We start from the raw sequence: 141006 nt of genomic DNA, 5'->3' as shown, positions 1-141006 counted from the left end.
CTTGCTGCAACCCAACCAAGAGGTAGGTCAATCAACATGCATTTAAATAACTATTAACCAGCCCACATAGGGTAACAAAAAAAAAAAAATAGTATGTGCTTACCTTTGGTTGCCTCTTGTATACGGAAGACATTCTCCTTTCTCTCGATCTTCGACGTATGCTTGCTCCTTGAGGTATTCTTCGTCTTCGAGGTGTCCTTGCCGGTTGACTTGATGGACATGCAGGGGCAGATGGGCCTGCACTTAATGGAGCTACAGGGGTAGATGGGCATGCGCCCGCATCTGGTGTGTCTACACCTGATGGCCCTACCCTTGATGGGCCTGCATCGGATGTGCTTCCCTGCCCATATTTGACAAACACATTAGTTACAGAAATATAGTCATTCAACCAGAATATAGAAATATAGTTATTCGACCAGAAATATCTACCTTCGGTTTCTTAGGCTGTTTGGGATACTTCTTCCTATTCGGGTTGTCGGGTTCGCGGCAACTCCTAGCATTGTGCCCCTTTTCACCACAATTTCCACACCGCACATCGTATCCCTTGCAACTCACTTTAATGCTCTCGTCTGGCTGCTCATCAACTCCTCTTTTCCTCTGTTTTTTGGGCCTCCCGCGCTGTTTCCTTGGCTACGGTGGTTCTATAGGTTCCACACCCTCATCAACAGGCCACTCATCCGGGCAAGGCATAGGACTAATCCCGGAGGCATAAGACTTTCTGTATGTATCCATCATGTACCAATGGCTGACATAAGTCTCGGGTTTTTCTTTATTGAGGTATATTGCACAAACTGCATGTGGATAAGGAATACCATTAAGTTGCCACCTCCCACAGCCTCATGTTCTTCCTTGAAGATCCACAACCCGCCGAGCCTCATGGGCACTATCAACCTCAAACTGCATCTGATTGCTCCACTGGCAAATATAGTTATTCGCCTCTAACTTGTTTCTCTTCAACTTCTTCACAATCTTCAGACAAATTACGTTCGGTGTCGTTGCTGGCCCATCATTTTTCTGACTGAACCGGTTCATAATTTGCCACCGTATAGTCTCGAAACAAGTTAGTATCGGCTGTCCTCTTGCTTCCAACACCCAAGCATTGAAGCTCTCGGCGATGTTATTTAGCAAGATGTCACTGCAGCTGGTGGTTCGGAAGGCGTGCCTTGACCACATTTTTGGGTCAACCCCCTCAATGTACTCGAGAGCTTTTTTGTCCATACCTCCAATGACAGAGAGGTAATACTTAAATTGGACTTCATTAGGTGCCCTAGCTGCACCCCATAACGCGTCCTTGAACTCCTTCCCATTCCATCCCTTCTCCTTCATGTTTGCATGCAGGTGCCTAACACAATAACGATTCTCAAGGCCGGGCATTAGATCCTCCAGAGCATCGATTAGCCCCTGTGTAAACAAAAAATAAATGTCAAACAAATGTTATTAAAATAAAAATGATCATATGATAATTGTATTAGATATTACCTTCTGTCGGTCTGACATGAATGACCACATATGCTCCCGCAGATAACCAATATCCTCCAACAGTTGGACCAAGAACCATGTCCATGTATCCTTGTTCTCGGTCTCGCATACCGCATATACAATAGGATATATGTCATCAATACCGTCACGGCCAATTGCGGCATGCAACTGCCCAACCCATTTAGTCTTAATGAAACAGGAATCAACACATATCATCGGCCTACATCCTGCCAAGAATCCTTCTTTACATGCTGCCAAAGAAACATACATCCTCTGGAAGAACACTCTGTCCCTTTGCATGTAAGCCGAGCTACCGGGATTCCACTTCCGCAATGCATTGCAATACTCCCAGGTGTGACAATATTGTGAACCATCTCTTCCATCGATGATATCGATTGCCATCTTCTTTGCACGATGGCAACTCAATATTGTCATCTGGACGTTGTAATCTCGGCGTATTATTTCCCTCAATGCCCTAGCTGTAAAGCTTTTTTGGTCTCGGAAAATCTCTACATATCGATTTGCAACCCACCTTATAGTTGCCTTCTTGTTGTAGTAATCACTGCCACAGTTATGCTTATCATGGAGAGTCTTGATCTGAAATTACTTTCTGCATGAAGTCCAGGAGGCATGTATTTTCCAGTGACATAACGATTTGCAGTGGACGGTTACCCGTTTTTTGTCGTTATGCACATACTTGTAGTCGAAGTTATTTTGCACTGCGAATAATTGCAATGCTTCTTTAAATTCTTTCGGGTTCGTAAACCTCAACCCTACACTCAACTCTACTGTCTGACTCCAGTCTCGCTTTTTTTTTTTCCACTCGGGATACATTTTCTTACACTTTACAATTGACCCTTCACTGTCTTCTTCACCACTGTCTAGACTGTCGAAGTACTCACTGTCATATGAATCCGCGTCCAGGTCATTTGTTGAATCGACTCCAATGCCCGCTTTGGAATCTCTATCCCAAGTCTGAAACCAGGTATTTATATCGTCATTGGGTTCGCGTAGGACATCATTTCCCTTCACTACAAACATGTCCTCCTCCTCGCCATCAGTCAACTCAAAATCACTCAACTCAATGTCCTCCTCCTCCTCTTCCTCCTCATCCCTCTGTTTCCTTGGCCGCCCGGCTGGCCGTTTCTTTGGTTGCTGTGGTGGACGTTGCACTGCTGGCTCTTGGGGTGTCTGTTGCACTGCTGGCACTTCTGCAGGAGAGTGGGTCAAAAGCAAAACATGATTTACTACTTCAATTGGAAGAGGTTCTTCATGATCCACAAAAACATGTAGCTTTTTCCTGCCACTATTCAACAGCCCTTCTTTTAGAGTAACGAAATCACCATCTTTGGTAAGACCGTGTATTTGCTCGTTGGTCTCACCATCAAACTTGTAGTACATTTTGGGCATGTTGTTGTATTCATATCCCAAGTAGCACTCCAAAATGTATGTCAAATCTCCAAACTTGAATTGGGATGTATCTATACCGGCGATTGTCAGAATGTCTCCGCCAATATAGGTCATCCTGTGTCCAGATAGTGACCCATTATGGTAAACAAGTAGGTCAAATGTTGGATCTGACATCTTCTGCACCTTGTGATCTAAACAAAAAAGAATTGTCACACTCTAGCAATAAAAACTGTAAAATTAACTACCAAAGAGATGGGCAAAGAAAGTATGTAAAATGTAAAAAACAAGTAAGACCCTCTAACTCAATTACACATGCACATTCAAATACTTCTGCCCTGACACGTTCTGAGAAGCAACATGATAACATCAACAATTGATTGAAGTAATTAGCACAAAGATTTGATAGCATCAGCAAGTATGACAATATGAAACAGAGAACATAAAATTAGATATGATTTTGAAGATGAATATAAGTAGTGCACCAAGTTCAACCAAACAAGTAGATCGATTAAGGCAACAAAGTACCTCTCTCTATTTTTTTTTTTTTTTTCATTCTAAATTTGAGATGCAAAATTAGTAATCAAATTTTTGCATTTAAGATTTGATTATCGATGATGAAAAAAAAGAAGTGAAAAAAGAAAGGGCTACATCCCTTGTCAGCTTTTGTTTTGTTTTTAGGTCCTCATAGCATGTTACATAGCCTCCCCTCTCTCTCTCTCTCTTTTTGGTAGAGGCATTTTTTAAGGGGCCTTTACAAGCCTAAGCTGCTTATACTATTGAGCCGGCCCTGGCTCTGCTTGCTTGTGTTCTGATCTGATAAAGTTCTCAATGTCGAAATGTTAATTTGAGGCTGAATTAACACAGTGTATAAAGAGTGTAATGTAGCTTAGAACTGTTATTCCAATGGTTCCCCCAAAAAACTTGAGAAAAAAAATGTAATCACCTGTTCAAACAACTTCCAAGATGACTTGACATGCATATCTCTAGTTTTAACCAAAAAATAAAAAGTTTTGATGTGCACAGTTGGTGAACAAATTATGGATTAGATCCTTTATCATGTCTTGACACTTAGTTGCAGGGTGAAACTAATCCAATAATAGTGATTTTTGTACATTATTATTCCCTTTTTGCCCAATTGGGACCCTCTCAGCCAACATGTGCAACCACAACCAAACTGGACAACAACCCAACCAAACTGCAATAAAGTGTACAACAACCGACAATCATTTGTTCCAAAAACCAACAAAAGACAAAAACACGTGATGATGGTCAGGCCCTACCCAGCTTTTTTCCACCCACAACAACCGACAAGCATTTTTTCCAAAAACCAAAACAAGGATTAAACCGACAATCGCAATGCACAATCCATATATATAGCACAAAACAAACTTCTAAAAACACAAAAATGGGCAAAATACCTCGGAATGTGCCGACTTGATGAGCGAGCGAAATCCCCCTTTCTTCTACGTCCGGCCGATGTTAGGTGATACCTGAGCGAAAAGACCGCAAGTCACGGAGCATCGGCCGGTTTTGTGGAGTCGACGGGAGAGAAATCGAGAGAGAGTCCAAGAGGGAGTCGGCCGGTTCTGTGGAGTCGATAGGAGAAATCGAGCGAGAGTCCGGGAGGGAGTCAGCCGGTTCTGTGGGGTCGACGGGAAAGAAATCAAGCGAGAGTCCGGGAGGGAGTCGGCTGGTTCTGTGGAGTCGATGGGAGAGAAATCGAGCGAGAGTCCGAGAGGGAGTCGGCCGGTCGAGAGGGATTTTAGGGATTAGGGTTCTTCACTTCACAAGTTCATTTTTCACGATTTCATGATGAAACTGACAAATCCTTTTTGATTTCTTTTTGAGATGAACGACGAAATGATTTAAATTTTTTGTTTGAAATATTTGAGTTTCAGTTAAGTTTCTTAAATTGCAAAACATTTTCCCCCCAAAATAAACAAATGACGTGGATGTGTGATGTGGAGGTGTTTGAGTGATTTGGAAATTAAGTAGATGCTGACGTGTCTCAGTGAACAGGTGTCGACATTCTAGTGGTGCTAAGTGTAAGTGACGTGGCGAGCCGTTAGTTTTTGAACGGAAAAGTTAACCGAAGTACTAATTAGGTCATTTCCCAAAACTTAGGTATCATCTGTGATGCAAATTGAAACTCAGGGACTAAAAAATAAAGTTTTTAAAACTCAGGGACTATAGAGGTACTTAACCCTTCTTTTTATTCACAAAGATAGAATTTTAAAGTAATAATATTTAGTAGACTATTATACGAACTGCCATACAACTAAGATGACGTGACGGTAAAAATCAACCCTTGATTTTTTTTTTGGATTTTTTTTTTTTACAAATATTGATCCAATGAATAATTTTTACTGTCATATTATCCAGTTGAATACCAGTTATATAACATTCTACTAAATACTACCCAATGAAGTTTTCCTCCCATAATCTTTGATATTCTTGCAAACTTGTTGCTCCACAGGAAGAGTTGATTCAGCCTGTTCCTGTCAAAGGGATATATATATATATATATATATATATCTTATGGGGTCATTCAGATTGCTCAATTGTTTAGCTGAATGATATGCACATTCCCACAGATATAATATGTTTTCTCGATAAAAATAAAAAAAATAAAATAAAAATAAAAATAAAAAATAATAATAATAATAATAATAAATAAATAATAAATAATAAAAAATAAAGAAAGAAAGAAAAAGAAAAAGATAAGAGCTAGTTTGAAGATTCAAATTTCTTTTAGTGATTTATGAGAGGATATTCTAGGATTTAAACCAAGTACATCCAAAAATGCAAAGACAGAAGGGGATGGCTGGAGGAAGAGACGAGGCCTATAAGGTTAAACTGGTAACCTTCACATGATCAGAAGCCCGTTCAACTTGCATAAACAGCGAGTCCGGAATCCTTTCACCGCCGTATTTGACAACAGTCATTGCCTCGAGCGCCGGAGAATGAGCAAGAATAAACTTGATAAACTCCCACTCGGTTCTTGTGCCCCATATACCTCTTATCTTCACTACTTTAAGTTTGATGAAGTAAGTCTCTAATAGGCAGTGTGCCCTTAGAAAATCCAGGACGGTGTTTGAAACCTCACTTGAATTGCTAACCTAAACAGTTCAACAGGATATCAAACTCAAATTCATCAAATCAAACAAGATAGAAACAGATAATCTTGGCCAACAAACCAGAAAGCAGAAAGAAAATATAAGAAAACTCACCGAAATTATGAGTTCCTCCAGATTTGGGGCGCTATTAAGCATCGAAAACGAGACCCTCACATCCTTTAAATTGTCAAATCTTACTTCCCTAAGGTCAAGCGCTAAGAGATGGTCTAGCATGGCAGGAAGTCTCTCTGGTATATCATTAGAAGCAAGAAACTAGCAACAAATGCACCAAGTACATACAAGCAAGACAATTACAAGTCAAGTAAAAACAAAACAAAACAAAACAAAAATCAGAAAAACAAAATAGAAAAATTATTACCTCAAGAAAATGAGTGGACAAAGTAAGCTTTTTAATACCATACAGACAACCAATAACCCTGACCAAATTGCAAGCTCTTCCTTGATCAGGGTGCCGGGGTATCATCTTTAAGCGAATATCGACACTTGAAAGGAGCGGAGCATTTTGCAGGCAAATATCTTCAAACTTGGAATCTATTTTCAGATACTTCAGGTTAAGATTGTTGATTTTAAGAACAGCCGAACGCTCATTGTTCAACAATGTCAATCTCTCAAGAACAGGGCAGTTAGCAATTAAGAATTCCAGTGTGTCACTCCTGATGGAACTGTTAGCGAGATGGAGGCTTGAAAGAGAGTTGAATCCTCTAAATGAAGGAGATAGGTTGATTACACACCCATAAAGTTCCAAGCAACTCAACTGTGGACAAGAGAATAGACAAGCTGGCAACTTAAAACGCATCACACTGTCAAACTCCTGAAGAACCAACTCCTTAAGACCTCTCTCTGTTAAAAACTGAATCCACTGATCCAAATCAGAATGGATTGGGTGACAATAAGCAGCAAGCTTAAACTTCTCTATTGAGCCACTGTGATTTGATTGGACCTGATGCATGATTTTCATGATTTCTTTCCATCTCAACACTTTGTCTGATAAACAACTGGGGAGGCATTTATCATCAATAATGAACCGTGAAAGGCTAGTCCATTTATATCTCCACTTACTTGATAAGATACTGGTCCTTGCAGCTTCTTTTAATGGCATGTGCACAAGAATGGTATCTAATACATCCCATGGTAGATTGCTAATCCTATCAATGTTTGTGTGCTTTTCCATCTCAGTCATACCAGGCTGGTCAGTTTTCCTCATGTTCTTTTCAGATGAACAAATTTTAATGGATGTCAATTCTTCAATAAAGCAGATACTTCAGAGGCAAAGTACATTAACCTATGAAAAGAATGAGGTTAAATTATAAACACAAGGTAAAACAAGAAATTGTTCAAACTTACCAAACTATTAATTCAAATAAGATAGGTCATTGGGGATAATTAAGAATATCAATCAGGTAATATTCCTCCGATAGGCCATAGGGGATAATTAACCACCCTCACCAACAAAATATAATTCAACCAAAAACAGTGCCAAACAACTGCCTTTCTTATGGTAGTATACCAATAATCAAAATTAATTTCTTCTTTTGTAAACCAATAAGCAAAGTGATTCATAAAAGAAGTAACAATTTCTGATGATGCAGAGACCCAGTAGAACAACCTTCCTTGCCCCTCACTAACTTCCCCAACCGTTTCTCTTCTCATTCCTACATATTGCATACCTAGTCTTTCCAACCCATAACCTAGTTTATCAGCTAGGCCAGTTATCCTTATGAAGCATAGATAAAAATGTTAATACTGATTTACTTATCAAAGAAAAAAAAAATTGTTAAGGTAAGCAGCCACATAGAGGGGTGCAGTCCGTCTCTAATTTGAGATTTAGGGGACATCTGAGAAATAGGAGAATTGTGGGGGTGGGGTGGGGGGTTTCAGTTAATTTTAGCCCTGTGTATTCCATTTTACAGCGAATATTATCATGTGAATGCATCTCTAACTTGGTCTATGTCTGATTCCACCTGCTGTAACCCACTTTACTAACTGAATATTATCCATTACAACAGTCCTTTTAGCCCTGTGTATTCCATACAACAGGCAAATATTATCATGCAAATGCATCTCTAACTTGGCCTATGTTTATATCCACCCGCTTTAGTATATGTACATTTGTCCATTAGAGCACTAGCAGCAACTTCCCTTAAACTTTTCTCAATTTAGGGAATTAAACCACTTTTTGCTCCCCTATTCAAATGCGCTCCACAATAACTTCCCTTATTCTTTCCCTATATCGTTTAAATATTATTCAAATTAAATGTTAAGAGAAAAATAGATGAAAGAGAAATCATTTAAATATTATTTCAAATAAATGTTAGAGGAATGAGAGAGGAAAGAGTAAGTTTTTTATATTCAAATAATGCTAAGGGGACTACTTTTGCTTCTCTAGATGTAGGGTACAACTTTTGGTTCCCTTGGTGTTTCATTAATTTAGGGAACAACAAGGGAATCTTATTCAAGTGGTTTTTTAAGAGTTTTCCCTACATGTAGAGTGAATGAGATTTAAGGCAGCTGCTGCTAGTGCTCTTACAACACAGTCCCTATTGATCCAAATTTACATACCACACATATCTTTTCAAAGAACCACACAGGCCTTTCCACCCTTGTGTTGGGGCATCCATCTGACCTATGGGTTCAATGCCGAGCCCAGAAGGCCTAAAGTATCACATCTACTAATATATCTTTAAGTCATTATGAGTGTAGTTACACAGGTATTTTTATATCTGACTATATGTTTTTCTTATATAAAATTTCAGTTTTTCTTTTTTTTCATATTACCCAAATAATACAACCCCATACAACTACAACGTAGCTAACCCACCAATGCAACTCCATGTACAAATTTAGATCCTCCTTCTCTCACAATGACTAAGGCCCATCCTTGCTTCTTGCTCTCTTCCACCATGCCAAAAAGCCTTCCTGACTGAAAAAATTCATAACACAATAATCATTGCTTGTTTTAGTTTTTTCTTTTTTGGTTTTGTCTGAAAGGGGGGTGGTTTCTTGGGAAAGCATTAGTAGTCACATGTCTATCTTGCAGACTATGAGGAAACATGAGCCCTTCAAGGAATTATGGTTCCAGAACTAGATTTTAAGGCAGCATACAAAACAATTGAATGATCACAAATATTCGAATGATCATTCAAATATTTCAGAGGGTATGTATACTGTGAATTACAATGTCAAGACTATACAGTACAGTCATTTTTAGTAAGCCCTTCAATTAGGTGGCATCCTTTTTCCAGCTCTACTCTGTCCACGTTAACAACTAATAAGATGTACTTAACAAAAAAAAAAAATTGAGAATATATTGTTGCACTAAGAATTGCTATGTCAAACTTGAGGACCTTCCATCCAACTCCGTCTCCATTTACTATTTTGTACGGTTTGATACATTGTGTAGGACTACTACATCGGTTTTGTAGCAACCACAAAAGTTTCTTGCTTGAAAATTTTAATTCTTCTATCACTAAGCACAAAGACCCTCTTTCCCTTTACTCTCATTTACCATTGCAACCTTAAACATCCAAAATATCAATTACTATATACCATGACAATCAATAATGTTTATTTATTTTTAGACGAGGAACTCCTCCAAGGTAAGACCACTTCGTGTACAGTGTACCCATTCCTGTCAGGTAAACTTCAGACCCGTGCAAAGCGCCCCCTCCACATGGATCGGGTAATACTCCGGCTTCGCCGGCCCCAAAGAATTGTTTGCAGCTAAAGGGATTAGAACTTTAGACCTGATGGGAATGCCACCAAGACTAAGACCCTTACCACTTAAGCCAACCCCAAGGACAATCATTAGTGACTCCAACTAACCATAAGATACATCATTCTCACTACATTTCAATCTTTATTTAATCAAGATCTTATATTTGGTCCACCAACTTATGCCTTGTTAGCTAGTAAACTGCTTTTTTCACAGCTCACACATAATTGTAAATTAACCTAGGAGTAGATGCCTTTAGGCCTCAAATGCAGGTCACAATGGGGCCCTTAAAGTGCATAGCACTTTATGTCCTAACATAAATCTTTTAGAGGACTAAAGGCTATACTTCCCTTTTCCTATATTACTAAAGTGGAGGTAGCTTCATGGTTTCCAATTCAATCTCCAAACTATCTTTCTGGCCAGAACAGCACTTGAATCAAGTGACATATTTTTACATGAAGCACCGCATTTCTCTTGGAGTCTAAAGGTTTAGGGAACAGCCAAATGTTTCTCATATCATCTTTAGAAGTGCATGCTTCAGTCAGCGTTAACAATCCCAGAAACCTTCAAAATATTATAGCATCATTTTTGTTTTTGTTTGTTTTCTTTAATAATTTTGAGCACCCAAAGCAAGCTACAGTGAAGTAAACCATCACTGACCATCTTCAGATTTCACATATGATGGGCATATAGAAAGTATTGTCATCCATCATTTTCTAGCTTCAAAAAGGCTCAGTTATTTTTCCTCAACTTGTGACAGGCATACTTGTGTAATTCACAGGCAGTAACAGGCAACACTTTTGACTCCAAACTGAAAGCTCACTAGGAAGTTGCCATGTCGCAACCAACATTTATCTCTTCATGTGGCATTTAAGATGGTATAGGATTATAATGTGAGTGGATTTTGCTCATCCAACATTGGAAATTCCAGTACATGCCTTCTTACCATAAACAATAATGAATTTACAAACCATATTTGTTGTATACCAATGCACTTTAGACAAACCACCCTCAAACCATCAACAAAGATAGAACTAGATAAAGGTTAGCGTGAGGGAACCCTGTGAGGACTTAACTGGATAAATTTATCATCAGTTTTTAGCACAAACAAACCAAAATAAACTATACGAGAATAAAGGAGCTTCATTTTTTCCTGCACTAATTATGTACAGATGTAAATTCTGCTATAATCCCTGGCTAAAGAACATTCCCAAGGGAAATAGCATGTATGCAAATATCTCTTTTCCTGTTTTAGTAAAAGAAAACGATCAGTGAATGATAGCCTCAACTATCAGAAAAAATCTCATGATCCACTTAAATGTATCCAATTACATAGGAAGGTCTACGCACTCTCATTTCTGCCATTAGTAAAATCAACATAAGTATTCTAATATAAATCTAAACTGCTGTGAAATTCCATACACATATGCCATTAAGAACAAAACCCATATTATTCCTTTTCCTCCATAGTGCTTCTGGAAAACTGTAAGAACTCAATAAAAGCCTCAAATTCAACTGCCACTCCAACCCTCAACCAGCTATATGACATTCCAAATCCTCACTTATTTTCCAATGTTTCACCAACCAAATGGAACATTTCTGAACAAAATCAAACAAAACCAATCCAAACAACCACCGGGCACATGACCTCTTCACAAATTCCAAACAATCTACAAACTTTAGCACCCATTTGGCCATTTATCAACAAAAACACTGACCCAAAAACACATACATATAAATACACGTAAACACACAAATAATACATACAAATATATAAATATACTCGGAGAGAACGCGAAAAAGAAGAATATTACCGTGCCACCGGCGGTGATCGGCGGTGGTCACAACCGGGGGTGAAGTTGTCGCCTGCCCTCGTGCGCCAACAAAAGGGTAGACCGAAGACGAAAGAAACTCTCTGCTCCGAAACCTTTTCTTCTTTGTTTATTGAATTTCCATCTTCTTTATTGTTAATAATATTTGTAATTCCTTCAGGCTTCAGCAGCTTTTGTCGATTTCCCTTCAAAAAAAAAAAAAAAAAAAACCTTTTGTCGATTTCAGTTTCTAGACCGTATCAATTCTTAGGTATAGTATCAAAGTAATATTTTAGTTTTATTTATTATATTCTTTAAATTAGATGATTGAGATTCTCTCATATTTTATATTTAATTTTTAAAATATTAAGATACTAAATCCTGAATTGTTAATAGTGACAAATATTAGAGAAATGATACATACACTCATTTCTCACAACAGTTTCACAACAAGCTGACATAGCGGGTAATATTTTATTATTTTTTTTGTTCTCTTTTCTTTTCTTTTTGTAAAAAAATAATAAAATATTACCCGCCACGTCAGCTTATTGTGGGACTGTTGTGAGAAATGAGTGTAGGAATCATTTCTCCAAATATTAATATTAAAAAATCTCAGTTATTTAATTTAAAAATATTCCAATGATTCTACGTAATCTTGATTCCAAAGATTATTGAAACCACTTGGTCTTATAAAAGTGCACAATTATGTATTTTATTCGTTATTTATTGTTATTATTATTATTATTATATATTCCTTTTAGCTTGGAAATTCCGCAGCCAAAATACCTTTAGAGAGAACATAGACGTCCAAGTTTGTAAAAATCATCAAAGGCTGTTAAAAGCTAGGGTACAACTTTTTCTTTTTCTTTTTCTTTTTCTTTTTTTTTTCTTTTTTTTTGTCTTGATTTACATAACAACATAATACTTATTTTATTGACCATGATCATCCTTGCTTAGCTTACTGCATGTTAGAAATTGTTCTTCTGATTTTGTTATAAAAATAAATAAATAAAAATAGTTCTTCTGATCATTGAATCTGTACATGTTTTCGTTCTAAGCCCAGCCTAGGCTCACTCAAGGTCCAATGATCAGGGGAACAACTTGTAGCTGTAGAGGCATGCAGCCCATTGGGCTGCAAAAACCATCCATGGAATTCTTTACTTTCAAAAGGTATGTCTTGAATATCGGATACTTGCTCCCTTTCAAAAGGTATATGTCTCTTCTTCGTTTCAATATCAATGTTGTTCTTCTGATAAATTTTACGTTTTATTTATTATTATTATTATTATTATGTCTTTCTTCTCACTCCACATATATGTGGCTTGAAGATGAAGGACGTGATTGTTTCGTGGTGTAGTACTAGTGCTTACAGGTATGATTTTGATTTTTTATGTTGGTTCAATCTGTGCACTAGGCTGCCATTAAAAAAAAATTGCCCACTCGTGAGCAGTTACAGGCGGGGAGGCAGAATCTGCTCGTCCTAGGCGGCAAATGTTTATTCAAAACCCGCCACCATCCGTTGAGGGCGATTCCAAAGGCAGAAATCTCATGTTCTCCACCCATAGGGGGGGAGGCATACAATCCTACATATGCATATTTATAATTAATGCATTTTCAGCTATAGTTGGTATCCAAGGAGAGAACCAAATATCCAGAGACTAAAAACATGAGGGGAGTAGCAAAAACCCAATTTAAGCAAAGGAACCACAGATTTGATACCATTCCAGATAAAAGACCCCGAGCATAAAGGGCAAGAGAGAAGTGTTCCATACTTGATATATTTTTCCTTGAAGAGTGATATCCAAAGTGCATCATGATTGGAAAGAATTTTCCAGCCAATGCGAGACATTTATATCTTTCATTAATCAGAAACCAATACCACCTTAATCTTTAGACAAACATATCAAACTCCAAAATTTAAGAGTAAGATTATGAGATTTACCTTTAGGGAAACCCCACCTAAAATTCCTGAATGCATTGTCAAGGTGATGACAGAGAATATCTAAGAACATAAAAGAACTCATAGCATAGGAAGGGATAGAAAAAGCTACCATGCACTTTAAGTAAAACCGATTTCCTTGTTTGGGAGAAGGTTTTAGATCTCCATCCTTCCATTTTCCCTTACACTTTTTTGTAGAATACCTAAAAATGAAAACTGTTTTGACCTACCAAAGAACATGGGGAGGCCCAGATGCTTCACAGAAATAGGAGTCTCTGCATATATATGGTAAAATATCCAGAATATTAGCCTTGGTAGATGCAGTGGTGTTAGAGCTAAATAAAATATTTGATTTATCTTCACTCACCGACTGACCAGACCAAAGACTGTATTTAAATAAACAATCCTTTATAATACCTGCTTCCAGAGAGGTGGCATGAGTGGAAATGACCAGATCATCCACAAAGAGAAGATGATTTAATGAAAGATAACCCCGAGAAATCTTACAACCTTGTAAACTCTGGTGCAGGAGACTCGATATAACTTCAGTACCCAAAGTAAAAAAGAAATGGCGAAATAGGGTCACCTTGGCGTAAACCCCGAGAAGGCCAGAAGAGACCAAAGGGAGAATTCAACAGGACAGAGAAGGAAGATGTGGATAAGCAAATCTGAATCCAGTTAATCCATTTTGGATGAAAACCCAATTTCTCCATAATAATCAGAAGGAAGTTCCACTCCATTTTATTGAAAGCTTTCTCCATATCAATATTAACAGCCATAAAACCACCCATTCCCCGTTTATTCTTTAGAGAGTGAAGCATTTTATGTAAGATAATAAAGTTATCTTAAATATGACGACCTGGCACAAAAGCAGTTTGAAAAGGAGAAATAATTTTGGATAAAAGAAGCTTTAGTTTATTAGCCAACAGCTTAGAGATAATCTTGTAAATAATGTTATAGAGACTAATAGGTCGAAAGTGTTGAACCGCAAAAGCCTCCAAGCGCATAGGAATCAAAGCAATAAAATAATGGTTCTGTTCTCTAAGCAGTTGATTAGAATCGAAAAATTTACCAATAGCCAACAAAACCGCGCTTTTGATACAGTCCCAATATTTGACATAGAATAATGTTGTGAAGCCATCAGGACTCGAAGCTTTTTCCTTACCCAAACTGATAAGCGAATCATAAATCTCAACTTTAGTAGGAATAGCACAACAAAGATTATTGTCAAGCTTCGAAATGACTGGATTAAAAAGGTCCAGTAGCTCTTGAGAGAAAACCGGATTAGTAGAAATAAACAGAGTCTTAAAATTTGTGACAAAAGAATTACCAATATCAGCACGATCAGTGATCCACCCCTCATTCGTAGTCTGAATAAGAGAAATAGAATTTCGTCGACGACGAATAAGAGTACTAGTGTAAGAAGTTTCATAATACATTAAAGCGTAATTCATACGCCACATGTGATTTATTGTGGTTTAATTAAACACAAATTAAGGGTGTTTGATAAATTATTCCAAAGTAAGGAAATTATTTGTAGATCCTAATTAGAGTTGAATTCTAATACCTCGATGGAGGAACACTTAATGTAATATTATAATTGAGGGTTCTTAATTAGTCTGTCCTATCAATAAAGAGCTCGTTTATTCCATCAATATGGACATAAAATATATTATTAGGCATAAGTTAGAAGAAGTCTCTCTCTCTAAAAATTTTCTTCTTCTATTTTTTGCTGGGGTTTTCTACTTCAAAATCAAGAACAGGCTTGAACAAACATAGCTAGAAGAATGTCTAAATTATTTTCTGTTTTGCTATTTTGTTGATGGGATTTTTCCTTCAAATCAAGAGCGCGCAGCTTGAACAAATATGATCAAAGGTGTGTCTAGGTTATTTTTCGCTGCATATATTATGACGAAATTATGTTTTAACACAAAAGTTCCTCTGTTTTCATATGATTAATGATATTTGAAGTGCCTTTGGCTGCATGTGCTTCCCAGCATTCTAGATTGGATTTGTTTGAGCAAACGTCTTCCATTTTTCTTCTTCCTCTGATCGATCCTATCAATGCCGAAGGAATATCAATATCTGCTGGTGAATATATATGCAGTATTTGCATTGCCTGCTGTAGTCCTAACAGTCTCTCAATGCTTATTGTCACCATCTACAAACTGACAACTACATGTTGGAAAAGTCTAAACACTTCCGATCCTCCTCGCTATTTGCAGTAGATAAAGCATGGATTTAATGGCTAGCCCAATATAAATGTCCTAAATATAACCTTAATGGTAGGGGATAGAGCCGTGGAAAGAAGGGCTAATGGAGGCCGGCTGCACATGCAAAACAAAAGTTTGTCGAATTGGGATCCTAGGTGGTTATTGGATGGGGTAGAAAGAAAGACCATGGCACATCAGCTGGCATGCAGCAGTTTCGGGATAAACAAACCTTTTCAATGGACCCCAGATCGAAGCCAACATGAGGGCCGGGGAATAGATGTTCAGAAAGCAGCTCGATCCTGCATGAGCTCCCTATGGTTGTCAATTTTTGTGGTGGAGGTGCATCCTAATCTAACCGCGTCTTGCGTGGCGGTCCCCTGTTGGCTGGAAGAATTTCCAATTATTTAGGGCTGTCATTCTGCCTTGGTGGAGATCTAATCGGTTCCACGTGAGCAATGACTCTGACAAGGAAACGCAAACGAAGTGAGACAAGTCAGCATCGGTCGGATGCTGACCTGTTGTCCGCTGGCTGGGGCTAGTGGGGCTACCCAGCCTACCCACGCCTAGCTTGTGGTTCAACGAGTCCGACACACCGTAATCACCTCAATTAACCACGTCCGTACGTGAAAGCAATATATGTGGAGTATTTTCATGCAAATCGCGTCTTTATCCAATCACCTATAACATACATACATACATATATACATGAAATTGATACATACACTATAAGTATACATCACCGAGGTATATTAGAGTGGAGTACATATATGTGCATGGGTTTCTCTCTATGTACCTTAATATTATATAATATTCTTGTTGTAATTCCAGCATACAAAGAAAGTTTTGAAAATCAGGTGCAAACAATCTAATCTAGTCGATCCCCAACATCTAATGAAATTGGTGTACTTTCCGAGACACCAAGTTGACCAGATTGAATTTGATGGAAACAAAAATAAAATTAAAAGGGTTCAATCTATCATGAAAGGATAAGGAGTTTTTTTTTAAAAAATAAATAAATAAAATTGTCAATCTAGTCAACTAAACTGGCATATATTTTTAGAACATTTACGTGATACATAATTTTCAAGTGCATTTTTAATTAAATTAATAGAACATGTGAGTCTTACATGCATTTTCAAAAATACATGTAAATATTATATGCTTTAAGGACGTTAAATTACTACTTGTTCCAAAAGCTTAAGCCGATAGGAATAGTTAAATTTAATTACTTAATCAATACTTTAATAATCTCCCTCACGTGTGAGCTCAACCTACATTTTAATAGGTGAGACCCAACACGTGAAATATTTAATTGAAATTAGGATAAATGACGGAGTTTAGGTTCAAACTCGATCAAGACATTTGGCTCTGATACCATGTTAAATTACTATTTATCCCAAAAGATTAAGTTGATAGAAATATGTTAATTTAATTACTTAATCAATACTTTAAGAGAGACATATATCAACTTAATAGGCTGAATTAAATGAATTTCTTCCTATATAATTTGAAGGAAACTTTATCCAATTTTTTTGAAGAGTAATGCTAGAAACCACAATCTAATCTCACAATGATCCCACAATGTTAACGTGATAATTCTAACCAACTCTTGGATAAGAAGTTGTTGACAAAAAATATAAATAAAAATTCAATAATTGGTTGAGACTGCTATGTCATCATTGTGAAATATTTATGAAATAAAACTATAGTTTTTAGCATGAATATAAATTTCATACAAATTGGGTTAGTTGTAGAAATTCTTTCAACCCAATTTTTAAAAGTGTTATCTGTCCTTTAAATATGTGAGAAATATATGTTTTTATTATTATTATTATTATTATTATTAATGTTAGTAAAAAAAAAAGTATGTGAAAAGCACATGCTATTAAAAAAGTATACTATTTTCACATGTTAAGAAATATATTAAACTTTTAAAAATTAGATTAAATGAATATTTCTATAACCCAATTTATATATATATATATATATATATATATATATATATATATATATATATATATATATATATATATATATATAACATTGGTCCTCTCTTTAAAAACGTGTTAGAGAAACATTAGTAAATATGAAAACTGTTTGTCATAGTGAGAAACAAATCCCACTTACTGATTATGAACATCAACTGTCAACTCATCGCTTGGAAGTTGGAACACCACTAAAACAAAAATCCCAACCACTTGCACTGCCATGCCGACAACAAATACAACGTAATTAATTACCAATATATATATATATACAGTACAAATTAAGCATACATATATAGTACTACATACCTTAATCTTTCTTTCTTCTTAGGTATCTTTATGAGCAGTTCATGCAGAGTATGTGATTGCTGATCGCCGATATGGTGGTTATACGATAGCTACAGTTATCTGTGGTCATGAAAGAACATTGGGATTACAGGTACATGTCAATGTCGTTCCTAGGATAATAATATTTAGCAAGCATGATTAAATAAATTGTCTCAACTATATATAAACTTCTAAGTACCCACGTAAAGAATTATAGTATTTAGTAAATTATTAAAAAAAATAAAAAAAGCACAACTGTTTTATCTATTAGTGTCGAACCGCTAGAGCTAGTAGACGAAACGGATACACCACCACGTGGTATTCACGTGTCCGAGTTCTTTTTTTTGTTTTTTTTCTTAAAGAGTAATGATTGAATACCACCTAAAGATCCAATTTTTTATTATCTTGCCTATGTGGCAAGGTGGTCCTCTACCTTAATTTATTTTTTTAAAAAAAAAAATTCAAAAAGTAGTGGGAGACCACCTTGCTACATAAGTAAGGTGGTAAATAATTATATATTTGTGTGGTATTCAATCATTACTTTTTCTTAAATGTCATCAAATCAAAACCTATTCTCCGTATTTGACACGTGTATATGCCCACTCTTTAGAACCTCAAAAAGTGGACCCCAAATTCACAAGTTGGCTCACAAGGAAAACTAGCAAGTGAACTACAATTATTGATCAAAATCTCTTTGAGCTATTGTTTTTTTTTTTTTTTTTTGAAGGGCTCTTGAGCTATTGTTAGATAAAGTGATTCTAATTTTATTGTTTTAGCATTTATTTTACATGTGTAAATTTAACTTTAGAATATTTTTTTTTTAGTTCTTATTAGTATCACAATTGTATAGTAATATACTAATTAGTATTACTCAATAAAATATAATTTATTTAATTAAAAAAATAATAATGATTGACGAAGAGATTACAAATTAATCTACTTGCTAAAAAAGAAAAAAAAAGAAAAAGAAAAGAAAAGAAGGTGTGTTATCCAAAGCCAATGGGTGAGGGGTGAGCGTTTAAGCCACGGAGCTAGCAGTAGCAAAGGTGGTGGGTCCCACAAAGAACCTCTGACTCAACCATCGGGGGAGGGGCCCACACTAAAGCACAGCCATGAGCCAAGCCAACCACAACGATAATGTAACAACCATTCTCGTCCATTAAATTTGTGCCACGTGTCGACCACAGGATTCTCTCCCCTCCCAGGAAGCCCACTTGGCCTTCTCGGCTGCCTACAGTAGTTAGTAGTAACACCACCCTTCTCCATTCGCAATTTCGCATTCACAAAAGGGCTGAGAGCCACTGTGAGAGATAAGCAGAGAGAAAGAGATAGGATGTTGAAGGAGGAGACTACCGGCGGTGGTAAAGGTAGCGGTGGCAACAACTGGGCACGTGTATGCGACACGTGCAGGGCCGCGGCTTGCACGGTGTACTGCCGGGCCGACTCGGCCTACCTGTGCACCGGCTGCGACGCTCGGGTCCACGCCGCGAACCGCGTGGCGTCGCGCCACGAGCGCGTCCGGGTATGCGAGTCGTGCGAGCGCGCCCCGGCGGCTTTCCTCTGCAAGGCCGACGCGGCCTCGCTCTGCACCGCCTGCGACGCCGACATCCACTCCGCCAACCCGCTCGCGCGCCGCCACCACCGCGTGCCGATCCTCCCCATCTCCGGGAGCTCGCTAGTCGCGCCGGCTGCTGACCCTGTGGACGGGTTCTTGGCCCAGGATGACGTGGATGAGACCTTTGATGAGGAAGATGAAGACGAGGCCGCATCGTGGCTGTTGATCAACCCTGTGAAGAATAGTAACAATCAGACCAATGGGTTCTTGTTTGGTGGGGAAGTTGATGAGTATTTGGACCTTGTGGAGTACAATTCATGTCCTGATCAGAATCAGTTCAATGATCAGTACAGCCACCACCACCACCACCAGCCGCAGCAACTTTATAGTGTTCCCCAGAAGAGCTATGGGGGTGACAGTGTTGTGCCAGTTCAGTGTGGAGAAGCAAAGCCTCAGCTGCATCACCACCAACAACAGGATTTTCAGTTGGGTTTGGAGTTCGAGTCCTCAAAAGCTGCTTACAGTTACCATGGTTCTATTAGTCACAGTGTAAGCTACTCTTTGCTACATCTATATATGTTGAATCTGTAGTTTGAATTCTAACAAATCTCTGTATCACCACATGTTTCTTAGTCATATATTCATTAAATTTTAAAATTCAGTACATGCATGAATATTATCTCAAATTACTTCAATTTCTAGCTATTGAATATGCAAAAGTTATGAGTTGGGAATGATCAGTTTTCTTGCGAGGTTGCCTTTGTACCTGGTCATGGACTAGTTTTCTTTCATATCATTTGCTGAATTGCTGAGGCAGAGGATAAATACGCTAAGGTGTATGTGCAGTGCTTCTACAGGTTGAAATCTGAGGGGAATCTTTTGATATTTTTCCTGTACTTTATTAGCTCTTTTCCTCTTTTCTTAAGCATTTCTTCTTTAAAAGATGGAATCCGGTAGCATAAACGTTTCAGTACTTTTTTGCTTTCTTTCCCTTTTGTTCCGTGTCATAAAGTTGGATGGGGGTTTTACATCATAATATCATATTTTACAGTATATTTTCTGTTTCAAATAACCTTCACTTATAGATAAACATTGCTGGTTAGAATTACTAGTTTATGCTTCTAATTGGGAAGCATAAGCTAGTTTTTCCCTTTAGAAAAGTAAACCTGTAATTGGGAAATATTCCTGACAGAAAGATTGTTGTGATGCTTCATCTTTGATTTTAATATGACTTCTGATAATGACTTGAGCTCTAACAGAGGATTCGTACTTATTACCCAGGTCAAAGTTATTGTTTCACATAATTAGTCTATAAGATATAATTAAAAAATTATTATCAATAAAACCCAGCAATATTTATGAAACTGTTCGGCTTGTGAAAAGTCCATGCCAAATCTCCTTCCTATGCAGATTAGTAACCTTGAGTGTTTTCTGTGATTATGTAATTAGGTCTCTGTTTCATCGATGGATGTTGGCGTCGTACCCGAGTCATCGATGAGTGATATCTCCATCTCTCATTCAAGACCTCCCAAAGGAACAATTGACCTTTTCTCTGGACCGCCATTGCAGATTCCCCCCCAACTAACTCCACTGGACAGGGAGGCGAGGGTCCTAAGATACAGAGAGAAAAAGAAGACAAGGAAGTTTGAGAAAACAATCAGGTATGCTTCAAGGAAGGCATATGCAGAGACCAGACCGCGGATCAAAGGCCGGTTCGCGAAGAGGACGGATGTAGAAGTTGAAGTGGATCAGATGTTCTCCACAACACTAATGGCAGAAACTGGATATGGAGTTGTTCCATCGTTCTGACTTCAGTGACAGAAGAAGCAGAAGAAGAAGAGGAGAAAGAAAATCTCTCAGATTAGAGTTTTACAATTTATTGCTAAAGCTCTAGTACTGATGATATGTATTTTCCCAATCTAATTGGTCTAAATTAATGACATACATGCTTGGTAATTTTGTACTTTCTCTTCCTGATCATGCGACTCTATCTTGTAAATGCATGTAAATTTTTCATTTTTAAAATCAAGTACAATTCCCCTTTTTGAGTTCTTCTTTATCTTTTCATTGGACTTCAAATGAGCACATTTATGAAACAAAAATAATAATAAAAAAAGTGGGGGGGGGGAAGCTAGCTAGCTTTCTCCCCCTCCTCCCAGATAGCATATTCCATTTAGATGACACTTTTTGCAATCAAAAGAGCAAACCTGTGACTGTGAGGAAAGGAAACAAATAAAAGCTTAATGCCCATAAAGGATAAAAGAGAAGGGTTTTTTTTTTCTGATCCTAACTTTGAAGACGAGGAATATCCATTTATTATTTTGCAGTGTCATTTATCAGGGATCAGTTCTTTTTCTTTAGTCAAGAAGAAATGAGACAAAGATTCTTGAATGTGAAATTATGCCACCAGTTTTACATGTACATGCACACAGCAGAGGGCAGAGAGTGGTCGAGATATTCTTCATCTGAATGCCTATATTCGAGGTGAAATCATTTTGGTTTTTCAAAAGAACCAAAAGCTCAAACAAAAGAAAAGTTGGGTGTCATTGTCACCTCTGAGCAGTGAAGGTACTTAAGGAAAAGGATGTTTTCAACATGGTTATGTACATGTTTCCAGTTAGTGTTGGTTAAATATTCATTAAATAATTAAATTTCTAATTTCTAGTCAACTTAACTGGTGATTTGTCGTAATATCAGTCTTTTTTGGAACAGCCTCATCCATGTAAGACTCTTGGCCTCTTGGGTCTTGGAATTGAGTTGAAAAAGAAACAAACTAGGATCATGGAGGTACTCAAATGTGGAAGTGGAAGGCAGGTTTTCAAAGGAGAACGGACTTTTTTCATTTTGCGCTTTTAAAAGTGGACAGCACTTTGCACTTTTATGGAGGTAAGGATAGGGGAGAACAAAGTTCAACCACAGAAAGTGGAAATATTCTTGGAGGTTATTATTGGATAGATCTAAAGCTTGATATGATCTAAAATATCATTCAATCTAGCACGTCAAGCCTAGCTACCTTCATGACTGAAGAAAACGATATGCTAAGAGAATTGAGTGAAAAGAGGCTAGAATAGAAATACAAATCCACTGTTTTAAGTGCAGTTGGGGACTTCTTCAGCCATAACCAGTTGCTTCGAGAGCAGAACCATACTTTCATTGCACTTATTCCAAAGAAACTTGGAGCTTCATCGGTTCAACAATTTAGACCTATTAGTCTCTGTAATATTATTTATAAGATCATCTCCAAGCTTCTGGCAAATAGGTTGAAGCCACTTCTTCATAAATTTATATCTCCGTTCCAAACATCTTTTGTCCCAGGTCGTCTTATACAGGATAATTCAATTTTGGCTCATGAGATGCTCCATACCCTTAAACATAAGCGTGGAAGAGGAGGTCTTATGGCTATAAATATTGACATGGAGAAGGCCTTTGATAAAATGGAGTGGCCCTTTCTCCTTGCTATCCTTAAACAGCTGGGATTCCATGACATATGGATCAATTGGATTAGAATCTGTATATCCACAACTTCATTCTCAGTGTTGTTAAATGGTAGTTCTTTTGGCCATTTTCGGCCATCTCGGGGATTAAGACAAGGTGATCCTCTCTCACCCTTCTTATTTATTATTGGAACTGAGGCTCTTTCTCGTTTGCTTCATAACAGTTTACGTGGTTTCAAGATTTCTCGCTCCAATGCTTCTTTAAACCATTTACTGTTTGCGGATGATCTGGTTATTTTTACTTTTGCTACTTCTTCTGAAGCCTCTCTTATAAAGACTTGTTTGGATAAATACAGCTCCTGGTCTGGTCAGTCTGTCAATTTTTCAAAGTCAAGTATTATTTTCAGTAAGAATACAGATGCAGCTACTCGGATTAGCATTGGATCCTTTCTTCCCTTTGCTTTGACACCTGCTTCTGCAAAACATTTGGGTCTCCCTATTTTGTTTGGCAGGTCGAAACATGATTCCTTTGTTGATATTCTCGATAAGGTCAATGGGAAAATAGAAGGATGGAAATCTAAAACTCTTTCACAGGCAGGCAAGTCAGTTCTGATCAAGGTGGTAGCTTCTACTATTCCGTCTTATGCTATGAGCTCTTTCTTACTTTCGGATAAATTCTGTGATAAGTTGGATATTGCTTTTAAGAATTTCTGGTGGGGTTTTCCTAAGGATAAAGCTCGGAATTTAACTCTTAAGTCTTGGGTTTCTCTCTGTCAGCCGAAGGATAATGGTGGATTGGGGTTTCGTTTAATGAAAGATATCAACTTGTCTCTTATAGCTAAATTGGGTTGGAAGCTCCTAGTTGATCATGATAGCTTGTGGGTTTCTATTTTCAAAGCAAAATATATAAAGTATGGGAACCTTTTGACTTGCCCACTCAGTAGCGGCTCCTTTATTTGGAATAGCATTAAAGCCATTGTTCCATTACTAGCTTCTGGTGCTTGCTATCTACCATCTATGTTCAGTCAGTTATCGGTTTGGACTTCTCCATGGATTCCTACAGTTTTAGGCTTTAAACCGGAGGCCCGTATTCCTTCTCTCAATTCATTATATCCGCTTTCCATTGCTGAGTTGTTTAATCCATCTACCAGTTCTTGGAATTTGGATATTTTAACATTTTTGTTCCAGCCGCACTCGGTGTCAGAAATTCAGAAGATTAGGTTGAGATCCATAAATGATTCTATTCTATGGACTCCTTCATCTTCAGGCAACTTCTCCACAAAATCTATGCATCACCATATTACAACATCTCGAGGGGTTTCTTTTTCTCCATTGAGTGCTTCTAAGTGGAAAAGCCTTTGGAGGCTGAAGATGCATCATCGATTACGTTTATTCCTTTGGAAAATGATTTGGGACATTATACCAACGAAGATTCGCATTTCTTCTTCTATTCCTAATTCTACTATAGATACATCTTGTTCACTTTGCTCATTTCGTACTGACTCCATTCTTCATTTATTTTTCTCATGCCCTATAGCTCGAGTGGTTTGGAGGAACTCTTTTTGGGCTTTGGATATTCTTGCTATTAGAATTTTTTCTATGGAGTCTTGGTTGGACTTAATTCTGCACCCGGGGAAGATAGGTATTCCTTCATTTGACCACCACCTATTTCAAATTTTTGCAACGGTGGCTTGTGATCAAATTTGGCTGGCAAGGAATAAAGCGCTTCATGATGATATAGTGCCAAATGCTCTTGTTATATCATCCACTATTAACTGTATTGTGAAGCATCATCATTCTGCATGGACCAATAAGCTTGTGCCAAAGATTGCGGTTTGGGAAAGGCCATTTCCCCACTTCTACAAAATTAATTATGATACAGCGATTTGTCTGGAATTTTCTGCTCAAGCAGCTGTTTGTAGGAATTCTCAAGGAACCATTATTGGCTGTTCTACTATTATTAGCCCTCCTTGTTCTCCAGTTTTTGGCGAAGCCACATCAGCTTTTCTTGCTTGGCAGTTGGCTTTATCTTTAAAGCTTCAGCATTTCATCTTGGAAGGTGACTCTCTGGTTGTTACGCTGTCTCTTCAGAATCCAAATCTCACACAAGATTGGAGAATTTCCTCTATTATTTCCCATATTTTCTCTGATACTCCCACAACAACTAGCTGGTCAGCTAGTCACGTTAACCGAAGTGCAAACTTCTGTGTCCATCATGTAGCAAACTGGGCCGCAACTAGATTCTCATCTAGCTGCATTCCCAATTCGACCTATCACTTTCGATCCTTTCCTATCTGTTTTGGAAAGGAATCGCTTTCATCTTTTTTAGTGCCTTAGCTTGTGTTTGATTTCCGTTTGTATTTAATAAAAAAAAAAAAAAAAAAAAAAAAAAAAAAAAAGAAGAAAAAGAAATACAATAAGCACAGATCAATCAATCATGCTAATTTATTTACAATAATTTGGAGTAGCTAAGTACGGTAGTGAATAAGGAATATTACCATGATATGTGGATAATATTATAAAAATACTCTATCATAGTTATGATAATATCCTAACATCTCCTCTCAAACTTTAGGTGTCGAACCCAACTTGAGTTTGGAAACGAGATCATGAAGCCGACCAGTTGGATGTGAATTCATGAATACGTAAGCAAGCTGATCTTCGAAGGAGACTGATCCTAAGCATAAGGTGCATTGCTAAAGATGAAACCTGGTAAAGTAAAAATCAATCTCGATATGTTTGGTATACTTATAAAAAACAACATTATGGGCAATATGTATAGCACTCTGATTGTCACAATGAATGGGAGAACTAATAGTCTATCTGTCAAAAGCCAACATAATCACAAAAGTTTAGAATTAGTGTTAGCAAGCGCACAGTACTCAGCCTGAATGTTGGATTGTGTGACAACAAACTATTTTTGACTGTGCCAAGAAATTAGAGAAGTCCCTAGCAAGAAATAGCAACTAGTGGCGGAGCAGCGATATGTGTAATCACTAGCACAATCTACATCGAAATAGGTGCGTAGCTCAAGGGATGAATGCGAAGAGAAGTTAAATCCATGAAACGAAGTTCCTTTGACATAGCGCAAGATACGACGAATAACAACATAATGAGTAGATTGAGGTGTGCTCATAAACTAAGCAAGTGAATAACATAGAAAATATCTAGCTGTGATACTATGAGATAGATAAGACTATCAACCAATTGCCCGTAGAGAGTGGCAAGAAGCTTGACATTCGTCTCAAGAGGATTGTTGGTTGTATTACTATCTGTTAAACATAGCTTTATACCTTAGCATTACCTCATGAATAGAGTGAGGTTCATGAAGAATAGCAAGAGCAAAAAGTCTCCTACCCTACTAGGTTGTGTGATGCAACATGATGACCATTAGACGCATCGGGTATAGTGGAAGTAGCCATGGAAGGATCGATGGAGGAGCTTGAATTCTCTGCAACAGTATCAAAAGATTCAAGAAACAAAGCAATTGAGAGATCAATGAAGATAGGCAAATAATTGGAGTAGGTATGCGGAAAATGCGAAAGACTAGTAAATGACTTATGTTTCAAGAATTCCACATGATGAGAGATTCAAAGATGTTTGGTTATGGGGTTATAGCATCGATAGTCCTTTTGCTCAATGCCATAACCAAGAAAACAACATATATAGCTGTCAACACAACTCCAAGTTGGTGCGTTCATGTGGAGGAAGTAAGGACGTAGCACGCACAACCAAAAAAACTCGAAGAGATGCCTAATTAGGTACTTTTCCATATATAAACTCATAATTAAGGAGTTTTCTTGTGAATGGTGGGTGAAGAAACCCGATTAATTGTGTAGACTATAAACAGTAAAAGCAGCTTTCCCTCTAAAATATTTCAAGAAAAAATTTAGAGTTGAGAAGAGATCTCACAGTGTCTGGAATGTGATGGTGTGTTCGTTTCACACGACCATTCTATTGAAAAGTAGAAGGACAAAAGCAACGAGGAATTAATGGTGCCATTTTGGTGTAAAAGTTCAAGAAAAGATATCCCATATATATTCCCGCCCATTATACTTAACATTATCTAAATGGAAAATTTTAATGGTACGAGAAATTTGGTTTTGGATCATTTTTGAGCTTGTTTTCCTAATTGATAAGAAATAGAATCAAAACTTTTGAAGTCAACTGAACCTAGTTGACCACTAGATGCTAACAACTGAATTTGAGGTAAGGAGGAGGTGTGACCAAGACAAGAATGCCACAAGCTGGAAGACGCAGCGAGGGTGACAATTGGGGCAGAAAATGTGGGGGGAACCTGCAAAGAAGAAATCCCAAACATGTAAATCAACTCGGACTACAATTTAGTGCTTAAGGTTAGGGGAAGTGCATGTACGGGAGTCCTTAGGTCTTAGTGTTTTGGTTTTAATTTTCAATTTTCAATTCATGACATAAATTTCTTAGGAGCCATATCTAAAATTGATATGTGTTTTTTGACATACGAGTAATATATGTTGTTTTAATAGCATGTGTTTTTCACATTTTTTTTTATTAATATTTTTAATTGCATTAATAAAAAAATATGTACTTCTCACATACTTAACGGCCACATACCACTTTTATATATAGGTTGTAAAAAATTTCTTACAAACTAATTTATAAAAAATTTATGTCCTTTAATACATAACCTTGACAATTGATCACACGCCACGCAAGCATCGTACACATTTTATGTATCATGATGGCACTTCATGCGAAAATTGCATCCATAGTTTTTGGACCTCCTCGTGCATGTTACACTTATGTTACATTCTAAGTGTTGATTAATCCATCTGAGTGTCAAAAGTTGGTAATTTTGCATTCAACAGATTTTCTTTTCTAAGAGTTTCGATTGGAATTTCTTTTTTTATTGGAATAACTTGACAAAAGAGTATCGAATTATACGCCGTTTTGAGATAAGAATACTAAACTAATAAATATCTCGAACTAAAATATCAACGTTTCTAAACGTCTCATTTAAAGGTACTCTGTTAAGATTTAGGTGAGACGTTTGCTAGTTCAATATCTTTAAGTGAGATGTTTAAAAACGTGAATATCTCAATTTCAGACGTTTGTTAATTTAGTATCCTTATCTTAAAATAAGGTATAATTCAATACTTTTTTGTGAAATTATTTTTTATTTTTATTTTACGACTTAACACATAGTGGCATAGGGCCCTAGTCAAATATTTTATTTATTTATCTTTTTAAAATAAAAGAAAAATAAAAGAACAGAAAAGAAAGAACGGAGGGGAAGGGTTTCAACTGAGCAGGGTCTAGAGAAGCTTCGGAATTCATCGAGGAGGCGAAGAAGAAAAGAGAAGGCAAAAATGTCGAAACGCAAACAACGAGATGACGACAACGACGTCGTATCTCGTCCTCCTCCGGGTTCCTCCAACGGCGTCCGCGGCAACGTGGACCTCTCTCTTCTGGAGGCCCTGGAGAAATCCCAGACCGCAGTGGAGGTGCTCGACCAAAGGACCCTGAAGAAACTCGTGCTCTCCTTCGAGCGCCGCCTCAAGGACAACATCGAGGCCCGCCTCAAGTACCCCAACCAGCCCGACCGCTTTGCCGACTCCGAGCTCGAACTCCACGACGACCTCCAGCGCCTCAAGATCCTCGCCGGCGGCCCCGAGCTCTACCCGGACCTCGTGAACCTCAACGCCATCCCCTCCATTCTCAACCTCCTCGCCCACGAGAACACCGACATCGCCATCGACGTCGTGCAGCTCCTCCAGGACCTGACCGACCCGGACAACGACGACGACGACGAGGACAGCCACGAGCACGCGCGGGTCCTCGTCGACGCGCTGGTCGAGAACAACGTGCTCGAGCTCCTCGTCCAGAATCTCCACCGGCTGTCCGACACGGACGCCGCGGCCGACGCCGACGAGGCAGCCGCCGTGTACAGCACGCTCTCCACCGTAGAGAACCTGATCGAGGTGAAGCCGGCGGTGGCGGAGCTGGTGTGCGAGAGGACGAAGCTGCTCAAGTGGCTGCTGGGGAGGATCAAGCTGAGGGAGTTCGATTCCAACAAGCAGTACGCGTCGGAGATACTGGCGATCCTGATGCAGAGCAGCACGGCCAACCAGAGGCGAGTGGGGCAGATGAATGGGGTGGACGTGGTGCTCCAGGCGGTGGCAATGTACAAGTCCAAGGACCCCAAGAGCTCGGACGAGGAGGAGATGCTGGAGAATTTGTTCGATTGCTTGTGTTGTCTGCTGATGCCGCTGGAGAACAAGGAGAGGTTTTTGAAGGCCGAGGGTGTGGAGTTGATGATTATTATTATGAAGCAAAAGAAGTCGGCTTATGGGTCGGCCATAAGGGCGCTTGATTTCGCGATGACCAAGTATCCGCCTGCCTGCGAGCGTTTTGTGGATGTTCTGGGCTTGAAGACTGCGTTTGCTGCTTTCATGGGTAAGGTAAACAAAATGCCTTCTTACTAGTACTAATCCTATATTAAGTATGTGTGCTGTATTTGGTTTCTTTGCAATATAGTATGTTTGGTGTTATCATTTGGTTGTGCACGTTGTGTTTTTAATAAGTAAAAGAAATTTGATTAAGAAATAAAAGAGAAACAAATCAGGTGCTTTTTCAGGGTTGTACAAGAAAAAAATGTCTCCTAAAGTTACAATGTTAAGTTTAATAGAGTAGAAAATGCACGAATGAATAAACGTTCATTGAGACTGCCAAAAACAGTCGTCCAGTCATGCAATTATCTTACATAGCTAGACTTGAGAGTAGGGTATTCCAATTGAGCTGAACATAATTCAAGGTTCTATACTTTCTTGTCGAAAAATCAGGATAAGGCTTTATTTTGCACGTGCGCTGCAAATCTCATCCACTACTGTACTCTCTGTGTGTGTGCTTGGAGCGAGACATGCAGAAATGTTGGAATTTGTCAGGGAACTTTTTTTTTTTTTTTTTTCCATAATTTTGTGGATCTGCAATCTGGAAAATAGAAAATTGGAGATAATAGAATAAGATAGTGAATTAAGTATTGATATCATATAGAACTAGGGTTCAACACCTAGTTCTTGGTGCTCATTGTATAGCAGCTAGTTCTTTGGTGCTCTTGTTTTCTTGTATACTCTTCATATACGAGGATTTTCCTCTTTTTTCAATAAAACTTATTATTATTCATAAAAAAAAATCATATAGAACTAGGGCTGTTCTGACAAAATGTGATAGCAAGTGGACTTAAGGAATTCCAGGAGAAGAAAATGGTGGATTTTGGGTCTGAAAATGACTCGCGCCAAGTGTAGCTAGATTGAACACTACGTGCATGTGGAAGAGAGGTTTCCGGATTTGGGTCATATGCACAATTCTGATACTCGTAGCAAAAGTTATGTCCGATTTAGTGCCACATGCACAAAACCATGCCACATGTCTGTACCTTGTCACGTGTAAGCGCCTATGCCATGCCACGTGTAAAGCACCTTGTCACGTGTCAGCTCCTATGCTATGCCATGTGTCAACTGCTTGCAACCTCGTGCTTCTACATGTCAGACCCTTGTCAACCCATATGCCACGTGTTAGCTGCTTGCCACCTCATGCTGCCACGAGGTATTCCCTTGTTAGCCCTAATGCCATGTGTCAGTTGCTTGCCATTTTGTGCTGCCATGTATCAGCCTCTTGTCAGCCCTATGCCTTGTCTCAAACGTTTTTCAACTGCTATGCCACCTCATTCAGTCACATGTCAAAGTTTCTTAATGGCTAAGTAATAATTCACGAGCTTGTAGGATTTCTATAAATACAGACCGTCAGAATGTAAAATTTCAAACTTCTCATTCCCTTTGTCTTCTAGTACCTAGAGAGAGGTTTTTGGAAGTATTGGTAGTGAGAGAAAGAGTGAGAAGCTTAAAGAAATTCTTAGGAAGAGGAAAGTTTGTAGAAAGCCTAGAGAGTCGAATACGTAATACGGAGTTAAGCGAAACATGTAAGTAAGCTTATTCATGAACAATTAAAAGTTCTATTGCATGATTTGTGTAAGTGAATATTCTTATCATATTAAATGTATTTTTATATGTTATTGCATGTAAGCACATGTCCTTATCATATTAGATTTGTTTTCAGAAGTAACTAAACATTCCTTCTAAATTTATTTTTTTATAAGTACAACGGTTTTAAGCTATATTATGATTTAAGTAAATAGTATTCAAGAAAGAAAGATACTAGACAGAAAACGATTCCATTCCTTGGGTGCGCCACCATGGCAATGACATAGTTGTGGTTGGTATCCCCACTAACGTCAACATAGTCAGGCTCGTGCGCCCTCCACGACATCAACAAAGTTGTGGTTGTGCCACGTGTGATGTCAGCATAGTCACGAGACCCGTGATGTCAGCATAATCACAGGATTAGGCAAGGATGTGTTTCCATTTCCTTGGCATCAGCGTAGTCGTGGTCATATGCTACCCTAGACATCAACATAGTCAGGGCAAGTAAGGATGTCTCTTCAGTAAAGAACTTAGAATGATACTTTATGCTAAGTATTATGATTATAATGCTTCTTGTTATAATTTAGGATATAATATGTTAAGGGTAATGCTTACTTGTTACTTATCAAAAAAAAGGGTAATGCTTACTTGTTGAGCCGTTGACTCATATTTTCACCTGTAAAATTTATAGTGTTTGAGCACATTGAGGTAGAGGACAAGCAACCGGAGTGATAGATAAACGAAAGCTTCGAGGGTATTAGGATTTTGATATTTTGGCTTTGTTATATAAAAATTAGATTATGACATTTAATTAAGGTTGTAAGTTAAACAATTCATGTAAATATGTGACTTTATGTGAATAAATGAAATTATGTTTCAGTTAGTGCTCCGGTTAGTATCTTTACAGTTTATAGTTTAGTTATTTTATTAAAGAAGAATTATATTTAGAACATTTTCTGCTGCAAATTCAATATTAAGGCATAGTAGTAGCACCTCATGGTATTTTCAAGGAGGTGAAAATGCTGGGGTGTTGCAATTTGTAATCACGTTTTCAGTAAAAGTTCACAGCACTAACATTTTGTGTCTTCTATTTTCTAGATTCCTATGAGTAAGAAGAACAAGAAAGAGCGCTACCAAGAGGAGTTAGAAGAGCGTGTTATATCACTCATTGCATCATTATTTGGTAAGCAGGAAGTTAAATACCCAATGGTCTTTGGATCAAATGGCCGTCTTCTCCCCCAAAAGAAGCGGTGGAGGGCAAGTCACGGGTTTGATCCTGTCTGGCTGTGTGAATTGTATAGCGCTGCAAAGAAAAGGAAATCTTATTCACTTATCACACACTTGGCTGTTATATGAGTCACACAGCTTATATATCTCATTGATCTTTATTTTAAATGACCTTACATTACTTTGCTGGGTCCATTATTGAGGAAAAATGTAGGATTTTAATAATCTCAAATATTATCTTGTGTCCTTGCATTTGACTTCTTGTGGACCTTTCTTAGTGGTTAAGTTAGTTTGAAGACAAAATCAGTTGCTAACACTCTAACATTCATGTCCTTGATGACTTCGACATTTAAATGTAAATATACCAGATGACTACGTCCCACCCACCTTAGTCTGGAGATAAACTAATTTCCACCACGCCGACAATCTCTCTGTCCCATGACTAAAATTGTTTTATTTTTTTATTTTTTATTTTAGAATTAATATGCTCTGATTACCTTTAATATGATATGGGGCCATTCAACTTGTTAAAGAGTCTAGTTCTCTCCTTTTTTATATCTATCTTGTGTTCAATTAGAGAGTTAGAAAAACTCTTACCTTTGTGATCTGAGTATCAGGTTGGTACCAAGGAGTTTCTTGTTAAGCTTTCTGAAGCATACCTCTGTGATTCTGCCTAATTTGTTTGGGCGAATTTTATTAATTGATGACAATGGAAAATATATTTCATTGCTTATATGTTACTACTTTTGGAAGTTAAGGAATAGTAGGACGGTTGAGGTTGTTGAACTTTCTCTACATAAAATCAAGTTGGTGTTTTAAGGATTGTTGGTTTTTTGGCTTTCAATATATCGTAATTTTGATTCTATTTGTTCTCCTATGGGTTTTCTGGATGACCTTAATTTGTAGTGTTGAGATCTTAATTAATCAGAGTTTCTCTTGTATATATTTGTTTGCATAGCTTACACCCCCTTTTTCAATACATGCTTCTTGGATCTGCATAAGCCTTTTCTCTTCTAGGTAGATTGGATCTGCATAAGCTCACAGTACTGAAATATATGCGCATGTAGGATCCTACCATTCATGTGCATCTCTCATCAAGCCAATAATCTATTTTTTTATGAAGATAAGATGTTATCTGACCTTGCTCAATATTTTCATTCCAGGTGGAATTTTGAGGGGTTCTAGAAGGGAAAGATTGTTAAGTAAGTTTGTGGAAAATGAGTGTGAAAAAATAGACCGGCTTATGGAACTCTATATGAGGTGGGCTTCCATTTGTTTGTTTATTTCTTCAAGTATTGAATGATCAGGAATAGACTCTTGAGAGTCCTCCATTATCTTAAAAGTCAAGATTCAAGAAAAGAAGGCCAAATAAGTTTTATTACCTTGTAGATTAGGGTAAGTTTCAATTAAGTGTTTACACTTCTAATTTAAGCAATCAAGTACTTAAAATTTTCCAATTGTTGCAATCAAGCCCAATCAAAGAAATCAGATAGTGAAATTTGATGGAATTTGATGATTAAGCTCTCAATAAGGGCCATTAAAATGATTGGTGACAGCATCAGCATCCGCACCAGCCTTCATGGCCACCGCCAGCAAACACCCTTTAGTTCCGACTGTTGGTGGTTTCCACTGTTGGTGACCCATTTTATCTTCGGAATGGCATAACTCTATGGTCACATAACCTGTTATAAGTTAGAAGGGCCTCTTTAATAGCCATGTCTTCAAATTCCATCAATCTTATTATGGGTAATCTTTGATTGGACCTAAATCCTTTTGCTATTATGAGAAAGTTTAAAGGATTAAATTACTTAAAATTAGAAGTTCGTTGAGCTAATTGAAACTTACCACTGAGTATAGGATTGTAAAATTGTATTTACCCTTAAAGGAAAAAAAGAAAAAATGAAAAAGAATGAAGAGTTATAATATGGGAATGAACCTCAATTAATGGCTTATATTCTAAATTCAAAAATGTTGGAATTTTTTCAGATATTCTGATAGAGTCAAAACAGAGACTGAACGGCTGAACCATCTTGAACTTGATGATTTGGAGGTTATTTACTCTGTTTTTTGTTTCTCATTTCTGTGTACCATATTCACTTTCAACTTCGACTAAGATTCAATTTTCTTACCTTGTTTAGATGGATGAAGAGGAGAAGTACAACCGGAGGCTAGAATCTGGACTTTACACCCTTCAGGTTAGATTTTTGTTGTGATGACTTGTCCATTTTTAACCATCAAAATTAACTTCGTGGACAGATTCCGGTAAAATCAAGGCACACATAGTGATCAAAATTACCGTTTATACCTTATTCAATTGCTAATATAACTCAATTTTTCTGGTTTGTTCTGTGACTACTTTTGTTTTGGTTTGGTACACATCAAGCACTACCTTTAAATTTCTGAGATGAAAACAAAGAATACACATGTTTCGAATAATAATATTGCTACTAATTAAGTCAAATATCTGAGAAAAGTTCATTTTATTGAAATGAAAATATTGAGAATTTGTTTGGTGACAATAATTGCATTTATGTTGGCGAATAATATGGGATAGTAAGACTAGTAAAAGGTTAAGAAATTCGACTTGGAGAGGAATTATTCATGCTTTTGTTAGAGAAATGTCATCTCTAGGTTTTTTTATTATTATTAATTTTCTTTTTCTTTTTTTTTTTTTTAAAAAATCTTCTTTATATCCATTTTTAATGTTAAAGAATGATAAATCAGTCTCTTAATGAAAATATAATTTCATTTCAAAGCAATATTTATGACTCCAAAGAGACTGTATACCTCATGAAATGCTATTAAGTAGATTTTGTTTTCTTTGATCTAGGAGAGTTGATTTCTTACGGCTTATTGCTTTCAAGTTCTCCCTTTGTCTTTCTGTGTTTAACCTTTGTACGTATGATCATGCAGTTGATTTCCGTAATTCTGGGTCATCTTTGGTGCACTGAGTAAGCTTTTGCATTTGAGTTTTAGATATATTTACGAAGAGATTTGTTGTAGCCTCTCTAGTTCGGGTCTTGATTCCATAACTTGAGTTATTTTCTGTGCAGGCACCCTCAAATGAGAGCGAGAATTGAACTACTGCTCAAGCAGCAAAAGCTTACTAAGAAGGACGTCAGGGATATACTGCAGGTATATGCTTTCAGGCTCCTTTCACTCCTCAACTTTGTTGGTGAAGTTTCTCTTCTTGATTAAGTAATATTTTTCATATATTTAATCTGTTGTGTTTGGCATGCTTGGATATGTTTTAATAAAAGTCATGTTTGTAAAATTTGCGATAACGTTTCACACAATTTGTTCTGATTTTTTCTACATCGTCTGTTTGAAATTTTGTAAGATTTGTGATAACTTCTTTGTAGTGTCATTCATATCCCCCATCCTTGCATATTCTTCGTTCGTCCTTTTTAGGGGTTCTCTTGTGTACTTTCCGTGTATAATGGTTGCGTCCATTTGCGCTTATTTTTATAAATTGCAATTACTTATCAAAAAAAAAATCCCCCATCCTTGCCATGGTACTGGCAATTTGGTATATAGAAGTGTTTCCTAGAATTCTTCCTTTTGGGTAGTGGTTGAAACCTTGGAAGATGACAAGATGTAAAGCTCTTGAAATTATATACAAGGATTGTTGCCAGATAATGGCCCTTGGGTGCTCTGTGTCTTAACAGTCACCTGATCATGAGTAGTACTCTAATTTCACAACTTTTGCATGCTTTCGTGGATCACAGGAATATCATGACAATATTGGTGATTTGGATGGACCAGAAGAGAAGGAGCGAGCACAGGCAAAGATTCAAAGGTTCATTTCAGCCTTTTGATTTCTTTGGTCACATAGTAAACTTGTGCAGACCTGAAGTACGATTCTTGAAAGGTCAAGGATGGTGAAAATGGTGGACCTTATATCATTCTTCAAAGGTCAAGGATGGTAAACAGGCATTGCAAATTCCAGGGAAAGAAAATTATGCTCGAATTTTACGGTCCAGGCAATGAAAGGAATAGGTTCTCTCCTTGGGTTTCTTAATCAAGGTTGTTAGGTGTTACTTAACAGTTAGGATCCTAGGAACTCTTTCTCCAAGAAAGCATGAAGGGTTTTTTTTTTATTATTATTTTAAAAAAAAAAATTATTAAACGTCGATTCATTTTAATGAGTTTTAAAACAGTTGCTCAAAATTCATATTTACCTTGATATGTTTATGAGGTTTTGCTGATAAAGTAAAATAGAATTTTGTTAAATTGCATGTTAGTTTCACCATTCTACTAAACCAATCTATTAAAATACATCCTCATTTTTATTATTTTCAATACCGTTTTAGGAAATGAAAGGTCATCAACGGTTTATCACTCCAGTGAACTTGGAATTCCAACGTAACTTGAACAGATTAGACATTTTTTATTCTTCTTTTCTGGCAGTTAAGACCAACTCATTTTAGGAAAAAAAAAGAAAAAGAAAAAGAAAATGCAAAATCACGCCTCGTAGTTATATCGATTTGCAAAAAGATTCATTAGTTTTAAAAATATTCCGGTACAGCTCATTAATGTGTATGCAAAAATAATAAATAGGTTTGTGTACTCGTGTTAGATGCCACGTCAGTATCAATTAGATTATGATGTGTTACCCATAATAAAAATTTATAAATATATAAAATCAAAATTTCAAGAAAAAAGCGGTCTAAGTTGCCCCATTTGGCCAAATGGCGGGTGGTCGAACTATTTTTAAATGCCCCCTTCCCCATCCCAAAAAAAATATTGAGGGACCACCCCGAAATGGCCACGGGGTTGTTAGGTTTTTGATTGCCTATTCGATGCTCCAAAACTAGTCATTTTGTACCTGTGGTTGGGTAGCTTTGTGCATGGCATTTTGAGTTGAAAATGGTTTAAAAAAAATCAAGTACATGAAACTTTGTTTGCATGCTCGTCCGTTGATGTTCGGGCGAATGGCTTGATAGAAAGCCTCGCCTGCTAGTTCGCCTGTTGATATCTCGACGACACTCAATCAGAAGGTTTCATTTGCTAGCCTGCTTTCACTTGTCACAACAAAAAAACAAAAGATTTCGTCTAATGAGACATTCGCGCTTGTCCGAAGGGATTTGAGAAACAAAAGCTCTCATTTGCTAAGGCGTTTCGCTGGTGACTAAATAGCTCGAAGTAGTATGGCTTGTAACCCTAAGGATGTTTGGACGCCTCATTAACCTGTTCTTAGAGCTATGTAAAGTTGAGCTAGGTTGTTATTGAGTAATTTCATACGCTGAAAGTTTGGCATATTCATTGTGTGCCAAGAGATACCTTTGGCATAAGCTGATTATTTTCAACCTTTTAGAATGATCAAACCACAAGTTGTTCTATATTAATTAAAAACAACATGAAGTGTAAGTAAGGAGATCAAGAATGAAGATTGTCTAGTGAGGAGCTGGAGCTTGGAGCTACCGTGGTATGGGGCAAGTGGCGGTGTTTGTTTGTGTACAAATGTCTAAGTTTATACAAGGCAACAAAAAAAAAAAAAAAAAAAACACAACCTGAGATCGACCTTTGCTTGCGATCTTTTAATAAAGTATATTTTCATAATTTTTTTTCCAGGGCGGTGTCACTAAATTCTATTTAAGCACCATAAGGCCAACTTGGCCAACCATTTGTCTCTTATTATTAACTTTATCAATAAATAATACTTTAGGGAGAACTTTTCTTTAGTTTTCCTATAATTTTTAGGCTTTTTTAGGATTTTTAGAAGGGTTGTGAGTTGTATATTTGCAAATTTTGCTTCCCACTACATCATGATGCATTATAGCCCCTCCAATAATAAGAAAAGTATACCCTAAAGTAAACTTTTTTTTGTCTACACATTCAACATCTGAATAACCCATTACCTCAAAATAGCCGGTGTGTATGTAGGTTAAATTGTGATCCTACAATTAGTCTAATGTTAGGTTTAGTGCATACTTGTACATACATTAGATTGCTTACCGCATATGGATATGGCATACTTTTTATTTGCTTTTGTTTGAATGCATTTTAGGGACATTGATTTTTACTGAATTTAGCCCCTTTAACAATAGGTGCTAGGCACACAATCCTCCATTCTCAATCTCTCAAAAACTTTTCCAATGTAGGTATTTTGAAACAATCTCTCAAAAATCCAAATGGTGTCTTGGAGACAACCTTAGAGGAACCCTATTTAATATAAAAAGCGGTCTTCAATCTACTAAAGGTAATCCTAATCATATCAATAAGTGTGCAATTCTTTCTTTCTGCTACACTATTTTGTTGTGGTGTGCCATTCATTGTATGTATATTGAGCAACAATGCCTTCCTCTTCAAGGGATTTCGCAATTGGACCTATCATTTGCTCATTTTAGTGCACTTATCATAATACTTAGTCTCTCTATCATATCTTTTCATCTTGATTCTCTATCTCTCTCTATTTTTGCAATATAAGTTTTGAAAGCATATTTAATGTTTAAAAGATAATATAATGCAGAATATAAAGCGGACTATAAAAAGAGACACAAAGAATTACGTGGTTTAGTCTTATGACCTACGTCCAAAGGATAACAATCAAATGACTACATTTTGCTCTTATTTCTTTGAGTGATGTTTACAATATAACAGGCTCTTATTAACAGGAGAATAAGACAATAAAAATAGACTTTAACTACAAATAGGTAATAGTCTTCAACTGTGACTAAGCGATAGACCTTAACTGTAGCTAGGTCACAGTTTTCAACTGTGACCAGGTGATAATCTTTAACTATAGTTAATTCGCAGTCTTCAACTGTGATAGCCTTCAACTATAGCTTGGATTCTTGAACTACTTGTATACCCTAACAATGTCTCAACCTTATCATTCAGAGTTATTCTTACAGATCTTACAGACGTATTAGGGAATGAATTTCATTCCAATGTAAAACCCAAGTAAAGGAAACTATATATATATAATCAAAATCAGATATATATGTTTAACGTTAGCGAGCCGAGACCAGAGAGGTAGAGACAGTGGCATTAGATGTGGATGATGCAGTTGAAGTGGAAGTGTCTCCCCGGACCCTTTTCTCAGAATCAACGTAGGCTGGCTTGCTTGGCGGCTGACGTTCCACCGAACCTTTGCTTTTGAGCAAAACGGCAACTTCAGACATTGACGGCCTCAGACCAGCCGGTGACTGCATGCACGACAGAGCAATCTCTATAATTCTTTTCACTTCTTCTACCGTATACTCCTTTGGGTCCAACGTTTCGTCTACCAACTCCTGATGCATGTCATTCTCGTACAGTTTCCATGCCTATTATTTCGATCACCATAAAAGACAATTAATTTATGATCATCATGCACTAGATATATATTTCCATTTCTAATTAGAATTAAGGGAAAATCGATGTGTTTTACCTGATTTTCAATTAGTTTCATGTGGTATTAAAATAAACTCCAAGGTCATAATAATTTATTTCTTATAGTCAAATTTCGTCCAATACTGATTAACAGATTCCGATAGTGCGACACGTCGCACTATCGGAATCTGTTAATTCAGTAGACAAAATTTGACTTTAGGGAATAAATTATTCTTTTGGCATACTTCATGGACCTTCAAATGCATTTTGATAACATATGGAGCTGATTTCAAGTAAACCACTTTGACTAATTTTTCATTTTTTCCTATAATTTATTAGATATGGGAAATTACCCACCCGTTCAAGGAGGTAATCGCTGTTAGGATCGGCTTTCACCTCGCTGCTTTTTCGGCCACATATTATCTCAAGAACAACAACACCAAAACTGTAGATATCTACCTTCTCTGATAGCTGACCATGGATCGCATATTCAGGTGCCGTATACCCTCTAATGGATTAATTAGATAAAATTAGCTATCATTTAATGATGGTAAGAAACAAAAAAAAAAAAAAAAAAAAAAAAAAAAAAAAAAAAAAAAAACAGAAAAAAAAAAAAAGAAAAAAGAAATAGAAAGTGGGGTAGGTGGTTCTTATTGAAAGAAAAGATAAACAAATAGAAAAATGAAGACAATAGAGGAAATAAAACAAAATCAAAACAAGAGATTTTACGTAGTTCGGTGTATAACCTACGTCCACAGGATAAAACTCTAAAGGGTTAGAGTGATCTAATATCGATAAACCAAACTATGGAAATATATATTCTCTAACAATATCATTTTAAGGTTTTGGGACAAGTGGTGATCTAACATGGTATCAGAACCAAAGGTTTTGAGTTTGAACCATAACTTCATCATTTACCTTTCATTTCAACTAAATATTTCACGTGTTGGACCTCACCTATTAAAAAGAAATTTGAGCTCATACGTGAGGGAGAGTGTTAAAGTATTGATTAAATTATTAAATTTACCTCTTCCTATCAGTTTAAACTTTTATGGGAATTACATGGTGATTTAAGACCGATAACAATTCTAACTAGCTTGGCTTACAATGTTCCTGCGAATCTGGTGCTGAGATGGCTTTGATCTTCGGGTAGAAGCCTTGCTAACCCAAAATCTGCAATCTTGGGTTGGAAATCATCATCCAGAAGAATGTTGGCGGTTTTTATATCTCTATGTATGATACATACATGGAATTCCTCGTGTAGATAAGCAAGGCCCTTAGCTGTGCCCAAGATTATATCATATCTTTGTTTCCAGTTCAGAGACCCTCGTCTTTCACCTGTAATTAATATGATCAATCCCATTAGAATGTCACACAAATTAGCAATCTAGCTAGAAAATCAAAGCCTTTTGGTCGCCCCCAAAGGATTGAATATTGAAGAACAAATTAAGAAAGAGATCAATCAAATATTGCATTTATATATGTCAAAACATGGAGGAGTTGAGCTTTATATATAATAAGTTACCAAACAAGAATTTGTCGAGGCTGCTGTTTGCCATGTATTCGTAGACAAGAAGTAGTTCTGGCCCTTTGGTGCAACACCCAAGAAGACGGATCATGTTCCGATGATGAACATTACTTATAAGCTTCACTTCACTCTCGAAATCTGCCTTTGCCCTTGACGATTGGCCTATAGCCAGCTTCTTGACAGCAACTATCTTCCCATTTTTCAGAGTACCCTAGTGATCAATAATATTGGCAGGACAATTAAAGAGAGATGGAAAATTAGTCAACCATAAAACCAGAGGATTGTAAATGCATTAATATTGGTAAATATAGATGAAGATCAATCTGATAACAACTAGAGAAATGTTTGCCTTTTACTCTGGTTTCTTCGATCAGTTTTACCTTGTATACATCACCAAAACCTCCTTCTCCGAGTTTGTTTTCTTCGCTGAAGTTTTTGGTTGCAGATTTCAAATCTTTATACTTGTAATTCACTGGGCCTCGCAGCTCAGTTGCCCCTAATATGTCACCTGCTATGGAGTAAAAACAAGTTATGGTCATCTAATGTATGCAGAAAACTTAAAAGAACAAAGCAATTGTTGAAGGTATTTTGTCAGAAACATTTGGCGTTCACATAATTACCTCTAATAACTGGGTTGCGCCTTCTTAGCATTGTAAACCAGACAAACAAAGCTATTATAATGAGAATAGCACCTACGCCACCCCCAACTACTCCTCCAATAATGGCTTTCTTCTTGCTTGAACCTCCTGTAATTATATGGTCGAACAGTATGAAAAGATAATTTGATGCTAACTATACAAAGCATGCATGAAGGAAAACTGTTAAACTCACCATTCCCTAAGAAGGGAGTGATATTAGTAGTTTGGTTATCAGCAAAGAAGGGCGTGTCTGAGTACCTCAGGAAACACCCGGCATCTACTGCCCGAGCAACCCCACCAGGAAGACATAAATCTGCATTTCCAACTGCTACTGTCAAGCAATCCTGACAACCTTTTTCAGTAACTGTTTCGACACACTGTGCCACAGCGTACACTGTCGCATTACCAACACCACCAACCACTTGCTTCTTGCTCGCAGCAAAGAAACCTTTAATCCTAGGCGTTGCAACTTGGAGATCTGCTAACACTTCTTTCACGGCAGCACTAAAAGCAGGAGACTGCGATGTAGTCGTATTTCCACAAATCCCTGCATTACCAGGCAAAGTGGTCTGCTCATAGAAGCCGCTGCTCTCGTACCTGAACAAATTTTATGTATCCAACAAGAAACTTCCGTTAAAGCAACTAGTGGTTTTTAGTAACTACTATATTGCATGAGATAATCAAACATAAGATTTAAGGACTAGCTATTTTAGAGTTATTTTTCTCTTTATTTATTTGGGGCAATTAAAATCTTTCTTTTTCAGATTTTTTATTTTCTCTCTTCCTAAATTTTCTTTTTAATCTTCGATCAATTATCATTTTTTACTGTTATCATATGCTAGATGTCAAAACGATCTTAGTTCTGCCTGACGTCACCCACCAACACAAAATCTTAAAATTAAATGATTTAACTACCGTGCAAGAGGCCTAAGTTATATTTATCACTTATTATGTATAAAATAGAACAAAATATTTAACATCTAATAGTATGGTTGAACTGAAAGTACATTAATATATATCAACTATGACGGTTGTGTGTTTGCTTTAGCTATATATATATATGGACGTGCATGAACATAAATTTTTTACAAATTAATTAAATTGTATTTGGTCTTTAAAAGTAATATGTATTTTTTAAGCATGTGAAAAATATATATTTTTTTTTATTAATACTATTAAAACAATATGTAAGAAGCGTATACTAATAACAAGTTTCACCGTTTTAAAGACGAATTCTATGACTTCTACTAATCGAGTTTATAAAAGAGTTGTGTCCATCATAAGTTGTAGGGATCCTCTGGTCTACAAGGTTGCTTTCTTTTGAGTCAACGCCGACAACAGCGGTGGAATTCTCTGTATGGACCTTGCCACCTTGAACCCCACCTTAACAAATAATTCCAGTACCTAATCCCAAGCTTAACAACGAAAGAAACCAAGACCTTCCCACTGGTCGTATATATATATATATATATATATATTAAGTACATAACACTAAAAAAAAATTACAATTAAAAATAATAAATTAGGACCGGACAATCAGAAGTACTAGAAAAAATAAAAATTAAAAGGAAATGATTAAATGAATGCTATGGCCCTATTGAATTTTGAGACGAACGCCAAGAAACGTATGTGGCCACCAATTAAGGCAGTTAATTAAGTAGGATGTGGATAGGGGCATGACCCTCGCAAGACCCTTTAATCCCATTCAAACTCCCCAAGAAAAGAATTCAGAGAGGGGCATAACCCTCGTAATACCCTTCAACCCTATGCAAACGGCTGAAAGGGAGCAGAGACAACAAACACATACAATAAAAGGGCAAGATAGAAATTTAAGAACAACAATACTACAACAAACCAACCCCCCCCCCCCCAAAAAAAAAAAAAAAAAAGAAGCGACATAGCAAAACCAGCACCGAGAACAAGCAAGAGGCCGCTGTCTTTGATCCCACACTCCGGCGCATGGTGGTCATGCTCCGGTTCAAAATGAACGGAATAGAGAAGATCACCTTAGGAGATTCGGGGCAGAAGATAGCAAAGGAGGCGACAGGAGGTAGCATTCGCGGTAGAGGGTTGTCCATGCGTTGGAGCGTGGCCCACACGTGCTCGCGAGTAAATCTCACTCGCCGGCGCGTGGCACGTGATGGTCAGATGGAGACGGGCTGATGGCGGATGGAAGCGGTGAGGCAGAGAAGCAAGGTGGAGTGACATGTGTGAGAGTAGAGCTTCCTGAAATTGACAAATTTGAGTTTGAAAGACCCAAATCTAAAAACTTCAAAGAAGTAGTGGATTCGCGAACGGAAGCGGCTGTAGAAGGCGGAATCCAAATGGTTGGCAATGGAAGAGGGGCCGGCAAAGCTGGTGTATAGAGATAAATCTCCAAAAGTGAAGGATAAGACATTAAAAAGGCAGAAATAGAACCTCTAGAGAGGCAGTTTGAGCATAAGAAGAGGATAACCTGCATGATGGTCGGGTTAAAATATATAAAAAAGATAACATGCATGATGGTCGGGTTAAAATATAAATTTGGATTTGAGCTAGTTATAGTATATGAATAAGAAAGAAAGCGTAGAGGACAGTTGTATATACCTGAGGAAGCAGCCATCGTAGATGATGCGGGCACCGTTGGCAGCAGAGCAGTTGCGGATTATTTGAGACGTAGCGGCAGTGAAACAAGCAAGGCAGTCAGCGATAGAGAGGTAGTTCCTACACTGCACCATCGCATAGGCCGAACCCCTCACTTGCTTGCGAATTTGCTGTCGCTGTTGCTGTTGTTGTTCAGCTGTGCTATGAGGTTCGTGAACGTCGCGTTTAGATTAGTAAAGAAGGCCGACTCGTCGGACACGTTGTATGTGCTGCAACCGGCCTGTAGCAGATTGATCTGTGGGTCTGCAACAACCACCGTCAACCACCACCATATTAAGCTCATTGAGAACACCACATGCGTCTTTCTATGTGGGTTCATCTTCAGCTGAGCTAGCACAATAATTCAGGAATGCTCACAAGTACGTTGCAGGCTTGCAAGTGGTATATATATATATATATATGGAACTTTAGCAAGTTTGCCTTATATATATATATATATACACAGAATAAGCGTCTGTGGTTAAACTGACCAAACGTTAATGTGTCAGGGTTTCCAAACTTTCCAGGGTATATACGTTGTCCAACTGACGGCTTGAGGGTTTTTTTTTTTTAATTAAGTAGGGAAAGTGTTACAGTACTACAGGATCATTTCGGTGTGATCCTTAAAAACAAAAATGGAAAATTCTATCTTTATTTGTAATAAATTAGAGGGGCCCGGTGAGATTGGACAGAGCAAAATACCGATGAAAAGTCCATGTTCTGATGTTCTCATGAGATCAAATGTAAATTGTAATTCTCAACCTGCATTCTCATCATGGGGGACGGCTCGCTCCTACATTATTATACATATATATATTGAGGCCACGAATACAAATTGTTTTTTTAAAAAAAAAATTTGTGTTTAGGAAAAAACAAATGGTATTTGGGGGTATTTATTTGTATAAATAAGGGCATTTTAAGAAATTTGGTAGAAATCTCATTCCATTCTGATTAGAAAATTTGATTTTTATTATTATTATTTTCTTTTCTTTTCTTTTCTTTTTTTAAAAAAAAAAAGCCAAAAAATATCACTTCGATGATCATTGAAAATAAGTTAATTGGTTTCAAGAACAAAAATAGTTCTGGAGAAATCATTTGGTAAAGGGTTTCTAGGCTTCTGCTTTGATTTGTTTTTATGAGATCGACTAAATTTATATATCAATCTCTGAAGTTTGAAAAGAAAGCCACAAAAAACAGAAAAAGAAGGAATATTATCGCTCTTTATTTGTGTATTGGAAAATATATAGGAAACTCCATGGCGCTTTCGTAGCCTCGATCACCTCCGCCATCTTTGTTGGGTCCATATATCACCCGCCAGCTTAATTGACTTCAACCAAGGTTTCTAACGAACGGATTCAATAGCCACGCGCGTCACGTCTTCTCTCTCTGATCCGACAATTCAAACATGCAATCTATTTCAAATTCCAGCTGTCTCCATTCAACGTTATGCTATCTACCAGGGCACTACAGACATGTAAAAGACTAAGTCCAAGACAGGAAAGCCTGCGGGAATGCAAAATTAATAGTGTCATTATATATGTTTACTCTCTTTTTTTTTTTTTTTTTTTTTTTTTTTTTTTTTTTTTTTTTATTAAGGGTAGCCGAACTACTCCGAAATGGCCACAGGGTTAAGTGTTTGATTGGCTATTTGGTGCTCCAAAACAAGTAATTTTGTACTTGTGGTTGAGTAGCTTTGATACTTTGAGTGCGTTTGGGATTGCGATTTTGTAGACAATAAGTGCGATTTTAAATCAAATCGCAGAACATAAATCGTTTGAGAACTGCATTTTTAAAAATTGCGATTTAAAAACGCAGAAAATCTACTTTTTCAAATCGTAGGTAAGATTGTGTTTTTTTTAAAACGCAGAATTTTAAAGACTAATTTGCGATTTTAAATGATAAACTGCGATTTTGCCAAACGCTTAACTGCGTTTTTAAAAATCACTTTTTTCAAATCGCACATTTTAAAATCGTGATTTTAAATCGTACTTTTTGAAATCGCAAACCCAAACGGACCCTTTGTACTTGAGATTTGAGTTGAAAAAGGTTCCAAAAAATCAAGTACATGAAACTCTGTTCACAAGCTTGTCCGTTGATGTTCGGATGAAATAGCTTGACAGAAAGCCTCGTCTGATCGATGATTTCTGGACAGTGCTCACTCAAAAGATTTCATTTGCTAACATGTTTGCAAATATCCGAACAACTTGAAGAAATAGAAGGTTTCACCTGATGAGATGTTCGCACCTATACGAAGGGCCTGGATTTGAGAAATAAAAGCTCTCTCATTCGATGAGGCGTTTGCTAATGACAGGATAGCTCGCAGTCTTAAGGATTGTCACCCTAAGGATGTTTGGACGTCTCATTAAATTGTTCGGATGCCGCCACAAAAAACCTAAACCAACTTTAGGTTTTAAGGCTGATTTTTCTAAGCCTAAAAAAGCACTTTGAAAGCACGATATTCTTAGAGCTAAGTAAAGCTTAGTAAGGTTGTTGAGAGATTTCATACACTGAATGTTTAGCATATTCATTGTGTGCCAAGAGCCCAAGGGATACCTTTGGTATAAGTTGACTAGTTTCAATCTCTTAGAATGATCAAACCACAAGTTGTTCTACATTAACAACATGAAGTCTACCAGTAGGTCAGTAAGGATATCAAGAAGAAAAATTGTTCAGTGAGAAGTTGGAGCTGCTATGGTAGGAGGCAAGTGGCGGTGGTTGTTTGTGTACAAATGTTTAAGTTGTTACAAGGCTTGAATGAAGAAAAAAAACTCAGAGTTCACTCGATGTTTTGTTCGACCTTCACTTGAACGAGATTTCCAATAATATGTTCGCTTGACCTTCGCTAGAGGGAATTTGCAATCTTTAATGAAGCCTATTTTTGTAATTTTTTCAAGGTTGTGTCCCTAACTTCTATTTAAGCACCATAAGGTCGACTTGGCGAACCCATTGTCTCTTATTATTAGCTTCATCAATAAAGAACACCCTAGGGAAAACTTTTCTTCAATTTTTCTATAAATTTTAGGCTTTTCTAGGATTTATAAAAGGGTTGTAAGTTGTGTGTTTGCAAATTTTGCTTCCCACTATGCCATGATGCATCATAGCCCATCCAACAATAAGAAAAGTATACCTTAAAGTAGACTTTCTTTTGTCTACACATTCAGCAAAATCTGAATTTGAATAACCAACCACCTAAAAATAGCCAATGTGTCTGTAGGTTAAGTTGTAGTCCTACTGTCAGTGTAATATCAAGTTTAGTGCAAACTTGTGCATACATTCGGCTGCCTACTGCAGATGGATATAAAAAAAAATTTATTTGCTCTTTTTCCAATGCATTTTGAAGACGTTGAACTTTACTGAATTTATTCATTTTAACAATATGTGCTACTAAAGACGCACAATCTTTCATTCTAAATTTCTCAAAAAAAACTTCTCCATGTAGGTATTTTGAAACAATCTTAATATTTCTTTTTTCTTTTTATTTTCTTTTCTTTTTTTTCTTTTTATTATCTCTATGAATTTCTATATATGCTAATGACATAAGAGGTTTCACTAAAATCTTTTATTTCAAAGTATTGAGAGAAATTGTTTAATTTTATGTAGCAAACCTAAATAATTGTTTGCAAGAAAAACATCATATTATATATAGGACTAGAAAAATAACTTTGCTCTCATTGACTTTATGGTATATATAATGATCATAAAGGTCAAAGGTTCTCATAAAACTATATGAGGTTAACGTTGTGCAATTTTATGTACCACTGGTCGGATGCCTATTTTAGCCCATAGATAGAATGATTGGTTTTAAAAAATAAATAATAAATAATTTTCAAGCCTTCTAAACTTTATCACCAAAACATAAGGTTGTGTCATCAGGATAAGAACAAATTCAGAAGCCTTGCCATGTCATCACGCGGGACCCATATGAATTAATGAATCACCATGCCTCATCTCTCAATCATGGATATTAATTAATATGGCCATCCATCGCTCATGGGTGCCAGGATGTATCATGTATGTATTCCGGAACCACCATACCATGCATGGGAAAACATTGGTGGTCTCCACGGGTATGATAATCTAGACCATTCTTATATTATATGTAACAAATTTATTAAAAAATAAATAAATAAACTTCTTTTTTTAAACAAAAAAACAAAAAAAAAGGGGTAGCCCAGCCACCCCCAAAAAATGGGGGTGGCCGCGCTGGCTGGGGTGGCCACCCCTTCTCTTTTTTGTTTTCTTTTTTCTTTTTTCTTTTTTAAAAAAAAAATAAGTGTTTTTTTTTAATAAATTTATATTTTTTTATTCAGATGGACACGTGTCACTATCTTATTGGTTTTATGTGGCGTTGGCGTGGCGTTTAACAGAATCTGTCAAAAATTTTAACGGAATTTGACTTCAATGATCGATTGGTAATTATAGTTTACTACAAGGACCCCCCATAAACTTTTTAAACCACATGCAATGATTTGTACTTATGGCATACCCCAGGGACCAGTAGTGTAATTATTCCCAAAAGATTTAATGACTATTTTTTGAATAAGATCAATATAAGAATGGAAAAAATTAGACAAAATATTTGAAGATTATTTTTAGAATAATATATTTTCCTTTGTCTACAAGTATTTTGCTTTATCTCCAAGATTGGCGTCATTTTTATATTTTTATTTATTTCTTTCTCTCCAAGTATTCTGCTTAGAAAGTACTCACAATCGCGATACCCTTCAACCCTATCCGAACTCTCCAAGAAAGGAATTCAAAAAGGAGCCGGCATGACCCTCGTGATACCAAGGGCGGAGCCACCTTGGGGCTTGAGGGGGCCTTCCCCCTCCCCTCCCCAAGCCCCAAGGTTTTTTGAAAAAAATAATAAATTAATTAAATTAAAAATTAAAATTTTACCTCTAAATTTTTTTTTTTTTTAGTTTTGCCCCCAATTATTATTATTATTATTATTATTATTATTATTATTTCAATTTGACCCCCCCCAAATCCTTAAAGTTGGCTCCGCCCCTGTGTGATACCCTTCAACCCTACCCAAAGGCTTGAAAGGGAACAGAGACAACAAACACATACAATGACAATGAAAGACTGAAATTTAAGAACAATACTTCAACAACAAAAATATCCATAAAAAAACAGAAGCAACATAGCAAAACTAGCACGGGGAACAAGCAAGAACCCACACTCCGGTGCATGGTGGTCATGCTCCGGCTCAAAATGGACGAAATAGAAAAGAACACCTCAGGAGACTCGTAGTAGTGGCGAATGACATCAAAGGAGACGACAGGAGGCAGCATGCGCGGTGGAGGGTTGTCCACGCGTTAAAGCATGGCCCACACGGTGCCTGTGAGTAGATCTCACTCGTGGGCCCATGTGGGCCACGCACCGGCACGTGATGGCCAAATGGAGACATATATGATTGGTGGCAGATGGAAGTGGTGAGGTAGAGAAGCAAGATGGTGTGACGTGCATGTGTGAGTTGAGCTTCTTGAAACTGACAGATCTAAGTTTGAAAACCCAAATCTAAAAACTTAAAAGAAGTGGCGGATCTATGGATGGAAGCGGCTGTAGAAGGAGGAATCCGAACGGTTGGTGATGGATCAAAGAGGGGCCAACAAAGCTAGTGTATAAAGATAAATCGTTAAAGGCGATGAATAAAACCTCGAAAAACGGTTGTGTGTATACTACTATGACGCTTGTATAACATAGAACAAAATATATATCAACTATGACGGTTGTGTGTGTTTGCTACTTTGCTTTAGCTATATGGGTATGAAAACAAATGTTTTACAAATTAATTAAATTGTATTTGGTCTTTAAAAAGTAATATGTATATTTTAAGCATATTTTTTTAATATGTATTTGGAATTATCTGTATGGACCTTGCCACCTTGGACCCCACCTTAACAAATAATTCCAGTACCTAATCCCAAGCTTGACAACGAAAGAAACCAAGACCTTCCCACTGGTCGAATATATATATATATATATATTAAGTACATAACACTAAAAAAAAATAAAAATAATACAATTAAGAATAACAAATTAGGACTAGAGAACCAGAAGTACTAGAAAAAATAAAAATTAAAAGGAAATTATTAAATGAATGATGCGGCCATATTGAATATTGAGACGAACATCGAGAAACGTATGTGGCCACCAATTAAAAACAATGTCATCGACCGTTTGTTGACTTAGGGCTGTAAACGAGCCGAGCTTGAGTGAGTAGTGCATATACAAACTCAACTCATTTAAATTTATCACGAGCCCGAGCCAAATTCGAGCTCATGACGAGTTTTATAAATTAAGCTCAAATTGGCTAAATGAACTCAAGTCGAGGTCGAGCTCATGACAAGTTTTAAAAATTAAGCTCGGCTCAACCAATTTGTTGTAAGTTATATATATAGTTTATTTAACATACAAAAAAGAGAGGTGAACTCATTTAAAAATTAATATTACATTATATAACATATAAAAAATATATATTTATATTGTATGTTAAATAAACTATATAACTTACAAAAAAATAAAAATAAATAATGTAATGATTATTAAATATCTAATGATAATACTTATAACATATAATAAAGTGATTACATGTCATATGACACAATATTATATTATTATATGATCACGTAGTCCAATAATCCTATTGTATTACATAAATAATATGATTAAGTATATGGATTGTCATTATATTATATGAATAATAATTAAGTATTGATATTATTCCCTTTTACTATTTTATTTGTTTCTCAATTTATGCTTACATATAGTATATTGTTTGTTAATATACTATATTATAAAAATAAGTTATATATTAACAAATTAATATATAAATATATACACAAGTCAAGCCTTAATAAACGAGTTGATCCTTATACAAGTGGGTTCACGAGCTTTAATCGAGTTGAGCCAAATTTATATGAGTTTACATCGTTTAATAATCGAGTCTAATTTCGTGTTCACGAGTAACTTATTTAATAATCTATTCGAGTACGAGTTGAATTTATTCGAACCGATCTCGAGTAAGCTCACAAGTAGCTCAGCTCGTTCACACCCCTATATGTGGTTAAACTGACCAAACATTAACGTGTCAAGGCCGTTTCCAAACTTTCCAAGGTTGTCCAACTAACGACTTGAGGTTTTATTTATTTATTTTTTAATTAAGTAAGGAAAAGGTTACAGTAGTGGATCACTTTCAATGTTTTCACTATTGATCCGAAAGAAAGAAAAAGTAGGTGATCCTAAAAACAAAAATGGAAAATTATGTCTATCTTTATTTGTCTGTAAGTAAAGGAAAATAATTTAATAAATATTCATCGACAAATTGACAGAAATTTCTTCCGAACTAGGTTGGAATTTCCTTCAATTCAGTTTAATGAGTTAGCATATGTCGCTCTAACATGTGAAATGCACATATTTTTAAAGACATTGTAGGAGATCTTAATCCCTCAATCAGGATCTCTTGCAATTTCTTTAAAATTGCAAATTCTCAAATTATGTGAATTTAGGTCGTTTCGTACATCGAACAACATGAAAACTACTACATATTAAAATATGGCATTTTACAAATGAGAATTAAATATATTTTCATCAGGTTCTTGCACTATATATTGTAGAAAAGCTTTAAGCCAAAAACTATCTTTTAGTTAATAAAAACTAAGTGTATCTTCAATAAAATTAAGAGGTTTTAAGGCTTTACTTTTGAGGTGTTTAAATTTTTTTTTTATTTTTTTTTTAACGATTTGATAAAAATAAATAAATAAATAAAAATAAGAATAAAAATCTCCAAATGCAGAGAGATTTCCCATCAGAGTTTCGTGCTACTGAGATTTTTCTCAAGAAATTGTCAGTTTCACATGTGATGTGTCCATGCATGTTATTCGATCTTTAATTGATTTTCTAAGATGGTTGGCCAAGGTCTGGCAAGGATTAAGGGCAAGAAAATGGGGTAGAGAGAGAAATGAAGAAGAAGAAACTGCAGAAGAGTGGGGGAGAAAGGTAATAAGAAGAAGGAAAGTGGTTAAATTTTGGTTTAAAAATTGAAATTTGATGAGGGTTGACATGTACGTTCTTAGCCGGCCTTATGTGTCAAAATTGCTGTCCGCCGTGAATCTTGATATCCTTGTTTGTATCCGTTGGGCATCTTGCTCTTTCCTCTTGTATCACATATATTTAATTTATGCATAATACATAACATTCAACTATGTCAAAAAGAACAAGAATGATCTATAAAAAAAAAAAGAAAAAGAAAGAAGAACAAGAATGACGATATCTTTGACTGTATTCTTGTACCCATTGGAATGGATAGTGGCAATGACGACTCACAAATTTACTGAAAAATAATAGCAGTAGTCCTAATTAATCATATTCCATTTGACAGATCGATCAAATAATTGACTTCAAGGCCGCCTCTAAGTCAATTTCTGTACATAATGTTGTGGATTTTATGCATAATAAATTACGAAACATTTTTTTTATTTGGACGTACGCACCACGTACTTCAATTCATAATGGAATTAATTTCTTACAGACGTATTAGGGAATGAATCTCATTCCAATATATGTAAAACCCAAGTAAAGGAAACTATAATATATACAATCAAAAAAAAAAAAAAAAATCAGATATATATGTTTAACGTTAGCGAGCCGAGACCTGAGAGGTAGAGACAGTGGCATTAGATGTGGATGATGCGGTTGAAGTGGAGGTGTCTCCCGGCCGAACCTTCTTCTCAGAATCAACGTAGGCTGGCTTGCTTGGCGGCTGACGTTCCACCGAACCTTTGCTTTTGAGCAAAACGGCAACTTCAGACATTGACGGCCTCAGACCAGCCGGTGACTGCATGCACGACAGAGCAATCTCTATAATTCTTTTCACTTCTTCTGCCGTATACTCCTTTGGGTCCAACGTTTCGTCCACCAACTCCTGATGCATGTCATTCTCGTACAGTTTCCATGCCTATTATTTAATTTCAATCACCATAAAACACAATTAATTTATGATCATCATGCAGTAGACATATATTTCCATTTCTAATTAGAATTCAGGGAAAATCGATGTGTTTTACCAGATTTTCAATTAGTTTCATGTGGTATCAAAATAAACTCAAAGGTCATGAGAATTTATTCTCTACAGTCAAATTTTGTCCAATACTGATTAATAGATTCCAATAGTGCGACATGTCTGTTGATTCAATGGACGAAATTTGACTGTAAGGAGTAAATTATTCTTTTGGCATACTTCATGGACCTTCGAATGCATTTTGATACCGCATGGAGCTGATTTCAAGTAAACCACTTTGACTAATTCTGAATTTTTTCCTATAATTTATTGGATATGGGAAATTACCCACCCGTTCAAGGAGGTAATCGCCATTAGGATCAGCCTTCACCTCGCTGCTTTTTCGACCACATATAATCTCAAGAACAACAACACCAAAACTGTAGATATCTACCTTCTCTGATAGCTGACCATGGATTGCATATTCAGGTGCTGTATACCCTCTAATGGATTAATTAGATAAAATTAGCTTTCATTTAATGATGGTAAAAAAAAAAAATCTAACTAGTTTGGCTTACAATGTTCCTGCGAATCTGGTGCTGAGATGGCTTTGATCCTCGGGTAGAAGCCTTGCTAACCCAAAATCTGCAATCTTGGGTTGGAAATCATCATCCAGAAGAATGTTGGCGGTTTTTATATCTCTATGTATGATACATACATGGAATTCCTCGTGTAGATAAGCAAGGCCCCTAGCTGTGCCCAAGATTATATCATATCTTTGTTTCCAGTTCAGAGACCCTCGTCTTTCACCTGTAATTAATATGATCAATCCCATTAGACTGTCAGACAAATTAGCAATCTAGCTAGAAAATCAAAGCCTTTTGGTCGCCCCCAAAGGATTGAATATTGAAGAACAAATTAAGAAAGAGATCGATCAAATATTGCATTTATATATGTGAAAACATTGAGGAGTTGAGCTTTATATATAATAAGTTACCAAACAAGAATTTGTCGAGGCTGCTGTTTGCCATGTATTCGTAGACAAGAAGTAGTTCTGGCCCTTTGGTGCAACACCCAAGAAGACGGATCATGTTCCGATGATGAACATTACTTATAAGCTTCACTTCACTCTCGAAATCTGCCTTTGCCCTTGAGGATTGGCCTATAGCCAGCTTCTTGACAGCAACTATCTTCCCATTTTTCAGAGTACCCTAGTGATCAATAATATTGGCAGGACAATTAAAGAGAGATGGAAAATTAGTCAACCATAAAACCAGAGGATTGTAAATGCATTAATATTGGTAAATATAGATGAAGATCGATCTGATAACAACTAGAGAAATGTTTGCCTTTTACTCTGGTTTCTTCGATCAGTTTTACCTTGTATACATCACCAAAACCTCCTTCTCCGAGTTTGTTTTCTTCACTGAAGTTTTTGGTTGCAGATTTCAAATCTTTGTACTTGTAATTCACTGGGCCTCGCAGCTCAGTTGCCCCTAATATGTCACCTGCTATGGAGTAAAAACAAGTTATGGTCATCTAATGTATGCAGAAAAAGCATAAAACATCATAACATTAACTAAAATATTATCAGAAAACCTTTGGCGCGCGTTCATGCACATTACCTCTAGTGACTGGCTTGGGCCTTCTTAGTATTGTAAACCAGACAAACAAAGCTATAATGAGAATAGCACCTGCGACACCCCCTACTACTCCTCCAATAATGGCTTTCTTCTTGCTTGAACTTCCTGTAATTAAAAATAGTACCGATTGAAAAATGTCCAGATACCAATATATATAGTCTTAAAGTATTGATTAAATTATTAAATATACATCTACCTATTAGCTTAAACTTTTGAGATAAGTGATGATTTAAACATGGTATCAGAGCCAAAGATTCTGAATTCGAACATTATCTCAGTCATTCACCCTTATTTCATTTAAATATTTCACATGTTGGGTCTCGCCTATTAAGAGGAAGTTTGAGCCTACACGTGAGGAGGAATGTTAAAGTATTAATTAAATGATTCTTAGAAAGCTTTTGGGATAAGTGGGATATCAAACAACATTACAAATGAAAAGATAATTTGATGCTAATTAATTACAAAGCAGGAAAATTGGGAAACTCACCATTTCCTAAGAAGGGAGTGATATTAGTAGTTTGGTTATCAGCAAAGAAGGGCGTGTCTGAGTACCTCAGGAAACAGCCAGCATCAATTGCCCGACCATCCGTATTAGGAAGACATACTTCTGCATTTCCGACTGCTACTGTCAAGCAATCCTGACAACCAGTTTCACTAACTGTTTCGGCACACTGTGCCACAGCATACACTGTCGCATTACCAACACCACCAACCACTTGCTTCTTGCTCGCAGCAAAGAAACCATTAATCCTAGGCGTTGCAACTTGGAGATCTGCTAACAATTCTTTCGCGGCAGTACTAAAAGCAGCAGGCTGCGATGCTGTCTGGTTTCCACAAATCCCTTCATTACCAATCTGAGTGCCCTGGTCATAGAAGGTGCTACTCTCGTACCTGAACAAATTTGAAGAATCTGTTAGAATATTAATTCAACCATTAAATTTATTATTTCCTATAAATTTAAGTTTTTAAGATAAGTGGTAATTTAACATAGTACCAAAGTAAACGTCATGAGTTCGAACCTTCTCCCAGTAAGTGCTTTAACTGCTAAAAGATGATTGCCGAGCATTTGATCCAGAGTTTGTTCCCTTACTTCATTACTCATTTTCTTTTTCATTTTGTACCTTACAGCTAGCTCGTTTAAGCCTCAGAAGAACAAACCCCGCATGCAAGCTCCTTTTTTGTTTTGTTTGACTGATATTATGATAATTATTGCATACAGAGTCCAATTAAGATGCAACAAAGGTAGATGCATAGTTTTTATGAATTCTTTATTTTATTTAAGAGAAAAATAAAAATCTTTATAAAAAGGGGAAGGGTGGCTCCTTAGAACCCCCTTTGGAGGATGCAGGGGTGGCTCCCTTTTTATTTTAAGATTTTAAATTTCTTTTTTTTTTTTTTGCTTTTTTCAGAATTTATTTTTTAATTAAAAAAATATATTTTTTTTAATATGATGCAAAAAAAATGCCAACGTAACATTGACGAACGTTACTAATTTGGATAAAAAACACATGGAGGATCCAATTGAAAAATTCAAAAAAAAACTTAAGGAGTCAATTATAGGGTTTAAAAATTGAGTGAGTAATATAACAAGTTTACTTATAGATTTATTTTATACTTAACCATATATATAAAGAAGATATTGAAGGGGGTGGCACCCCCAAACCACCCCCATAGCCATTCAACGTCCAAATGGCCGTGGGGTGGTTTGGCCGGCCACCACCTTAAGTCAAATTTGGGAGTGGTTAAATAACTTCCATAGCTTCGACCAACTCCAAATGACCTCATAGTCATTGCGGGTGATTTGGCCACCTCTAAATAGTCAAATATGGAGTAATCCCTCAATTTCCTTTTTGTTTAATTTTTTTATGTTTTTATAAATTTTTTATTAAAGGGTAGTGTTACAATATGATTGATGCACTCTAACGGTTTCGTTAAGATTTTGGACAAAAGTTGGGTACATAGACTTACTTGTTAAATTTGCTTAGCACACGAAGCTTTCAACCACTTTTTATATCCCATGGAGCTATTTGTAATCTAATGAAACTTTAGAAACTAATTTTATATTTGTTTCCTTTATTTAATTTCAATTTCATGGCAGTAGGTCCTTAACAGAGAATCACAATATAGTTTTCATCGTCTCTTACACTAAGCTCTAATTCTTTTATTACTTACTTTTTCTATTTTTGGTTCAAACTACAAGCCAACAATAAGTTCTCTTCCCTATAATTTTACCTATTTACAATTAGCTTTGTGATATAAAAATTGGTTGCAAACTTCACGTGGTGAGAAAAACACACAAATAGGTCTCTACATGCACCTAACTTTCACATAAAGTTTTGACTGAAACCATTAGAGTGCAACATCAGTACCAATCATTTTAGAACGAGTGTCATTTACAGCAATAAAAATAAATAAATAAAAAGATAAAAGGAATTTTGAAGGATGGTCGATTGTAACGAATCTAACGACCCACCCCTCAATAACATAATATTGTTCACTTTGACTCTCTCAAACTAAACTTTTCAAGAGATCATCCATCCTGGTATCACTCATGCAGAAGCACGTTTAACTACAAAGTTCTAATAGGTTCATGGTCATTACGGTTTTAAAACGCGTTATGTCAAAAATGATGCATTTATATATATAAGCGCATCTCCATTCTCAGGCGATGTGGGATGTCACATCAAGCTACCCCTTTGACAAAATAGGAGCGGCCGAACCACCTTCAATGACCATGGTGTGGTTCAGTAGGGGCAACTCAAGAAACACCCCAAAACAATCGGTACCGTACAACCTAAGGCTATTGGGAATAGGCCAAAAGATTGGCCTGACCCATTTGAAACTTGGGTTCTCGACCAAGAACCAGGCCGCATGAATGGTGGTTTGAAGCAACAGACTAAATGTAGATTACACCAACTACATCAGCACTCAACTTTCCACAACAGGTGAAAGTGCATTGGAACTGGAGCTATTTGAGCGGAGCACCACCACAGTCCACAGCATCCAAAAAAGATATACCCTGAGATGAAGATATCGCTTCTATATCTGCAACTAGTCTAGGAATTCCCATGGACAAAAAGTGGGTACCACCTATAGAGATCCAGATGAGAAATAGAAAGCAAGCTAATGATGTGGCACCTGGCAAAAAAAGGCGAGGCAGAGGTGGCAGCACGTGTAGTACACGCGCACCTTAGTGGCAAGTGAAGTGCACAAGTGGAAGCAAAGACCATCGTCGGAAGTGAAAAGGGTTGATGAGGGAGGATGGGTGGAGAAATGTGAGGAAGCGCTGCAAATCTGACCTTCTAGTTGCAACAACCAAAAAAGCATAAGAAGAAGAAGAAGAAGAGAAATGAGGGGAGGAAGAAGGAGGAGTTGGAGCTCCTCCCTCTTCCCCAAAGGACAGCGACAAGGTGGAATCAACAAGATATAGTAGGAACAACACCAGAAGAAACAAGAGAGATGAGAGTTTTACCGAGAAAAAATGAAATCTCTACCCTTCTTGACCTTATTAATTCCTGCTAAAAGATTTCAAAATTATGCATTTGCCGAAATTTTTTTTAAAAAAAATTTAAAAAGAAAAAGTGTATTTACTATACCAATGTCAAACATATATATATATATATCATTTTCAAGAGGGCTACCAAAGCGCAACACAATGAGGAGCACAAATCATATATTTTTATGTTACTATCATCTAATAATTAATAATATTAAAGTGACACCCTAAAGTAATTAACTATTATTATTTTATAATTTAACAATAATTAATTGTGAGTGGCGTCGGTAGAATTAATGAATACCACGAGATGCAGTCTACAAGCTCGATCGACGCCTGCTTTAAGTCAACGCCGGCACAGCGATGGAATTATCTGTACGGACCCCACCATGACCAATAATAATTCTAACGATTGAGCCAAAAGACCGCACACTTAACTGTAGTTCAAACGACTTGTCCAAATGGATTTTTCCAAGCTTTGTTTAGTACGACCACTAGTAGTCAAATTAATTCAATCAACAAACAAAACAAAACAAGGAAAAACATTAAAAAAATTAAAATTTGCAATTCCACCCTGTCCCAACCTTGCCAACCAAAGAAACCAGTACCTCCCCACTGTTTCAATATTCAATGATTTCAATCCACTCCATCTTTGACAAAGGTAACATGATAGTTGCGTGTCCGTACCGGCAACATAGGGGAGATAATATTTATTTTATGATGTTTGGTTTTAATATTTATAGAATTAAAATTATAGGAAAAACTTTATTTTACCTTTACGAACATTCATCACATTTATCATTATCTCACTAATTTTTAAAAACTCTCAATTATAAAATTAAAAAATGAATACACCAAATTAAAAAAATAAATAAATAAAATAAATAAGTTATGGAGTAATTGTAAAAGGGGCGATATTTAAGAAAATTAAGTGAAATTTTCAAAAGTTATATAGCATTATTCTTATTTGTCTCTTTATATAAACCCTCGTTGTAATTTTCAAATTTTGGATTTGAATTAGTTATGGTATATACGTCAATAATTTATTTTATGATATAATGAAAGCGTGGAGGTTGTACCTGAGGAAGCAGCCATCGTAGATGACGCGGGCGCCGTTGGCAGCAGAGCAGTTCCGGATTTTAGTCTCGGCGGCGGTGAAACAAGCAAGGCAGTCAGCAGTAGACAGGTAGTTCCTGCACTGCACCATCGCATAGGCGGAGCCCGTCACTTGCTGTGCGGTTGCGAATCTGCTGTTGCTGTTGTTGTTCAGCTCTGCTCTGAGGTTCGTAAACGTCGCGTTTAGACTGGCATAGAAGGCCGACTCGTTGGACACGTTGTACTGGCTGCAACCGCTATTTAACAGATTCGTCTGTGGGTCTGCGACAACCATCGTCAACCACCACCATATTAACGTCGTTGAGAAGACCTTAATATGTGGGCTCATCTTCATGGTCGCAAGTACGTAGCAGCTGCTGCTATATTTTCTTAGAGAGGAGATGATGCAGAGAAGATGAGAAATAACTATTGGGCAAAAGAACCTTTACTAAAAGGATATAAAATTTGGTAGCCAAAATAAAGACAACGTCAGCAACTGTAGCCGTGGGGGGGGGGGGGGGGGGGGGTGGAGGGGACGCGCTTGCTTGTCTGTCAGTCTGTGGTTAAACTCTGGCCAAAACGTTGTAACTTGTCTGTCGGATTTAGGGATGAAAATGCCGGTGAGGTTATTAGAGCATTAGCAGCAGATTTCTAACCATTTTCCCTATATTTAGGGAACAAAACTACTTTTTACTTCCCTATAAAAAAATACCCCACAATAGATTCCCTTACTTTTCCCTATATCAATTAAATATTATTTTTTTACTCTTATTTTATTATTTTTCTCTCTTTCCTACTTTTTCTCTCTTCCCTATATCAATTAATTATACTTCTTTTATATTAAAATAATACATAGGGAATGAATAGTAGATATGTATACATAGGAAATCACTATTCATTCCCAACTCCCTCATCTAAATATAGGGCATCTGCTGTGGGAGGTTTTTTGATGTTTTTCATGAAATTTTCTCTAAATATAGGGAAAGGAACCAATATAGGGTAACTGCTACTAGTGCTCTTAGTAACATTTGTATTTGTGTAGTTATTGTTGTTATTAAATGCGGTTATTATTCACTATCTGCATACGAGGTAATGGGCACTTTAAATTACTATCTAAATCTATATACAAGATTAAATAATGTAGTTATTACTATATGTAAACTTAAATAAATTAAGATTTAATTTGTTATACAATTTGCGATTATCAGTCATAAAGGGTCATTGATTCATAAAGTAATTGAGATTTGAATTACCAAAGAAAATAAAAGAAAAAATTAAATAAATGCAATGAGGTCTGACTTTGAGATATATGATAGTGAAAAAAAAAAATCCTAACATAACCTAAAGGTCCTAAACTTACTAAATTTAAAACGACGTTAATTTAGTAAATTTAATTTTATATATATATAAAGGAATGCAAATACTGTTAATCGCATTCTCTAAAACTGCTATCCGCAACCGCATCCGCATATGCAGATATTAATTTTTACTATTGCAGATAATAGATAGCGGTCAAAAGCAAATAGAAAATGCGAGAGATTATTATTCACTTACATTTTCACCCTTAATTAGGGGTTCATTGACAAATACTAAAAATTGAGGTCCCTGAACATAAGTTTAATAATTTCATTTGTACACTAATTCATTATAACAATATACAAAAAATATATCTTTTTGACGTGTTAATTATTAAAAAGGTTTCAGGATTTGATTTTGCCTTTTCAACGTCTTGGCATGTTATGTCATGCACTCCCCCATCCCATGGCCATCGTGTTAATTATAAGTACAAATGATTGAGACTGAAACAAAAATAATGGACCATAACTCCACATTACCTGGTAATAATGTGGCAATGCGGGAATAAAGAATGGTCGGAGCTAATTTGTTTATTGAAAAAGGAGGCCAAGCACCTAAATAGCTTAGTTCAACACAATACAATTTTATATATATATATATATATATCCCATTCCACTCATCTTCAATATCATATCCATTCTATTTTACCAATTGCTATACAAACATATAATCCAAAAATATATAAGTTTTTTACATGATCATGAAATGACTATTTGAAGTGAACCGTTTCACTTCAAATGTAGAGGATACTATTCCAATTTTATGTTGCCCTTTTTTTTTTCTTTTTTTCTTTTTTTTCAGCAACATGCTGTGATATGAAAGCCATGGATCATCGAAGGATCATACTTTTTGTATCACACTTGTGTATTTTTAGTTGTTTTACTTACTAGTTAATTACTAGTTAATGCTATGTTTGTTTCGATGTAAAATATTTTCTAACGTAAAATATTTTCAACAAAATCAAAAAATTGATTTCCCTGAAAATATTTTCTAACGTTTGACTCGAACAAAAAAATTATTAAGGGCGAAAAATTACCGATGATGAGATTCTATCACTGGCCGGTAAGATTCCAGTCACTTTCACTGGATTTCAGCCGTACTGGCCAGATTCCGGCCCGTTTCGCTGAAATCTAACTTGGTCAGATTCTAGCAACCTTCGTCAGATTTCGACAACCTTCGTCAAATTCTGACCAGATTCCGGCGACCTTCGTCGGAATCCGGCCATTTTTGCCGTGATTCAACGATAGTGCCGAACTTCGCTGGATTCCAGCACAAGCCAAATTTCGGCATGTTTTGCCGATATATGGTATCAGTTGCCAACGATCGGATACCAAAATTCTGGAACTTTTTGTGATAGATTCATACTATCAACAAACTTCAATGCCCAGCAGTGGTAGATTCCTACAAACATGCATGCAAGAATGAAGAATTTAAATTTATAAAAAGATTTGCGGTTTTTAAAACCGTAATTCGTTTTGAAAAATTAAAGAAACTTTTACGGTCAAACTAAAAATGATTTTCGTTGACCATCATTTTCGATTACACCAAACACCGAAAAATACAAAGAAAACATTTTACGTCCAAACAAACATAGTGTTATAATGACAATTATTATTTTCATCTATTTTAACGTATGATGCTGATGGAATGACTTTTTTGCAAGCGATGATAATTTGACATATTGTGGTGAGACATTCAAATAAATTATTTCATATAACTTCAATGGTTAATTGTGCATTGGCCCAAATCATCGTAGGTTTTCCTTTAAAAAAAAAAAAAAAAAAATCGTAGATTTTTTCAAAAACTGAGAAGAGGAAAAGAGAAAGAGAAAAATAATTATTTGTTAATACGAAGATATGAAGTTGACTTCTTTTAAAAGAATTAGAAGAAATTTGCCAAACTTGTTGGTTGAGTTGGCATGTCATGATGGCCATGACATAACCTGCCCTGCCCTTCCTCGAAGAAAAACTTTTGGGTAAATTACATTTTATCTAGTCAAGCTATTACTTATTTTCAATTACCAATTGTAGATTGACACAACTTTGTACGAAATTTTTGTCCTAATAATAATTACTTGCCAACTTTTTACAAAAATCTAAGGGCTTGTTGTCGAGCAACAATACAGAACAGTGCTGTTCATATACTCTTTTTTTTTTTTCATTTTTTTATATTTTTTATTACTAATCAATATCAAAACATTTTCACTTTTTTCACTTTTTTATATCACATCAATAATTTTTTATTACTATTTAAATAAAAAAAATTCAATACAATACAAAACTTTTTCACTTTTTTATACAAATTCTTTTTATTTTATATCACATTATCACTTTTTACTAATTCCAAAACTAATAACCCACTACTCTGTTCTGTACATGTCTTTGCCAAACAAACCCTAAAATGCAAAGATAAAAAAAGAGCTCATGGCCGGAGTTGTTTCTTTTTCTCACATGAAGAGTAATTTAGTTATTTAATATCTTCTTCTTCTTCTTTTCAAGTTAAGGCAAATCTAAATAGAAAAAAAAAAAAAAAAAAAAAAAAAAAAAAAAAAAAAAAAAAAACTGATGAACACTAATACAGTAAAATGAGAGTGTAGTATGTAACATTACTCAAAATGCAAGTAAGGAGATGAATTACAGGGATTTAAAATTTAAAATTTAATGGTGTCTGAAAATGATGTGGTGATTTGGAGTATATTTTTTTGTGTAAATAATGTGGCTTGACTTGAGTTTCTTGTCCACTATAACAAATCATCATTGTGTAGAAAAGCTAAACCAAATTCAAGAATTTAGGGTTTCAATTAATCATGAACCCCGTAATGGTCTTACCGCTGCTAGGAATGCAGGAGATAGTTCCACTGCTCATATTTGAGGATAATGACGTTGCAAGGCTACATTAATCTCAACATTTTTTTTTTTATGTCCAACCCTACCCCACTCAACTATGGTCAAGAGTAATGCTATGAGAATTTAAGTCCTCTTTGTGTCCTCTAAATGTTATGTGGCTTTACAATCACTATTGGGTCAAAATCTAATAAAAATTATCTCAAATTCAATAGTAATTTTAAAAGTCATATGACATTTAGGATGAGATAGTACTAAAGAATTTATGCACTCACAAAAAGAAAAAGGAAAAAGTAAAAAATCCATTCACTCATTGGCTTTAAGACGTTAGTGTGTGTGTAAATATATTAGCAGGCCCTCTGCATGATGCCTGGTGGTGGCATGGGTTTCATGGAGGGCCAAATCGACCCAGATGATCCATGTCGAAACCCTCCTCCTTCCTCGTAGACCTTGCCACAAAGGTCATTTAGGCCATGGCCCCTTTCAATCACCAATAAACCCTTTGAAAAAATTACCCACCAACGTTGTTGTCTCTGCTCCTCAACCACTGCTTTCTGATTTTAGCTAAACAATATATCATATGTGGCTTCTGTAAACATCAGGGTAACAAGAGTAACGAGCATCAAATGATAAATGTGCCTCGTTGCTCATGGTGTCACTATGTTCTATAAAACTGGCTCCCCATCAGTAATTAGCTGTTTGTCGCACAAGGATCTGGATCCCCTTAAATTTTCTGTCCGAATTTTGCAGCATTTGGCAGGAAAGGAGAGAGGGACGGGTGCAGGGCCCGGGTGCCCATGGGCCTCACACACCAGGCTATCCGGGAAACCTAGGGGCCCAAGCCCCTCTCTCATCCCCTGCCTGAATTTTCATGAAATACGAGAAGAGAATTTCATGGGATCCTCTTCCGTCGCACAAAGGGGACTTGTTCTCTTCTTCTTTTTTCTTTTTTCTTTTTCTCCTTTTGAGCTAAACTGTATTTGTTACAAACCACAGTACAAGTATACCCAAAAAACAAATTGTAACAAAGAAAAAAATTAAGAATTTAAGATTATCTATGCATGCGGACGGTAAAAATGATATTTCCTTTCCACTAATTTCAAGAAAAACAATCCAATAATCATCAATCTCTCCAAAACCTTAAACTAATTTACGATACAATGCAAAAGCCTAGACATAGGTTTTGTTTATACGTAAAGTTATTCCTATAAAATCTAGGATTCACCAGTAGACAAAAATAGGATTTCTAATCCTAAAATAATTAAGATTAGTTATTTCAAACTTAAGACAAGAAAACCTTTCATTCTTTCAATGAGCAGTTATTTCACTATTTTAAAAGGGTTGTGGGATGTGCTGATTCACTATAAACCTTTACCACCGTGCACATGTGGTACTATGACAGTTCATAATGAATATCAGCAACAAGAGCATGTCATGCACTTCTTGATGGGCTTGAATGAGTCCTATGCCCATACTTGAGGTCAAATCTTGATGCTCAATCCTCTTCCACCAATCAACACAATTTTTTCCCTAGTTATTCAAGAAGAGAGGCAGAAAGAAATTTCTACTGCTATTGGTTCTAGTAACCATAATTCTGCTGCTTTGTTCACAAAATCCGTTGCTTCTGATACTTCTGCAACACCAAGAAATCGTCCTGTCAAGAACAATTCATTCCGCAAAGACCGTCCTGTTTGTAGTCATTGTGGGGTATCTGGTCATACCATGGAGAAGTGTTACAGGTTGCATGGCTTTCCTCCTGGTTTCAAATTTAATAAAGGGAAAAATGTTGCTGAATCATTTGATACCATATTGGATTTCTGATACTGAATGATCAATGAAGAATAGAAGTATGAACAATGCGAGAGAAAGAGAAACTGTGGGAAACGTGTTCTGTAAATTTGTATTGATCAAGATAAGATTACAACTCACTGTTTCAGTACTTATACTGAATTACAAAGAAGTAAAACAGAGTAAGCTAACCTACATAACTAAGAAAACAGAAGTAACCAACACGTGTAGAATAAAACTAACACTTGTAAAAATACAATCTAATAATTAGCAAAAACAATATGCCACCAACATCACCATGTATCAAATGACAACAAATCCAAGAGACCACTATTAAGACAAACTTTTTTCTTGCCACAAGTTTTATCAAAATATCTGTAATATTTCCACTAGTTTGAATCTTCTGCAATACAATCTACCTATCGTCTACTGTTTTACAAATGGAATGATATTAAACATCAATGTTTTTAGACTCTGCTCGATCTATTTGTCTAGATTGAGCTTTGTTAAGACCAATAAAAACTTATCTCTAGGTCACATTATGCATAGTGAGCTTATGATTGTTAAAAGGAAAGTCTTGCAATTGTTTATTTCTGCTTGTATATTGTACAAGGTTTAACTATTGTTGTAAATTCATCTAAGCTTTGGTTCAATTAATTGGTAGTCTAGTCTCTCGAGATGTGAGTTTTTATTTTGAAAGCTAGGCTACCTATCCCCTTGAGATGTGAGAGTGTATGCTCTAGGATTTGTCTAAAGTTTTAGACTTTCTTTAAAGGAAGTTGTATTTTGCATTAGGGCTTAGGACCTCTATGCTTATTTTGAGCTTCGTTGTATATATATATATATATAAAAAAATTTAACGTTGTTCCACAAGATTGTATTATTTACAGCATTAATATCTCTCTCTCTCAAACATTAAACTAATTTGGGATACAATACAAAAGGCTATTACTAAAGACTTTATTTATTGTTAAAACTATTCCTATAAAACTAGGATTCACAAATAGAAACAGAACAAGACTAGGATTTCCCTTAATAATGGACGAGATTGGTTTTTGAGATTGACTTTCACGTGAATCAAAGTGAGTCAATGATTGGAGATTTTTTTTATTTTTTTTTGCCATCATTATTTACAATATAAAAAGCATTTGTCCTTATGTGATGGGTTAGAAGGGATCTGTAAGCCCATGTAAATGATGAACTCAAAAGATTTCGCTTCTACGAATAAGAACCTCCCCATGGAACCTTCGACACACTCCCAAACCCAAAGAATAAGTAGCCACACAAAATTGCTGCAGACCTCAACAAAAACCTCAGCCCATGACGCCCAATTGTCCAACAAAACCAGGGATGCTAAAAAACGAAGAAGACCTACACACCAACAAAGGAACACCCAAGACGCTCCCTCACATGCCACCGAGAGAGAGAGTTAAAGAACCCAACAAAGGCCTCAACCCCTCGAATTAGCTATGACATTTTCATCGGTAGCTGAAAAGATTCAGCAAATTTTCCATTATACCTAGCAGTACTCAATTTAAATGTATGAATGAGGCACTTGAACAAACTAAAGCAGAAATTTGATAAGACTTAATATAGGATAGCATCCTATTTGATTGGAGGAGTTGAAAGATTCTAACATTAATAGTTTTTTTTAAAAAAAAATAAAATAAAAATTGGGTACTTAAAAGTTTGTAATTTTGTTCTATTGCTCTTTTTCACTTCTTTTCTTCTTTTTTCCCCTCCTGTTTATTTTACATTCTCAAAGTTTTTTTTAGAATGTAAATGAGGCACTTGAACAAACTAAAGCAGAAATTTGATAAGACTAATATAGGATAGCATCCTATTTGATTGGAGGAGTTGAAAGATTCTAACATTAATAGTTTTTTTTTTTAAAATAAAAATAAAAAAAAATTAAAAAAAAATTGGGTACTTAAAAGTTTGTAATTTTGTTCTACAGCTCTTTTTCACTTCTTTTCTTCTTTTTTCCCCTCCTGTTTATTTTACATTCTCAAAGTTTAAGTGAACTATCTGAGGTTCTGAGCCACAGTTCATAACAGATTAGCAGTGCACATTGTTTTGCTACGATATCACTCTTATGCCAGTTTTGACCAGCACACTAATCATAGGGCAATTACATTAGTCCGATCTTTCTACAAAATAACTCATAATCGTCTGCTTAAAAATCAGAATCAGTAACAAAGAAAAGAAAATTAAAAATAACCGGCCAGATCATATTCTTTGATATATTGTATAACTCATTTTTTTTTATGAATAATAATAATTTTTATTGAAAACGGCAAAACCCTCGTACACGAAGAGTATACAAGAGAACCAAGGCTCTAACTGCTACTACAATCTAGAAAACAAATCAGATCTACCAAATTCTGTGAGGGAAAACAAACAAACAAACCTGGTTGATCCAGCAATTTATTCACAACCTGAGTAAGAAAGAGAGTCCATGGGTCGAAACTTGAACTGGTAGGGTAAGAACATTAGGAATCATGGCTGGCAAACATAGAAAATTTGACTATATGAAAGAGATGACTATAATATGTATCATGTATTATACAAAACAGAAAAAAGAATAACAAATAAAATACCACTTAATTCATGTACTACACTTTTTCATTTTCTTTTTTCTTATTGGTAAGATTTAAATCTAAGACCTAATCCTACACTCCACCTTTTTACGAGCAAAGCTATGCCCCGGAACTAATCCACATAGGACTTACAAGCCCCTTGTTCTTTCTTTTTGTTTTATCATTTTATCCTCACAAAATAACCTTCTCAATGTAAGATACATGTACATTAAGTGAAAGAACATAAACAGCTAAGATTATGGTCACATATTAACTTACATTTGTATAGCAATATTCCGACGGTTGAACAAGTGAACCAATCTATTGATCCTTGATTAGTATTTCATTCTTTTTCTTTTTTCTCCTTCCATTTTCATAAAATGATACTGAAACTCCATTTGGAAAGACACCAAGAATTGCCTTATCAATTGGTTCGAATTACAACAAAAATTAATTACCGCAGCTCTACTCATATGACTTTGCTCTCCTCACTTTATTTATTGTTGTTTTTTTTTTATCAAGACTACTACTAGTAGTATTTGACAACCTCTGCTAACAATTTTCTTATTTAAAATCATTTTTATTCATTATCCTATTAAATTATTTTTCAGTTGCGCCCAAAGTTCAATGCTTTATAACAGGCTCCTAGATCAGCTAGTTTACAGTCACATGAAATTCACGAAGTCATTACTTATGGCAAGCAAAACAGGCAGTTGGCGGACGGACATCCAGCCAGTCAAATTCCATTAATATTTTGTTTCTTTAAAACGCTTATCTTTTACAAGGTAATACTAATACCTTTGTCAATGTATGTTTTAACCCCATTTTTGAAAAGTATGACTGAATGTATCTCTACTGAATCCTACAAGTATAGCCAAAATGTGCTCATTTTTGACAAACCAGCTAAGGTCCCATGTAATTTCATAATTCAAAGAACAAGAATCTTAAAAAGGAAAGAAGGAGAAGGAAAGTTACCTGACGATTATATTCTAGATAAAATATCATTGAGGGCCACAACAATGTTCTCATAGTACTGCCAGACACGTGATGCATCTTTATCCCTTGCCGCATAATCTAGCTGTAATGTCCATTAAACATGAGCAAATTGTCAATTTCCAAGATTAATAATTTTTTTAATTAATTAAGTATTTTGGGACACAACATGTCTCCAGTAAGAGCAAAATTGTCACCAAAAGGAGCAAACAAATGAACAATCCAACCAAGAACAGAAAAATTTGACATGTCCTGTGAAAATAAACAGAAAGAAATTTCCTTTGCAAACTACAGTACCATATAAGGCGTCCCAATAAAGTAAAAATAAAAAAAGGGCCTCCAGTTCTTACTCTGGTAGCATTATTGAAGAGATCGGAATACAGCTTCCTTAGCTCGGGCCTCTCACTTCCAGGTTTGCCTTGGATTATGGTATAGATATCCTGTTTCAGGTAGGATGAGTTTCTCCTCAGCAGCTGCTGTGCTTCTCTCCACGACTCTGCCTCAATTAGTGATTTAATCTGTAACAAAGCTTGCGCATGATCTTTGATTCCACTCTTTGCCTCTTCAAATGTTCGATCAGGTGCTACCATATTGAGCTCAAATCCCACTGCAACTTGTTGACCAAAAATTGCCTCCGACCCTGCCAATAGCACCGACCCCATTGCCGCCATTCCTCCTATTCTTCTACTGAAATTAGACCCTAGCACCTTCTGGGGCATCTCTCCGGGCCTAAAAGAGGGCTTTACACAGCAGGTGAAGGCTGGAGGATAATAATACGAAAGATTGGGTTGCAAAACCAACGGCGCTGTCAATGCCATCCTCTACTGGATTTTAGCTATCTAATTAAATGGGTGTAATAATCTTTTTCCAAAATCTATCACTGCAATTTCCCGATCGGTCCAATGATTTGTTCAGATATTATTCCCTAACAGAATTTCAGCGCAAGAACCCCGGAGAATTCCGGCATAGCTACCACAAAATTACCAGAGCATGCAATGAGCAATCTTGACAAAGAGATTGAGCTGAGCTGAGCTGAGAGAGAGAGAGAGAGTACCTGAAACTTTGACAGAGATTTCAGAGGGCAACCGTCGGTTGGTTGATGAGAGGCGGCAACTCGAGAGATTTGAGCAGTGACAGTCTGACAGAGGATTAGATTACTGGTAGTTTCTTACCGCACCCCACCCATATTTATATGATTATATCCACGTTATCGGTTATTCACATAAATTATATATCATAAAAGATGGAGCATGTATTCGATTTCGATAAGTTTATTATTTAATTAACTTCAATAGCATGATCTTGATTATAATTAATAACTAAATATTTATTATAGATTTATGAAAGGGATTCAAAAAATTTAATCATGATATTCAATCTTTCTATAAGGAGAGATTAACTTAATTAAGTACATCCGAGCATGGCCGAAGCTAAGATTTGAGATTTGGGGAGCCAAATTGAAAGAATAAAAAAATAATAATAATAATAATAATTGGGGGAACTAAAAAAAAAAAAAAAAAATTATGAGTAAAATTTAAATTTATTTTTTTGGAGGGACCACCTTGGGACTTGGAGGGGGCTGCCCCCAAGGCACAAGGTGGCTCCGCCCCTCATCCGAGCTCATTTGAAAAATAAATAAAGCAAATTTAAGTTTATATTAGAGTTTAATAATAAGCTTGACTCATACTTAAACTAAATGGGTAAATGCATTTTAGTCCATCTAATTTGGAGTTTTGACAAATAACTCACTGAATTTTAAAAAGTGAATAATCTTTCCCAGGAGTAATCAAAAAATAACAAATTAGTCCAATTAGTCATAAAAAGTTAATAGAATTCATTTTAATGTGCGAAATGGGGTGGTCATGGCCTTTGGGGTGGTTCGGCTAAGGATAATAAAAGAGAAATGCATCACGAATCATAATAGGCTACGCACGATTTGACTTGATGGTCTCGAGTCAATTGGGAGTCAAAACCTTGAATTGAGGGCCAATGAAAAATTGTTAGGGTTTATGTCTAAAGTCCAATTACTTTGTATAACATTTTAGTTTTATTAAATAATTTTGTTTATTTATTGATGTATTTCAATAATATTGGGCATATTGTTGTTTACATGTATTCATCAAATGATTATTATTTATCATATACATATAAAGTCTATACGTTATATTGAATATGGTTTAAGGTGTATTATTAGATTATTAGACATGAGATTTTAAACAATAAACCTTATAACTTATAAACTTATAATTCATAGTCAATAATGAAAATAGACATTCCATTTGATAAGACTATAACGCATCAATCATGACGATTTATCTTAATCATATGAAGTGAATTATTCTAATTGATGCGTTGGTATAAATATAATACATTGAACAAACCACATAAGTCATTGTTCTATCACATCAACTGTCGATATGAATAACTTAAACTCACAACTACTTATAGCATTGACTTTTAATAGTGAAATGAATATGAACTTAAATGTGAAATTGAGGTCATGTATCAAAAGTGGAATATTTCGCGATTAAAATCTTAGCATGTTAGGTGATCATATGTAGCATTATGAGAACACTATTCCTTAAGATGGAATCTATAATCATTTGATTTAATCAAACCAATATGAAATATCTGCTTAAGACATGTATTTAATGGGATTGGTTATTCTTAATATCGAGCCTGAGTATTTTAGTAAAAATTATTAAAGCTTTATGTACAAAGTGAAATGAGATTTCACAAGTATGCGACTAATCAAGAAAATAAATTTGGGACTCAATGATAAGAGCCAATGACAGTTATTTAATGACTTTTATTCGAATACAAATTATTTCACGGAGGAGTCAAATGCAAAATATAAGAAGTTATTGTGAGTATGCCTTCTTTTTTTTCTTTTTTGTTATGCATACATCAATATCATGCTCTCTAGAAGCTAATTTTTAGGATTTTTTTTTTTCCGCTGTGTTTTATCCACGTCATCCCAACAATTGAAATTTATGTCTTAAATTCCTTGTTCAATTTATTTTTCCATATTGAAAGGAAAATTTTCCAACCAAAAAAAAAAAGTAATAGTTTATAACTCATTTTCAACAAGGAATTAGAATCGAAGATCTAATGGATTTGGTATCTCTTTTAGGGAAAGACAGAAAGAGTATTGGTTTGAGGGTTTTTTTTTTTTTTTTTTTGTTTGCATTATTGGGTTCTTGCACAACCACTTATAGTGGGAATTCCAGAGTCTTTGGGGACATCAACAACTTTGTGGGCTTATTGCTCTTCAAACTATTAAGATTTATGAAAGGAGAAAACATGAATTAAAGTGAAATTTGAAGTAAAATAATGAATAAAGTTAAAATATTTAACCTTTTGACCGCTCTATAATTTCTGAGCAAAATAAAATAAATTTAAAAATACTAGAGAGAGAGAAGGTTTGGGAAGTTTATGTTTAATGTAGTCATCGACACAATCCTGACAATGCTTTGCTTAAACCTTAAGATGGGGCTCTCCGAAAGATTTCTATTACGATACTTCTTTAGGCACTTTTTGACAGTCTTTTACTGGTGGAGAATTTTTGTTCTTTACTAAGAGTCTTTTTCTTTTTATTTTTGAAATGACCAGTATCCAACCCTGCAACAACCAACGGGCACAATAAAACCATATAACAGTAAATAATATAAAAAAAATGAAAAAAATATTTTTAAAAAATAAATAAAAAATCTGAACTAACAGTCGATTTTAAAATAGCTCAATAAATTTTTAAGTGTGTTAAAGTGACTCACCAAACTACAAAATTGTGCCAAAAATGCCATTTTTTTTTTCTCTCCATAATAACTTAGTCTCTTAAACACTAAAATTAACAAATTAATAATAAAAAAAACTATTTTTTTTAAATAAATCTAAAAAGTTATAGAAATTTAAATTTTTTAATTATAAAAAATAAAATAAAAAAGGCCAAGGGGACCCGGGGTGGCGGCGGCTCACCCCCAGCCACCCCTTGGTTTTTTCTTCTTCTTCTTCTCTTTTTTTTTTTTTTAATTAAAAAATTTTATTTTTTTAAGTTTTTAGTTATATATAATTTTTTTATTAACAATAACATGTGTCGTTATTTTATTAGCTCTGACGTGGTACACTAACGGAATCCATCAAGTGTTTTGACGAAATTTGACTGAATGAGTGATTTATATTTTTGGCATACCACAGGAATCTCTGAGTTCATTTTGTTAACACAGAGAGTTAATTGTAAATCAGGTAAACCATATGAACTAATTTTGCATTTTTTCCCTTTCTTTATTAAAAGTGACGCATGTCATCGTTTAATTAGTGCTAACATAAACATTAACGGAATCTGTCAAGTGTTTTAACTACAATGACTAAATTATTATTTTGGCCTATCCTGATGACCTTTAAATTATTTTTATACCGCAATGAGCGATTTGTAATTTAACCCAATTACAATTACTGATTTTGCATTTATTCACACCAAAAAAAAATGTTTGTATTAATCCACCCCCTTGGTTTTTTTAAAAAAAAGAGAGAATAAGTGTATTATCAGGAAAAGTGGCATTTTTGGCACACCTTAGTAATTTGATGAGTTATTTTAGCACACTTAAAAATTCATGGGGCTATTTTAAAATCGACTGTTAATTGAGGGGGCTTTTTATATTTTTTCCAAAGTAAATTTATTGTATAAACATAAACCAAACTACAAATCTACACAAGGATTTTGCTTACAAAGTGAAAACCCTTTAAGAATTTCAAAGATAAACCCATGTAGAGACAACCAAACCTAGGAGATCGACCACTAAAAATGACACAATGTATAGGCCTACTAAAACTTACAATGGATGTAAAATTACTAAGATGATTCGTACACATTCAAGCTCATCGCTTACCTCTTTATCTCCTTGCAGATAGGCTTCAGCTTCTCACTGACCAATCTTCTTTATATGAAATTTGTACCTACCTTTCACAAAACTCTCTTTAGCTCAACAATGGTGAAGCAATGAAATCCTCACAAGAGGTTCTATAGCTCAAGCTTAGTCTAGGCTTCACTAAGTACAAAATGGATGTTTTATCCTCTATCTATAAGATATGGGAAAAATCTCATGCAACATGTAAAAATGCTTCCTTTTTGCTGTAGATTTTTCCCATGGCATAGGGATAGTCCAATACGTGTAAGCATGGCTGTTAGGGTTTCATTGATATGTCTTCTAAAAAAACTCAACAACGTAAGCACGGACAAGGTGATGCTCCAGGTGATAAAGCTCTCTATAAGTCCACTGGAACTACGGTTGGCAAAACGGGTCACCCGACACGACCCGTTAAGACCCGTAACCCGTTTAGCTTAGACCCATAAACGACCCGTTTATGTTAATGGGTCGGGGCTCCAGACACGACACGAACACGGTAATTTCACGGGTCACCCGACACGACCCGTGAACCCGTTTAACCTGATGGGTCGAATCGGGTCAACACGACCCGTTTAAAAGAAAATATATATATATATATATATATATATATATATATATATATATATATATATATATATATATATATATATATATATGCAAACATATATAATATATTATAGAAAAGAAACAAAAAAAAAATGCCCCACTTAATCTCAGATTCTCATTCTCGTCCAAAATCAAGAAAATCAATACAACAATCGAAATTAAATTAGCTATATAAGTTTATCATTGAAAGTTAAAGGACCATGTCATCCAAATTATCCAATTACTCAGAAAAATTGCAGGCAAAGGATTCCTGTAAGTCAAAAGCCCATAAATAAATTAATAAGTAATAACACATTAACACAGCCCATAATCACATTTAAAAACACAAATTATTAGCAACCAAGATTTAAATTCCTTCAATTTCCTATAATTTATCATCAATCAAGCACACTTGTTTACCTTCAAACTCAACTCCACTGCCGTGATTTGCTCTCGGGTCCAAACTCATTGGATCAGTCCCTGAAACGTCCAGATTCGCACCACTAACGTCCCCGAACTGCCCGACACTATTAGTTTCAAATATGTTTGTCTTCAAATATGTCTGTGATAATATCACACGACACTATTTAATTACAATTGATTCCACTAAATAAATGTGATTGCACTCTAATATGTATTCTCAAATTAATGAATCAATTCATATGACGAACTTATTTATGACATGTTACTCATACATGGAATCATTCCGTAGTCGAATCAAAGTCAATATACTATTAATTTGATCACTACATATTTTTCTTAATAACATCATTTAATTACATGATATATTATTTTTGTACATTGTGAGATTTTATATCACATTGCACAATACAAAGTTTCAATTAATACTACTAAAACACTCAAGTCCGAGTTTTAGGATAATCATTCCTATTAAATCTATAACAAGTGAAATGGTCATTATCGTTTTATTTTAAAACAAAGAATTTTAATTCATTCTTGAATAAGGTATTCCCACAATGCTATATGCGATCACTCAATACACAGATATGTCAACCATTGATTTAATCTCATTTTATATATTAAAGTGACATACACTTTACATTTGAGTTCACTATATTCTCAGGATTTTGAGTAACTGATATTAGTCTTCATGCACATACATCATTCTTTATCACAGTGTTGAAAGAATGATGACTCATCAGTGCATAACACTGCCTTGCTCTTACACCAACATATCAACCTAAAACCCTTTATGCTTCTCCTAATCAAGATATATCGTTAAGGTTGACATGTTGTAGTCTTGATGGATGTCGATTTTCTAGTTCCATTTACGATTATAAACAATATTTTATAAAATACAATGACCTATGACTATGATTTTCTGTGTAATAATCTTATCACTCACACCATAGTCAAATTAAATGTTACTTAGAGACCTTACATGTATATAATATGAAAATATTCAAGCATATATTTACATGTAAAACAATAATGCATATGACCAATGTTCAATATTATATAATTATAGAAAATCAACATCAATGCAATTGGAGTTTTGGGGACAGTCCCCCCACTGGTATCAACACACCAAATGATGACGGTCATCTATATGGACGCATGATGACGGTCCAGGTCACAGATATGCAATTTACATAAAAAGACTTAACTTGTTACACCAAATGACTTAGGTAATGAAAAGTTTTACAACCTAAGTTTTGATGACCGAATAGGGCCAATTTCTAAGACATAATACTTCTCACGAATTTTTGATTTAGCATCATGATATGGAGATAGGATTGGAGGAGAATGCGGAAAATGAGTGACACGGGGGATGATTGGGAGAAAGGCACGAAACAAAGAGCTTTTAGCTTACACCACAAATTGAACAAGGATGGCCAGCCCCACCAGCATCATCAAAACATATCCTTTCATAACCGTTTCATCCATAGCACCCTTCTCTCATTTGAACAATTTTTGTTGTTTGGAATTCTTGTATTAAACCACGTACAATTTATAGCATTTAAACTGTAGTTTATGTAGCCATATATAAAAAATTTACTCGTAGTTTTTATTTATTTATTTATTTATTTTAATCTTTGTGTGTCTCTTGGTTTTGGTTAGAGTCATACAATTTAATTTTCAATTGGTTGATTAAGAGGTAACATAATCACCACTGAGTGTTAAAAGATAAAGTCTAGTTTTCTCATATTCTGATTAAATTTCCAGGAATGCCTATAGGCTGTGCAGACGTTGTTCATTCAATAAGAATAATATAAAAGAACACATTGAGCAACGCGAGTTGCAATCCTGCTATAAAAACTTGAAAGGACACGATATAATGGTCAAATTTAAATATGAAATAGATTTATAAGAATTTTGTGTCAATATCGAAGCATTTTGATAATCATGCCATTAGGGGTGTACAACTAGTTGCGATTGCGGTTATTTTTTCATAACTGTAACCACAATCGGAATACCCAATTATTCATATTTTAATAACAGCAACCGGTCTGATTGCAATTATTACCAACCGCCGGTTATCTGGTTATTAAAAACCGGGTAACCGATTTTCATTCATTGTTGATTTTTTTATTTATTGTTCCATATAGAGCATAAAATGATATACTTACTACAGTCAAAGCTAGCTTACTAGTATTTTTCTTTCTTTCTTTCTTTCCTTTATTCTTTTATTTATTTATTTTTTATTTTTAACGCCTTGGAGTACAATAAAACAGAATCCTAAAAGAAATTGAAAATAAAGTGCAGAATAATAAAACAGAGACAAAAGCTTTATGCGGTTCAGTCTATGACTTATGTCCACAGGATAAAGCCCAAAGGAGACTACATTATGTTATTATTTTTTCTGATGAGTTTACAATACAAAATGCTCTATTCATAGAGCTTACAGATGAAATATAATCCTAATAAAATCCCTTAATTTATGGTAATTCAATATCATCAAATCCTTAAATTCAAGGTAATCTAATATTTATCAAATGCAATACAATTCTCATCAAATCCGTAACTTCAGGGTAATTCAAATATACTTTAACATAAAGAGTCCAAAGGTATTTTGTCATGGATAGTGTTATGTTTGATGAAACGCCCAAATGGGTTTTAAGGTGTGGTTGTCGGATTCCACGGCACATTTAGTTGAGATCAAAACTAAACCAGTTTTATAGCTTACCAAACGTACAAGAAGATCAAGTTGGTGAGCCATGTAATGGGAAACCTTACCGCACGGTTCGGATGGGGAATCTATTAAGGTTTTCAACTCGCAATAAAGCTAGAGTTCTAATCGAGCAACTAGTAGTCCCCTTAAGCGGAAGAGGGGATTTCTTTTTGGCTACTCATTATCGTGATCTATAGTATCAGTAGATAATCTTTTATGTGGTAATTGATTTCCCAGCAATCTACTCAACTCAAGTATTTTATGAGATCTTGATTGGTATTAATTGTATTATTGTTATTTTCATTTATAGATTATTGGAAATGGAACTTGTTATTACATAGAATACATGATGCTTCATAGGTAGATCTTTCCAAATATCAGGTACGTTATTTGTTAATAGGGTAAGTAGGAAAAATGATAACGTATATGCGATCAGACACATTATGAACATGACAACAAAGTAGATGTTGTCTCATATTTTTGTTTAATGTATATAAATCGGTTATCGGTTACTCGGTTGTTAATCGATTTTCTAAAACTTTATAACCGGTAATTGCAACTGAGATACCTGGTTATCCGATTGCGGTTATTTATAATTTTTTTTTTTTTTTTAGTTATTCGATTAGCGGTTATTGACTGTTATTAAAGATTAATAACCGAATGGTTTGTATCCGTACATGCCATAACAAGGAGGCATTCTTTTGGCAACAATATGGTAGCTCTTAAGGTTGTACCTTTCAAACATTATTTGGAAGACTCCTCTCACCTTCACTGAATGTGCCTCTTCTCAAGCTCTTGCCGACATCAACAAGCAGCTTCACCTCTTCACCAGCTGGGCTGCCTTGAAGTCTTTTAGATGTACCAATTTTTGTGCATACCATATCGTCAAATGGGCCACTTCGAATTAAGTGTTTGAAAGCATTCTCACTCATTTTTCAATTCTTTTCTTTGTACATTTTAGAAGTGGAAAGGACCCTTTGTAACCTTTTCTCAAGTTTGAGTTAAAAAAAAATAAAAAAAAAAATTTAAAACCTTGATTCGAGTAGCATCTTCCTTAAAAAAAAAAAAAAGAAGAAAAAAAAAAAAGAAGAAAAAAAGAAAGTGAAGAGAAAGAGAGAGTCGTATCTCTCTTTCTCTCTCTCCTCATCATCTTCTTCTCTTTCCGATGACACGCTCTCTTCCTGTGTCTCTCTATGCAATTTTTATTTTTTTTATTCTCTTTTTAAAACATAATCCGTACTCTGACAAGGACCACTGGAAGGATGGTGGCACATGCCTGCTGTCACATCACTCCCGAGCGGACGGTCACAGATTCACTAGTACGGATCTCCGAACGGCCCAGATTGCAGTTTCGTCGCAGCTATTTCGGACTCGCTCTCTCAGCTCCAGCTTGGTCGGGACCCCCCTTTATAAGAGAGGGAAAGGAGCACACAGCTTTCCTTTTTTCTCTCGCTTATGTACTACTATGAGTTTCTTCTTTCAATTTCACTCTGACTGTTAAATCTCAGTCGATAGTGATAGGGCCTATCGTTCGTTCAACGGCCAGTGATTCTGTTTCCTTTATTTCTTTCTTTCTTAGCTGAGCTCTCTCTTTCATGGCTGCGGTCTCGAGCGACGTGCTCTGTTGTTTGTTTATGAGTAGTGGAGTGACGGATCCTTTCCTTTTGGGGTTCCAATTTGCGTGAAATTACGGAAATGCCTCTCTCTTCTCTTCTCTGAAATCTTTAGCTTTAATTCTCGTGGTACTGTGCAGAGATCGCCATCTGTGAGTATGGCATGAATTGGTAAATAGAAGCAGAGCAATGGCTTGAGGTAGCATAGTGACGCTTGTTGTTGTACTCCTTAACTTTAGAGTTCTCTCTCTCTCTTTTTTTTTTTTTTTTTCATTTTTTTTTTTTTTTTGTAAACTAGTTTTTGGTAGGTATGAGTGAGGGTTAGGGTTATACACATCTCCCTCTGTAATTACAAAAAAAAAAAAAAGAAGGGTAAAAAACAAAACAAAAAAAAAGACAAAGGAAAAGCTTTGATATGAAGCTGTCAACATCGGGTTTGAGTCGGTTGGATCATGAAGGTATCTATCATTCCATCTCGTATCTTTCTTCTTCTTCTTCTTCTTCTTCTTCTTTATTAATTTTAGTATACAGATATTTTAATTTTTATGTCATTTTCATGCTCCTATTTTTTATTCCTACTGTTATTTCTTTTTTTATTGTTAAGTTTTGTTTAAAATTTTGTCATTGGAGGAGGAGGAGAGAAGAAGTGCCTAAATTCGGAGCTATGGCATGCATGTGCTGGACCACTGGTGTCCCTACCAACGCCGGGGACTCGTGTTGTCTACTTTCCTCAGGGTCATAGCGAGCAGGTTGCTTCTCTTTCTTATTTCCCTCCCTTAACTGTCTTCTTTTGAATTAAAATTTAATTAAATTTCTGTTCTGAACACTCTGTCATACTATACTTATTGTATTACTAAATTTGCGAATGTTTGTTACTTAAACCAATTTGTTTTTATTATACATGTAATCTAACGTAGTAGTAGTAGTATGATTTAGGGGAGATGAACTGAAATGTGAAATGAAGTTGGTAGTTGTTGTTGTTGCTGTAGGTTGCTGCCACTACTAACAAAGAAGTTGATGGGCACATCCCCAATTACCCGAGCTTGTCTCCCCAGTTGGTTTGTCAACTCCACAATGTCACAATGCATGTGTGTTCTTTTCTTTTTTTCCTTTTTATTTCTCTGGGTTGTGAAATTATATTAATTGAGACCCTAGCTGTATCTCATTAAAAAAAGTAAGAGTCCGAATTGGAATTTTTAGTTACAAATAGATTATTTGTGGAATTTCAGGCAGATGTGGAAACGGATGAAGTATATGCTCAAATGACATTGCAGCCTTTGACGCCGGTATTCCTGACTCTTTTAATGTTCTTGAGTCATTTTTTAAACTTTTTTTTCCCCCTTATAGTCTTTTGTAATGTCTTCTGGATGGAATTGCAATTTTTCTTTCTCAATGATACACATAGGACGAGCAAAAGGATACATTTCTCCCTATGGAATTGGGGATTCCAAGCAAGCAGCCCACCAATTATTTTTGCAAGACATTGACAGCGAGTGATACTAGTACCCATGGAGGTTTCTCTGTTCCTCGTCGTGCGGCTGAGAAAGTTTTCCCTCCATTGGTAGAGTGTGCTACTTTACATTCTTTTTATTTTGACTCTAAGTGGGATGCTGTTGCAGTTTCCCTTTCTTTTTGCCCTGCAGGATTTCTCACAGCAGCCACCAGCTCAGGAACTTATCGCAAAGGATCTCCATGATGTCGAGTGGAAGTTTAGGCATATTTTTCGAGGTAGATATGAATTATTGTTTATTAAAGGTATTTGTCAGATAAAGAAAAAAAGATCTATTCATTGATGTTACACTCTGATAAGAGAAATGTTACACTGCTATTTGCTGAAGGCTAAGATTCTATAAGAAAGTGCACTAGTATTTTTATGCTCCAGAGCTACTTCTCCGTATCTTCGTGCCTGGTCTGACATGATACATTAATTCTTGGTTATTATCATTAGATAATATGTTTATCTATAATATCTTAGTAATTGTCTTGATATATCATCAACAAGCAGTTATGTTAAGAGGTTTGTTCATCAACATGAATGCATTGAAGTCATGTGTCGATCGGTATCAAGTCTTTTGATGCTTTCTATTATCAAAATCTAGTGTCAAATTTGTTATGGGGTTGAGGGTAAAATGAAGTATGGCATGTTCAAAATGCTACCTAAGCTTTGCCCGACCCGTGTGGTGTAAATGGTGTTGTTGCGGTTCTTGTAGAAGCGGCTCGTGTTTTGAGTACGGCTGATAGTTTGGGTGATGCGGATTTTGACTCAGGGCCCGTTGGTTTTGCTAGTCAATCAGGCCTTGTTGATGTTGGAGCAGTTTCTAGGTTGATCGAGAGGGAGTCAGTTGTCAAAGAGTGAATTCTAATCTCTTCTCCGGACCTTGCTCCTTTTCACCTTGCTATTCTTTTGGGTATTTGAGGGAGGCCAATGTTATTGTAGGCAAGGCGGTTGGGAACACTCTGTCTGCGATGGATGGGATGGAGCTGGGTTGTGCAGTAGGGAGTAGTTAGCTTGTCAGCGTGTCGTGACCTCTTCTGGATGTGGATCTTTACAATAGGGAGGAGGCTATGGTTTGCACTCCTCTAAAGTCATGACCCCTATTGTGTTTGGGAAATATATTTGCTTAGGGTTGGAGTATTCAGACTGGGTTTTGCAAAGAGTGATGGAGATCTATCGCGTTGTGGGGCTTTCATGTGAGGGTTATGAGGAGCAATTCATGGCTTTATAGACAGCCATTGAATTGGGCCGCTGCCACAAGGACTTGGCTTCTAGCTCAAAGTTCGTAAACAAAGGTAACAAGGAGATAAAACGTTTGGCATGCTCCATGAATTATGACTCTAAATGTGGTAGTTCAAGCCATGGTAAAGGTAAGGGTAGGGGTTTTTCAATTATTAATGAAGCCTAAATTGTTATCATGGAACGTGAGATGATTGAATGATAGGAATAAACACCTAAAGGTTAGGAATATACTTAGAGAATGGAAGGTAGATATTGTTTGTTTTCAGGAAATTGAGCTGGAGTTTACAACTTGTAGTGTTGTTCGCTAGAATGAGGAGGTGTTTGGCAATGTAAAGAGGTAGAACAAGCTTCTTTGAGATGAGTTACGAGGTCTTGAAACTGTTGAAGAAGAGAGGTCCTTATGTGATGAGGAGAGAGGGAGGAAGGCGAAAGTCATAAGTGATTTGGAGAGATCCACTCTCATGAAGGAGGTGAGTTGGAGGCTAAAATCTATGGCCTTTTGGTTAAGGGAGGGTGACAAATGCACAGTTTTTTTTTTCACCAAATGACCAATTCTAATAAAAGAAATAACTCTGTCGAATCTTTGTTAGTTGATGGGTAAATCTCTACCTACCAGGGTGAAATCAGAGAGTACATTGTGCAATTTTATAATAACTTGTTTGCCGAGCAGTTCAGTTGGTGGCCCAAGTCAGATGGCCTTTCTTTTGACTTCAATTATAAATAATTATAAATGATTATATAAATTGGTGAGGTTGAGGCCAATTGGTTGGAGAGAGCGTTTGAGGAAGGAGAGGTTTGGGAGATTGTGAAAGCTATGAACAGTGATTAGGCCCCGGGCCTTGACGACTTCTCCTTGGCTTTCTTCCAAGCTTGCTGGGATGTTTTGAAGGAATATATTATGAAGGTCTTTCATGACTTCCATGCTAGAGGCAAGTTTGAAAGGAGTCTAAACACCACTTTCATTGCTCTCATTCCGAAGGTTCTAGGGGCTATTGATCTTAAGGATTATTGTCCGATTGGTCTAGTTGTGGCCTTTACAAGATCATTGCCAAAGTTCTAGCTAACAGGCTAAAAATAGCATTGGAGAATATTATCTATAAGTATCAAAACGCTTTTATTCAGGGTAAGCTGATTCTAGATTTCATTCTCATTGCTAATGAATGTCTTGATAGTAGAATTAGATCAGATGAGTTGGGTGTGCTTTGCAAATTGGATATAGAAAAATCTTATGATCACGTCAATTGGGATTTTTTGTTGTACTTGATGAGGAAGGGTGGTTTTAGGGGGGAAATGGTGTACTTGGATTGCTCATGGTATTTCCTTGGTTTGGTGTATGGCACTCCCTCCCCTTTTTTTAGTAGTTCTTGTGGCCTGAGATAGGGAGACCCTTTGTCCCCATTGTTGTTCGTTATTGTTATGAAGGTGTTGGGTAAGATGATCTCTACTGCAGTGATTGTAGACATGTTGCCTGGTGTTTTTGTGGGGACGGGGTATGATGTGGTGGGATTGATATCTCTCTTTTCTTGTTTGCGGATGACACTTTAATTTTTTGTGTGACTAACCCAAATCACCTTCATCTTTTACGTTGTTTGTTCTTATGTTTTGAAGCTGTCCCGAGTTTGAAGATTAATTTGGCTAAGGATTGGTTCCTGCTGGTAATGTCAATAATGTAGAAGGCTTACTATAATTTTGGGGTGCAAGGTTTGATAGCTTGTGGCCAAATGTTGTTACATTTGGTATCCTAATGGATTCACTTTGCAAATTGGGTGATTTGATGGCTGCCCAAAACCTTTTTCGTTTCTCCTCTTTGCCTATGAAGTAACTAGGTCTTCCTTTGAGTGCATCTTTCAAAGCCAAATCTATTTGAGATGGCATTATTGAGAGAGGATTGAATGTCTTTTGGCTAGTTGGAAGCGGTTATTTAAGAGCACATTGTCTAATTTGCCTATTTTATGTCTTTGTTTCCTCTCTCGGCGAGTGTAGCTAACCGAATTGAGAAATTACAGCGGGATTTTCTGTGGGGAGGTATGGGTGAAGAGTAAATATAGGAGATAGTGGGGTGGGTGGTGTCGGAGAAATTCATTAGGAGAGGTTGTGAAAAGTTTTCTAGTTTTACCAGATTCAAGTCAGGGGGCAACTCTAAGGTTAGTTTTTGGCATGGCGTTTGGTGTGGGGTGCTGCCCCTTAAGGGAGCATTTTCATAGCTGTTTAGGATTCCTTGCCTTAGGGATGCTTCTGTGACAAATAATCTTCAATTTTCTAAAGGCTCTCTCATCAGTGGAACATTAATTTTGTTAGAGAAGCTCATGATTGGGAGTTGGAATTCTTTACTTTGTTCTTCGATTAGTTGTACTCCATTAGTTTGAGATAGGATGGCGTCGACAAGCTTTACTAGACCCCCTCCCCCCTCCAAGAGAGGGCGAGGTTAGCTTGTTTTGTAATGTCTTAATCCCCCTTGATAGCTCCTCTTTCCCTTGGAGGTGTATTTGGTGGAGTAAGGTCCCTTCAATAGTGGCTTTCTTTGCTTGGACGACCGCTTTAGATAAGATCTTCATTTTGGATAATTTAAGGAAGTAGCATATGATTGTGATTGATTGATGTTGTTTGTGTAAGAATAGTGTAGAAACCGTCTACTATCATTTACTCCATTGCGAATTAGCTAGTGCTTTATGGAACTCTATTTTTGGATTGTTCGGTTTGGTGTTTGAGAGGGAAGTTTGGTAGTCCGCTGAGTGAAGCTCTCTAAAAGATGATTCCGCTATGCTTGATGTGGTGCATTTAGAGAGAGAAATGACCGAAGTTTTGAAGATAGAGAAAAGACGGTGGTGGAGTTAAAGGCCTTTTCCTTTAACTCCCTTTTCCATTGGATGGCTGCTTATGATAGTTTCCATATTCCTAGTTTTCATTATTTCTAGCTTTTTATCTTTTTTTATTTTTTATTTTTTTATCTTTCTTTCTTTTCTCTCTCTCTCTCTCTCTTTTTTTTCTTTCCTGGTTAGTTGTTTCTCTTGAATGTCCCGTGTACTTGGGTGCGCCCTTTGGTTTTAATGGAATTCGATTACTTATTAAAAAAAAAAAACAACTTAACTGCACTCCTAGTTTATGCAGTATCTATGCTGAGGGTGTTAAATTGTGTAACCAGTGCTATTCTGAACAAACTGACACTTCCTATTTCTTGCTCATCTTGCAGGACAGCCGAAACGGCATCTTCTTACTACAGGCTGGAGTGTGTTTGTTAGTGCCAAAAGACTTGTTGCAGGGGATTCTGTTCTCTTTATCTGGTGAATATTCCTATACTTCATTCATGCGATGATTTTTGTTTGATGCGTGGGAATCCTGAGTTTTTATTCTTTTGGGTAATTACCATGACCAGGAATGAGAAAAATCAGCTTCTTTTGGGAATTCGGCGTGCCATTCGACCGCAAACTGTGATGCCGTCGTCTGTTTTATCGAGTGATAGCATGCACATTGGACTCCTAGCTGCTGCTGCTCATGCTGCAGCAACCAATAGCTGTTTTACTGTTTTCTATAACCCGAGGTGGCTCACGGTTCTCAAAGTCTCTCTCTCTCTTTCTTTTTTTTTTGTTGGTCTTTTCCTCTGTAATGCTCGCTGCTTTGCCTTTTCAATTATGTGCAGGGCTTGTCCGTCTGAGTTTGTTGTGCCCCTTTCAAAATATGGTAAAGCAATATATCACACACGTGTATCAGTTGGGATGCGATTCCGGATGCTTTTTGAGACTGAAGAATCAAGTGTCAGAAGGTAATATAGTAGTTAATTGTTTCATGACATGCTAGTCTTCATGTGATGATGTTTTGTGTCACTTTTATTAGTTTGTTGCATTTTATGGGTTATAACTTCATATCTGGGAAGGCATTTGATGAGTTTCTTAGTTACTGTGTGGCGTTCTGTCACATAAGTAGTGTTTCTTGTTACTGCTCGAATTAAGAGGGTAACTCAAATTAGTCATGATGTGGATGCAGTATTTCCATCACAGATTACTTGGGTTCAGGTGGCATATGAATTTTTACCACATTTTAGTCAAGGTATTTTGTTGACTGGGTAGCCAAAAGAGGAGTGCTAGTGACTGTCACCTCAACACTGGCTTTAACTTTCCCATCTTAACAAGACAACATGTGTGTTGTTGTGATGACGACAATAACTGCAACAAGCCAGAGCCAGTTGTTGAAAAACAAAAATAAATAAATAATTAACCATGAATGAAATAATTAGCCCAAAAAAGGAAAAAAGAGTAAGAATAATAGAAAGTCCCTCTATTCTTATTTCACAGATTCACCCATTTGAAGGTTTTCACTTTTTCAGTCACAAGTCTGTTTGCCTGGCTGGTACTCTTCTCTTCCTCTTATGTAGGTTTAAATTCACAAGCCCTCTTTGCTTCAAAAAATGTCTCTTCTTTTGTTCCATATACAACCGATTCTACTTCTGCTAGTAGGAGTAGGTTCTCTTCCTCTTCTGCAACTAGGAGTAGGTTCTCTCACAAAAGCTTGATATGTCTCTTCAGTTTGAAAACACACAAACGATGCAAAACATAACCACTCTCATAACAAGGATAATTTGTGTTTTTCAGTAGATAGTGTAGATCTTGCACTATTGGCTGGTAAAACTTTGTTTCAATCCCCCCCCCCCCCCCCCCCCCCCCCCCCCTTTTTTTTTGGGAAGAAGTAATATAGAGTCTACTGGCTGACCCGACTCTATATTTTGGCATATTTCAGTATTAGTGTTTTTTCAATCAATTTGTTCTATAAATTTGTGGCTGTCAAATTAGAATCTCTCTCACATGCGCACACACAAGGACAGGCCTTAGACCTGTTCTTGTCTCTTTCGTCTTCCATAGTTTTGGAATTTTGTCAAAGTCAGAATCAGAAATTTAGTAGAATGCATATAAAAATGCGATTTGAGTTGGGAATTAGAGAGCTAAGAGAATGGGAAATGGTTGTTTTCAACTCCCTCTGTGTCTTTCTCTCAAAACAGGCAAAATCAAGATTGAATGCCATGTATAAGCTTGAATGCCATTATTAATTAACTTTCTCCATCACTATTACGTTATATAAGATTCGTATTTTTTGTTTTTTTGGTCAATAGTTTATCATGTGATTTGATCCAAACAGTGAATAATAATAATAATAATAAAATAGGGGCAATTTAGTAACTCTAAAATGTGGGCAATATCATAATTTTGGACTCTTAAAGTGGGGCAAATTGGTAACTCTAAAATATCTTTGGCAAACATGCTAGGCATGTGACGTTTTCCATACAAAATAAGTTTGGATTTGATGAAGGAGAACTTGAAATATTTTGGTAGTTTATGGGCGCAAGTTATATTTTGGAGATGTAAGAATAAGGTGGTAGTTTGGGGGGGAAGTGGTAGAAGTTGAATGGAGCTGGTAGAAGAGATTGATATTAGTAAGAACATTTTGTTGGACAGTAATTTGAGCAATCATTTACACGGTGAAGCAAAAGAAACTTCAAGATGGCTGGCCGATTGTGTCAGTGCATAAAAATTATGTTTGAGGCAAAGGTAAGTTCATGTAGAAGACTTATTTTTTTTGGATAAATAATGTCATATCATTAAAAAAGCGCAGAGGGGCGCAACCCTAATACACAGGAAGTATATAAAAGTGCCTATAAAAGGAGGAAACAGAAGAGCATGAATTAAAAAACTCTGCAAAAGTAACACAACTTGGGCTACAATGAGCCGAGACCCATAAAAATAAAGTGTTAAGCACATTTCGACGCAACTCTAACTCTGGCGTTTCTACATCTTCAAAGTGCCGAGCATTCTTCTCACGCCAAAGACCTCACATTACACATGAAGGAACATGCTTCCAAATCTGCTTAACTTGACCACCTCCCAACGAATTGCCCCAGCTAATCAACAAATCCAATGCCCGTCGTAGCGTAAGCCACTCCACCCCAAACAAAATAAGAAAATAGCTCCATATATCTCGTGCAACATCACAGTGAAGTAAGAGGTGGTCAATGGATTCCTCACTCTTCTTGCACATACAACACCACTCGACCACCATGATATTTCGCCTCATGAAGGAGACTTGATACAGATAGGATAAGAAAAGCATTGGGGAGAGAGGAGGGAAACTAGAGGCTATCAAAATGGATGGAAGTTGGAGGTAAAAGGCTGCCTATTCTGCTTTCCCTAGCAAAACATCTTGCCAGACAAAGTAGATGATGACTTTGTTTTAAATTTTTATTAATATTAAAATCACTCCTTCTCTTAGTACTTTCCTTTTTCCACTTTTACCTTTCAAACGTCACTTTCATCATCTTTATGAACTGTGGTTGTTGGAGCAATGGCCTCTACAACTCCTCAGTCACCAAATAATGATATCCTACAAGCAAATACTGTGGTAAACGAACACTAGTAAACAGTTTTTTTTAGCATGTTGGTGTTATTGATGGTGGGTAGGTTTCGGTTATGGGTGGCGTACCAGAGAAAGTGCAAGCTAAATGCTTGTTCTTTATCTCTCAATAGTGTGGCAGCTTGGGGCTTCTGCCTCTGGTTATGTTATATGCACCTTTGTTCAGATGTGTAAATCTCTTCACTTTTTTTTTTTTTTTTTCCTTTTTTTTCAGGTACATGGGCACGATAACTGGAATAAGTGATCTGGATCCTGTTCGTTGGCCAAGTTCTAATTGGCGATCTGTTAAGGTACTTGAGCTTTTCTCATGGCATGCGTGTATTCACCATTACAATGTTGCATGTTTGTCTTGTGCATTTGGGAGGGAAAGAATTCTTCGCAGATTTCTTTCCAGGTTTGCTGTTAGGAAATGTAATTTTGAAAAGAAGAATGTTAGAAAAAAATTTTGTTAGTGTATTTATCTAGCTTTGCTTGTCACCGATTTTAATAGGCTCTGCTTGTTGCAATTTTTTTCTATCAAGTATTGTAAATGATGTGATAATTCCACTTTCACTTGATTTCTTGTAAACTCCCCTAAGCTTTAATTTCTATGAAATTGGGAGGCTATAGGAGGTCCTCAACTATTAATCACGGTTGGCCACATGTTTTTTCCTATTTTATTCGAAACATACCTTTGTCACCGTATTTAACATCTTTCTTTACTACTACTCATGTTATTTTAGACCTTCCTATATATATAATCAATTTTCATTGCGCATGGCCAAACCATCTTGAGCGATTTTTTTTTTTTTTTCTTTTCTTGATAAGAGTCGCCACTGCCTTTGAAAGTATGATTTTATTACTTATCTTTCCTAGTATATCCACTTATTCATCCTTACATTCTCATTTCGCCACATTCAACTCATGAACATTTGCTTCTTAATAGCCCAAAATTCCATACCATTGAATAGAGCTGATTTTATATCAGTCCTATAGAATTTACTCTTCAACTTGATAGGTATTCTATGATTAAAGGTACTCCTGATGCACTTCTCCACTTCACCCATCCTGTTCGTGTTACATGAGCCACATCCTCAATCTCCCCATCCTTATGAATCATTGATTCAAGAAACTTGAAGTAATCATTCTTTGGTATCTATTGACCATCAAATTTTGACCGTCTCTCAATTCCTATTTCAATTTTTACTAAACTTGCACCCCAAGAAAAAATATACTTGGTTTTGGTCCTAATCAACCTAAAACCTATGGAATCTAAAGTATTCCTCCAAGTTTCCATCTTGGAGTTAACTCTTGCTCTAGTCTCATCACCAAACTCAATATCTTCCGCGAAAAAAATATATCATGGGATCTCATCCTGAATGAATCAAATAAGCTTATGCATCACCAATGCAAAGTGATAAGGACTGCACATAGAGTAATTCACGAATCACCTGGTATTTACTATAGATGAAATTCACTTGTGTTGGTAATAGATTGTAGTGTAAATGTTAGCGTATGGAATCAGGCTACCCTGAATCCCAAATCAAAGATATGTTTATTGAATGGTTGAAATCTAGTGGAAATTTTGGTATAATCAATTTTCTTTTAGTAGTTTGGATTCAGACGCTTATTGTTTACTAATTGGAGCACCGAATATAACTTTTTTTTTTCTCAACAACTAATATATTGTTAAATAAAAAATATCTACAATTAAAATATTGATAAAGAAAAAGAAAGGAGAATTGGAGGCATGCAACAATATTGAACTTCAATTTTGGCTAAAATCAAAATGTTGAATTAAGAAGAATTGGATCAATTGTGAATTTTGTTACTTATCAAAAAAAAGAATTGGATCAATTGTCTAAGTTATTTCACAAAATAAAGGATATGTTAGCAAAGATATAGCTGCTCCATTCATTCAACATTTACTTTTTTTTTTGTTCTTTTGCGAAGATATTTTACAAAACAAAGCATATGTTTGTAGTCCAATAAAGGATTTATAGGACAATTTGTTTGTTTGTATAATTGAAGGGTTTATAGTCTAGTCTACTTTTTGGAGTTCGAGGGTTCAACTCATCGCATGTGTGGATTTGAAAGGTTAGGAATTATTTTGTCATTTGGACACACATACATAAACACAAACACATATCTATCTATGCATATGTTTTTGAGGTTTATATAAAACATTAACTGTGAAATATCTCTCTTGCTAGAGAAAATAATGAAATAGAATTATAAAGTATATTTGTTTCATGTTACATGATTTACTTGGAGAGAGGGAAAACTTCACTTACCCCCCCCCCCCGGGCGATGTTTACTGTTTAGGCACTTTTGCTATCGTACCATCAAAGTTTAAAAAGTTGCAATGTCGGGTTGTCATGTTTGAAAACTTTGCAATGTCACCCCTTCATTAGGATTTTCTATTAAATCCTAACGGAGGATGCCAAAATACCCAAAATACTCTTTTTTTTAAAAAAACAAAAAATTTGATAATTTGCTCCACAGTCCACTGCTGACACACAGCCAGCCATAGGTCTGGTCTGAGTGTTTGCAACAATGAAGGTGAAACCCATTTTCCTTCTCTCTTGTTAGTGTCTTTGCTCTAGTTTCATTTTCCTCATATTCTTTGAACGTTGAACAAGAAAACCTAGTTCTCTGAATTTGATTCTTTGAACGTTGGTGACCCACGACTGGCCGTGGGTTTGCCCTTTTTTTTTAATTAATTATTTAATTAGGGTAATTTTGTAATTTTATAATTTTTATAGGAGTATAAGGGACATTTAACTTAGTAACTGTTTGATTTAACCCAAAATCCTAACGGTAGGGGTGACATTGCAAAGTTTCCAAACATGGCGACCCGACATTGCAACTTTTCAAACTTAGAGGATACGATTGCAAAAGTGCCTAAACACATGGGGGGTAAGTGAAGTTTTCCCATAATTAGTGTGTGTGTGTGTGTGTGTGTGTGTGAGAGAGAGAGAGAGAGAGAGAGAGAGAGAGAGAATTAAATAGGTATGAAAGAAGACACATAGGAATGCTTAAAAGCACTATTTGTAAGAAGCGAGTAATACGTGGTTATACTCTGTATCATTTGTAAAGCAAAAAAGGGCATAATTTTTACAATTTTCCATGTCCTTTATGTCTTGTGTATGTAAGATTGAACCAATAGTACACCCATCTATCCTGTCTTGTATAACTGCAAACACTTGTGGCTGCATTTTAATGATTAAAACTCTCTGTATAACTAATGATTCTGTTGTATAGAGAATGTGTGACAATTGGTCCTACACGCTATTCAAAATTATCAATAAGTGGAGTTTTATATGGGTAGGTCCTACTACTTTTTGATGATGAAGAACCCTCCAAGGCAGGGTCACTTTGTGTATCCACTCCTGTTGGGTGGGTCTTACTTCTTTTGCAATATATTTGAAGAAAATAGAGAAACAGAGAAATTCATTATGAAAGAATAAAAAAAGGCATGTGGAACACCGAAAAGTATGAGGGTTGAGGGGATTAATATGTAGACATTCTGGATCACATTCAAAGCAAAAGTGGGATAATTCGTGCAAGTTCCCTTCTCCAATATGTCTTGTGTATATTACATTCTTTTTGATAAGTAATAATAGTCTTATTGAAAGCGTAAGGCGCCCCTTAGTACACTGGACGTATACAAAAGGAAACACCTAACTAGAAAGAGAAAAACGAACAAAAAAATCAGCATAGCTGACTGAAATAGGGTACAAAAAGGCCATCGACCAATTATACAAAGTAAGTAAAAAAGACTCTTAACACCTCCTCCAGGGAACCCTCCAAGTTTTCAAAACACCTTCGATTCCTTTCTTTCCACACGCACCAAAAAATGCAAATAGGAACCATCTTCCAAATTGTAGCACTCAGAGGTCTCCCCGACTTCCACCAGCCTGCCAATAGGTCTATCACTCTTCTAGGCATTACCCAAGAAATGCCAAACCGAGAGAATATGTTATTCCACAGAGTTGACGCCACGTCGCAATGTAGAAGAATGTGATCCACAGATTCCCCGTCTCTCTTACATAAACAGCATCTGTCTACAATGATCAAATGCCTCTTCCTAAGATTATCCACAGTAAGGATCTTTCCTAGTGCAGCAGACCAAGTAAAAAAGGCTGCCCTTGGAGGTGCCTGAGTCCGGTCTTGTGTATATTACATTCTAACTAATACATAGTCCATCCATCCTGAACCTTAAGGCTGTATTTTAATGATTAAAACTCATGTATTTAATGTTTCTTTTGTCAATTCTCCGTGATTCTCTGTTAACAAAATTGCAAGTTATTAGGTTTACTTATTATGTGCTAATGTAATGTCCGGAGAATATGTGGATGAAGATTTTTTGTAAAATTTTCTTACAGAGTGAATAACACTAATAAATCATATTTTTCTGTATCAGGTAGCACACATGCTTTTGTCATCATTTGTTGTGACTTGCCAATTTTATTGATTTATCTTTCATCCTTCATGTATAGGTTGGTTGGGACGAGTCAACAGCAGGTGAGAGGCAGCCAAGGGTATCTTTGTGGGAAATTGAACCCTTAACAACTTTTCCCATGTATCCGTCGTTGTTTCCCCTCAGACTAAAACGCCCTTGGCATCCTGGGGTCTCATCTTTGCTTGGTATTTATCATTTTTAATATTAACGTAATTATTTTAATGACGAAGTTTTCATTTTTATTTTTTTATCTTTCCTTTTTCCTTTAGGATATGAATGAGGTCAAACTCTTCTTCTTAGTTGTTTAAAATGCCAAATCTTAGCAACTAAATTTGGGGTCAACAATTTTTAATTATCACTTATCTCAAAAGCTTAAGGTAATAGGAAATGTGAAATTTTAATTAATCATTTAATTAATATTTTAATACTTCCCCTCACATATAGGATCTGACAACTCGTGAATATTTTAATTGAAATTGAGAGTAAACTGTGGAGTTACGATTCGAACTCAGGACCTTTGTTTTGATACCATGTTAAATTATTACTTATCTCAAAAGCTTAAGTTAATAGGAGATGGTTTCTGATAGTCTGCCTTTTTGGTGCAGTTTCGAATGTCAAGAAATCCACACCTGTTGGGTTAGTCATTCATTATTGAGGTTAGTGGTCTGATGAAACCCGATCTGACCATGCTCAACAAAAACCCAGTTTACTACCTGTTTTTGAAACCCTCATCAACATAGTTGGCCCTAACCAAACCTCGACTTTCATTTTCAGTTTCTTTTTCTCACTTTCCCTTACGTTATTTCCATTGTAGTCGTTGAGCCACTCTGTCCCTCGCTTTTGAACCACTAGAATTTTTTTTCTGACTGCCACCACTTTTGGTTTTTCTGTTGCTGGGATCTATTGCTCCCTCTTTTTAGGTGTGCTTTTAGATCTTTATTTTCCTTCTAAAACTTCTTGCTTCTATTGTTTTGGCCCATTGATTTTGTTTGTTTATGGCCTTTTTCATAGAAGTATTGATTGGGTGCTGTTTGATTATAGTTTTTGAGGGCTTGTGGTGGTTCATGTCGTGGTGATGGATGTTTATGAGGATGGAGTGGTTTGGGGTTGGTTAGGTTGAGGTTGTTTTGTTGTATGACTTTGACACATGCTATCAAAGCATAGACAAGCCAAATTGTATTCTCTTGCGAGTTGATGAGGACAATTAGGTGAGCTGACTTGGTGGTAATATTGAAACCATTGCCTATACAATAACTTGAGAATAATATCTCTGGGTTTGACCCAGACCAAGATGAGGTTTCAACCATTTGGTATCTTTGGGGATGGACGTACGATTTGGCTTTGACTTTGGCTATACAAGGTCTTATTGGGAATAAGTTTGAGATCATAATTGGAAGTAATGGATTCGTAAAAGACTTGGGTAGGATTATTGGATTTTGCTGATAAAAAATGATGGAGGTGATGGTGATGATTCAATTGGAGCCAAAAATGAGTCGTCAAAGGAATGGGTGGGGCCCTAGTTGCTGTGAAGGGTGGCATCGTGGGATCAAGTTGATTGGGAGGTGGATTGAACTCAAAGAGCATGCTTAGATATGTGGATAGCGTGGAGTGGTTAGGATAAAAATTTGGGCTAGCAATATGATGGCCTAAGCGGGTCACGGGATTGAACAAAAACCGAAACCCAGCCGAACCCACCAGCAGAATTGCACCTCACCTATAGTAGCTGGTGTAGGTGCAGTTCGGTCTCTGGCCACTGATCGATGGCCACTTTCTGGTGACTGACACCATCTGATTGCTAGAGTCACTGATCGCATCAAAACAAGACGCACAAAATGTTCTTTTATGGGTTTAGGCTATGTTTCACAGCTAAATAAGAAGGGGGTTTAAGATCTCAGTTTAAGTGTCCGTTTGGTTTAGGGGTTTCAAAACCTGCTGTTTGAAAAATAGTGGTTTCAAAACCTGCGGTTTGAAAAAATAGTGGTTTCAAAATGCAGTTAATGAAAATGCAATTTTTAAAAACGCAGTTAATTGTTTGGTAAAGTCGTGGTTCAGTCTTTAAAATTGTGTTTTTAAAAATGCACCCCTTTGCCTACTACACAAAAACGTTGATTTTTTCAGATTTTGAAATTGCCATTTTTTTCAAGTGCACTCCCAAACGGGATCCTTTGTGTGTGGCCTGTGAAATTATGGGGCCAAACACACATTACATACTTTCCCCCTGGGTATGCATTATAATGGCTCAAGTCATATGTTACTCTAGTGTACCAAGGGGCGCTTTACGCTTTTTTAATGAAATTGGTTTCTTACTTATCAAAAAAGAAAAGAAAAGGTTGTATTCTATTTTGTTCAAGCCAAATGAGGTTTTAAGAATTCTATTTAAAAACTTTACTAAGTAGGTTCTTTTTTCTGGCACGGTACATTTCTAATGTCCAAAATTATTCGTTAATATGGTTTTAACATGTAAATATGATAAACAAGGCCATTTAGCTCTTGCATCAAGATGTTTTATTTCAAGTTATTTGTATGCTATTTGTATGAGATTAGTATGCATAATTGTTATGTACCATGTTCCAATCTTTTATATCCCAATTGCATGTCTAGAGAATCTTGTATTGAATTTCAATTTTGTTCAAGATGCAGGTAAAGAACTTGAGATATATGATGGAACCTTAGATTCAGTTAGAAGTCTTGTCAGATGAAGTGGTTCGGTATCCCTATTTACTTGATGTGCTATTAGAAGAAAGATGAAGTCTACGCTTTCTCGAGGGTTCATCAAAAAAATTTCAAAGTAGGAGTTTACTGGAGATGTAACAACCTGAGGAAAAGTACTAGCCAGATTTGCGCCATCACCTCAAAAGGACTAGTCAATTTGAAGCTTTCCTATAATTTCATTATAAAACCCGGTTTCACCTAGTAACTAGGCAATGTGGGCCTTAGCACCCTTGGATATCTTTATAAACTACTCACTCTATGTGAGCTATTCATCTCTTCTCAATATTGGATCGAGGTGTTACAAACTCCCTCCCTTAAACCCCTAACTTCCTTGTCAGAGCTACGTCATGCGATGCTCCAGTACCACATGGTCTGACGTTACTAGGTGGCTCTAATACCATTTGTAACGGCCCACCCCCCCAACAACATAATATTGTTTGCTTTTTGACTCCCCTGAACCAAACTTCCTAGTAGATCATTCATTTTGGTACTACTCTCGCAGAAGCACGCTTAACTGCAGAGTTTTGATAGGTTCATGGCTATCAAGGATTTAAAACGCGTTTGTGTCAAGAAGGGTGCGAATATACATATAAGCACATACCTATTCCCATACCCAGACATTGTGGGACGTCACAAGATTGTTAAGCGTGCTTCTGCGAGAGTTGTACTAGGATGGGTAACCTTCTGGGAAGTTTGGTTCGGGGGAGCCAAAAGCGGACAATATTGTGTCGTAGGGGTGGGTCGTTTCAAATGGTATCAGAGTCATTGCCCAGCCTGAGATGGGGGAAGCGTGCACAAGCCTATGAGTGTCGCTAGTGGGCACTCGCTTGGACGCCAAGAATTGGGTGATACCATGAGGGTTGCCAGCGGGAATGCTGGGTCCCAAGAGGGGTTGATTGTGACGTCTCACATTATCTGGGTATGAGAATAAGTATGTGCTTATATGTATATTTGTACCCTTCTTGACACAACGCGATGGCTATGAACTTATTTGAACTCCGCAGTTAAGCGAGTAGTACCAGGATGGGTGACTTTCTAGGAATTCTGGTTCAGGAGAGTAAAAAAGTGAACAATATTGTGTCATTGGGGGTGGATCGTTACAGGAGTGCAATTCAGATACAACCTCGTCAAAATCCCCCTCTTGCTGCTTGCCCTAAATGTAGCTTTGTCCATATACTAGTTTGTTCTTTATATTACAAACGGCAGATAATATATGTCTTCTTCATATATATATATATATATATATATTATGCATATATTTGTGGTTTTGCCTACCTCTATGTTTTTCTTCTCAATTTTTTTTTAATAATTTTTTGTTATATACACCTGCTTTTTGTGTACATACTAGTAGTAAATGGTAATCCCTAGCAACGTTGTTTTGGATCTTTATCATTGTTTATTTTTTCACTATGGTCTTGGTACAGATAACAGGGACGAAGGAGCTAATGGGTTGATGTGGGTAAGGGGGGGAACCGGAGAGCATGGTCTGCACTCCCTTAATTTTCAAGGAATGGGTTTGTTCCCCTGGATGCAGCAGAGAATGGACCCAACACTGATTGGAAATGATCATAATCAGCAGTACCAAGCCATGCTGGCTGCTGGAATGCAGAACCTAGGAAGTGGAGATCTCCTACGACAACAAATTATGCAATTTCAGCAGCCCTTCCAGTATATTCAACAGCGAGAGAGCCATACTTCACTCTTGCAGCAGCAGCAGCAGCAACAGCAACAAGCAATTAACCAAGCCGTCCCTCATAACATCCTGCAGGCACAAACCCAAGTTTTAACACAGAACATGCCCCAGCACCTTATACAGCAACCACTTAACAACCAACAAGAGGAACAGGCACGGCAACAGCAACAGCAACATGCCTATCAGAATATGCTTCATAGTAGAAGCGATCAGCTGCATCAGGGACTGCAGTCAAATGTGCCTTCTTTTGCTAAAGCAGACTTCATGGACCCAAGCACAAAGTTCTCAGGTTCTATCAGCCCTAGACAGAATATGGTCAGTTCATTTTGTCCTGAAGGGGGTGGCAACTTTTTGAACTTCTCCAGAGTTGGTCAGTCTATGCTAGCTGAGCCGTTACCCCAACAATCCTGGGCTTCTAAGTACACACATTCACAGGTCAATGCTTTTGCCAACTCAATGTCACACTCAACATATCCTGGGAAAGATGTTACTGAAGAGCCAGAAAATTGTAATTCTGATTCCCAGAATCCTACTCTTTTTGGTGTTACTATTGACTCTTCTGGACTTCTACTCCCTGCCACAGTTCCTACTTTTGCTACTTCAGTTGATGCCGATGTGTCCTCAATGCCATTAGGGGATTCTGGATTTCAGAATTCTTTGTATGGTTCTGTGCAAGACTCTGAGTTGTTGCGGAGTGCTGGGCAGGTAGACCCACCAACCCAATCTCGGACTTTTGTCAAGGTATGAGCTGGAAGCTATTAGGGTCTTTCAATTTATTACTACTATTGCTTGCTTAATAGTCATGGCCAGATGATACTCTGTTTTTGTTTAGGTTTATAAATCAGGGTCCGTTGGGCGTTCACTAGACATCTCCCGGTTCAGCAGCTATAATGAGCTGCGAGAGGAACTGGCTCAGATGTTTGGAATTGAGGGGAAGTTAGAAGACCCTCGTAGATCAGGCTGGCAGCTTGTATTTGTTGACAGGGAGAATGATGTGCTTCTCCTTGGAGACGACCCATGGGAGTAAGTGTACTGGCTACAATAACAAATAGCAAATTGATTAGATATTTTCTGGAGTCTTCTCTCTCAATTTTTCATTTTAGCCTCAAATGGATTTAAATGCTTGGAAACGGGTTTTATGTCTTGTTGGGTGTTCTTCTGACTGCTTTGAAATTACAAATGAGGCCCCTTTTTCCCTTTACCCCTTTCGCATGTTTCCTTGTGAAGCCAAGGTAAAACTGGCTTTAACAATGAGTTTTTAGATGCTTTGTAAAATTTAAATCATCCCCATGGTGTTTACGGAGCACTGAGCTGAAGTTTCTTGTGTTTGTCACTGCATTCTGATGAGCTTATTAAGTTTTCTCAAGGCCACTTTGAGAAAAGTGGTTTAAGGATTTCAAGTGATGCGTTGCTAAATTTGTTTATCAACTTTATTTTATTTTATTGCACTTTGCCTTTTGGTTTTATGTATGTATGTATGTATGTAAGGAGTCGCTTTTAAATGATATACAACAGAACAGCCTCTGACATGACCTATTTTCTGTGCATTCACTACTCTTAACCTTTGTGCAGGGCGTTTGTCAATAATGTTTGGTATATCAAGATACTTTCACCGGAGGATGTTCATAAAATGGGAGAGCAAGCAGTTGAATCCTTCAGCCCACATGCAGCTCAAAGGCTGAATAGCAGTGGCGGTGAAGCTCAAGACCTTGTCTCGGGGCTACCATCTCTTGGCATGCTCGAGTACTGAGAGGTTCAATTGGAATTTGGAAAGCAGCAATTGACACGCTCCCAGATATTGCTTCAAGATTCACTGGCGAGATAAAATCCAAAATATTAGATCTACTAGTTTTGGTGTGTAACACCTTAATTCGCCTTAATTTCTCTCATAAATTTACCGCACGACCTCTTTTTCTAAAGACTCTTAGTAGTATAATGGGTTTGACTTTTATGGAGAAAAAGTATACAAGTTAACAATTTAGATATAAAAATCAGAATGATTGAATTTGACACTTGCCACCACATTGAAGGCACCCATTGCTGCATTTCATTATTGTGGAAATTCTTTCTGATATGGGCGGACACGTGTTCCCCATGGATTTTCTTTGATAGGTCTAACAGCTATATATATATATTGGAGAAGAAGAGTCTCCATTTTATATTGGCTACACCCCTATCGTTATCTCTCTCTCTAATAGACTAATATTAGCTGACCGACCTAGTCTCGCTATTTGTTTGTCCCAAGTAAATGGATTTCCAACGAATCTGAAATTGCTCAGCTTATTTCTATTTAGAAAGGTACCCGTGCCTACTATAGAAAAGGAGGGCAACCATTTTTATCAGTTTTTGCGAGAATGGAATTCAAATCCTCCAGGCTAAGCCAGGATCCTGTGAAGGAGTCCCAAGGAAATTTTACACTAGATGATTTTAAACGGGAATACAAGCACTCATTTTTAGAAGAGTCCAGAGTTAAAAGACAAACAAAAACCTTGGCAAGGGCTTACGACTCTAACCGTAAGTCATTTTTTTTATTAAGGTTTCATTTGTTTCGGCGTAAAGTTTTAAAAGGAATATAACTTGTATGACTTTTAGGCTAAAGGACATGTTTTTGGCTAAAGAGAACTTTCTTTTTTTTGTTCGAAGTACAAAAAAGAACTTGTTAGTCGGAAGGTTCTTTTGTTTCTTACAAATAGTCTCACTATGCTTCTCGCAGGCCTTATTTCTATAATTGTCACTTGTTGACAAATCTTCTTTTGCTGGCAAAACGCAAGCTGGTAGATTCTCTTTTCCTGTCTGCGAATTTGCTTTTTGTAATGGATCCACCAAGCTAGTTCCATTTAGTTAGTCCATACACTAGGGATAGGGATAGTGTTATTGGATCTAAAAATAACAAGACATTGATAAATGTTTTCTTTTCCCAAGATAATTTTAGGTTCAACAATTTGGTTTCCGACATAAAAGAGGAAAAAAAAGGCTCGTGCACAACAGTTGTACAAGTTTCTAGAGACATGGGGTGAGATTTATGTGACGGAATCCACCACATAGGTTCCACCCCATATCTCTACAAAAGTGCACAACAGTTGCACAACAGTTGTGCACCAATCAGGTCTCCAAAAAGGTAGTCTAGATTAGATCAAGATCCACTACAATTTCTCTAAAGAAAGTGGTTTGGTACTCTGGTTTTTAATATTTTTAATTTTGGTTTGAAATTTAAATGCATGTTGACGTGGCATGTTCGAGGCTGTTCAAAATAAGGAACGGCTTGAATGTCAAAATTGCAGACCTGACCTGACAATTTTAGAGAAAATTACCGCGGATCCTTTTCCATTTTTCTTTGATGGATGCCATGACCAAGGAATTGAGATACTCTTCCTGTATCGAGTCTGGCATTCTTGCCGGTTTGTATGGGTGTGGAGATACTCACCCCAAAACCCAACCCATTTAGCAGGCCTGAGTTAGGCTTGCAGACTGCCGATATAAGTTATTCCTCTTATCCTCAAAGGCCGAAGGTCTAGAATAATGCTACTCTTTCCCCAGATTTATCACATTAATTTTACTGTTGATTATCGTGTTTTAAGTAAATTAATGACTGATAAAAAAAAATTACTTAAAACGTCAATTTATCACACCAATTTCACACTGACTAGTGTAATGTGTTTTAAGTAACCGACTAGAAAGTGAGTTAAAACAGTCCCATCAGTTTGTGTGAAAAATAACATTCTTGTTTCCAAAAATCTACATATGAATTTTGCATCATATGCAGAAGGTTGTCCCTTTGAGCCCCTGCACTGCAATTTCGCGGGACACATTCATGTATCCACTGAAAGGAAAGGAATGAGCAAGAAGATAGTGTAAGAAGGGGCCGCTTGCCTCAATAAAAATACCCGACATTCAAATGATAGGGTAGGTCTCATGCATGCACCAATTCTGTCCATGGATTCCACAAAACATCTCAAGAAAAGTGAGAAAACTATTATAGGAGCCGAAGGGAAGAAAGGGAAAGAAAGACCAAGCAATTGGAAACCATTCCCCCTACCCCAACCAGCCTAAGAAGCATGACCATCTTCCGCAGCAGTTTCAAAGGTTTCACCAGCAACAAGCTCTGGGACTTCTTCATCATCATCTTCTTCTTGCTTTGGCTGTGCACCAACAGTTTGCTGCCTCTGAAACTGTTCCGCAAGCTTCTTTAGGTTCTCCAAGTTATCTGGCCCTGGAAAATTTATCCCACATGTGCCATTGGCAAGTTAGAAAACACTAAAAGACTGCTAGAAAATTGTAATCTCCCGCCACATTTCACCTAGTTAATTTTAATAGAACTCTTTGGGCTAAAATTGCTTCATATCCAGAATCAATCACTCAAAGATCAGCCCTGGAGTATGTATATTATATTACTCTTTATTAAGCCATCGACAATCTTTGTTTGAATCACATAAGCCCATTGATTATTGAATTGAAGATGCACATTTCCCACTAAAAAATTTCGAACGCACCAATATGAGATAATTTTCCCCAGTGTCTGACATCAGCAGAAATAAAGTTACTGGGTTCATTGAAGATCGAAAAGAGCAGGTAATCAACGACTCTCTAAATAATGTTTAAACTACTTTGCTCAATACTAACCCACCAAGTGGACCATGAAGGTGTCAAGTACAAAAGGAATTGTTTGGGACCTTCTGAAGCCAGGATGTTGGGCGACAGTATATACACATATGAATTAAGGGTCTTTGTAATTGAAAAAGCTTCTAATCAAAGGGCCTCCTGAGGACTAAATCTCGTATTTCATTCGACATGTGTGCATCATGCAAGAGAATTCATCAATTGGGACAAAAATACGATGATTTCATTTTACTCCAAATGAAAGGGGATTTAGTGACAAGTTTCCAATAGACAGGGAGGTAATTTGTAGTTATACCAACCCACAGTGTGAGCCAATTTGTAATTTACCCTTATTTATACCAGGGTCTCAAGAAATTCTGGCCTCTGACCAAATACCAACATGGAACTAAAAGAGCAATATTAAGGCTTAAGTGTAATGAAAATAGAAGAAATGATATCATGCCTAGTTGGTTGATGATCCCTGGGAGAAGATCTTGCAATTCTGAAATACAACAAATTCAGTTCTTAGTTCCTGTCCATCGAAAGATATAAAAGAAGTAGAAGTGCAACAGTGACAATCAGCAACAAAATTGTAATGCCAAGAACTATCTCTTTAAAAGAGTCCAAGAATCCGGTTAAGGCCAACTATATGACATGAATAGAAATCTGGGAATGCTTAACATAAGTTAAAAGAGCCCCACCAACACTGCCAAAATTAAAAGAACCAGCTCCTATTTCAGCAACCCATGTTAGACCACATCTTCAAATAGTTAAGAATACAGAAAAAGAGGCAAAAAAGAAAAAAGAAAAAGAAAAAAGAAGGCATTCTAGAAAATATAAAGGGGAAAAAAATGGAATGAGAAAATACTTTTTGTTTGAGGAGAACCACTAACAACCCAAGTGTTGGCAGCAATGGAAGCTTGAACTGGGATAAAAGATGGAAGAATTATTAGTCATCAGTTGCAAAATACGAAAGCAATAAAAAAAATGATGGGAAAAAATGCTTAGGCTACACAATCCAAAAGGGAAAAATTAAGGTCAGCAGATCAACCTTTGGGATTAAGAAACTGGATGACTGCATCATCCTTGAAAATGTTAACTTCTTCAATAGCAGGGATGGTGTTCACCCCAACCCTTTTCAAGGTACTCTGAAGCCTTTTATCATCAGTGGTCGTGGCTTTGTGAACAGCCTTCTTCTTTCTAAGTTTCAAAGCACAAACCATACTCAATTAAACAAAAAGCAACCGACCCAAACACCATGACGTCAAACTGAAGATTTCCAAAAAGAAATCAAACCCATCAAAAGAAAAAGAAGACATCTTTCGGAGGAACAAGAAAGAATCTCATCTCAGACCTTCGCATGCTTCCTTTTCCCCCGGTGCGAACGGCACCAGCCATCTTCATGAGCCTCTCCCGATTCATCTGCATATGGAAAATGCTCTATGAGCAATACTTGTACTACTTTCAGTCCAACAAACACAACGAAAGTGCCACCATTAAACTGAAACGAGACCCTTATACTCAGAAACAGCAGACACAATGAAAGGTACCTTTGTAAAGGCGGAAAATGAAGCGGAGACCGGGAGACGAGAAGTACCAAATGCCGGCGAGAAAGAGAGTGAGAGAGCTAAATTGGTAACCCTTCCTAGTACGCTGCCTGCCTCCAATGCCCAATAAGCTTCTTTATTACTACTCCGAGTTAGGGCAATTTATGCACTGTGACAGCGTCAATAATTTTTTTTTTTCTTTTTTTTTTTTTTGGAATAACTTCAAAAAAAAAGTATCGAATTTTGACGAAAGGAAACTAAACTTAAAAAACTGTCGAACCTGAGTATTCAATTATCATAAACCCTCACTTTAGGGTATTCCGTCTGGTTCAGGCGTTAAAACCAAACAGAATTGTAATCACGTGACATGCACGTGACTTTTTCACCTGTTTCTACCTGTTTTGCCCATATGAGTAATAGATTGTATACAGAACTGATGATTGAGAGCAAAACAGGTAGAAACGGTCGAAAAAATCACGTTTATGTCACTTGATTGCAATTCCGTCTGGTTTTAACGCCTGAACCAGACGGAATATCATAAAGTGAGGGTTTAAGATAATTGAATACCCGAGTTCGACAGTTTTTGAAGTTTAGTGTCATTCCGTCAAAACGGCCTATAGTTCGATACCCTTTTGTGAAGTTATCTTTTTTTTTTTTTTTTCTACGTTGAGAAATAAAAAAATATATATATAAAAAAAATGAATAAATGAAAAGAAAATTACTTATAGATATCGAAATATCGACTTATTTGTATTAAGATGCTTAATTTCAAAGTATTTTAAATTAAAGTATCTAATTTTCAAAACGTTTCGATAATTATCCGTTAACATTTGCTTTTCACTGAAAAGACGCTTAAAGAAAATAGTATTAAATAAAATTGAATTGGAGTTGCTGAAAAGAAAGCTTCACCGCAATGTCGGGTAAGAGTGGTACACGGCAGAAAAAACTTGGCGAGAAAACTGCAAGTATATTGTAAAATTAGGCCACAATGCCGAATATGGGTGGCCTGGGCCATATGCATGAAAGCAAATGGTGTAGCGTATTTTCTAGTGGTATGAAATCAGGGTTGGCTCCAAATACATGAAAGCAAGTAGTCAAAGAGCTCTCGCCCTGTTGGACCAATGCCTGACCATGAATCATATCAAGCAAATTCAATCCCATGTTACGGTTTCTGGCACCCTTTTGGATCCTCAAGCCGCTAGCAAGATTATCTCCTTCTGCGCGTTGTCCGACCAGGGCGACTTGAATCACGCCTACCAACTCTTTCACCGTCTACCGCAGCGAACCACGTTCGTTTGGAACACCATGGTCAGAGCTTTTGCTGAGAGAAATGAGCCCATTAAAGCTTTGTCTCTGTATATGAATATGCTTGAGAGTGGCTTCTTACCAAACAACTACACCTTCTCTTTCGTCCTTAGAGCTTGTGCTGGCCTCTCTGATATATCCTTGGGTTTAACGCTCCATTCCCAAGTCGTCAGGTTGGGCTGGGAATCCTATGACTTTGTGCAGAACGGATTGATCCATTTGTATGCGACTTGTAACTGCATGGGCTCTGCTCGTAAATTGTTTGATGCGAGCGTAAACCGAGACGTCATTACGTGGACAGCTTTGGTTAATGGGTACGTGAAGGCTGGACTAGTTGTTGTTGCACGGGAGTTGTTTGATCAAATGCCGGAGAAAAATACGGTTTCTTGGAGTGCAATGATTACCGGGTATGCACAGGTTGGCTTGTTCAAAGAGGCTCTGGAGCTTTTTAATGATATGCAGGTTTCTGGGTTTCGACCAAATCATGCTGGCATTGTAGGTGCACTCACTGCGTGTGCTTTTCTTGGCGCATTGGATCATGGAAGGTGGATACATGCATATGTGGATAGAAATGGGATGGAATTAGATAGGGTGTTGGGCAGTGCTCTCATTGACATGTACGCAAAGTGCGGGTGTATTGAAACTGCTTGTAGTTTGTTTGATAAGATACCGAGAAGAGATGTTTTTGCCTTTACTTCATTGATTTCAGGCCTAGCAAATCATGGTCAGAGTGCAAGTGCTATTGAGTTGTTTATTAGGATGAAGAATGAAGGAGTTGTACCTAACGAAGTTACATTTATATGTGTCTTAAGCGCATGCAGTCGAATGGGGCTAGTGGATGAAGGGCTGACAATTTTCTATAGCATGAGTCAGGACTATGGGATCCAGCCAGGGGTTCAACACTATGGGTGTTTGGTAGATCTCTTTGGAAGAGCTGGAATGTTAGAAGAGGCAACGAAGGTGGTGAGGGAGATGCCAATGCAACCAGACTCGTATGTATTGGGTGCATTGCTCAATGCTTGTAGAGTTCATGGAGATGTTGAGTTGGGTAAAGAAACGGTTGAGCACTTGGTTCAGCAGAGTCTAGACCATGGTGGGGTTCATGTTCTTCTTTCCAACATGTATGCTTCTGCTAACAAGTGGGATGATGTGGCAAAAGTAAGGAAGGGAATGGAAGAGAAAAAAGTAAGAAAGGTACCAGGATGTAGCTTGATTGAAGTGGATGGTGTGGTTTGTGAATTTGTAGCTGGAGATAGGTCGCATCTGCTCATGGAGGAGATCATCTTAATGTTGCTTGCCATTGACAAGCACTTGAAGTTTCTTTGTTGTCATTATGACGATGATGATGATAAGATAAATGAATAAGTGAACTTCTAGCTGAGAGTTGGTAAAAATACAAAGCTGGTGTTAGGAAGCAAGCTCTTGCTTTATTGTTGAACTGTTATGATGCTCGGGATTATTTGTCTAGTTCAACTCGGTCGTCTGCATTGTTAAGGTAAGCCCTTTTACATGTTTTCTCAAAGTTTTATTTATCGTATAACATTTACAGTGATATAATTGTTCAAAAATTGTTGTGATGACTCTTCAGCATGATGCAAATATGTATATGACATTGATGTGCGCATACCCACCCATGCCATACATATTTTTTTTTCAGCTGTTGATTTACTTCGTGTCCAACCATGGCAAAGTGACACTTGTATATGTTATTTTTCACCTATGATCAGTTTCACGACAAAATGGTAAAATGAGCTTTTTTCCCCCTTCCCCTTCTCCCCTAAGTTGAGGAATCCTGACCAATTGAAGGATTCGGATCCCCTCAAATTTTCTTGTAATTTCAGTTTCTCGAATTATTAAATCCTGACCATCCTCTTGCATCTAACGGTCCAGCTTTCATATTTTGAAATTTCAAAACCTGTCAAAATTCGTTCTCCCGCTCTCTCTCTCAACCTTCTTTTTCTTCCTTACATTTATTCTTCTGTTTTGGAAGCAACCAAACGGAAAATCACACAACACAAGCTTCTTGGCCATTAATGGTTTCGGGCCACAAATAACAACTTGCATGTAGAGTTCAAAGCTTCTTATAGCTCTTTCGTTTTCTTCCTTTTCTTTTTTCCTTTTGGTTTACATATCATCTAGATGTTTCTGTAAGAAACAGATCTAATGCATGCATTTTTTCCTAGAAAGAATCGATTTTTTTGAAGAGAAGAAAGGTGCATACAACTCTTTAAACACATTTTTTTCCCCTTAAGGGAAACCCAAAAAAATAAAAATAAAAAAATAAAAAAATCTTCAGTTGTTGACATGCTGCTTGCCTGAAATATGTGGGAAATCAAGTTTCAGGCAGGTTTGATTTTTGTCTACCGTAATAGGAAAAGAAAAGTGCAATGACAGATTAGAAGATGCTTTGCAAGTTATTTCAATATGAAAGTTTCCAATATATTGTTGTTTATCCCTCCCATCTTTTTGTTCTTTTGTTCCTGGCTCTGGTAATTAGATAAAACCATGTCATCTGAATCGTTTAAGTTCTGGTTGATGAAATGCAATAAATAAGTAGCTATACACTATTTCTGCTAATAAACTTCCAAGTTTAAATCCCTCATTTAGTTAGCCCATCAAGGAAAAGGACTGAAAATGATCACATGAATTTGGTATGTTCATTATTATTATATTTCTGAAAAGAAAATGAATATTTATGTTGTGAAGGTGGTGCACCCCAAAAAAGAACGTGTTGATTGTCAGATCAGGATCTCTAATTACTTAAGCTTGGGTTGGTGAAGGGAATGAAAGGCGGCTTTGCATTGGAAGCTTTTTACCCTCCCTCCACCATAACGATGCCTTTGTTATCTTGGGGAGCATTGAAGCTTTGCTTCTTCCCTCATGTGCTTCTCGAATAGGATTCTCTTCGTTTTAAATGTAATTGGTAATATTAATTTTATGGTCATAATTTAAATTTAGTGTATCTAAAGATGTAGATGAAAGGTTCACTATGTGGGTAAAAGTTGCCGGCGGAAAAGACTTTTCGATCTCACAAATTAGATTTATGAATAAGTTTTAATTTACTTGATACCATGATTGAACGAGAGGAATATGTCTGGGGATGAATTGGTGGTGAGAAAAGAAATCACTTTTTAAAAAAAAATAAAATAATAATAATAATAATAATAATAATAATAAATAATTATTTATCACTTCCAAGTGATGAATGTTAATAAATATGATAAGTAATAAAATAATAATTACTTAATATCACAGAATATTTACCATTTCATATAAATAAATTTAATTTGAAAACTGTAAAGGAAAGTGGGAATGGCATTACTCACCCAGTTAAATTTTCGTTCTTATAGTGTTCCTCTTTGCTCTATTTCTGATTTTCACAAAAACAATTATTAGGATTTAAAAAATAAAATAAATCTATAGAATACCCTAAAAATGGTGTATAATCCCAATTGGATCATGCTGCGATGATCAGGGTAGTTCCCTCCTAGGGGGGAAAGAGTTCGAGAGAAAGAGTTCGAGAGAAAATATATATATATATATATATATATATATATAAAATGATAAATCGCACCCATCAAAGTACTGCAACAACGATCAAGTCTCTCAAGATCTAATAAATAAATAAAAATAAAAATCTCTCAAACCTTCACTTTCATCCTTAATCATTCCCCACTTTCAATTCATTAGTTGAAGGACTTTAAGAATTTGTTCAAGGCTTCAAGCCATTCTCAAAGCAGAAGTGAAATCCCAAACCTTTATTCTAAAGCACAACGCTCCCCATTGTTTTCACCAAAAAGAAAAGAAAATTAGCTCAGAAAGGCTCTGATCTCCACAGCCATCCCTCCCTCCTCCCCAAACCCACCACAACTCTTAGTTGTCTCCCAAACCCAACCTAATGGTAAGATCGGGTAACCCTAATAGATCACTAAGTGCACTATTCAAAAAACAACAGAAAAAATAATCATTTAATTCACTTACTCAACAAACCTAACATATATGTGTGTTCTGTATGTATAGAGTTGGCAAGTTTAATTGCAGATGGTTGAATCAAAAGTTTATTAAATTCTCTCTTTCAGAAAGAAATACGAAAGATCTACAGTGTTCCATCCACTCACTTCCATTGTGTTCTATCTACACACTGTAAGGGCTATAAGGTAAGTCTGGTGGTGAAGTCAGGCAACATTTCTAACGAAAAATATGAGGTTTCCAAGTTCATGCCATAGTACTTAGTACTTGGGTTTTTTACCTACTATTCGAATCACTCCTGTCGGATAAAACCAATAATCTAACCATTGAGTTAAATAGTTCAGATATCATCATAAAGAGAAACTGATGGAGTCTATCACATGGACAGATTATAAAGAGGGATTACGATCCATTATAATTTCAAATAAATTGTAAATTTTCAAATTATGTGCATTCATGCATTTTTTTACATTGAACGGCATAAAAAATGCTACTCCTTATAGAGGAAAATAGCAAATTGAAATTGGACGTCCAATCTACGACAAAGTTAAACCAGGAGGAACTTATCACTAAAAAGACTTGAGATCAAACTTATCTCAAACTTTCTCCCGATTGAGTTATACTATCATAAAATCAAAATCATCAAAACATAAACATGTTGGGTATTATGTTACCAATAAACAGATTCGTCTCTCAAAACTTCCCTTTCATATCCTACATTCCAAATTCAAATCTTGTATGGTTTAACCTTCCCCAGCAGCTAGTGATCATTCCCATTTCTTAGAGTGACTCACCTCACTGGTAGGCAGGACCATTCCACTTCCTTTGCCCGTAGAGAGGGAATTCGTAAATTTTGCTCATTAGAGCTCAACATTTACACCATACTTAACAAAAGTAGGTAGGACCATTCCACTTCCTTTGCCCACAAGCGAGGGAATTCATCAATTTTGCTCATTAACACCATACTTAACAACAGTGATTCAATGTTTACAGCAAGTACCAACTGAATAGAGTCAACCAACTCAGATCACATAAATTGTCTATACCAAATGATCCCCTCTCCTACCCTCCCTCGATTAAGTTTTGGGGATCAGATCAAAGTTAAACACAAGAGGTCATTGATCTCCAAACCTTGAAACTTCTACAAAAGGAATGGCAACACACACAACATTTTTTCTTTTTCGTTCCTATTTAATTACTGCCACATCCTCGCAATACCCATAGGTATACTACAAATTCTAATACCTAATCCTTGGAGGAACTAAACATGCACAAAAATTGACCTTACTGCCACAACATTATTATTGCAGCTGTTTCTTGAATAGCAGTCCATTAAACCATATACCATACCATCTAACTAAATCACTTGATGAGGCTCCTGAAATTTTTCTCAGCCATGAAGTCTCCCCCTCCCAACCACTACACGATGGTCACAAATAAAACACAACAAGCTCAGAAAGGCTCTGATCTACAGCCATCCCTTCCCTCCTACCAACCCACCACAACTCTTAATTGTCCCATGAACCCAACCTATTATGGTAGGATCAGGCAACCCTAAAAGACCACTAAGTACCCTAGTCAAAACCAAAAATAAAAAATAAAATTGAGACACTTATTCAACAAACATAACCCACAAATTACCACTGATCCTGAACACAAACTAATTCTATGCATGCATACAGACTAATTCTATGCATGCATATATATGTATGTTCTGTATGTATAAAGTTGGTAAGTTGAATTAGAGATGGTTAAATCAAAAGTTTATAAAATTCTATCTCCTTAAGAAAGCAGTATGCATGTTCTATGGTGTTCCATCCAGAACATTCCATTGTGTTTTATCTACACACTGGAAGAGCAATAAGGTACATCTGGTGTATTGAAGTCAGGTAACATTTGTAAAGGAAAGAAAAAGAAAAGAGTTTTCCAAGTCCATGTCCAGGTACTTATTACTTTTTGAGTTTTACCCAATGACTCCTGGCGTATAGAAGAAATACTCTCAACTATCGGATTAAGTAGGTCTGTTATCTCATTAAGAGAAACAAATGGAGTCTATCACATGGATAGATTATAAAAGGTGCTATGTAATGTTGAAACCATAATTTTTGTTCCATGACTCATTAATTGAGCCTAAAGGCTGTCTTTTGTCAGTTAAACAATATGGTTTAAAACTTTAAACGATTTCGCCAACAATCATATCTACTGTCAAAGCTTCTTGAAAAGCTTATGTTTCAAAAGCAAAAGTAATTAATGGGCGCATAAGTTTTGGAAAAGATAATTGTTAAATCTAAAAAAACAGCTTCCCTGGCCTAGGACTGAGAGAAAATAATCGATATCGGAGGTAATAATGCAAGATTAGAGTGGGTGGTTCACAAATTTCGGCAGGCACAAGAACTTGTATATTTGCAATCCGGAAACATGGAACATGTAGGCAAAAATAGCTCAACATCCGGAAGAAAAAGTAAAACATCAAAGTTATATGATCATAGTCTTAACATAGAAAGCGATTATCACGATCAAGGAGGAAAATAGCAAATTTGAAATTGGAGATCAAATCAACTACAAAATTATACCAGGAGGAACTTATCAAACTGATTCAATTATAGAATCATAACATTCATTAACATCATCAGAAATTTAAGAAATTGGGAGATAGATAAATAAATAAACCGCATTAAAAAAAAAACAAGGAACAAGATCACAGAGTAATAGATTATAGATCATATATAGGACAATTTTAAGCTGTAAACCGACAAATACAGACCACAAAAGTTACCACTTGTTCTTTTAATAATAATCCTTGACAATCCAAACTAGCGTCATAGGCTTCATCAACCCAAATTTTATTAAAGAGTAATCTACTTATATACCACTCTCATACCACTTGCTTGACCGGTTCAGGCGCAGAATCGACGGCCGGAATCTTCACGTATCCCATCTTCTTAGGGTTAACGTCGGCATCGTCTTCGTCTTCGTCGTCGTCGGAATAGGGAGAGCCATACTGGCTGTCGTAGAAGCGGTTGGAGAAGAGGGACCAGGCCAGGTACATGGTGGCGGCGGTGAGAGCCCCACAGCCGACGCCGAAGAGCAGAGCCACCACCACGCTCAGAATGTCCTTCGTGCGCTCCCGGAGCGAGCTGAAGTCGAAGTCGTAGGAGGACGACGGCAGGTACTTCTTCAACCCCGATGGCAACGACGCGTCGTTGCGCTCGATCTGCTCGCTCCGGGCCTCGTGGCGGGCCGGGAAGAGGAAGATCTCGGAGGGCAAGGACCGGTCGTGGACGGGCCTGGGGTTGAAACGGCTGATCTCGGTGACGACGGTGACGAAACCCGATGCGGAAGGGTTTTGCTTGAAGGAGAAGGAGTAGGAGGAGATGAGGAGCGTCTTGCAGGGCCTGGCGTTGGCTGAGACAGCCAGGACTGCGATGATCGCCAACTGGAGGAAGATGAGACGCTGAGTCAACGACGCCATCGCCGTGGATTGTGTCTTCGTTTTGCTTTTGCGAGGATCGAGAATGGGTGGAGGAATAGGTTTGGGTTAAAGGCACACGAATTTTGTATTGCTTGGTCTCTTTCTTGGGTCAGCGTCAAATTCAATGAAACTTTGGGATATTTGTAAATACATCACCCTATTATATCTTATTACTGTTTATGTCCCTGGAATATGGGCATTAAATATTGAGTAATATTACACGCTACACACCCGCCTCATTACTATCTTATTATGCTGATATAAAATTGTCATTTTTTATTTCTTATTTTTTATTTTTTATTTTTTATTTTGAGACTCATATTCAAAGAAAAGTCGCTTTTGTTTGGCTCCTGTTTTGTTATTTTAAAAGAAAGATATTAAAAATCACCTAAAACACGCTAATATCTTTGGAGGGAAGACGAAACCCCTCTCATATCTATTCCAACTCCAGTTTGTCCCTTTTCCTCTTTTCCAAAACACTCAGCCAATATAAGAGTGTACAATCGATTGCTGCTGTGGTTATTTTTTCATAATCACAACTACAACCGAAGTATTCGGTTATTCTCATTTAAATAACCGTAATCACAACTGAGTTTGCCAGTTGCAGTTATTGCCAACTACCGGTTATTCGATTATTAACTAGATAATCGGTTTTCATACATTGTTGATTTTTTGCAGTTTTTTTTTTTAATCCAATATCTAACCATTCTATATTCAATTCTAAATAGTAAATACTACTGGGTGTGCATAATTTCATTGATCATTCACCATTTATTCATCTCAATGAGCTCACAATCAAGTCCATAGATTAAAAATATAATGACAATTGTATCGTAATTAAAATATGATAACAATTCAAAAAAATATCAAATCTTCATATTAAAAAACTTAAAATGATTCATTTATTAAATTTAAAGGTTGAATTTGAGACTTATCTACAATATATATATATATACACACACACAGTTACCAGTTTCTTAAAACTTTATAATCGATAACCGCAATTGGGGCATGTGATTATTCAGTTATGGTTATTTTTTAGTTTTTCAATTATTCGGTTGTTAGCAGTTATTAGTGATTAATAACCGTCTTACTTGTGTACCCTTACTCCAAACTATGGCATCCCAAAACAAAGCCTTGTTAGCCAAGTTAGGTTGGAAAATCCTCAGTCAAGATAATCTCCTTTGGGCTTTGGTTAATGCTTTTAAAGCCAATTTGCCCAATGCCTTAGCAAAGCAGATCTGTGTTGAGGCCCAAACTCCTCAAAACATCTCGTGGCTCTGGAAGGGTATTCTTAGCACCAATAACATCATTGCTAAAATAGCCAGTTATGATGTGGTCAGATTTATGGTCCGTTTGGATTTATAATTTTAAAAAGTGCGATTTGAAAAAAGTGATTTTTAAAAACGCAGTTGAGCGTTTGGCAAAATCGCAGTTCAGCATTTAAAATTACAACTTAACCTTTAAAATTCTGCGTTTTCAAAAAAACACTATCTTACCTGCGATTTGAAAAAGCAGATTTTCTACGTTTTCAAATTGTAATTTTGAAAAACGCAGTTCCCAAATAATTTATGTTCTACGATTTAATTTAAAATCTCATTTATTGCCTATGAAATTGCAATCCCAAACGCACTCTTAATCAAAATATTTGGATCACACCTTGGAATCCTACTCTTTATGGCTTCAAACCCCTCCCAAAGTCAGCATTCATGAGCTCCTCTTTCATAATAGGTAGTCGGTGGTTATTAACCGCCTATCCTTACTTTTAAAACTGTTAATCACTTTATTCTAGGCGGTTAGTGATTATTTATAACTGCCTTCAAAAGCGGTTAAAACAATTAACGGTTACCGGTGCTTATGCTATTAAATACATGTATGCTATTAAATAAGAAAATTATCGATCTGTATTTCACTTTCCAAATTAATTCTTTTAAAAATAAGAAAATTATACAAGATCATTTCTATATTATAAATTAAGAAAACTTTATGCATTTTTGCCTTTTTTGTTATGCTATGAAGATCTTATTAACTCAGAAAAATATATATATATATATATATATATATATATTATTAACTCAGCAGTTATGATATTTTCTTATTTTAAAAATGAAAAACACTGAAATAAAAATCTTTAACCATAATAATTGTTAAGATTTTTAAGATATTGATAGATATATATATATATATATATATATATATATATATATATATATATATATATATATATATATATCGTTGTAATTAATTCAAAGTCCCCCAAACCATGCATTGTAATATTGTGCTGAAAGTGAGAGAAAATGGCAACGAGAGAGTCCCGTTGTAATATCCCAAATAGAAATATGGGCGATACGAGTGGTCGAATAAAGGAAAGAGTAAACTTCTAGGCGAAGGAAGCGATTGCTTTCAGGGGTTCGGTCTTCTTCCTTCGTCTCTCTCTCTCTCTCTCTCTCTCTCTCTCTCTGATTGATTGTTTCGCTCAGAAGTACAGTTGGATTTTGAGAGTTCCGGGAGAGGAGAGCAGAGATCAAAGAAAATGGGTCTGCTGTCGAACAAGATCGAGAGGGACAAACTGAAACCTGGGGATCACATCTACTCCTGGAGGCACGCCTATCTCTACTCCCACCACGGTCACACGCCTTCTTATTCTTCTATTATTTTGTTTTTGTATATATATTTTTTATTTATCAATCCTGCATTAGCTTCCTTGACAAATTGATGATGATAGGATCTGTGTTTTTTTTTTTTTTTTTTTCTGGGTTTTCTTATGCAAATTGTTGGATCACTTTTTGATTTCTGAATCGTCATGTTGGACTAAAATGTGACTTGGAATCTGGGATTTCCCTTTATTTTTATGGTAGTATGCTTTTCTGGTTCAATCAAGCTCTTCGAGTTTCCTGCTTCCAATTGGTGACAAATTGACAATGCTCATTTTCTCATAATTCTCCTTACTATAATTTGATGGAATTTGCTATTCTAAGTTCCAATTACGTTTCTGCCGACTCACTTCTCCAATCTTTCGGGAAAGAACAAAAAGACAACTTTTGCCGAATAAGGAATTACGTGGCTCCCATAGATTAGGAGCTACATTTTCAAGGTTTTATCTCTATTTTTTTTTTTTTTCACTTAGAAGTCATTTTATGTAATAAAATTGCAACTCTGTCAAGTAGAGGATGTTACCTAATAAGTTCATTCTTCTAACTGCTGCCACTTTTCTGTCTAAGGTTTTGAAAATAGCGAATTAAAATTATATGTTAATTATTTATTCTTTTACATGTAAATGATTCTGCTAAATATATTTAAAATGCTTTGGGTGTCCGTTTTTATTTTATTTTTTTAAATAATTTATTCTGGTTATGCAGAGAAATCTTTTTAGAGCTACCAAAGCATCTGCTGAAATTTTTTGAATTTGTATTCACATTTAAAAAAAAAAAAAAACTAAGTTCATCAGCTTGAACAATCTTTTCGAGTTGGATTCGATATCCTACAGAATTGAGTCTCTAGAGTAAGAGGGATTGACTTTAGTGTAGAGTAAGAGTTGCACATTTGATTTCTTCTTCTTTTGTTTTCGATGGTATGAGTTGATATTTTAAGAGTAAGAGTAAGAGTTGCACATTTGCTCTTGGAATTAACCTTAACATTGATATTTTAGTAGGATGATAGTTGAAGAATCGGGGCCAGTATTACAAGATAGGATGTTGAAACCCTAATTGATGCGCTTTCTAGTCATTATGGAGTTAAAGGGTTATCTGCTTTTGATAAAATGCTAGTCATTACGGCCCAATTCTTGTCTCTCTTCCCCATTTCTGTTAGTGTGGCAAATCGTATAAAGAAGCTTCAACGAGGCTTTTGATGGGGCGGGATAGGCGAAGAATTCAAATATCATATGGTCAGTTGGCCCAAGGTATGCTCTTCTATTTCTGAGGCAGGTTTGGAGATCGGAAACTTGAGGCTATTCAATAGGGCCCTTTTAGGGAAGTGGTTGTGGCGTTATGTGCATAAGAGGGAGGCATGGTGAAAAGTTGTTGTGGACACAAAATTTGGTAGTGCTTGGGGCAGATGGAGTTCTATTGATCTCCCTATGCCGCAAGGTGTGGGGCTTTGGAAGAATATTAGGATGGGGTGGAGATTGTTTTTTAGACATACCAGTTTTGAGATGGGTGATGGGTTTAAGATCAAATTTTGGGATGATGTGTGGTGCGGAGAGATGACCCTTAAGGAAGCTTTCCCGGATTTATATAACTTTACTCGTGTAAAGGATGTGTATGTTGTAGTTAATTTGGATTTCTCCAGTGGAATGTTAACTTTTTACCCATATGGCTCACGATTGGGAGGTGTATGTATTGGCTTCCTTCTACTTTGTTATATTCCCATAGAGGGAGAAGGGAAGGGAAAGACAAGCTTCAGTGGGCCTCTTCTTACAAAGGAAAGTTTGATGTTAGCTCTTTTTACAAGATCCTTGCTTGTAATTATGTTTTTCCTTTCCCTTTAAAGAGTATTTGGCGGACCAAAGTTCCTTTGAAAGTGTTTTTTTTTTTTTTTTCTTTGCTTGGTCGGCGTCTCTAGGAAAAATTCTTACCATGGACAATCTTAAAAAGAGGCATGTCATCGTAGTTGATAGGTGTTTTCGCAAACGGAATGGGGAGTCCGTGGATCATATTCTTCTCTATTGTGAGGTTTCATGTGCTCTATGGAATGCTATTTTCACTTTGGGATGCCCTGGGTTATGCCTAATCGAGTGGTTGATTTGTTTGCTTGTTGGTGGACGAATAGTCGTTCTCGGAGTGTTGTCGTGTGGAAGATGATGCCTTCTTGTCTTATGTGATGCTTGTAGAGGGAACGTAATGACATGAATTTCGAGAACCAAGAGAGGACGTCAGAGAAGCTCATATCCTCTTTTTTTTTTTCTTTTTTTTCTCTTTTTACTTGGACATCTACATTTTTAGCTCCCTTATTAGTGATTAGTTTTAATGGTTTTTTTTTTTTGTACTTTTTTCTTCTTCTGCTTGGGCATTCTCTTGTATACTTTCTCTGTGTGCTAGGATTGCGCGCCTCTACGCTTTTTGACATGCATTTCATTAGTTATAAAAACAAATGTTTGTGATACTCTTTTCTTGGAAATTATTTTCTACAGCAAGAATCCATTTGTAGTTTGCTTGATGTATTTATTTTATTTTATTTTATTTTTTTAAAAAAAAACATAAAAAAAAAGCTAGTAGTTCCAGGTAAAAAACAACTAGATATTTTCCGCCCTTCTTGAAGGTGCCTCATTGCAAAGTTAATATAGTGAGTGGATTAGAATACTCCATTGATCAGTTTCAGGAGTTATGACACATACAAGACTAGCTCCTTATATGTAGATTGTATGCTAACATTATAATTTTGTGTGAACTTTATAAGAACGGGAGTTATAATGGTTTGCTTGAACAATGCCCATTCTGCATTACAAGCAAAAATAATCCATATTAGCATAAGATGCAGATGGCAATCTAGGTAGTATAAAGATTGATGGTAAGTAGATACACTGACATCATAATTTTGTTTAGATCCTTTACATTTTACATCTTGACTTTTTTTTTTTCTTGGCATATTTTCTTGTGAAAAGTTCATTTTGTCAGAGATATAATAAGAATCTTAGTAATTTATTTTTAATATATGACCTACAACAACAGGGATATATGTCAGCGATGGAAATGTTATACACTTTACACGGGGTGGAGGCCAGGAAATTGGAACAGGAACCGTGCTAGACCGCATCCTTGTGAGCTCATCACCTGCGCATGCTGGGGATAATCCATGTCCAAAATGTGGTGATCAATCAAGGCTTGATGGAGTCATCTCTTCTTGTATAGATTGTTTTCTTTCAGGTGGAGAACTCTACCTCTTTGAATATGGTGTCACACCAGTTCTCTTTCTTGCCAAACCTCGTGGAGGTACCTGCACTCTTGCTGTGCCTGACCCACCGGAAGACGTTATTCACCGTGCTACGTATCTCCTCCAAAATGGCTTTGGTGTCTATCATATTTTCAAGAACAACTGCGAGGACTTTGCAATATATTGCAAAACAGGTTTGCTTGTGTTCACTAGCATCAGTGTGGGCCGGAGTGGGCAGGCAGCATCCTTTCTTGCTGCTTCTAGTGCTATCCTTTCTTCACCGCTTCGATTTCTTACTACCAGTTTTAGCGGTCTGGCCGCCGTAGGCTATGGCATGTATTGTATGAGCCGTTTGATCTCTGATATCGGAGTACGCCGTGATGTCAAAAAAGTTCCAGTGGAGAGACTTGTTTCCTGCTCTACCTCTGCCTCTACCTCTGTCTCTGTCTCTGCCTCTGCCTCTGCCTCTGCCTCTGCCTCTGAAGTACACAAGCCAGAAGCCGTGACTGAGATGCCAAAGGAGGAGGAAAAACCCGCCGCAGGCTATGGCATGTATTGTATCAGCCGTTTGATATCTGATATCGGAGTACGCCGTGATGTCAAAAAAGTTCCAATGGAGAGACTTGTTTCCTCTACCTCTGCCTCTGCTTTTGCCTCTGAAGTACACAAGCCAGAAGCCGTGACTGAGATGCCAAAGGAGGAGGAAAAACCTTTTGACATGGACAGGAATTCTGTGGGTTGCAAGGATGTTGTACCAATTTGATTATTGTAATTTATAGGGGACAACATAGGATTGTTTGCTTTTGCTTGCCATTGTTAAATGTAGTCATGCTAAGTATGTAAAACCATTTGATACACAATTGATATTTTTTTTATATCTAAGTTGCCACGTTGTGGATGTCATTTGTTTGGAAAGTATTTGAGGCTGTTTTTGTTTTCAGGTTAGAGCATTTTCAGCAGCTTTTCAACCATTTTTCTTAAATATAGGGAACAAATCTACCTTTTTGCTTCCCTTTCAAAAAACACTCCACATTAACTTCCCTTTATTTTTTCCTATATCATTAATATATATATATATATATATATATATATATATATTTTTACTTTAATTTTAATTTTTTTTAATTATTTTTTATATTATCTCTCAGTGTCTTCGTCAAGCAAGAATCCAAAATGCAAAAAACCCTCAATCCGCTCCATTTCCTTGATCCAGAAGAATTCACAAATCCCAGATGACACAAACAAAGATCAACCCCGCAGACAAAAACGTAACAAAACGATAGCAAACCCAAATTATTGAACACATAAATCAAAACCTCCAACAAAACCCACAAACAATTACCACCCCCCACTACTTACACATTCGTCAATCGCCATCAGAAACCCAGGCACCCACAAACATCCGCCCACCAAGAACCATGAAAGCCACACTCAAATCCATAAACCCATATAGGAAAACCTCCAAACAAACAACAAAAAGAGCGAAAGACACCCTGCCCTTTTGGGGACAACTCGTTCGACTTCAACCGTTTTACCATTGACTTTATGAAAGGTTTTGTAAAACAAAAATTTCTCAATCTATTGCTTCCTCTGAATCATAGGTAATGAACCCAAATACAACAATTTCTGTTCATAATGTTCTGATAATCTCTAGGAACAGCTTTTTTTGCAATCGAAAACCAAAAGAGCCTAGAAGAAAAGAGTTGAGCCCAGAAAAAGAGTACAGTACTGGCTGGACGAAGAAGAAGACGAGAGGAGAGAGAAGAGGTTGGACGAAGAAGACGGCTACCTGAAAAGACGTGAGAGGAGAGTTTTTTTTATGATTATAATAAAAGGATGGAAATGCTACATTACTTCCCAATGCATTGGGAAGCACTGTAGCACTCCCGAGAAACAGAAAAATATAGGAAAGCTGATGTGGGTAACTTTTTTGAATTTTTTCTTAAAATTTAGAGAACATAACCCTTATAGAAAAGCTGTTGTCTTACGTTATTTGTGTCTGAAAATGAATCATGCAGCGTTTCTGTGGCTTTCAGTTCAGTCAGTTGATGCAATTTTGTATTTGTTTCGTTCTTCCTTCTGTTCTTGGGAGTCACGTATACAACCATAACGTCTTGTGTCTGCCATCTCCAAGAAGATGCCCTATTTATATGCTTCTTATATCGACAAAGTCCATTACTGAACAATCATTACCCAAATATAATGAACAAACAAACACAGCTACTGATGCATCATTTCAGAAGCCTGAATCAACACAGATATAAAAATACAAATACATATACTCAATGGTCTCACATGGATTCCTTATGAACACACATACGAACTATGAAGTCACAAGAGTTGACAGAATCTCCCCTAATTGACGCTGATTAAAAAGATGTTCATACACCCAGAAACACCTCCAACTAATAAGGCAATACATCAGGTCCACCAGGATTCTTTACAAGGATCTGATTGTATTCAGGTCTTGAAGTCTGCAATTCATTTGATCAATTTTAATAACTTATCAAAAAACAAAGCAAGCGAGTTGGAGAAAGAAATAAACAAAAAATGCAGAAAACACAAGCTTTCACCAGGAATTCCATCAAACAAGAAATGTCTGTCATGAACTAAAACATCAAAAAAAAAAAAATAGAAGCAGTTTTGCAATGGCAAAACGAGGATTCTTAAACCCAGAAAGCCCTTATGAAGATATCCATATATGATCATTTTCTTCTTGAAGGACGGTTTGCGGAATGGAAATAAATCCAACAGTTCCACAGTATAGTCTGGCCCTGTCAATAAAACTAAACTAGATATTTCCTTGTTCTTTTCTATTAAAGATGACATCCCTTACACCCCATCCAAAAACAAGGTAAGAATAATAAGTTTATGTCCTTATATTACATAGATTTTTCTATTTTACAACACCAAGAATTCGGTAGATATAATTGAATTCTATTTAATTTTTTGCAACTGGAGAACTTCATTTTTTTGTAGAAGTCTGCAAGCATTTAGCTTAATAGTGAATCTTCCACTGGGGCTAACTAATCACAAACAGAATAGATGAATATCACTCAGGTTCCTGTTAATTTGAGGATCAAGAAGCATACGTGGAGGTATAATCATACACCATGGTTTAGAGTCGAGGGAAAAAGAGAATACTGGTTGAAAACAAGATGAGGACTCTTGATCAAAAGGTAAAAATTAGGGAATGAATTTGAAATACCATCTTCAACCTAATGACTTCAAATCCAGATATTAATATGGCCTCAACACACTAATGAATTTCACCAACTCAAAGAGGTTTGTACTTTCTAGGGGTGTAAACAGCACTATATGGGCGGATAGTACTCTTATTCTGAATCAACATCCACACTTTGTGAAATCCGCCTATAACCACACACATGGGTGGTTTTTTTGTACTAACCACTCGTGACATACGCTTTGCATTTTAGGCTTCTTTTGGGCTTTTTTTTTTAAAAAAAAAAATTTATAAAATTAATTTATATGACTCTCTTTTTTTTAATATCTTTTTGAACTTTTTTAGACGGACTTAATCCAATTTTTTAACTAAATACATCAATAAATTGTAGTATGAAAATACAGATTGAATTGTAAACATTGGCAAATATAAATATTTATAAACTGAATTTTAATCTGAAAAAAATGCATCTATTTATCAACTTTGGGCAATACAAGTAAATTGAAAAAAACTATAACACCTATAAACCTCTATGTTGTACACATGCAATTTAAATTTGTTAATAAAACCCACCAGTTGCCCTACTCATTTCCCTAAAACAACGTTGTTAGTTTAATAAAACAAAACTGTTTTTTTTTAATATGTATGGGTATGCGGATGAGGATATTATTCGCCTATGCCTACCCATATTCTGCTATCCGCTCGCATATGTGCGGATAGCGAATATAGTATCTGCCCGCCTGTAATTAGGAGTTGAAAATCCGCTAGTAACTCATGCGGATGGGCAGATAGTGGATGCGGAGCGATTTTTAACCGCCCACTTGTACACCCTCGTACTTTCCATACCTTATTAAAGCAGGTTGGATGAAATATTGGCCTTTCTGCTCATTCACAAATATCTCTCCTACAAGCCTACTCAACTTCTCTTCAGATTCAATCCATGAACTCTTGCCCCATGGGATATGTCTCCAACATAGTTCAGAGGTATGTAGTGAAGAGATTGTTTTCCTCTCCTTCATACTTTGACATTTTTGATTGAATATATATGAGTAAAGTACATCTTCCAATTGTATGAAGGAGAGGAAAACAATCTCTTCACTACATCTTCCACTTGTATATTTTATTGAACATGCTGCATATATGAGTAAAGTACCCTTGTCTAACATGCTTTTTAATCATACAGCAATGGAATGCTTGTTGAATATGCTTTTCTATATACAGGTATAAAATCAATTTATTTGTCTTAACACTTCATCTATCCTGTTACGCATTTAAACTTCTAAAGCCTCATATTGCAGCAAATTGATACATCACAATAAGGATGGATTTATAGTTCTTAAAAATCAAATGACACAATGTCTAACTATGTCTATTACTTAGAATGAAATCATGTATAACCAAAAAAAACTAAAAAAGCCTCAAGTCTCAGACGCCTATGCCTTACACATTACAAACCTTCGTCTTAATTTCTTAGTAATTATTTCCGTTCTTTTCCTTTTACTACGACTCATGCACTTCAAATTATCCATTTCTGCTTCACTCATTTCATGACCATGTGCTAAAAAAAATCGATCCAAATCGAGTAATTCCAAAGAGTAATATTATAGAATAATTTGATCTAATTCATCCAAGAACGATATAAAAAGTGCAAAGAACATTGAAGGGAGAGAGAGAGAGAGACTGACGAGATCTTTGAAGAGGACGAAAGCGATGATGAAGAAAAGAACGAAGAGGATCTCAAACTCTGCGAATCTTACGAATGCGAACACCGAATTCACCGCCCGAGTCGTCGCCGACTCCCTCTTGTTCCTCCCCATTCCCTAACCTAACCGATTCCGATTGCCAAGATATCAAAAAGTGAATCGAAGAAACGACAGCGCACTTGTTTTGCTGCTTCACGGACGAAAGCCTTCAATGTTCAAGCCTCTTTACTCTGGTCTTCGCCTCTCTCTGGAGCTTTGCTATAAACACCTAGAAATTCATTGCCTAATAAAGGTCAAAGTTGGCTACTTTCAAAATAGTCAAACTACAAGCGCACAGGTGCTCCTCTCCACATCTTATCATTTCCCTCTTTAATTATCTCCATTTTTTATTTTTTATTTTTTAATATAGGTCCATCATCCAGCCGTTCAAGTTCGTAAATCGTAAGTAACGTTGGTGGACATAAAAGAGGAAGAAGAAAGTATTGTGAAGATTGATGAAACCGGCCGGTTATTTTGAAGAAATGGGGCTCTTACATCTAACTGCTCTCTCATTAATTAATAGTTCGAACAATTTATAAATGATTCAACACACTCTCTCTCCCTCACTCGTTGATTTTCTGTTCCAATCTCTATAAATTTTTTGCTTCTCCGATGCCAAAGCCTACGGCCACGATTCACGATTTCGGTAAGAGATACGAAATGTTGTCACTCATGATGCAATTATTAATTTTATTTTTTTTACTTTTTTTTATTAAACAAAAAATTATAAAATCATGTAAATAAGATGAAGCCTAATTTTTTAAAAAAAATATATCAATAATTATGTTTTTAAATAGCAAAATATAATTTTTCTTTCCGTAAAGAGGATATAGATGTGATAAATAGATAGAAATAGTTCCGTTATTATTAATTTAAAGGCTATTTGAATTTATAATTTTAAAAAGTGTGATTTAAAAAAATAATTTTTTAATTTCAATTTTTTTTTTTTCAAATCAACTTTAGCTTTAAAATTTATATCATATTATTATTGAAAATTCATATGACAACACTTCTAAAAGCAATCACATTCTCCTTATTTTATTTATTTATTTTCTTTGTACTGAATTTTCTGGAATATGGGACGCAAGAGTTATTCATTTTCAATTTGCTGTTTATGGATGAAAAGAGGTTTTTTTCACGTAAGAATGTTAAAATATCTTGGGGACATAAATATAATTTTATATTACGACATCTAAAAAGACATAAATATAATTTTTTAATTATATATGCATTAATGCAATTTACACCAAGAAAACACCCTCAAGCATTCCTCTTTTTGGCAACCCATTTGTCCCGAAGATTCCGCAGACTTTTTTGTTTTATTATTATTATTATTATTTAATCTTATCTCCTCAGTGATCAGAAGCAAAGGTCCGGCTTGAGCTTCATCAGAAACCAACCACTCTTCTCCGACAAACATACACAGAAGCCAGGAAACGATGGAAGAGTTGAAACCAAGGCCAGCAAATTCATCACCTCTAACCCCACTAGGCTTCTTGGAAAGAGCCGCTACTGTGTATGGTGATTGCCCTTCTATTGTCTACAACACCACCACCTACACGTGGTCGCAGACCCACCGTCGATGCCTCCAGGTGGCCTCGTCGATCGCATCGCTCGGCATCAAGAGGGGCGATGTTGTGTCCGTTATGGCCCCCAACGTCCCCGCCATGTACGAGCTCCACTTCGCCGTACCCATGACCGGGGCCATCCTTAACAACATCAACGCGCGCCTCGACGCCCGCACCGTCTCCGTACTCCTGTGCCACAGCGAATCGAAGCTCATCTTCGTGGACCATCTCTCTCGCTCTCTTGTCCTGGAAGCCCTCTCTTTGTTGCCACCCAATACCCAACGCCCTCTGCTCGTCCTCATCACCGATCATGACCAAGACTCCTCATCAGCAGTTGAGTTTTGCTGCACCTACGAGAGCCTGGTGGAGAAAGGTGATCCTGAGTTCAGGTGGGAACTTCCGAGCAGCGAGTGGGACCCGATGGTGTTGAACTACACCTCCGGTACAACCTCTGCTCCGAAGGGGGTGGTTCACTGCCACAGGGGGATCTTCATCATCACCGTAAACTCTCTCATTGACTGGGGCGTCCGAGAGCGGCCGGTGTACTTGTGGACCCTACCAATGTTCCACGCTAACGGGTGGAGCTACCCGTGGGGCATAGCAGCCGTAGGTGGGACCAACATCTGCCTCCGTAAATTCGATGGACCCACGATCTTCAGCCTGATAAAAGAACACGGTGTCACTCACATGTGCGGAGCGCCTGTGGTGCTCAACATGCTAACAATCTCTCCCACAAACCAACCGCTCCAAAATCCGGTTCAGATCCTCACAGCCGGAGCTCCACCACCGGCCGCGGTGCTCTTTCGGACCGAGTCACTGGGTTTCGTGGTGAGTCACGGGTACGGGTTGACCGAAACGGCAGGACTGGTCGTGTCGTGCGCGTGGAAGCCACAGTGGAATCGGTTGCCAGCGAGTGAGAGGGCCAGGCTGAAGGCCAGGCAAGGAGTGAAGGCTATCGGTCTGACGGAAGTGGACGTGGTGGATGCCGAGTCAGGAGCGAGTGTGAAACGAGATGGGTCAACACTCGGTGAAATTGTACTGAGGGGTGGGTCGGTGACGCTGGGTTATTTCAAAGACCCCGAGGGGACGACCAAGTGCATGAAAGAGAATGGTTGGTTTTACACAGGGGACGTGGGAGTGATGCACCCAGATGGTTATTTGGAGATCAAAGATCGATCAAAGGACGTGATCATAAGCGGCGGAGAAAACTTGAGCAGTGTGGAAGTGGAGTCGGTTCTGTATACGCATCCGGCCGTTAACGAGGCGGCCGTGGTGGCTCGGCCTGATGAGTTCTGGGGCGAGACGCCTTGTGCGTTTGTGAGCTTGAGGGAAGAGGGGTCGACTCGGAATCCAACTGAGAAGGAGATTATGGAATTTTGTAGGGCTAAGTTGCCGCACTACATGGTGCCCAAGACGGTGGTCTTCAACGATGAACTGCCCAAGACGTCCACTGGGAAGATTCAGAAGTTTGTGCTCAGGGACATTGCCAGAGCCATGGGCTCGTCAAGGGCGAGTCGGATGTAGAGTGAATTGAAGGAGTTGAGTTGACTAGCCCGAGTTTAATAATTTGTTGAAATTGTTGGCCACCGGTGAAGCTGGCTTCTTTTTTCTTTTTCTTTTTTTTTGGAATTGAGTTACCATGCATGATGGGTGGTTCGTCTTTGTCAAAATGAGAAAGGCCATACTATATATCAATATAATACGATTAGCATGTGCATGTGCATGTGAATCAGTGAATGTATTGACAAAAGAGTATACGTAAATTTTTTTTATGAGTCCAATTGAATTATTGCATGGATCGGAAAACGATACGTACGGCATAAAAAGCGAATCTTGGAAGAAGATTATCGATCCGATCATTTCCTACAAATTAAACTGAACCATAAAATTATGAATTACGGCCGGGTTCCATCTTTTTTAATCAGAAAAAAATTATAAATTATTGGTTTTCGATCTCCTATATATCTCAAATTAATCTACGGTATTTGATTGATCGAGTAAAGAATTAGTCCAGTTCAGTTCGAGGAAGGTATTATTTAAGCCAAATCTGAATGAACCAAATTTAGCTTTTAAACTAATTAATTTTGTTACTAGCTAACTTTTTGGTTAAGAGTAATGTTTGGTTGTACACTCTCATCCCACTCCTATCCCACCTTTGTGTACTTGGACCAATAATGTGAGAGATAGTAGAGAGAGTATAGTGGGACCTTATTTTTTTAACAACATTATTGGTCCACGTAGACAAGAGTGGATGAAAGATGCGTCTTTTGAAATTTCCTTACAACTGACTGATTAGGTAGCATTATATAATTGGTTGTCATGCATGGTCATTGCCGTTTTAAAATGGTATTCCCTCTCTTACTGTAGTGGATACGCGTAAGCACTAGAAGATAATGAAAGTGATATATATTCAAGCTTATCAATATCAATACGTGGCAGACAGGGTAGGATACGTGTCAATTGTTAAGATTTTTGAGTTTCGAATCTTAATTTTATATATATATCTATAAATTTTTTAACACTATTTTCTTGTTAACCGGTTTTAAAGGGTTAGTTTTCGCTGTACTCTGTTATTAAATTATACAAATTTTGAGTATAAAACTCACCTTTAAAAACTGGTTTGTAAAAAAAAGGTGTCCAAGATCATATACATATGATTAACATTAGACTTAACCTATGTGAGATACAAGGATCTTAATATCAATCCTCCTACACAATCTTACGACTTTGTAGAATGACTTTTACTCCTATAGGAAATAGTACGCTTCAATTATTTTAAAGGCCCAACAAATAAAATTTTTAACAAAGAAAATGTTCTAAACTCAAGACCTTTGTTCTTATACCATGTTAAATCTGTTAAAAATAAAAATGAACACTGCCATCACCTAAAGTCCTCATCAAGTCAAAATCCTCCTGCAATTCATTCACGAGATAAGACTAATCTTATATACCACAAGTCTAAGATATATAATGCATGTTTATCTTAGACTTTTATCTTAGAGTTCTATACATGTAATTTTATAGAGTTATAATTCACATGCAATTGGTAGATACATATTGTATAGAAACACAATGCTGTAAATCAACTCTATACTACTTAGGCATTCAAGCCTAAAGCACTTATATATAATTTCTTTCATATATGGTATCAGAGCTATACTCTATATGCTAACACCAATTTTTGATCTTACAAGATTCGACCGTCTCTTAGTATTTGTGGCGTGATCCAACCATCCCTGGGTGTTTGTAGCTAGATTTGACTGTCCCAAGATATGACCTGTTTTGCAGGAAAGTCCGACCGCCCCTAATGGTTTACGACAAGATTCAAGCAAGTTTAAAAATAAATAAAAAAATCAAACTCAAGATTTCATCAATTTTCACCTTGAGTTTGAGGGGATGTTAGAGTATTCTACTAATAAGAAATTGTAGATTTAACCCAAAAGCTTAAACTAATAAGAAATTGTAGATTTAATCATTTTAAATTTTATTCTAACACCAATAGGGCTATTTTTTTGGCCAATTCCACTAATAACTAGCCATTTTGACCCTTGATAGGTATTTTTAGAGATCCCATCGACCATAGATACAACTTATCTTCCATTGTGGAAGACATAATTTTTTTTTCTTCCAATCCATGCATAAATACATGGAAATGTAATGTTATTAAGTTAGTTATCTAATAAAAATTATATCGCCTTATCAATAAGCTTTTGTGCCAGCAACGTACAAGGATAGAGATGGAATATAATTGTGCCTGCATCATGTGGATATATAGACATGCAAAAGGGGTGTATAATCATGTGGAATGAAATTATATATCTTCCGACTGTACATATATATTGCGATCGAAGATTTGGCTCCAATGAGAAGTTTATTGGACTTATTCATCAATGCATATCCACAGTTTCTTAATTTCTTCTTATTGCTGGATGGCAATCCTTATGGAAATTAAGTGAAATATATATATATATATATATATATATATATTATTCACCATTTTTGCAGAAGGACTAACAATTAAGGCTGATACTAACTAGAGAAGGGGAAAGAAGAGATTGTGAGCCCGTCTAGCTAGCTAGCCATCTCTCACTTGAAGTTCGGGGATCACACAACATGTTTTTTTTGTTTTTTTTTTGGGAATTATCAAAATACACATTCTATGTTTTCCTTCGTTTCCATTGAGCTCTTTACAAATTATTGCAGCTAGAAAATGGATGTACTAACACGCAACGGCTTTCGTATCAACGTGTTTGTTGCTCATTTCCGTTATAGTGTTAATTGTTAGAGTATGACCTACGGATCAGCCACTACAGTCTACAGGCTGCACCTTTCCTTCTCCAGCAAAGCCATGTAGCTGCCCATACGATTCACTCTATTCCATATCAAGAGATCACAGCTCTTCTCACAAGGAAACATAATTCCTTCTATTTATGTAATTTTATTACTATTAAAAAAAACCAAAAAAAATAAATGAAATGAGAGTGAATTGCCCAGCACACCCAGAAAATTTGGACTTTCTTAAAGAGAGGTTAGAGACAAGAGTACTGAATCAGTCGTGGAGCAATTATGGTGGGTTAAAAAAGGCACATGCAGTGATTGGAATCAGTGACAGTGACACATGCAAAAGCTCTACCTTCATCCTTCATATATATATATATATATATATATATATATATGCAACTTTCAAATTCCTAATCAAAGCATCATGACCATCGATCCCTCCTTAAAATGCTTGGGATTCTCTTTGCTGGAGGCCAATAATTCTACTCTACTTTTTTTTTTTTGTCAAAATTAGATTGGTTTGTTGCCTTTATTTAAAATTAGTCTTTTTTTTTTTTTTGTCCCAAATATCATAAGCTCAATCTCGTACTATTCTAGTATTCTTCATAAAGAGAAACGAAAATGACATGTTCTATTTATTTTATTTTATTTTATTTTTTTTAAAAAAAAAGTAAAAAGAAAGAAAAAAGAGTTTTGTTTTATAAGAAGTTGCATAGAACAATAGGAGTAGCTTTTGATAAGAAGAAGTCGTAGATTTTATTTTATTTTTTTTTAAATGGAAAAAAAAAAGAATTCACTCATTTTATCACGTTTTAACATGCATCAATGCATATCCACCATTTTATTGGACTTATTCATCAATGTATAATCATGTGGATATGCATTGATGAATAAGTAATATATATATATATATATATATATGAACGTCATAATTAAATGAGTAATGTTACATTTTATATCTATTTTATCATAGTCGTTTCACCCTATTGACATTGCATGAGCTGAATGTAAGTACGATTTTTTCTTTTTAAATAACCATTTAATTAACCTATATCACATCAGCTGGTGTAAAGATTAATATATTTTTTCTGATTACGTCACCTGCCCATAGATGCTAGTATTGAACAAAGTTAATTGGGACTTCAAATTCAAAATATAATTGTGTATGTTTCGTCCTGAAAAAGTAGCTCAATCGGCTAAGGATCACGTTTCATAAAGCAGAGATCATTATTTCGAATCTCCCCTGCTTTATTTGTCCAATTTAACATCCGAACTTAATGAAGGGGAAAAACTAACACTTAAACTAATTCAATTTAATAGGTGGTAATTTGGGGTGTCATTCTTTATTTAAACATTTTCTTAGGATTAGTAACGGCCCCGGCCGGTTAGGATTAGGTTTGTTAGCGAAATAACCTCAGAGACGCAAACGAATTACAAGAAGTTTGGAACGGTTTATAAATAAATCCAAATAAAACTCGTAACATTAATGCCGAAACATCAAGATCAACATTTAATGAAAATTCAAGTTAGAGTAAGAACATCATAAATAGTCATAAATTTTTCCTCCAAAAACATAATGAAACATAAATTAGCAACTCACCCCCTCTTATAGACGAGTTCGTCTATACGGACGTCAAGCGTCCGGCTAGAGACCGGCTCCTTAACCCACGTGGCATCGTTTTTTTTCCTTTTTTATTAAAAAAAAAAAAAACAAAAACCAAACGTTCTAAACGCATGAAGAGAGACATTTTTCAGCGGCAAATTTTTCTTCCATACTGGTTTCCCCCCATTTTTTCTCCAAACCTCCCCTCTCAACCATACCCTCCCCCACCGACCAAACCACCGGCGCCACTCCAACCAACCGCCGCCCCTCTGCTAGCTCTCTCTCTTTCTCTCACTCGGACCCAGCAGCTAAAGGATTCGCCGCCCACGAGCACCGTACCACGGATCTCCGACGAGGGAGCGCCCACCACCCATCGGAGCACTGCCCAACGCCGATCAAAAACGAAGCCGACCACCGTATTCTCGCTGTACGGTATCTCTCTCTCTCTCTCTCTCTCTCTCTCTCTCCATGGTCTGCCACTGTTGATTTTTTATGTGCTTTTTTTTTTTCCTTTTTCAACGGCCATTCACAGATTCTTGTTGTTGTGATAATTTTTGGTTGTTTTTTTTGTTTTCATTTTTTGGTTCTTGAAGATGCTCGTCGGGTGTTCGACAAAATGTTTAAACCGAATATACATGCTGATTCTTGTTGTTGTGATAATTTTTGGTTTTTTTTTTTACTTCATTTTTTGGTTCTTGAAGATGCTCGTCGGGTGTTCGACAAAATGTTTAAACCGAATATACATGCTTTGTTTATTTGGCACTCTATGGATATGATGCCCCCATCAAGAAGAAACCCCCTGGGAAAACATGTAATTGTTGGCCAAAATGGTGCTGCTGCTGTTTTGGATCTAGAAAGAAGAACAAGAAAAAGAAGTCAAATGAAAAAAAGATTAAAAACAAGGAGGCTTCAAGTCAGATACATGCACTAGAAAATATTGAGGAGGGAATCGAAGGTATGGAGTGGCTTCAGTTAGTGTGCATGCATTTGCAGTTATTTTTTTAACATTCTATTTTTTTAAAAAAAAATAAATAAACATAAAAAATTCCTGAATGAGGTGCAAAATTTTTATTTCACTTTATAACCCCAAAAAAGAAGTTACTTTTTTTATCCTGAAAATTTATACTGGAAACTTATAACTTGACCTGGTTTGCCCCAAGTCTGAAATGTTTCAGGATTTGTCTCTTGTCAATCATCATAGATTGGATTAAACTTAGATCATTTATGTTTCTCCTGGAACTTCCATTGCAGGAATAGATAATGAAAAATCTTCCCTAATGCCCCAAATAAAATTTGAGAAAAAATTTGGACAGTCACCAGTTTTCATGGCTTCAACACTTATGGAAGATGGTGGAGTTCCAAAAGGACCAAGTTCTGCATCACTCTTGAAGGAAGCAGTCCATGTCATTAGCTGTGGTTATGAAGATAAAACAGAATGGGGGAAAGAGGTATGGTGCAACTGTTTCATAGTTAACAAAGTTTTCTGCAATTTCTTTCTTTAGCGAGGTATGACAATGTATATTGTCAATGTGTCATGTGGCTAAATTACATTATGTTTCAGGTTGGGTGGATATATGGCTCAGTTACGGAGGATATACTAATAGGATTCAAAATGCACTGTCATGGCTGGCAATCAGTGTATTGCATACCGAAAATGCCGGCATTTAAGGGTTCAGCTCCTATAAACCTCTCAGACTGGTGGAGGAATGAACAATTCTGGGTAATTGGCGGCGTCTCATCACACCTGTTTGCTCTCTTCCAGGGTCTGCTTAAGGTTTTGGCAGGGGTTGATACAAACTTCACTGTTACATCCAAAGCTGCAGATGACGGGGGTTTTTCTGAGCTCTACCTCTTTAAATGGACATCTTTGTTGATCCCCACCTTGTCCTTGCTGATCATAAACATAATTGGAGTTATAGTCGGGGTCTCAGACGCCATCAATAATGGTTATGATTCATGGGGTCCGCTCTTCGGAAGGCTGTTTTTCGCCCTCTGGGTCATTATTCATCTTTACCCATTCCTTAAGGGAATGATGGGGAAACAGGACAAGGTTCCCACTATTGTTGTTGTCTGGTCAATCCTTCTAGCATCAATTTTCTCTCTTCTATGGGTCCGAATCAACCCGTTTGTGGCAAAAGGCGGTCTTGTATTAGAACTTTGTGGTTTGGATTGTGACTAAGATGCACAGCACAGAAGGTTGAAGTTGAGTTCTATTATGTAGCATAAGTGGGCTAAGTTTTTTGGTCAAAAGTGAATAGATCGCTTGGGCGGCTGTGGTTTGTTAACGAGGATTATCTTGTGGGAAAGCAAAGCTGCAGTGGGCAAATCCTGTTCATGTGCATGTAGATACAGAGGACAGGATCCGACTCTGATATTTGTTCTGCATACATTCTTTTTTTATACGTGGGATTTTATAGGCCGGAAGGGTTGATTGTGTTAAGATGATCAGATTGTAATCCCAAGAGAAGATAAAAAGAAAAGGCGAGTTTGATTCATGATTTGTATTCCCTCCTCAACAAGGGACTTCATATAAAAGTCTCATCGTCAGTAAAATGTTTGTCCTTCAATTCACAACGCAGAACTATGATTAGATTTATTGGTGTAATTTTTAATTAATAAAATCCCAGCATTCTAGTACTTTTGATATAATCCAAAATGCTTCCTGATTTAAACTAGGATTACCAGTGAATTGTAAATGTTTTTCTTAGTAAAGTTTGGTGTTCATTTCATTGCTCTGATTTGTACGAAAATTGAGCAGAAGCGATGGAATCCCATCCCCATCTTATAGCTCACTTTTAGTGCTTACAGCTTAGTTGGGTTATTTTTTTTAAATATGTATATTTTAATAAAAATTCTTAATAATATTAGCAAAATGTTCCTAATTCTGAAAAATAGGCACCTCTTTTGAAACCTCATAAAAAGAAAAAGAAGGAAAACGTTTATGATATGTTGGTCTTGACTCACTGTAAGGCACGGAACTGAGTATGATTTGATGTAAATCTTCAGGCTACATCTATCCTTAATGTAATATATTGATTAAAAGCAGTACATGCTTGTTTTTTGGTTGTAGATTAAAAGCTACATTTATTATTGTAGTTTAAACCAAACAGTGTTTAAACTACAATAATTTCACGATACTTTGCTGCTTACAAAATTTAGCATCACCTACAACAATCCTAATAGAGAAATGTTCCAAGTATAGAATCCGAAGTTGATGTTGCTCGCCGGTGTACAAATCCAAATGCATTTGGTTTTCATTGGCTTGGTAACTCATCTGCATTTTTCACAGAAAATATTAGACCATGACCAAGTTGACCAAGTTGAAATTATAAGGGTTATCTACAAAAGGGAAAAAAATCTCATATGATAGTTTACCTTTTCTGCAAAACCCCAAATACTTACGACAAGTATATTAAATCTCCTTAGCATGTATATTCGGTTTAAACATTTTGTCGAACACCCGACGAGCATCTTCAAGAACCAAAAATTGAAAACAAAAAAAAACAACCTAAAATTATCACAACAACAAGAATCAGCATGTATATTCAGTTAAAACATTTTGTCGAACACCCGACGAGCATCTTCAAGAACCAAAAAATGAAAAAAAAAAAAAAAAAAAAAAAACCAAAAATTATCACAACAACAAGAATCAGCATGTATATTCGGTTTAAACATTTTGTCGAACACCCGACGAGCATCTTCAAGAACCAAAAAATGAAGTCAAAAAAAAAAACCAAAACTTATCACAACAACAAGAATCAGCATGTATATTCGGTTTAAACATTTTGTCGAACACCCGACGAGCATCTTCAAGAACCAAAAAATGAAAACAAAAAAAAACAACCAAAAATTATCACAACAACGAGAATCTGTGAATGGCCGTTGAAAAAGAAAAAAAAAAAAGCACATAAAAAATCAACAGTGGCAGACCATGGAGAGAGAGAGAGAGAGAGAGAGATACCGTACAGCGAGAATACGGTGGTCGGCTTCGTTTTTGATCGGCGTTGGGCAGTGCTCCGATGGGTGGTGGGTGCTCCCTCGTCGGAGATCCGTGGTACGGTGCTCGTGGGCGGCGAATCCTTTAGCTGCTGGGTCCGAGTGAGAGAAAGAGAGAGAGCTAGCAGAGGGGCGGCGGTTGGTTGGAGTGGCGCCGGTGGTTTGGTCGGTGGGGGAGGGTATGGTTGAGAGGGGAGGTTTGGAGAAAAAATGGGGGGAAACCAGTATGGAAGAAAAATTTGCCGCTGAAAAATGTCTCTCTTCATGCGTTTTGAACGTTTGGTTTTTTTTTTTTTTTTTTTAATAAAAAAGGAAAAAAACGATGCCACGTGGGTTAAGGAGCCGGTCTCTAGCCGGACGCTTGACGGCCGTATAGACGAACTCAACTCGGTAAATAATTAATACACCCGGCCGATCATTTTATAAATGTTTAATTAAAAACATTTCATAAAAATTTACTGACTTAAAAAAATTTAATTTCACTTTTTGTTTTTTGGCATCACATACAATTACAGTACCACGTATGGATGAGGTTGTACGTAAGCTTTGGTGATGGACCATACTTAATGGTTGCAATCCATCTTAACTTCCGTATCGTGCATGTTGTATCTTATTTGTTAGGCCAAATAAATTTTGAAACTTATCCCACCCTAACATATGTACCTTATTTTCTTTTATTAATTTAAGGAAAAAATACAATTTACGTCCATAAAGTTTCACTATTTTTTCAATTTCGTCTCAAATGTCTAAAAAGTTGTAATTTGCTTTAACAAAGTTTCTAAAATTCTCAATGTGACCAATCTATTAGTGATTGCCGTCTTTTTTAACTGAAAATTATTAAAAAGACTTAAATGCTTTTCTTTTCTTTTCTTAAAAAAAAGTAAAGAAATAATAAAAAAAGAAAAAAAAGTAGAGAGGTGGCCGTAACCACCCCATCGGCCAAAAGGCCACCCCCATCTAACCGGAATGGGGGTGGCTGGAACCACCCACAAACATGAACCATCCCTCTTTTCTTTTCTTTTTTTCTCGTTTTTCGGTTTTTTTAAAAAAAAAAATAAATAAGGGTATTTTGGAAATTAATACATATATATGGGGTAATTTTATAATTTTTGTACGAAAAAATGCATGCGCGGCGCACGTGAGCCATTTTCCTTTAAAGAAGACGGAAATCACTAACGAACTAGTCACATTGAGAATTTTGAAAATTTTGTTGGAGCACATTACAACTCTTTAAACATTTGAGACAAAATTGAAAAAATTATCAAACTTTGATGAGGTAAATTGTATTTTCCCCTTAATTTAAACTTTCATTTATCTCATTATTGTATAGCATGCGACAGGTAGATTTTGTTTCCTTGTAGAAGCTTTCCTTACATATTATGGAACGTTACCTTAAATATAATTTTTTTTTTATTATTATTATTTTTTGTCACCAAAGATTTGAGTATTTCATTGATTAAATATCACAAGCATAAAGCTCTTTCATTACAAAGCATAAAGCTTTACAAAATCATAGACACATGCTATGACGTTACAAAGTCATAGATACAAACAAAATTCTTACAATAAAGTGCTATCTATGACTTTCATTTTTCGTTAACCTATGTAAAAAAAACAGTTAAAGAGCAGATCTGCTCCGAGCAGACTAAATCTAAGACAATGGTAGCCAAATATCTTAAAAAAAATTATTTAAACCGGTCGTGAGAGATAATCTTTCACACCGAACTATCCAAGCCGTGAGAGATAATCCTTCACACGGAACTATTTAGGTCGTGAGAGATAATCCCTTACACCTAACTAACCTCTATCTCATAGATCGTCCATGAGAACAAATCTATGGATAACAAAACTCTTATTCAAAGCATAAAACACAACCAACAAACAGCAGCAGCAACCATGGAGGAGATGGACGACACAACACAGAGGTAGAAGGACAGATGTATAGCGGAGATGCCAAAATTGTTAATCTGGTCGAAGGACACCTACGAACAAAAGAAAAAACTAGAATGGTAAGGGAAGGGTAGGAGCGGAGAGTATAAAGGAAAAGAGAGATGATCCCTCCTCCTCTTAGATCTGTTTTCTGAGAGTTTTTCCTCTAGGTCCGGCTGAGAGAGAAGAAGTGTTAGGATTCATTTGGGTTTGCGATTTAAAATAACGATTCAAAAATGTGCGATTTGAAAAAGTGATTTTTAAAAACGCAGTTAAGTGTTTGGAAAAATCGTAGTTTAACCTTTTAAAATCGCAAATTAACTTTTAAAATTTTGCGTTTTCAAAAAAACATCATCTTAGTTGCAATTTGAAAAAGTTGATTTTCTGCATTTCAAAATCGCAATTTTTAAAAACGCAGTTTCCAAACGATTTATGTTCTACGATTTGGTTTAAAATCACACTGATTGTCTACGAAATCACAATCTCAAACACACATTTAATTACTTATTACTATAACAGCAGTGCTTGAGACAAATAGGACTTTCTTTGAATACTGCATAGTACCCAAAAATCATAGTGAGACACTAAGATTTGGAGTGAGTGACAGTCTCTTTCACGTTTAAAAACTTACCATCTTTACCACACCTACGATAACATTAAAATAATGTAATGAAAATTTAAAACATTTATGCTATGTTTGTTTTGGTGTAAAATTGTTTATGTCGTAAAATATTTTTAGGGAAGTTATTTTTCAAAAAAACATTTTCTGTCGAAATCATTTTTCGGTGTTTGGTGTACGGAAAATTACAAATATTTTTTATATTTTTATTCAATCATATTAATTTATAAAAATCAAATTTTATTCACAACATAAAAAATATTAATGTAAAATAATATATATATGGCGTATATGGATTCCTGCAAAAGTGGCCGGAATTCGGCACAAAACGACCGGATCCCGGCTAGTTGGTCGGAAGCTGATTGTCCTGGCTAGATCCCGGCTAGCTGGCCGGGATCCTACCATTTCGAGAGGATCCTAGCTGTTTTGGTTAGATTCTGGAGCAAAAATCATAGCTGGCCGGGATGCTATCATTTTGAGAGGATCCCAGCCGTTTTGGTCAAATTTCGGAGCAAAAATTATTTTACACCAAAACAAACGGAGCAAAAAGGAATAAGATACTAAATATAAAACATTTAAAGTAAAGGCCTTTGAAGAGCAACATAGTTTAGGCCTACTAATTTATATATTTTATTTGTTCATCAATTGATTACTCTTTTGGGGTGGGTCGGAACTCAGACAACAAATGGGCCGAGCTGGACTCCAGCTGATCCATTATCGTTAGGCCCGGGTTTTTGCTTAGCAAAATAAATTAGGGTTTCTTCTCGCAGTCGCAGCTCTCGCATATTCTAATATCTCATAACTCTGCCGCTTTGAGTCTGTAACTCTCTCTCTCTCTCTCTCTCAGAAAGGTGAGGCTTGGTCTTTCTCTAATCATTGTTTCTGTAAGATATGAATCTGTTCTGACTTTTTCATTGTATTTGTGGTGAAAGAAAAATGGCAACTGAGGTTGTTGCTCCTCAAGCTCTGGAGAATCCTAATCTTGAAGTCAAGCTCTTCAATCGTTGGACCTTTGAGGATGTTCAGGTTTATTTATTTAAATAGATTTGCTATCTGTATACAAAAATGATGTGCTTAAGTTGATTCGTGTTATTTTCTATATGTTTTCGATTATAATGTAAACGTAGTTTATTTTATGGGAAAAAGATGTCAGACATGAATCATTAAGTAAATTACATGGTGGAGATTTTATACTTGGGGTAAGAATCAAGATTTGGGTTTTTTTTTTTGGATCAATAATTGTGATTTGAGTTGCCTATAAGCAACTTAACCTACTGTTTGTTGTAGTAGAATACCGTTGACACTTAGGAAGTGAGTGGAGTCGATGCACACTAATGCATCTGCAGTAAGAGATAGATTTACGATCGGTTTATATATTTCGCTTTATTGTGATGCACCTGATGATGCAATGACTAAATTTCACTCTGGAGTGACTACTTTTTTACCGTAATTACTAGGCTTTTACCAAATCCACTAAGGTATGATAGGTGTTGCGACTTCAATGTATTGGTAGTTTTGTGCTAAGTATATTGTCTTTATTTGCGTTAAACCCCCATAAAAGCTTGTCGATCTTTAGGTGAGGAGACGGCGAGTCGCACCTAATATCCTTTTGTTCCCACACTAAGCAATGCAAACTGCCCTTAATTCATGGAAACTCGTCTTTCCCCCTTTTCAGGGGGCCAGAGTAAGGGGAACCCATATGATTGAAAATTTTATGCATGCAACTTAGCCCAGTGGGCTTTGTATTGCAATGTTTTTACAGCCATTCCTATCCACTCTGCCTCGGGCGTAACACATTTTAATCCCTAGTGGTTGTATCTCCTATGAAGTGTTTGCTTGAGAAAAGAAACAAAAATGTCACACTAAAATATATTTTTAGTCCTTTAAGTAATTAATGTTCTTTCAAGTATAACAATGTTGCTCTTCTACTTTTTAACATGGTTTCAATTTTATTTTTCTATCCAAATCCATTACAATGAACTTAACGGAGTTTGCCATCTGCCAATCACATGACTAATTTAACAATGAATGAGTAATGGTATTTCTTATCATCAGGATTGTTCATCAGAAGCTTACCCACTGATTTTTATTGGCCTGATAATATGCTTTGTAGGTTAGCGACATATCTCTGAGTGATTACGTAGGTGTGGTTGCTGCCAAGCATGCAACCTATGTCCCACATACTGCTGGGAGGTACTCAGTCAAGCGCTTCCGCAAGGCCCAGTGCCCAATTGTCGAGAGACTTACAAACTCCTTGATGATGCATGGGCGAAACAATGGGAAAAAGTTGATGGCAGTGAGGATTATAAAGCATGCAATGGAAATTATTCACTTGCTGACAGACCTAAATCCCATCCAAGTTATCGTTGATGCTGTAGTCAACAGGTATACAAATGAGAAATTACCGATTTTTATAGGCCCCTTGACCATGATCATTTCATGGTTGCATGATGTTCTGTTATCACTATTTAATGCTTTTGTTACAACAGCGGGCCAAGGGAAGATGCTACACGTATTGGCTCTGCAGGGGTGGTCAGGCGTCAAGCTGTGGATATTTCTCCACTGCGGCGTGTGAATCAGGCTATTTATCTGCTTACTACAGGTGCTCGTGAATCTGCTTTTAGGAACATCAAGACGATTGCAGAGTGTTTGGCTGATGAACTTATAAATGCTGCAAAGGGTTCTTCCAACAGGTAATTGAGGCCTAGATTTTCTGCTTATTACCCATACGTCTAATGGTTCTTGGAAGAAATTTATTACTATTTGCAGTGTTATAGAATATGTTTCTTTTTTTTGATTCTCTGTAAGTCTCCATGTTGCTTCATTTATGTTTTTGTGATTGATGGTATCCACTGATGTTTCAGTTATGCCATCAAGAAGAAGGACGAGATTGAGAGAGTTGCCAAGGCTAACCGTTGAGGGTTGGTCAGAGAATTTTCCATTACACAAGAGGAGAGTTTTTGTGTAATTGTTAGAACTTTGTTTTCCCTTTCTCTTTCATTCTCATGAGCACAATATGAATGCGGTTGGTTGGTAGTTACTGTGGTGAGGCCTTGCTTTATTCAAGTTCCGTTTAATTGTTAGGTTTATATCTTTCAGCTTTGGTGAAGTCTCTGAACTGTTCAGATTAAAAGAAACTGTGATGTTAGACAGTAGAGCCGCATGATCCGTCATATTACTTTTTGTTTGTATTCATCTCTAGTTATTTGTGCTTTGTGTGTTGAACGTGTTATTTGTGCTCATCATTTGAGGCTGATGATGAAATCCACATCACATGCATTGTGGTTTCACAACAAGAACTGAGGATGTTTGTGCTCGAATAAACGTTGCAATAGTTTATGTTTATGTTGTTGTAAGTCTCTCATGATTGCATTAAGGTGTGTAATTGCGAGAGAGGTTTCCCTTCAAAACCATTTCCAAGAGTTCCATACAATATTTCTGCAGTGTGTACATCAGGCAATTGATAGGCTGATTTGTTGCCTAAGTTGCCGGCAGGGGGAAAGATGACAGATTTCTTTCAAACTGGATTTGGAATAACTTCTTCTGACCCAACTTATGTTAAGATAATTTGCAATAAAATTAATAGAACCTTTTACAAAATTCAACCTCAAAGGTGTAATTTGCAATGATGTTGTTCCACTTTAATCTTCTCTCTTTGATAATGTTTCTTTTATTTGTCCAAAGGGCTTTATTATCTATTCTGATAATAAAATCTTCTTGTGCCACATAAATACAAAATACTTTTATCGCTAATTTAGTAAATAAAAGTTATTTTTCAAATATGATATAATTCTGTTCATTTTATTTTATTTTTTCAGAATCGATCATAACCACAAATTAATTCTTCTATTTGAAGTTTTTCAGGAATGGGATCCTTTTTGGTTCTAAAATGTTTGAATTTGTGGTATTGCTTTTAGAAGCATCCCTAGCAATTATTTGAAGCATTTGTTTCAAGAGCAAGTCTATCTCCTTTTTCAGGAAAATGAACTTCGGACAGAACTTCTACATCTTATTTTAT

The 141006-nt window shown here is 36.4% G+C and overlaps 15 protein-coding genes and 1 pseudogene across 25 annotated transcripts; 9 read left to right on the top strand and 7 right to left on the bottom strand.

The window, feature by feature from the left end:
- Positions 1-5617: 5617 nt before the first annotated feature.
- Positions 5618-11752, bottom strand: LOC133859148 (F-box/FBD/LRR-repeat protein At1g13570-like). Its single transcript, XM_062294468.1, has 4 exons — positions 11553-11752; positions 6385-7308; positions 6120-6278; positions 5618-6008 (listed from the first exon to the last, which is right to left on the bottom strand). The coding sequence occupies exons 2-4, from the start codon at positions 7228-7230 to the stop codon at positions 5733-5735; spliced, it is 1281 nt and encodes a 426-aa protein (XP_062150452.1). The 5' UTR covers positions 7231-7308; positions 11553-11752; the 3' UTR covers positions 5618-5732.
- A 7498-nt stretch (positions 11753-19250) lies between these two features.
- LOC133859146 (zinc finger protein CONSTANS-LIKE 2) lies at positions 19251-21627 on the top strand. Of its 2 annotated transcripts, XR_009898712.1 has the most exons (3): positions 19251-20117; positions 20310-20425; positions 21018-21156. XR_009898712.1 is itself a non-coding variant. In XM_062294465.1 (2 exons), exons 1-2 carry the CDS (start codon positions 19347-19349, stop codon positions 21375-21377), a joined length of 1131 nt encoding a protein of 376 aa, XP_062150449.1. In that variant the 5' UTR covers positions 19270-19346; the 3' UTR covers positions 21378-21627. The 2 variants fall into 2 exon arrangements, 1 of the variants encoding a protein (XP_062150449.1); XM_062294465.1 differs by lacking the exon at positions 20310-20425 and having other exon boundaries at positions 19270-20117; positions 21018-21627.
- Positions 21628-22363: 736 nt separating this feature from the next.
- On the top strand, positions 22364-25339 carry LOC133860436 (uncharacterized). The gene is made up of 2 exons (XM_062296047.1): positions 22364-22508; positions 22668-25339. The coding sequence occupies exons 1-2, from the start codon at positions 22364-22366 to the stop codon at positions 25337-25339; spliced, it is 2817 nt and encodes a 938-aa protein (XP_062152031.1).
- A 2926-nt stretch (positions 25340-28265) lies between these two features.
- LOC133859145 (uncharacterized) lies at positions 28266-36379 on the top strand. Its single transcript, XM_062294464.1, has 8 exons — positions 28266-29442; positions 32059-32143; positions 33351-33447; positions 34174-34237; positions 34326-34382; positions 35101-35138; positions 35241-35322; positions 35916-36379. Exons 1-8 carry the CDS (start codon positions 28351-28353, stop codon positions 36003-36005), a joined length of 1605 nt encoding a protein of 534 aa, XP_062150448.1. The 5' UTR covers positions 28266-28350; the 3' UTR covers positions 36006-36379.
- A 2351-nt stretch (positions 36380-38730) lies between these two features.
- Positions 38731-44706, bottom strand: LOC133859142 (cold-responsive protein kinase 1-like; annotated as a pseudogene).
- An 8050-nt stretch (positions 44707-52756) lies between these two features.
- On the bottom strand, positions 52757-59960 carry LOC133859143 (cold-responsive protein kinase 1-like). 2 transcript variants are annotated; one of them, XM_062294462.1, is made up of 8 exons: positions 59515-59960; positions 55427-55830; positions 54922-55044; positions 54677-54804; positions 54294-54507; positions 53875-54106; positions 53649-53799; positions 52757-53254 (listed from the first exon to the last, which is right to left on the bottom strand). In XM_062294462.1, the coding sequence occupies exons 1-8, from the start codon at positions 59883-59885 to the stop codon at positions 52937-52939; spliced, it is 1941 nt and encodes a 646-aa protein (XP_062150446.1). In that variant the 5' UTR covers positions 59886-59960; the 3' UTR covers positions 52757-52936. The 2 variants fall into 2 exon arrangements, with proteins under 2 accessions (XP_062150446.1, XP_062150447.1); XM_062294463.1 differs by lacking the exon at positions 59515-59960 and adding an exon at positions 58078-58392.
- A 4856-nt stretch (positions 59961-64816) lies between these two features.
- LOC133859183 (psbQ-like protein 3, chloroplastic) lies at positions 64817-76521 on the bottom strand. Of its 6 annotated transcripts, XM_062294509.1 has the most exons (7): positions 76413-76521; positions 74999-75140; positions 73976-74042; positions 70144-70227; positions 69440-70058; positions 69072-69174; positions 64821-65485 (listed from the first exon to the last, which is right to left on the bottom strand). In XM_062294509.1, exons 5-6 carry the CDS (start codon positions 69905-69907, stop codon positions 69079-69081), a joined length of 564 nt encoding a protein of 187 aa, XP_062150493.1. In that variant the 5' UTR covers positions 69908-70058; positions 70144-70227; positions 73976-74042; positions 74999-75140; positions 76413-76521; the 3' UTR covers positions 64821-65485; positions 69072-69078. The 6 variants fall into 6 exon arrangements, 5 of the variants coding, with proteins under 5 accessions (XP_062150495.1, XP_062150494.1, XP_062150493.1 ...); XM_062294507.1 differs by lacking the exon at positions 73976-74042; XR_009898716.1 differs by lacking the exons at positions 73976-74042; positions 74999-75140; positions 76413-76521 and adding an exon at positions 67928-68022 and having other exon boundaries at positions 64817-65485; positions 70144-70299.
- A 2450-nt stretch (positions 76522-78971) lies between these two features.
- LOC133859141 (auxin response factor 8) lies at positions 78972-99335 on the top strand. 2 transcript variants are annotated; one of them, XM_062294461.1, is made up of 14 exons: positions 78980-79782; positions 79955-80073; positions 80314-80412; positions 80554-80610; positions 80730-80885; positions 80968-81052; positions 85252-85342; positions 85435-85599; positions 85699-85821; positions 88672-88747; positions 92939-93086; positions 97038-98047; positions 98139-98329; positions 98879-99335. In XM_062294461.1, exons 1-14 carry the CDS (start codon positions 79740-79742, stop codon positions 99054-99056), a joined length of 2541 nt encoding a protein of 846 aa, XP_062150445.1. In that variant the 5' UTR covers positions 78980-79739; the 3' UTR covers positions 99057-99335. The 2 variants fall into 2 exon arrangements, with proteins under 2 accessions (XP_062150444.1, XP_062150445.1); XM_062294460.1 differs by having other exon boundaries at positions 78972-79782; positions 85435-85821.
- Positions 99336-101153: 1818 nt separating this feature from the next.
- LOC133859140 (nascent polypeptide-associated complex subunit beta-like) lies at positions 101154-103603 on the bottom strand. The gene is made up of 6 exons (XM_062294459.1): positions 103453-103603; positions 103257-103324; positions 102954-103102; positions 102771-102827; positions 102366-102404; positions 101154-101516 (listed from the first exon to the last, which is right to left on the bottom strand). Exons 2-6 carry the CDS (start codon positions 103322-103324, stop codon positions 101353-101355), a joined length of 477 nt encoding a protein of 158 aa, XP_062150443.1. The 5' UTR covers positions 103453-103603; the 3' UTR covers positions 101154-101352.
- Positions 103604-104349: 746 nt separating this feature from the next.
- On the top strand, positions 104350-107716 carry LOC133861033 (pentatricopeptide repeat-containing protein At5g66520-like). Its single transcript, XM_062296729.1, has 2 exons — positions 104350-106249; positions 107461-107716. The coding sequence occupies exon 1, from the start codon at positions 104530-104532 to the stop codon at positions 106117-106119; it is 1590 nt and encodes a 529-aa protein (XP_062152713.1). The 5' UTR covers positions 104350-104529; the 3' UTR covers positions 106120-106249; positions 107461-107716.
- A 3705-nt stretch (positions 107717-111421) lies between these two features.
- Positions 111422-112295, bottom strand: LOC133859138 (uncharacterized). The gene has a single exon (XM_062294456.1). It carries the CDS (start codon positions 112193-112195, stop codon positions 111599-111601), a length of 597 nt encoding a protein of 198 aa, XP_062150440.1. The 5' UTR covers positions 112196-112295; the 3' UTR covers positions 111422-111598.
- Positions 112296-114466: 2171 nt separating this feature from the next.
- Positions 114467-118984, top strand: LOC133859135 (protein LEAD-SENSITIVE 1). Of its 3 annotated transcripts, none has more exons than XM_062294453.1 (3): positions 114467-114822; positions 117865-118495; positions 118526-118984. In XM_062294453.1, the coding sequence occupies exons 1-3, from the start codon at positions 114729-114731 to the stop codon at positions 118827-118829; spliced, it is 1029 nt and encodes a 342-aa protein (XP_062150437.1). In that variant the 5' UTR covers positions 114467-114728; the 3' UTR covers positions 118830-118984. The 3 variants fall into 3 exon arrangements, with proteins under 3 accessions (XP_062150437.1, XP_062150438.1, XP_062150436.1); XM_062294454.1 differs by having other exon boundaries at positions 114468-114822; positions 118703-118984; XM_062294452.1 differs by having other exon boundaries at positions 114468-114822; positions 117865-118984.
- A 1285-nt stretch (positions 118985-120269) lies between these two features.
- LOC133859139 (uncharacterized) lies at positions 120270-123234 on the bottom strand. Its single transcript, XM_062294457.1, has 2 exons — positions 122936-123234; positions 120270-120540 (listed from the first exon to the last, which is right to left on the bottom strand). Exons 1-2 carry the CDS (start codon positions 123065-123067, stop codon positions 120472-120474), a joined length of 201 nt encoding a protein of 66 aa, XP_062150441.1. The 5' UTR covers positions 123068-123234; the 3' UTR covers positions 120270-120471.
- A 346-nt stretch (positions 123235-123580) lies between these two features.
- On the top strand, positions 123581-126354 carry LOC133859137 (2-methylpropanoate--CoA ligase CCL4-like). The gene is made up of 2 exons (XM_062294455.1): positions 123581-123638; positions 124349-126354. Exon 2 carries the CDS (start codon positions 124432-124434, stop codon positions 126082-126084), a length of 1653 nt encoding a protein of 550 aa, XP_062150439.1. The 5' UTR covers positions 123581-123638; positions 124349-124431; the 3' UTR covers positions 126085-126354.
- A 4211-nt stretch (positions 126355-130565) lies between these two features.
- Positions 130566-133065, top strand: LOC133861013 (cellulose synthase A catalytic subunit 2 [UDP-forming]-like). The gene is made up of 4 exons (XM_062296706.1): positions 130566-130871; positions 131146-131399; positions 131696-131892; positions 132006-133065. Exons 3-4 carry the CDS (start codon positions 131722-131724, stop codon positions 132621-132623), a joined length of 789 nt encoding a protein of 262 aa, XP_062152690.1. The 5' UTR covers positions 130566-130871; positions 131146-131399; positions 131696-131721; the 3' UTR covers positions 132624-133065.
- A 4648-nt stretch (positions 133066-137713) lies between these two features.
- LOC133859134 (small ribosomal subunit protein uS7-like) lies at positions 137714-140333 on the top strand. Its single transcript, XM_062294451.1, has 5 exons — positions 137714-137839; positions 137921-138014; positions 139102-139373; positions 139478-139681; positions 139853-140333. Exons 2-5 carry the CDS (start codon positions 137925-137927, stop codon positions 139905-139907), a joined length of 621 nt encoding a protein of 206 aa, XP_062150435.1. The 5' UTR covers positions 137714-137839; positions 137921-137924; the 3' UTR covers positions 139908-140333.
- The last annotated feature ends 673 nt before the right edge of the window (positions 140334-141006 follow it).

Source organism: Alnus glutinosa, chromosome 2, assembly GCF_958979055.1.
Source record: "Alnus glutinosa chromosome 2, dhAlnGlut1.1, whole genome shotgun sequence".
Lineage (NCBI taxonomy): Eukaryota > Viridiplantae > Streptophyta > Magnoliopsida > Fagales > Betulaceae > Alnus > Alnus glutinosa.
This window is presented reverse-complemented; position numbering and strand designations above follow the sequence as displayed.

What these genes read in the sequence shown, in the direction of transcription:
- LOC133859140 (XM_062294459.1), bottom strand. Translation starts at nt 103,324, where the DNA reads ATGAATCGGGAGAGGCTCATGAAGATGGCTGGTGCCGTTCGCACCGGG. An exon ending in GGAAAAGGAAGCATGCGAAG is followed by an intron (nt 103,103 to 103,256) that starts GTCTGAGATGAG and finishes TTTGAAACTTAG; the next exon opens with AAAGAAGAAGGCTGTTCACA. An exon ending in AGGGATCATCAACCAACTAG is followed by an intron (nt 101,517 to 102,365) that starts GCATGATATCAT and finishes TAAATTTTCCAG; the next exon opens with GGCCAGATAACTTGGAGAAC.
- LOC133861013 (XM_062296706.1), top strand. Translation starts at nt 131,722, where the DNA reads ATGCCCCAAATAAAATTTGAGAAAAAATTTGGACAGTCACCAGTTTTC. An exon ending in AAACAGAATGGGGGAAAGAG is followed by an intron (nt 131,893 to 132,005) that starts GTATGGTGCAAC and finishes ATTATGTTTCAG; the next exon opens with GTTGGGTGGATATATGGCTC.
- LOC133859183 (XM_062294509.1), bottom strand. Translation starts at nt 69,907, where the DNA reads ATGGCATTGACAGCGCCGTTGGTTTTGCAACCCAATCTTTCGTATTAT. An exon ending in TCTTCAATAATGCTACCAGA is followed by an intron (nt 69,175 to 69,439) that starts GTAAGAACTGGA and finishes TGGACATTACAG; the next exon opens with CTAGATTATGCGGCAAGGGA.
- LOC133859145 (XM_062294464.1), top strand. Translation starts at nt 28,351, where the DNA reads ATGTCGAAACGCAAACAACGAGATGACGACAACGACGTCGTATCTCGT. An exon ending in TTGAACTTGATGATTTGGAG is followed by an intron (nt 34,238 to 34,325) that starts GTTATTTACTCT and finishes TACCTTGTTTAG; the next exon opens with ATGGATGAAGAGGAGAAGTA. An exon ending in ACGTCAGGGATATACTGCAG is followed by an intron (nt 35,323 to 35,915) that starts GTATATGCTTTC and finishes CGTGGATCACAG; the next exon opens with GAATATCATGACAATATTGG.
- LOC133859143 (XM_062294462.1), bottom strand. Translation starts at nt 59,885, where the DNA reads ATGAAGATGAGCCCACATATTAAGGTCTTCTCAACGACGTTAATATGG. An exon ending in TACGATGGCTGCTTCCTCAG is followed by an intron (nt 55,831 to 59,514) that starts GTACAACCTCCA and finishes AAATTTGTTCAG; the next exon opens with GTACGAGAGTAGCACCTTCT. An exon ending in GTTTTGGTGATGTATACAAG is followed by an intron (nt 54,508 to 54,676) that starts GTAAAACTGATC and finishes ATTGATCACTAG; the next exon opens with GGTACTCTGAAAAATGGGAA.
- LOC133859135 (XM_062294452.1), top strand. Translation starts at nt 114,729, where the DNA reads ATGGGTCTGCTGTCGAACAAGATCGAGAGGGACAAACTGAAACCTGGG. An exon ending in CTATCTCTACTCCCACCACG is followed by an intron (nt 114,823 to 117,864) that starts GTCACACGCCTT and finishes CTACAACAACAG; the next exon opens with GGATATATGTCAGCGATGGA.
- LOC133861033 (XM_062296729.1), top strand. Translation starts at nt 104,530, where the DNA reads ATGAAAGCAAGTAGTCAAAGAGCTCTCGCCCTGTTGGACCAATGCCTG.
- LOC133860436 (XM_062296047.1), top strand. Translation starts at nt 22,364, where the DNA reads ATGTGGAAGTGGAAGGCAGGTTTTCAAAGGAGAACGGACTTTTTTCAT. An exon ending in AAGTGGAAATATTCTTGGAG is followed by an intron (nt 22,509 to 22,667) that starts GTTATTATTGGA and finishes TTTTAAGTGCAG; the next exon opens with TTGGGGACTTCTTCAGCCAT.
- LOC133859146 (XM_062294465.1), top strand. Translation starts at nt 19,347, where the DNA reads ATGTTGAAGGAGGAGACTACCGGCGGTGGTAAAGGTAGCGGTGGCAAC. An exon ending in ATGGTTCTATTAGTCACAGT is followed by an intron (nt 20,118 to 21,017) that starts GTAAGCTACTCT and finishes TTATGTAATTAG; the next exon opens with GTCTCTGTTTCATCGATGGA.
- LOC133859139 (XM_062294457.1), bottom strand. Translation starts at nt 123,067, where the DNA reads ATGGGGAGGAACAAGAGGGAGTCGGCGACGACTCGGGCGGTGAATTCG. An exon ending in TCGTCCTCTTCAAAGATCTC is followed by an intron (nt 120,541 to 122,935) that starts GTCAGTCTCTCT and finishes AATGAATTGCAG; the next exon opens with ACTTCAAGACCTGAATACAA.
- LOC133859138 (XM_062294456.1), bottom strand. Translation starts at nt 112,195, where the DNA reads ATGGCGTCGTTGACTCAGCGTCTCATCTTCCTCCAGTTGGCGATCATC.
- LOC133859137 (XM_062294455.1), top strand. Translation starts at nt 124,432, where the DNA reads ATGGAAGAGTTGAAACCAAGGCCAGCAAATTCATCACCTCTAACCCCA.
- LOC133859148 (XM_062294468.1), bottom strand. Translation starts at nt 7,230, where the DNA reads ATGAGGAAAACTGACCAGCCTGGTATGACTGAGATGGAAAAGCACACA. An exon ending in TGTCCACTCATTTTCTTGAG is followed by an intron (nt 6,279 to 6,384) that starts GTAATAATTTTT and finishes ATTTGTTGCTAG; the next exon opens with TTTCTTGCTTCTAATGATAT. An exon ending in TGGAGGAACTCATAATTTCG is followed by an intron (nt 6,009 to 6,119) that starts GTGAGTTTTCTT and finishes TGAACTGTTTAG; the next exon opens with GTTAGCAATTCAAGTGAGGT.
- LOC133859141 (XM_062294460.1), top strand. Translation starts at nt 79,740, where the DNA reads ATGAAGCTGTCAACATCGGGTTTGAGTCGGTTGGATCATGAAG. An exon ending in CTCAGGGTCATAGCGAGCAG is followed by an intron (nt 80,074 to 80,313) that starts GTTGCTTCTCTT and finishes TTGTTGCTGTAG; the next exon opens with GTTGCTGCCACTACTAACAA. An exon ending in CTTGGAGACGACCCATGGGA is followed by an intron (nt 98,330 to 98,878) that starts GTAAGTGTACTG and finishes ACCTTTGTGCAG; the next exon opens with GGCGTTTGTCAATAATGTTT.
- LOC133859134 (XM_062294451.1), top strand. Translation starts at nt 137,925, where the DNA reads ATGGCAACTGAGGTTGTTGCTCCTCAAGCTCTGGAGAATCCTAATCTT. An exon ending in GGACCTTTGAGGATGTTCAG is followed by an intron (nt 138,015 to 139,101) that starts GTTTATTTATTT and finishes TATGCTTTGTAG; the next exon opens with GTTAGCGACATATCTCTGAG. An exon ending in GCAAAGGGTTCTTCCAACAG is followed by an intron (nt 139,682 to 139,852) that starts GTAATTGAGGCC and finishes CTGATGTTTCAG; the next exon opens with TTATGCCATCAAGAAGAAGG.